This window comes from Paroedura picta, chromosome 7, assembly GCF_049243985.1.
Source record: "Paroedura picta isolate Pp20150507F chromosome 7, Ppicta_v3.0, whole genome shotgun sequence".
Lineage (NCBI taxonomy): Eukaryota > Metazoa > Chordata > Lepidosauria > Squamata > Gekkonidae > Paroedura > Paroedura picta.
The window spans coordinates 44,257,826-44,373,539 of record NC_135375.1 but is presented as its reverse complement, the minus strand read 5'-3'; the positions used below and the strand labels follow the sequence as shown (position 1 = coordinate 44,373,539).

Here is a 115,714-nt window from a genome sequence, read left to right as displayed (position 1 = left end):
GTCTTTTGAGGTATATTGTCAAAGGCATTACAGAAATTCCTTCTGTCTTCTCTAAGCTCTACTCAAGCCTCCCAAGGTGGCTCTCATAATGGTAGACATTCAGAAACATAATTAATTTTCTTATGCTGAAGCCTTTTATTATCCACACTGTCTCATTCTACCTGTTCATATCACTTGTCTTCCTTTGCCTGGGAGCAGCATGCCTATATTCTCAGTGTCATTGCAATTTCTGCCAGTTATGGTGTCATCTTTTGAACCTCATGGTTCTTAAAATGGTACAAGTTTTTCCTCTTAACCATTTCAGCATCATCCATCAGGAGTAAACTGGTATGTTAAAAAAAAATCTTGAAAGAAACTGGGCCACAGCAGCTGCTGTGCTGGAGGAAGGCTGACTTCCTCAGATCTAGACTGCAGTAATAGGGACAACAGCTATAGGCTTGCTCATCAGGTGAGCCTAAAGCCCATTGGATCACTGTTGCAGCCAAGTGGCAAACCCAGCTGTCTTTCTGGAGCGGCCAGCTTTGCAATCATCAGCTTGCCCTGGCCTTGTTTTTCTTGTACCTGGACACTCAGGCAGTGGCCCACCAAAATCTTTCCCAGTAGCTTACAAGGCTAGTCTGTTCTGGTCACCTATGATAGGTCTCACAACTCTACACTTTTTGTCTAGGGAACCCACTGTTTTTTTTCTATTTAACTTTGGATGCTTTGGGATGATATCATACTCTGAGGGGGGGGTAGTTCCTCTAGTACCAGCCTCAGAGCCAGTTCGCAAGCTACAAAAAAGCTAGTAAAGAATCTGAACTCCGGATAACATAAGTTTCTGCCATAATGTGAAAACTGGGACTTTCCACAAAGAACGTACTTGTGTTTTGTGATTTTTGAAGGATGTTACTATGGCAAGAGGAGTACAGAATACTATTTTAAGATCCTCCTTTGAATATAAATTCACTATTTACTCTGATATATTGTTGGGGGAGGGATGAATCTATATATGTCAAACAGCAGAAGAAAACTAAAGCTCTATTTTTAGTAGCAACCTAAATGGGATAACATGAAGTGATCCATCATTTCTTATTGCACTTGGACAGCTGCTGCTGCTCTTTAATCTAACTCAAGAGGGTTAATATAAATTTTGTGTGAATTTTTCCATGCTTTGCCATCGCCGGTTTCTGAGCCCTGGGAAGCCATAATATTGATCTTGTTGACATTGATCGGTCTCTTATTTTTCATTAAGGAGGTTACTAACAATCTTAAGGAGGTTACTAACAATTTTTAAGAGCTAAATTGAGTTATTGCATTTATAGATTTGCTATGTTGAAGCAATAGTGCATGAAGTACAGCCAGTAAGTAATAGTTTTCTCTTAAGCAGCAGGAATTGGGGAGCCCTTTGTCTCTCTGCATTTGTAAGCAATATTTGATGGGGGGACAGAAAGACAAGGAAGAAAGGAAATATAACTCCATTTCATAAGTTCTTTTTCTTCCTTTCTCCATTTTTACTTCACTTTCTCCCTGCTTAGTTCCCCGTGCAAGCGTAAATATTAAGGCAGCAAAACCGAAGACTGTGTGACTGTCATATAACACCAAGGATTCAGACAGCTGCATCAGACCATCAGTACAGGGGCAGCGTAGATGGCACAATATCTCAGCCTGCCTTGGCCACTAAGCCAGCACAGCTGCAATGTTAGAGGATTTGGAAGTCTCCTGAGGAAATCATCTAACTGCGGGAGGAGGGGAACACCCAAACACTCCCACAGTCCATGTTCAAATACTGAGTGCTACTGTTCTGAAGGGGCTCCCAAACATTCTTCTTTTTGTTTTTTGACCAAAGGATGCAAGCGCATTATTATGTTTTGCAGCCAGTACATTGATTAGTCATGTATCTACCCAAGTGCTTCCCCCTCCCCCAATGCCTTTATTTATTTCAGTCCCTATCCCAGCCCAACCACTTGTGTAGGCTAGTTCATTTGAAGCCTGTCTGAAAGACAAAATAGCCATCTCTGAGCTGGCCTGCTAAGAGCCATGATGGGCCCCCAGGCAAAGATTCCATCTGGGCTTCCCATAGAATCCTCATCCAAATAAAATATCATAACAAAACAAATCACATATTGTCAAGGCATAGCTGACTTGTGGTGACCCCATGTGTTTTTCAAGGCAAAAGATGTTCAGAGGTGTTTTGCTATTGCCTGCCTCTACATCTCCTAATTAGTTGAGGGAATGAGCTTCAAAGAGACAGAGTGAGAAAGGGTAATTGGGATTCTCCACCTATGTATACCGGGAGCTTTTACCGTATGAGAAATCTCAAACCAGGCAGATTATCAGCCAGAAAGGTTTTTATTAAAAAGGGGAAAGAATCAAACAAAATGCACACAATAAATACACATACAAGAGCTAACTAATAGAAACACAAAGGAGAAAAGGGAGAAAGTGAATTCAGGGAGGGCGATAATTACCAAACTTGAAGAAAGAGGTCCATGAAAGCAGCAAGTTGAGCAGCATTTTATGGAGAGATCTAACCAAGGGGGTGGGGCAAGAGGATCCAAGTCACATACACCCTGCACTGGTGGCTTGGCAGTCTTGATATAGGGCAAAATGTATTCTGGGGTAAGCTGATATATTTGTCCCCCAAAACAGTAACTTGGTGGTTTTAACTAAGGTGGACAAAACATGCAGAGAAAGCTTGATGATCCGGCAAGTGCCAGGTAGGTAACAGAATTAGGAGGTGACTAAGGAGCACTTAGAGCTTCTTGTGGCTCAGAGTGGTAAGGCAGCAGACATGCAGTCTGAAGCTCTGCTCATGAGGCTGGGAGTTCAATCCCAGCAGCCAGCTCAAGGTTGACTCAGCCTTCCATCCTTCCGCGGTCGGTAAAATGAGTACCCAGCTTGCTGGGGGGTAAACGGTAATGACTGGGGAAGGCACTGGCAAACCACCCCGTATTGAGTCTGCCATGAAAACACTGGAGGGCGTCACCCCAAGGGTCAGACATGACTCGGTGCTTACACAGGGGATACCTTTACCCTTTAAGGAGCACTTAATTAGAGTTAGTAGATGCAGAGGAAATAAGGTTGGACTTGATGGGATTAGTCCAAAGTGAATCAATAGACCCATTATCCCATAGTTATGCATCTCTCTAGAGTGCGGAGGGGGCAATCAGCAGCTCTGACTTTCATTTTGGGTCAGGAAGTGTTCTATACTTATGATTTTTGGATTAAGACTGGTGCACCTGCCTCATTAAACTGCCCTTCTGTGAGAGGAGAGGCCTGACTGCTAACAAGCCAGCAAGACCAGAGCAACTCATATTTCCTGTGCTCCGACTTCCCTGTGCCTCTAATGGCTGCAGTGCAGAACTGCATTAAAAGAAGAAAAAAACCCCTGAAGCAGAGACACTGGCTTCAGGGCCCCTCCAGCTGACTTTGGCCTGGGGAATTTTATCTCCTCCCAGTCCTCCCCTCTCAGCAGCTCTGTGCCTGATTTCAAGGAAGTGCTGCTCCAGCATCCAATTACCTTTCAGAGAAGGGATGAAATATTGGAAGGAATCATTCTTAGAGAGAATGCAGTGGTAGGTTTGGGGCTGCCTTATCAAGGAAGCAGTATGAAGGGTAGCTCTTCCTGCTATGTGGCAGTTCTCCCTCCGGGAGAGGACAGAGCACCACTTGGGAGGCCTGTCCCTGGTGCTACGCAGACCTTGTTCAGTTTACTCTGACTCTTGGGCCTCTTCTGCATGATGGATAAGCTGATGAAAACTCACTAAATACATCAGTGTTTTTCTCTGCACAGAAGAGTGAATTTACTCTGCAAAACTGATTTTGCTCTGCATGGTAAACTGCCTCTTCGGTGCTTTAAGCCTCTTTTAAGCGTTGTTTCTGAAAGATGCTTTTCACCTATTCGCTTTTCTCCTGCCTGCCTGAGAAGGTCTATTAGTCATGCAGAGAAGCTCTTGGAAAGGGCAGGCAGGCTGAGGGGGGTGCAATCCTGTGTTTGTAAAAGGATCTAACCTAGTGGCTAGTCAATGGAAGCCTACTTGTACCAGCAGAGCATTCATGAGAGTTCAGACCACATACTTTATCTTTTTGGGTGGGTTAACCCCCCTCCCCCCAAAAAAACCCTTGTGCACAGCCTTGAGTCACAGACGTAATATATAACTGTAGTTTGTCCCTCAGATTGTCCCACTGAAGGTCTACATGGCCATCAAATTCAAGGTAAATGAATATTTATGGTTGGACTAATGAGTCTAATACATGTCTAATAAATGTCTCGAGGCCTAGTTCACAGATCAGTCTGAATATGTCTGTGTCCTGTTTTTACCTTGCTATTTCAATGCAGTTTTAAGCATTTGCGTGAAATGGGGCCTATGCAGAAAATAGAAAAAGTTCCCGAAGAAAATGCTTTATAGTTACTATTGTGTGCAGATATATTATCAAGGGAAAATTTTAAAAGAGTGGTAAAATTGTCATTTGAGGTCTGGCTCTTGGTAATTGTAAATTGGTGAATGACAGTTATTCCATATTATCTATTTGGGGATCTGTATGGTGCTCACGTCCCCAAATGGCTAAAAATGTTTAAAAATTACATTAACATTCAAGTTAAAGCATCTCAGCTGTCCATGATTCCACGCCGACATGTGCTGACCTTACTAAAATTAATCTTTGAACCTTTCCAGTCTCCCTTGTATTTCTACACTGCCCTTGGCTCCTTGTGAAACTTACGTGCAGCCACAAAAGTGACGTGACTTCAACCTGGGAGCCAACAACACCTCCACAGGGTGGTTTGCAGCTGTGGAAACAGCAGGGAGGTGAGGCCACAGCTGCTTCCTCCCTGTCACAAGCAGAAAAGAAATGGGGTGTGTGGGTGGGGGTGGGGGTGGGGGAGGCGGAAAAACTCTCATTGCACATCTAATGCAAAGCCCGGGTGTTCTTCCCCAATGAGCAGGAGGACATTGCTATGTGTAGATAAAACCCTAGTGAAGAGATTTCTTGCACTCAAAGCAAGTATTCTGCATTTTTAAAAACAGCAGTATGATTCAGAGCAGCACACGGGAGTCTACAGCCAACCAACTTGAAATTCCAGAAAGATCATCTAATTATTTTTTTTCTGAACATGCCTGTCTCCTTTAAATTTTCTAAGGGCCAATATTAGCCATTTTGTTCTTCAGTACACAAATGCCATAAGGCATTAATATAAGACACTGGACAAACCTCATTAAGCCATTAGGTCCCAACAGGGGGTAATTATATTTTTATCACAAGACAATCACAATTCCAAGGGAAAGAGGAGCACCCAGCTGTGCCCCATACCCTGGGGGCACCATTACTGCTTGATAATCTCACCTGTGCAACTGTCAGGTTTCATTGCCCAATTAATTTACCTCCATAGCTGGTTCAATAAAAATCTCCCCTGCAGTAATTCCAAATGAGTCAACGTCTTTATTTCTTTTGGATCAACACAAGGAGATTTGGTAGGTCTTGACAACTCAGCTTTGGTGTAGATGGCTCGTTTCCATGTATTTTCCAACATTTCTGTAAGTCTTACACTCGTGTATTTCTTCTGGGCTGTGGGAAAGTCACCATGAAACATTAAGGGCTGCAATTGCAACAGTGGAACTCTGTTCTTAAACCTACCAGCTTAAGTCAACCAATTCAGAACAAAAATTGTTCTGCAAACTTTGACCCCAGACAGGTTCCATAGGCCAATTTCACACACCACAATAGCTGGAGATGTGCTGCACCTGGAGGAACATTCTCAGATAGGCTTTGTGCTTGTGAGAAGTAGAGAAACAGATTTACTTGGTCCCACACTCAGGTTTTCAGTCTTCACCGATCAACTGACTTAGAGGTCAAGGGCCATTCATGTGAGAACTCTTGCTGCATTAGAAACTTTGGATTTAATATGATTGTTATCAAACATCTTCAGCATCATAATTTGAAATTCTACCACATAAAGTAACTAAGGAATTATTGGATTGAAGGGTGAAAGAGAAATGGCCTTCATGGGATGCAGGAACAGAATACAGTGGCATTTGGGCTGAATGTTTAGAACTTTAGGAAGCCTGAGATTGTATTTATTTGTAACTGTATGAATTTCACTGCTTGGAAAGAATCAAAGTTGGAAGGGTACATATAAGCCGTCTAGTCCAACCTCCTGCTCAAAGTAGAATCAGCCTAAAACATCCAGGATAAGTATCTGTCCAGCTGCTGCTTGAAAACTGAAAGTGAGGGGGAGCTCACCACCTCCTTAGGCAGATGATTCCACTACTGAACTATTCTCTGAAATGTTTTTTTTTCCCCTGATATCTAGCTGGTACCAATCTACATGTAGTTTAAACCCATTATTGTGGGTCCTATTCTCTGCTGCCAACAGGAATCTTTCCCTGCCAACCTTTCAGATACTTAAAGACAGCAATCATATTCCCTCTCAACCTACTTGCTGCTCTCCTTTGAGCCCTCTCAATGTTGGCCACATCCTTTTTGAAGTGAGGCCTCCAGAACTGCACATAATATTCCAGGTGCTAACCAATGTGGTACAAACAGGAGTGGTTTAAGAATTTTATGGGGCCCATATCACAACAGCAAATTTAAGGATTTGTGGGACCATAGTAGAATATAATTTCAGTGGGGGCAGCCAGGCAGGGAGCCCCCCACAGTGAAAGGGGTATAACTCTGAGTGACCTTAAACAGGAAAAGTGGGGAGAGGAAAGAGAGGCTACAGCCCTGTCCATGGGAGAGAGACATTGTGTGAGGGCCCTGGAAGCATGGGGCCCAGAGCACATGATACATGTGCTACATAGATAAACCCACCCTAAGTATATAATAGGACTGTGACATCTTGTGATTTTGATGTGATGTCTATGTTGATACAGCCCAAGACTGCATTTGCCTTCTTTAGCACTGCATCACACCGTCTGCTCATATTTAGATTGCAGTCCACAAGTACCCCAAGATTTCATTCATATATGCTGCTACCCAGAAGTGTATCACCCATCCAATGTGCTTCTCATTTTTGTGACCCACATATGGAAATCTACACATCCTTATTGAATTGTATCTTGTTCTCCTTTGCCCATTTTTGCAGCATGTTCAGATCTCACTGAACTCTATCTTCTGGGGTGTTCCCTACTCCTCCTAACTTGGTGTCATCTGCAAATTTAATAAGTTCTTCCACCCACTCATCCAGATCCTTGATAAAAATGTTGAGAAGTACCAGACCCAGTACTGTGGCTCCAATCTGATTAAACACCACTGACAACTACTCTTTGGTTGTGGTTTTCTAGCCAGTTCCCTATCAACCTAACTACCCAAAATCCAGTCTACAGTCCTCCAGTTTACCCATCAGAATATCATGGGGAACCTTGTCAAAAGCCTTACTAAAATCCAGGTAAACAACATCCACTGGGTTTCCATGATCTAATAAGCCTGTCACTTCATCAAAGAAGGAAACCAAGTTCATCTGGCAGGACCTGTGGGAAACAAATCTGTGCTGACTTCCCTAGATCAACAAATTGTCCTTCAGATGTTTGCAGATTGCCCCCTTTAAAATCTACTCCATTATCTTCCCTGCAGTTGATATCAGACTCACTGGCCTATAGTTTCCCAGGTCATCTCTCTTCACTTTTTGAAGACTGGGATAACATTTAGTCCCCTCCAGCTTTCTGGCACATCTCCAGTCCTTCAAGAGGTCCTAAAGATTATGAACAAGGGTTCCACAAGCTCTCTAGAAAGTTCTTTGAGCACTCTTGCATGCACACCATCCAACCCAGGGGATTTGAACTCATCCTGTGCAGCCAGGTGCCCCAAAACAAACTCTCTGTCCCTGTCAACCTGCCACACAGACACCATACCTTACCTATTATCATCCCTAGATGTGTCCACAGAGGCCAACTTCTGAAAATCATAGCTTCTTACAGAAAACTAGAGCAATTTACTTTAATCTTCACAGAGGTTTGAATGAACTGTGTAGTGTGGAGGAACTCTGGGAATTAGAAATCAGCTCTATGATCCTGCTGAACTGCCTGGAAATAAGCAGTTACTTCCAGCACCACTGATGATAGACTAGAAGCTACCTTTTCACAATTGAGGACTATAAAAGATAGCAAGGAAAACTAACAGGAGAAAGATGTGGCTGAAGCAAACTCGGGCCAAACACTCTTCTATGGGGAATTAAACAGGGCCAAGTATTAGCTGAACAGAGTGGGCAAACAAAAACTGCCAGCCGTTGGTTGTGAGATTTATTCCCTCTTCCTGAGGCCTCTCTAGTGATGAAATAAAGGGATGTTTCTGGAGAGGCAGAAGCTACTTCTCATGGTTTAGCCATACTCTTGCCACCAAATTGAGGAAATTGGGATGTGATTATAAATATGAATACACTTACTTAGGGAGATATGTCTGTGAAAAGACTCTCAGTCTATACTGACAGACTGAGTATAGAATGTTCAGGGATTACCATTTAAACTTCAGCTTTCTATATGTTAAAAAGTTTGTCATAACAGAGGCAACTGGTCAAAGAGTTCCAGGCCACAAGTATCCCAAAACAAGGAAACCTCACAACCTTTAAGAAAAACAAGAAAACATAGACTTATAAGAGAAAATTCTGTGACCAAATCTGTTAAAGCCGGGAATCTATCCATCTCAGGACCAACTCACCTAGTAATCTGACTCCTGTAGTTTGTCAAGGTTTGAAATCTTAGTTTTTATGAAAAGGACCTCAGGTTAAAGGAGCAAGAGTAATTTATGGTGAGAACTGATATTTCCGCCCAACCAGGCATCACTGGAGAGGAATTTAGATATGTAATGCTTTTAGTCATGAGCGATGCATGTTGGGGATGATATATAAGTGTCAAGCGAGAAGGAGAATACTAATGATTCTTCTCAACACTTCTCAAGATGATCTAAGAAAACGAATCCTTTTTTAATGTCTAAAGAGACAAATTTACAGCTTTTTATTACTTTAATGGGGCTCTTGTGTTAGCATTAAAACACAAAGCAGGATTCTTAAGGCTGTAATCCTAAACCATTTCCTTGGAAGCAAATTGAACAGCAATCCATAGGACTTACTTTCAAGAAAGACAAGCAGGATCAGGACACAGAATCATTTAGAATCAGTTGTCAGATTGTTGCCACTGTGTTCCTCATGGTTGGAAACTAAAAAAAAATGTTACTGCTTACTCATATTCAGTGATATCATTTCCAGTGGCACCTTGAAGACCAATAAAGTTTTATTCTGGGTATAAGCTTTCATGTGCATGCACACAAAGAAGTGAGCATGTACACAAAAGCCTATTCCCGGGGGGGGGGGGAACTTTGGTCTTAAAGGTGCCAATGAACTCAAACATTGTCCTGCTGCTTCAGATAAACATGGATACCCACTTTAGTGTATCAGTGGTAACAAAAGGTGCATATGTCAGCATTATAAAGCAACTTACCAAATTTTCAGCGCCTAGCTGATATGTTTTCTCCAGGTTCCGTTTTGATTTCAGTTTCACTGAAAGGGTATCCTGCTCAAGTGGTTTCAATCTCCTTCTTCTTTTAATTGTTCACCTCCACCCTCCAAGCCTGTTCACTCTGAGAGGCTTCGTGACCTCTTTTTCCCCTGACAAGGGCACAAAGATAGTGGCCACCTAGCACAGCTGATGTAATTGAATTGCAGGAGGGCATTCAGGCTGGAATAAGACGCAACACAACAATGATTGGTATAAACATGGCTACAGCTTTATTACCTTCCCATGGGAGGGTTGGCACAGCATGGGAGAGGGAGCCTGACCTAGCAGTCAGTGGACTGAACCAAAAACCCGCAGAGTCCAGAGGTGCTCTGGGGATCCACACCATTCCCAGCTGGGATAGCAGACCCCCATGCCTTCTGAAAATCTGCCCTACTGGAAGTGACCTATGTGGGGAGTCAACAGTCGCCCATCTCATTTGGCTATTCCCTTGCTGCCTGGCAAATGAGCCGCTGGCCACCCAGCAGGGTCAGCCATGCTCGTTTATATGCCACCTCATAGAGAGGCCCGAACCTCAGGGGACTTCCTGCCAACTTCCTGCCATGCAAACCCGCATCTGCAACAAATAACTGACTGTGAAACAACTCCTTAAGACTGTGGTCCCCAACCTTTTTATCACCAGGGACTGGTCAATGCTTGACAATTTTACTGAGGCCTGGGTGGGGTAGTCTTTTGCCGAGGGACATCGCTGCCGCCTGAACCCCTGCTACGATTGCTTTCCCGCCGGCGCCCCTGACTTCCCGCCACCCACTGGGGGGCGCTGCCAACAGCAGCTGTGCAGTGCCACACCAAGGGGGAGCCCCAGCCATGGTGGCCACCGGAGAGCACCAAAGGTGAGCCAGAGGTACTACTGGGGAGGAGGACGAGGAGGAGACATGGCCCAGTACCTACTGATCTACAGACTGGTACAGGTCCCTGGACCGGGGGTTGGGGACAGCTGCCTTAAGACACGACAATGCTGTATTCACATTAACATAGGGTGGGAGGGAAGCTGCTCACCGCAGTGTCTTGGCAAGAGGCCTGGGACCTGCACGCATGGGGCTTTATATAGGCGCCGTGGGTCCTGGCTCACCCTGATGCCATGCACGCTGCATGCCAGCAGCATGCCCAGACCACAGGCTCCAGGGGCGGTTGCACCCGCCTCCAGCCAGCCCTTCACCGTGGTAGATCTCAGCTGATTTTTCTGGTGTGCTCCGAAACATCTCAAGATTTCTACCTCACTCTTACCCCCTCACACTGCCATAACACACTTCCACTGCACAACTTCACTGCGTGTGTGGCATAAGTTGTTTTCACATCAACAAATGGGACTTCAGTTTTACCCTACAGCAAATTGGGTGGGGCTGTTGATGAACAAACCTGTGAAGGAATGGAGCAGAGGGTGCAGTGGCAAAAACTGTTCCCACTGAATATGCATTTCTGAAGGGGAAGGAACAGTCCTTGGTAGAGCTACACAAGTTTGGCTGGATCCCAGAAATGCTGATGAACCACGTATCAGTTCTGCCAACCTCCTCCAGAACATGTCAATGCAATCCTTTTGGAAGCCTTCTTAAACTCAAACTTTTGCCAAGTTTGGAAAGCAATGTAAGATTTTTTTTTTGAGGAAGCAAAGTTGGATTTCTCTGTTTCTATTCTTTTAACAAGAGCCTCTTGTGGTGCAGAGTGGTAAGGCAGCTGTCTGAAAGCTTTGCCCATAAGGCTGGGAGTTCAATCCCAGCAGCCTGGATTCAATCCAACTCAGCCTTCCATCCTTCCGAGGTCGGTAAAATGAGTACCCAGCTTGCTGGGGGGTAAACGGTAATGACTGGGGAAGGCACTGGCAAACCACCCCGTATTGAGTCTGCCATGAAAATGCTAGAGGGCGTCACCCCAAGGGTCAGACATGACTCGGTGCTTGCACAGGGGATACCTTTACCTTTTTATTCTTTTAACACCAGATTTTATAACATGCTTATCTCCCAATTTTTTAAAAAATAATATTTTGGTTACCGTTCAGAATGTTAAATATTAAGCTATCATAAATGGTAAGCTAAGCTTTAGGGAATTAGTCCCCCTCTACATATGAGCCCTGGCTAAAGAAAGAATGATTGTGACTTTAATGGATTTGATAGTTCTAGGAAAGACCCTTAACAGGGTGTTTGACAAACTGCTTCCTGATTTTAACAAAAATCCATATTAGTGCATGCAAGGGTCTGCTAAGGAAACACTCTGAGAACAAGTGTGGCAACCAGATACCTCTATAAATTGCCGTTGATAATGCTGACGACAATAGTGTATCCCAAAAGGAAACCCAAGACATTTTTTGTAAAGGTGAAATATTATCTTTGTATTAAGAACAAACAGCAAATTGCATAGCTATTTTGAAGATGCTCTTCAGACAAGAATGCAAAGCAGGAAAAAGTCCATTATCAAAGTAATAATAAATAAAGCTAAAGGTTTTGTACAATTAAAATGTATATGATCACATACTTCTTGGCAAGCATGTAACTTTCACCGGCTGCTGCTTTCATAATACCTCCAGGGAAGAGATGAGCTTATTTGGAATTCTGCTCAGCTATCACATAAAAAGGTTGATCTTATCAGTGCAGGTGCAAAGTATTGCACACATTGCAACATCTAACAGCTAAGGAGAAGGTCAGGGATCAAAAGAGAAGCCAATCCAGCTGTGAAGTCACCATATGACTCACATGCCTTTTCCATCTCCGTCCTCTTCTATTGTTCTTGGTTTTATTTTTTTTGCTAGATATTGGCCAAGCAATGCTTCCACTTAACTCACTGCTTAGCATCTTCTATTGTTTTCTTCATCAGTTTATATTTCCCTTGAAAAGTCAGATTTAAAATGTGGGTCTGAAGTAAGGGCAAACATCTGCAGTTTGACATGGGAAAAGGTCCTGATCCACCTTCCTGATTTCAGGTTGGGAGGAAATAGGTAAAGAACATTTACTGCCATCAGCCAGGCAGCTGTTCAGTTCCTAAAAGAGGGCTGCAGTTGTTCAGATCAGTCCCAGCTGCTGTTGCCTGAGGGTGCTAACAGGGTGCTTGGGAAAGGTACAGCATGTTCTCATAAGCCTGGCCCATCCTGGTTTGTTACAGCCAGGAGAGGCTGCTCTTACTGCTGGCAGAAATAATTAGTACCTCTGAGAGTGCTGCATGAAAGCACTCCATCTTTCACAGAGAAAGACATTCTTGCCCTGGAAATCATTTATCACTCTCTCCCATTTGTTTTTCAAGGCAGCATGTCAGACCTGGACAATCAGGGTTTTCCTCAGACCAACATCCAATACACTTCTCAGACCAAGGAAAGAAGGTTAGTTCTCAAGGCCCACTCCCATAAGCCTACTGAAAAACCCAGGTCATCCAAACCATTTGCCCCTTATGTGCACCACAATTGTAAGTTACACTTCTAACAGACAAAGCTTTGAAGGCTTGTGAGCAGTGAACTGTTTGGTGTTGTTATTTGAATCTGGGAGGACCAGATTCAAATCCCTACTTTGTTATGAAAACTTGCAAAGTGACTTTAGGCCAGTTCTGTATGCTGAGCCTAATGTATTTCACGGAGCTGTTGTGAGTGTAAATTGCAGGAGTCTTTGGTCAGCATGGTGGACTATAATTGAAATCAATAAGCCATTAATCTTAGATGATTGTCTTTAAAATATTTCTTTTAGCATTTTCATCCAGCTTTTCTTCCAACGTGTGCCTCCAGTTTTACCCAAGATACACTTGTTAGCAGAGTTTAGATTTGCAAAGAGAGGCAGCACTCCAGACTGCTTAAAAGAATAATATAGTTTTAAACTATAAACTATAGGAAGAGAAAGGAGAGAAAGTCCTACAGTCTGACTGTCTCTGACTAACATTCTATATGTTGTTCTGGAAGAAGTGTGCTCAAAGGAATAGGAATGAGCCAACCAGATCACAGAGGAGATTATTTGAAAAATATCAGGAAGTTCCTGTCCTAAGTATGCTAAGTACACATCTCCAAAGCCCCCTGCAGGACATTCCCCAAATCCTCTTCAATCATGCACATGACAGCTCTTGCCTATGCCAACAATACTAACAAAGTACCAGGTACTTCGTACACTTTACAAGCAGGTGATAAATTTTAAAGTCATCCAAAGCAATTGCTGGTTCTGTTGGCATAACTCATACAAGGCCACAGGCTGTGAGCTACAGTAGCGATCCCCAACCTGTGGGCAGCGGACCACATGTGGTCCTTCGACTAATTGGAGGTGGGCCCTGAAGGACGCCTTCTCCCCCCACCCCGGCCCTTTACTTCATCCCCCCCGGCCCTTTACAACACACTTCGGGTGTCATTGTCTCCCATCACTCCCAGATGGGACTATCTCATTGCAGAGAAACAAGCTCAGGGTTCCCATTGATTTGTCATTGTCATGAGTTAAAATTTCCATGAAAATAAAATGTTCCTTATGTTAATTGTTGTGGCGTGTCTGTATCTTATTTTGAAGGGATGTTTAAACATTACCATAGTGATCAGAGAGCGTTAGGGCAGTGGTTGAGAATAGAGGAGTAAACTACCCCCCCCACCGGGCCTCAGTAAAAGGCGTTGAGTGGTCCCCGGCGTTGAGTGGTCCCCGGTGATAAAAAGGTTGGGGACCACTGAGCTACAGGTTAAGAACCAAGGGCCTAGAGCCCTTTGTCTCCTACGCTTCAACTTGTGCTTTTTGACAAGCCAAGGCTTAAATACCTGAAGGGGGGAGGGAGAAATTCTCATCCATAGACTTTACAAAAGCTGTACATTTATTTTTTAGTTTTGGAAACTTTATGCAAGTGATAATATTTGCAAATTGTTCACCACATTCACAAATACTAAGAATGAAAGTCAATATTCTGTTAACATTGCAAATCTCACTATTTCAAACTTTCAAGTTGCCCTAAAGACCTGAAAGAACTGTGGTTTCCCAAATGAAATCTTTGCCCTAAGATTATAACAACTAGGGGTCCAAGCAATCCATTAGTGACACATGCTGTTCATGGCCCTAGTATGTTGATTTTTCCCCTCTACCAGCAGTCACAACACAGTTCTAAGAATAATAGACCTGATGCTGATTGCTTGCCAATATCACCAATTTCAGATTTCCAGAGTACATTTTAAAGATAAGAACATGGGGAGAATTAATTATTTCCTGCAGAGAATAGTTTCAGAAAGCCAGCATGAACCACAGAACTTATTGATTGTAGGGAACCCTGATGGCTTAGAAAATTGGTAATAGAATAACATAGTGCCTTTCATCTACGGCCATCCAATATAGGGTTCAAATGGGCAAACAAGTATATTTCAAAAGAAAAAAAATCTTTAAAGTACAGTACAGCCAAGGATGCAGGTATTCAATTTCTATCACCTTTTTTCTGATATGCAGGACAGGACAATATTTCAAAACCCAGGGAACCAAAATCAGATATTTAAGAGCTAATCGCATTGCTGTTGGGGGGGAAAAGTGTTTAAGGTAGTGATATACCACTTCTAAGGCTATGAAACCATTAAAATCAGTAAACAAAATGAATGATAATGAATCTAAATAAAGCCACATGAAACAAGCAACTTAGAATGTCAGCACATTTAAAGTCAATTTTTCAAATTGTTACTAGGTGCTGTCATTAGTGTTTTAGTCCAAGGGACTAGTGATTTCAGAATTTCCATCTCTGACAATCTCCCTTCTCCTGGCTGGCAAACATATTAGCATACCAGTCTGTGTTCCACTCATTTATTATTCATTTGTTCATTTTAAGATATCCATGCTACCTTTCTTCCAATGCTGCATTCAAGGAGCCCTGCAGGGGGGAAAAACCACTAAAAACAAAACCTACACAGTCTCAATATCACACCAAAAAGTTTCTCTATCAAAGTCAATGTCTCTCCTCTTCTGGGGAGTGACAGATGCCACCATCACATAACCAAGCACATTACCTGAGCTCACTCCTTCCTCTGAGGTTAATCATTATGGGCATGCTAAGCATATTGACAGTAGTGTATGTTGCCAGAGAATTATACAAAGGATATAATTTGCAGTTCTGTTAATCTGGTTTTAATCAAGTTAGGGGACTGAGAAAGGATGGCCATATTAATAAAGGTGTTGGTTCATGCTTCTTGTTAGAGATCCTGGACTAGAGTTTGGAACCGAGCCGGTTAGACTGGCCGTCTCCAACCATGACCTTTGGCAGTTTGCCCCCATTTGTCATTGATAGTGTTGCAACATTTCATTGGGATGGGTGAAACAGGCACCTGCAGGGGACATGTTTCCAGTTACCTTTAAGGGCAGTGGATTGTCAAATAGTCACGTTTTTAAAAATAATATTTTAACATTATTAGGTTTTCTGCATTGAGTACCAAATTGTTGTGGGCCGTATTGAGTCACAGCAGAGCACAGTCTTTGGAGAACCTATACAAGGGGTGTTTCTCCTACTTTAGGCACACCTCAGTCACCTCTTGTACTACTGAAAAATAGGAAATAAAAATGGTGAGAACAAGAGATGCACAATTCAAAATGTATTGTTTTTATCCTGTATCAGGAAGTCAACAAGAACATGATCATCATTTTCATTAAATATCAAGATAATTGTTATAGAAAACCATTATTATTATTATTACCAGAAATTAAGCCCTCTGTAAACAGAATACAGCAGGTGCTAGCCCCCCCCCCCCCGGGTTGCAGCCATTCCCAGACGGCCGGGCAGTGGGATCGCTGGGTCTCTTTGCTGGCAACCACGCTGCCCGACTGGCTGGGAAGGGTTTTTTCCTCCCCCTACGGGCAACTGCCTTTCCCAGCATCCCAGGCAGGGATGTCACTGGCTCTGTGAGCCAGCGGCAGCGCTGGCCAGTCGGCTGGGAAGGGCTTTCTCCTCCCCCACCCCCGGGCAGCAGGAATTCCCAGGTGGCCGCGCTGGCCGGGCAGCGAGGAAGGGCGCTTCCCCACCAAGGCTCCCCCCCTACCCAAGGCAGGGGCTTGGGGGCAGGAAAGAAGCAGGGCGAGCACGTCTTCGATACGCCATCTCTGCTTCTTTCCCGGCATCAAAGGCCCCCCCCCCTCCGCTCTCCTGTGAGCTCCGTCAACAACCTAGCTTGTTGGCGGACCAGCAACAAATGGCAGCGGTGGGGAGAAAGTGGTGCACAGTGGGGAGTGGGTGGGTTGGGAGGCACTTTGCGCCTCCCGACTCGTCAGGTCTGGGGCCAGTGGCCAATCGCCAGAATGACACGCGGAGGGCCCAATCGGCAGGCACAAAGCACCCTCCTCGAGGGCCCTTACTGTTTTATTTATACCGCTCCCACAGAGCGATTATAGGTTATTATTTTAGATTTATTTCCTGCCACTACCGAGCCAGCTCATGGCGGGTTACAAATCATAAAAACTCCATTTAAAAAACCCAATTAATACATAATCCCCAACCTAGCAGAAACCCCTCCCCAGCCCCGCTACTAGAGGTGGGGAAGGAGGTGGATCCAATACTCATACCTGGAGGGGGGCAGGAAAATTTTGTTTTAATAAATATCAGAAATGTTTTCCTAATTTAATGCAGTTATCATGACATTTCTGAAGGAAATTATATTTTTGGAAGTGTCTCCCCCTGCTGGATTTAGCAGGAGCAGGAATTGAGGAACTGCAACCCAAGCCTCAGGTGGTCCATGGCTCACCAGCCCTTTAAACCTTGAAGGGCCATTATTTTTGATGGGCACTATGTCCCACAGACCAGCAGAGGGCCAACCCACACACTTCTCCTTCCCTCTGTCTTGCTACTTTCTTGATATGACTCTGTCCTGATATCAGAAGTGTAACTGTTGCACAATTGGAAATTGCTAATCTCATCCAGTACCAGAAATATTGTTTTTTTAATCAGATTAGTAATACTGGATGGTACATTCATAGCAAGCATTGCAGAATAAAGTGTGAAAGGCAGAGTCACTGAGGCTCCTCAGAGACATGAGTATATGAATTAATCTAGCTATGCTTATGGTTGTTAAGTGTAGGTTGCTGCTAACAGGCAGCCTGTTTCAGGTAACAACACTAAGGCAAATCCCTCCTACCCCTCAAACTCGACCAGCACTACCACTGACTTTATTTATCTTAACTTATGCTTCCAAATCATGCTGAATGGCATTCCTCTCTCACACACATGCCACTCCTGGCTGCCTGTTTAAAAGCTATTTTATGCCGAGCAAGACCATTAGTTCATTTAGCTCAGGGCATTTGTTTTGACTGGCAATAGCTCTCTGGGGTCTCAACCAGTGAAAGGTCTCCAGCAACTTCAGATTATTTTACTGGAGATGTCAGGAACAGTCTGCATGCACAACATGTTCTCTATCACCAACTCGCCCCCCCCCCCAATTGTTAACGGGGTGACCCTTTAAAATTCTGAGTCCTGTTGTCACTTTTATTTTGCCAGTATATGTTGACGTGTTTTTTTTTAAAAAAAAAATATTAGTACATATAATACATGTTAGTGGAATTAAAATAAAATTGGTCATGATCCCACTGAGGTGATATCCTTTCAGGATCATTGTTTAATTCTTCCACTGCTATCAATACTGTAACCATATTTTCTTCTACATATCATTCCTACCTGTAATATTCAGTTCTGAAGTTTATCAATGCTACTTAGTCAATGATAATTCTGAAAAGAAATGGCAAAATTTTACCCACAGTAATTTATGTTAAAGACTTTTAAATTTATTTCTATCCCACCCTTCCATAATGCTCAGGCTGGGTAACAACAATAAAACAGTAAACAAAGTTAGTGTTAAAAGACTTGAAAACAGTTACAGTTCACTTATTGCTCCTCCAGCTAGAATTCCCAAATGGGAGGTTGTCAGGCAGGATCCGAACTTTCAGCTTTCCTCTCCTGCCAGTGCGAGACCAGTATTTCTAGGTGGACATGACTTTAGACCTCAGGCATAAGCATGGTTGAACAGCTCTGTCTTGCAGTCCCTGTGGAACTGATTTAGGTCCCACAGGGCCCTGATCTCTCCTGTGAGCACATTCCACCAGTCTGGGGGCAAAAAGGCCAAAAAGGCCCTGGCCCTGATCAAGGCCAATTTTACCTCCTTTGGGTCAGGGACCCTGAGCGGATGTTGATCCAATGATCTTAGTGCTCTTGGGGGGTGGGTTATACACGAAAAGACAAAACCATAGATATACTGGTCCCAAGAAGAAAAAGAAGAAGAAAGACAAAAGAAAGAAGTAGAAGTAGTAGTTCTTATATGCTGCTTTTCTCTACCAGAAAGAGTCTCAAAGCAACTTACAATCGCCTTCCCTTTCCTCTCCCACAACAGACACCATGCAAGGTAGGTGAGGCTGAGAGAGCCCTGATATCACTGCTTGGTCAGAACAGCTTTCTCAGTGCTGTGATAAGCCCAAGGTCACCCAGCTGGCTGCATGTGGAGGAAAAGCAGGTATTCAAACCAAATTAGAAGTCAACACTCCTAACTACTCCTAAAGGTAAGTACAAACACCTTTAAACTGATTTGATCTCCAATCTGGAACCAATGTAGCTGGGCGATCACTGGTGTTGTATGTGCTCTCTACTGAATCCCTATTAGGACTCATTCAGCCTCATTTTGAACATTGTATAGTTTAAAAAATTAAGCATAATCGGAAATCATATTCATTGTGCATATAAAATTGCTAAAATAGGCCACTTAATCAAATTACTTTACCTTTAATTTAATAGATTTCAAGTAATTTGTAATTATTATTCAGAATATCTCTTCACAAATCGTTCCATTTTGTCAGTCAATGAACAATTAGAAACGTGAAGGAGAATTATCTTATTTTAGAAAACTACTTTGTCCACAAATATTGAAGATTATTGTGAAATACAGAGACAGAAAATCAACATACATTACACTGTATTGTGCTGTATACTCATTGTTCTGCATTGTATATTTATAATGCAATTTAGATATAGGCATATTCTGAGGTCAAATTTTACAGGGTCAAGTACTAAACTAATAATAACTTTGGATTGATTTACATTTATAAAGTATGCCTCATGGAAGAGCATTGTGACTGAATGTGGGCATGCATTTTCCTAGATGTAACCCAGTCATGTACTCACACAATAAGACAGCTGTACCTCATGTTATTTTTGGGAAAGGTTTTTACGGTATTATTTTTAGTATTATTCAATATTATCTTACATATTCTGTTCCTCATTCATTGTTGTTATTGTTAGGTGCGAAGTCGTGTCCGACCCATCGCGACCCCACAGACAATGATCCTCCCGGCCTCCCTGACTCCACCATTCCCCGGAGTCCATTTAAGTTTGCACCGACTGCTTCAGTGACTCCATCCAGCCCCCTCATTCTCTGTCGTCCCCTTCTTCTTTTGCCCTCAATCACTCCCTGCATTAGGCTCTTCTCCAGGGAGTCCTTCCTTCTCATGAGGTGGCCAAAGTATTTGAGTTTCATCTTCAGGATATGGCCTTCTAAAGAGCAGGCAGGGCTGATTTCCTCTAGGACTGACCGGTTTGTTCACCTTGCTCATACAAGGTATTTTATTGCTCCGTTTCTATAAAGTACAGAACTGTGAACAGATATGGCCATTATTTTATTTTTGCCAAATTACCACAGAATGTGTGCCATTGTAATATCAAGTGTCAACCTGCATGTAAGAAGTAGCCAACGCTGATCAAATGCCACAAGCAGTTTCTATAGACTACTCATTGGCTAAGTTAATGCATAACAGAGATAAGGACCCTTTCTTGATCTGAGCATGCTCATGCAACTCTCTCCTGAGCAATGCTCACATCGCACTGTCTTTATAGACTCTTAGGCACTGACACAAGATTCTCTTATTTATCCCAGTTGGTATGGCATGAAACAAAGCTTTTTTCCCCACGCACATACACATACTCAAAGCCCCATCTAAGAGTACAGCACTAAGTACACCACTGTTCAGCCAGCTTCTCTTTGGACAATATCTCCTTGTAGAGAACCTCTGATGGAAAATCATAGTTAGATTACAAACAAGTTAAGGTATCATGCATGGCTGGCCAGATATCCCATATCTATTCTACTAAGTAACCTTCCACCACCACCCCCTTAGAAACCCAAATTGGCATGAGAATTAGCTGACTTCATCTGACCCGCTTCAGAAGACAAAGACATAAAGCCTCCATACAAATATCATCTATGGTCCAAAAATCAGCATTACTTCTAAAAAGAAGAAGAAGAAGAGTTGGTTCTTATATGCCGCTTTTCCCTACCCGAAGGGGGCTCAAAGCGGCTTACAGTCGCCTTCCCATTGTCTGCTCCTGTAATGTAAAGTGTATGGTAAAAAACAAAAAACAAAAAAACATGTTAACATTATCCCAGTGGAAGTTTAATACAGTTTAAATATTTACTTATTTGATTTTTATTTATAATTTCATTTTTATAAATCAATTTTTGTTATATAACCCCTCTCTCTTCACTCTCCTTAGTGAGAGATGCAAATGCATAATGTATTACTTTTTTAGGATTTTAGTACAGGTGCACAGCACATGCCAAGCCGACTTCCTAACTCAAATGGGTTACTCTAACTTACATTTCCATTTCTTTCTCCTCCTCATTAGCAACCCCCATATCCTTTCTCACCCCCATATCCACACAGACTCCTTGCTCTTGTACCTCACCACAAGTACTGTTGTCATGTTTTAGACTTACATCCAGGTAGTAAACTCCCAAAGGCCCTGCAACTGCATGAAGCAAAGCAGTTCTAGGCAATACAGCAATTGATCCTCAAGCCAAGTTATCACTACCAGGACAAAGGGAAAGGAATTAAAATGGCTCAGCAATTGGAAAATGATTCTAAGAGAGAATACAGCACAAGGTTACAGGACAGTGATTGTTTTTTAAAGTTCTCTCCACCTGCTACCACCTGTTTGGTGACCCAAGAGAGGCATCAACTTCTGGCATTAATATAGGCCGACAGATGTTTGATTATTTGCGTTACCAAGAGAGTAATGTGTGAATCATTCCCAAGCATTGAGTAATCTAGCGATGAATAATAATGAAATAATATATCACTCCTTGTCTGAATAAGCTCCACGCTTTGAGTATGGAAACTGTACTAATTTACCTCTTATAACTGTTTACTTTCCACAGGCCTCAAGCAGCTACGCTTGCCAGTCCAACTTGTGCCACATCTGGGGTTCCACTTCAGTGGAATAACCTCACTTTTGCTGGTATTGTATTTCAGGTCACAGATTGCTCTAGAATCCTCCCTGCTGGATTATAATTTTTAGCGACCAAATATCTTCTGAGCACATATCTTATATTACCTCATTCCAGCTTGCGGGCTGCCCTTCATCTCTGCCATCGTTGCTCAACTCTACACGATAAACATCAGTTCTGCAGACAATAATAGCCACTTTGGAGGGTGGACTATGAGGCCCTGTACGCTTTTGAGGTCCCACCTCCAAACTTCAAGGAATATTTCCAACCCATGGGTAGCCAACCTCCAAGTGAGATCTGAAGATCCCCTGGAATTGCAACTTTCTCAGACTATAAAGATCAGGCAAAAATGGCTACTTTGGAAGGCACTGTATCCCACTAAAGTTTAGGAATGCTACCCTCTAGGGATCTCACGGAATCACAGCTCATCTCCAGGCAACAAAAACCCGTTCCCCTTGGAGATGCCAGTTCCAAAGCCCGTTGCACCCAGGAATGCAACGGGCACTAGCACATATACCTGCACTGTGACCTTCCTGGATTCTGGTCCTCCAACCCCCACTCCCTATTCAGTCTTGAGATCCAGTGTGGTGAAGTGGCTAAAGAGTAGCAAACTCTAATCTCAAGAGCTGGGTTTGATTCTTTATTCCTCCTCCATATTCAGCCAGTGGGCTGCCAACTTCCAGGTAGGGGCCTGGAGAACTTCAGAAAGATGAAAGAAAGACAGGATGAAAGAGAGATAGGAAAAGAGAAAGAGGGGGGAGGGAAGGAAAAAAGGCATCAGTTCTCCTGGAGAAAACAGCTGCTTTTGAGGGCCACCTTCCTGCCCTCCACATCTTCCAAAAGCCCAGCCAGGAAGCCGGGGGCTGCAAACTTTCCCCAAAGGCTAAGCAGGAAGACCCAAGGGGGTTGCCTTCTTCCTGCCCTGTTTTCCATATCTCCTAAAAGCCAGGCTGGGTGGGAAGGCCATGGAGGGAAATTCTTTCCTACCCAACCCCATTTCCCAAAGGGAAGGCTGCCTCCTTTTTACCCAACACCCACATCTCCCAAAGGTTGGGCCAGACAGGGAGGGGTGCCTCCTTCCCAGTCCTTCCTTCACATCTCCCAAAGACCAAGTTGGGTGGGGAAGGCCACGGGGGGCTGCCTCTTTCCCATCTACCTCCACATTTCCCAAAGGGCAGGCAGAGAAGGCCAAGGAGTAATTCGCTGCCTCATTCCCACCCAACCCATCTCCCAAAGGGCAGACAGAGAAGGACATGGGATAGTTGGCTGCCTCCTTTCTACCCATCCCCATCTCCCAAAGGGTGGGATGGCAGTGATCAGTCCCCCGGAAGAAAAGGGCTACTTGGGAGGATGGAACTGTCCGGCTTTTGATCCCATTGAGGATCATTTTCTGATTAGAAAGTGGTTTACAGTTCATACATATATTTGCAAACAGTGCAGTGGGATTGGCTGAGGGACAGTGACTTGTCCCTGGCATCCAGTGAGCTCCAGAAATTGTTGCATCCAAAGTCAAAATGTGTGTGTTCTACAAACCCTGTAAATAATATTTGCCTAAATAATAGTCTCTAATCCTGTAGAATGGCATACAAATGTATGCACATTTATTTTTGCTCCGTATGCTCCATGAGATCAATCTGGTTTTTCCCCAGACCAGCATAAGCATCAGAGATTCTCATGCTGATTCAGACTTTTGGGATTATCCTTCTTCTGCAATTTCACAGTCAGGATCCCCCAAAAGGTAGCTGGACCACCACTACTCATCTGCATTTTATTTTTATCCATTTTCATCCAGTTTTATCTTGATAAAGCCACATTAGAATGTAGCATTTTCATGTGCGCATCTCAAGCATTTGTCAGTTCTGCTCTGCATATTTTCCATGTCTTTGAGTGACACATGGGGGTAAGGAGTGCTCCTGCTTTCATGTGGCATTTTTCCATAGAAAGACTCTGGGGCCCTTGGAAACAAAACAACTGAATGGGCTTTAAGAAACATTGCTTGGAAGAACAAAAGGACATGATCTATCTGGGGCTGTCAAAGGTGACTAACTTAAATTCATGATGATCATTTTATTGCACTATAAAACAGTAATTATATAACATTACAGATACATCACTTAAGATGGTCAATATGAATTGCTGTAATTTCTTTTATGAAATGCATGAGTTATAAAATTTCATATGTAGGATCAAGCAAATTATTACTTCATCAAAATTAATGTGGATAATTATATTAAGAAAATAACACTGATGTTTTTTCGATTCACATTGATTTCAATTTGACATTTTAATTATTGCCTTCATTTCCTATGGGTTTCAACACTGGTGGCAGATGGAGAGATTTTTTTTTTTTTGATTGACCCCTTTAAGACCTCAATATTCTTGTAGATGAAATACTGTCAAAGTTCATTTGTGCATAATATAAGAGTCAATATTTACTTCAAGCACTTTCAGAACACAAGTATAGCTGTAATGAGGATGATAAAATTGTCTGGGAACCATAAGAGGTGGTTTATGAGATTAGTTAAATGAAAATTATCGACCTACTTAGGTTAATTCATAGCAAACTGAAGAGGAAAACATTCAAATATGAAATAAGTCTCTTCACACTGAAATAATTACCTCAATATTTATCATTTTGTACTTTGGTTTATTAATATACACAAAATCTGAGAAGAACTGAGAGATTTATTAGCTGAATAGGAAATTTTTCTCGGCTATAATGCTAATGATATGTATGAAGATGTTCATCTCATAGCGACATGAACTACATTTTAAAGTGAGTATCTGTTATGATAACAACAACAAAAACACTGCCTACAGCCATCCAATGTAGAATGGTGAGGTAACTGTGAAAGGGAAGGAGACAGAGACAGGAACTGAAAACACAAGAGGAATTGTGGGATGAATGTACTTCCATGAGCATTTAAGCAAACAAAGAATGTGCTGTGTTCAAACAGTGGAGATTTATGTGGTACAGAAAACCACAGCCACCATTAAAAGTTTTAAAAAGTCTATTAAAAAGAAAATGTCCACACACATACTCTCAGTATAGCAACTGAGAGAGTAAGAGATCCAAACAGAAAATATATATGTGCAGTTCTTCTACGGATCTCTGTCTACATCCCCTAGGAGACGTTAATCGAAGGCAGGTTCCTTAAACTTAAAACTGATGGTGGTTCTAAAGAGTTCCCATTACCTTAGAACTGGACAGGGGCAGCTCGGCTATCCTTGTTCTTTTAGATCTGTCGGCCGTGCTTGATCACAAGTTGTTAGTTTGCCACCTTGACGGTGCTGGGATATGTGAGACAGCCTTTCAGTGACTGATCTCTTTTCTCAAGCACTGGACCTGGAGGGTCCCCATGGGGGAAGAGTTGTCATGCCCCATTCAACTCCCTTGTGAGGTTCCACAGGGGGCAGTCCTCTCCCCCATGCCCTTCAACATCTACATGTACCCTCTGGCCCAATATGTGGATGAAACCGAGCTCTATCTCCTAATGGACAACCACCTGAACTCCCCCTGGATACATTCACCAGATGTTTGGAAGCTGTAGCTGGATGGTTGGAGCAGAGTTGCCTGAAACTCAACCCCTCGAAGACGGAGGTCCTGTGGCTGGGTAGGAAGGGATCAGATCAGGAAGCACAGATCAGGAACCTCCCTGGCTAGGGTCCACCTTAGCATCTCACCGAAGGCCATGAATTTGGGTGTGATTCTGGATGCCTCCCTATTGAGGCCCAGGTCAGTAAAGTAGCCCACTTGGCATGTGTCAGGCCTGACTACTATCTTTCCTCTAAGCCAGTGGTCCCCAACCTGCGGGCCGCGGCCCGGTGCCGGGCCGCAAAGGCCATGGCACCGGGCCGCGGCTCCCTCTCCCCGCCCCGCCCCCGCAGTAAAAAACTTCCCAGGCCGCAAGCTTGCGGCCCGGGAAGCTTCTTACTGCGGGAGGCGGGGAGAGGGAATCAGGGCCGGGCCGCGCCCGTGCGGGCCACGCCCGCTCGGCCCGATCCGCGGGCGCGGCCCGTGGGCGCGGCCCGATCCGCGGGCGCGGCCCGGGCGCGGCTCGCGGGCGCGGCTCCGGTGCGGCCCGATCCGCGGGCGCGGCGTGGGCGCGGCCCGTGGGCGCGGCCCGATCCGCGGGCGTGACCCGCGCGGGCGCGGTCCGCGGGGGCGCGGCCCGATGCCCTGCCGGTCCCCAGCCTCGGAAAGGTTGGGGACCACTGCTCTAAGCCATTCACCAGCTTTACATAATTGTGCAGCACTTAAATAGCCTGTCACAGACATAGTTGGAACTATAGAGGGAAAGTCATGGGGTCTTAACTAGAAAGATCACAGAAGATGCTTCTGCAGCCTGTAATCAGAGCCAGCTTCCTCTCATAGCTTAGTGCTGGGACTTCTCAAATGGAGAATTAACGAGCCCAGAATAACACAGCCTTGCAGAAGAGCAATTAACAAAGGAACTACAAACTATTATGACATTTTTTACATTAGTACATGCTTTCTCAGCCAGGGTTTTGTGACACCCTGGGGTTTCTTGACATCGCTGGAGGGGTTTCCTGAATTAGTGGGAATTAGTTAAATTTTAAGAAATTTTTAAAATTTGTTGAACATTTATCAGGTGATATGACCATATAAGGTCATGTCAACCCCCAGCAGCCAATGATGGACCTGGAGAGCATGGGAAGGGGAGAGGCCCCAGGTGGGCATGGACACAGTCATGCTTCCCAACCATATTCTGTATGATCATACCACTTGTGGGGTTTCTTGAAGCCTGAAGAATGTTTCAGGGGTTTCTCGATGGTTAAAAAAAAGTTGAGAATGGCTGTATTAGTATAGATCATATGCAGAATTCCTGGCATGAAAGCATTAAAGCCAGGGAGGTGTTTGCCCTGGCCCACTGAGATTCAAGAGTAGTAGCAATAAGGAGATGGAGTTGTCTAAGATGTATTTTCCTCCCCAGCAGGCTTTTGCTTCCAGCTGCTAAGGGATAGAGATGGAGGAGTTGGTGGCTGTAATCATGCTTATCTGTCTAGATCTGAATTTGACTGGTTGAAAGAGTTTTAATTGTGAGTCAAAGAGTGTTGTTCACTGGTTCAACTGTATATGTGGGTGTATATGAGACAGTGAGAAGAAGAATGGGAGGTTCCCTTGCCCAGGGTTATGGGGCATGTTTTATTACCCCCTCCCCCCAAAAAAACCCTTTAAAAACTCAAAAAGATGGAGAACATCTTGGGGATGGAGACCCAGCAGTAACTTGCATTTGAGAGGCCATTTCCAGACTTTTACATAAGCTGCTGAAGGGACACCACAAAGTGGTGAAGCACCAGTGGTGAAGGGACACCGCAAAGACTTGTCACCCTTCCCACCCCAGTCAACCACTTCCTGCATCAGTCTCTTTTATGGTATTCAGCAGCCTTGGGAGGTGCCCCTACCCCCATGGGTACCCACAGGGAGGTGACTGTTTCTGTCTCTCCATATGGAGTGGCCTATTTCCAGCCTGCTGCCTCCTTCCCTGAAACTTGCTGTCTCATCTTGCCTCCTCAGGTAGAAAGCAGCTTTACCCTCCTCTTTCCTTGCTGCCTCATTCCAATGCAGGGAATAAAGGAGAACAGTGGCATCTTGACACACCTTGGTGCAGGGAAGGGTAAGTGGACACTTCTCCAGGGCATTGGGGGGGGTGTAGTAAATGTCATTTGCTGCCAGGGCACCTGTGGCCATTCCTGTCACCAGCTCTTCTGTCACTTGCCTTATCTAACTTCAGAAACTTTCTTCTGCATTAGTACCATTATTGTGTATCAGCCTTCTTCCTGCATTGGGCATTGTCCCTGACTCAGCCAAGGGTTGTTGCAGCCCAAACAGTTGAAAATTTTGGAGTTAAAAATTTCTAATGGCTTAGTTCAGTGTATGTCCAGGGACTCTTCAGTGGTTCAGGGAACAAGGCAAATAGGGGCAGATTGTTTGTTCCTAAAGACCATTGTTGGCAAGCATGGTAGGCTAAGTATATATTTGGGTTTCTAGACAATGAAGAATAACTCTACACATAAATATTTGTGAAAGCAATCTCCACAGGATGAGGTGCAATAATACCAAGCTGTTCTGTCATCACCACTTCCACCTGACCTTCTGATTCCTGCCCTCTTTCAGTCCAATAGAACTCCTAGAAAGTGTTTATGAGCAAAAGATACATAAGCATGTCTCATGTGAATGATACTCAAAGGTTTAGCTCAATGTCCATGGCACAGAAGAACTGGATCATGGCATTAGTGCAGGAAAAGGAAGGGCTGGCCTTCATCCCTCATCCCATTTTCCTGATCTAAGTTGTTCCTTTAATAGAAAAAAATACTGGTGGTTGTATTTCCTCAAAATGGCAAACTGCATGTGTGGAATAGGCTGCCTAAGGAGGTGGTGAGCTCCCCCTCACTGGCAGTCCAAAGGTTGGATACACACTTTTCTTGGATGCTTTAGGATGCTTAGGGCTGATCCTGCGTTGAGCAGGGGGTTGGACTAGATGGCCTGTATGTCCCCTTCCAACTCTATGATTCTATGAACTGAGAAAGTAACATGAGGAAAAGGTTTAAGCCCATCTCCTCCAGTGCCCCGGCTGTCTAATCCAATCCCTTCCATGCCTACTTTAAAGTCAATGAATTGTCCTGATCATGAATTACCCATATCATAAAAGGTTTGACATTCAATGTACAAGTGTAGGATATATACTGGTGACTTTAAATTTTAAAATCTCCGCTTGACTGAAAATTCTAGCAAACATACAGACTTGGTTGTACACAAAAACAATTGCAGCTAGGACAAGACCTTTTTCTAGTTAGTTGCCACCATTCTTGGTGGAGATATTATTACATTATAATCTAGTACCAAAATCATGCTTTAAAAAAAAAAGTCTCTAGAAGATTTACCTTGATCAAAATACCAAGATTATTAAGAGTTCTGATTTTGCCAGAATAAATGATAAAGCATAGCGAATATAGAACCTTGGAAACCAAGCTTCTGATGAATAACGGTAGTCAACAGGGGTGATTCTTCACAGTTTATACGAATGGTGGAACATATACTTTTGATTGATTTCATCCCAACTGCAATTATTTCAAGTAATTTTACAAGGGCAGATATGAGAGTTGTGTCATTATCCAGTTCTGATGGAATTTTGCAGTAAGAGAAATTAACTCCTTGGGAAGTAATAGCTTCAGAATGTAAGTTATTCTCTCTTTTTTGAGCAGGCATGACAGGGAGCTGATAATTTAAGATGATCAAAGAATGAGGATGAGAGGCACATGCAGACACACGAGAGCTAGCTAATAATATGTGCTTCCTGGAAGAAATTAATGCTGATAGTGAGATGCCAGTAATGATGGCAAAGCCCTAATGCTGGGTAGGATTTTCCCCCAGCCTTCTCAACTCCATGCTACTATATGTGATGATTTACTGGAGTAGGAAGAGGAGAGAGCAACTATTCTGGAGGAAAAGAGGGACTACCTTTCTGAAATAAAGCCTTGGCAGTCACAGTACCGTGAAGGACAAACCCATTCTATAGCTTGAAATGAAACTGCATGCATTTTAAGGGAGTCAAGTGCTGACAAAAATATGCACTGAATTACTGCATAACCCTTTCACAGGTGAGGTTTACAGTACTTTTAAACAGGAAGAGCACTACCAAGGAAAATAAGAAGAAAATCTGGGGGTTTTGTACCCTGCTTTTTACTACCTGAAGGAGTCTCAAAGCGGCTTACACTTGCTTTCCTTTCCTCTTCCCATAACTGGCACTTTGTAAGGTAGGTGGGACAGAGATAGGTGACTGGCTACATGTGAAGGGGAGGAGTGGGGAATCAAATCCAGTTCTCCAGATTAGAGGATGCTGCTCTCAACCGCTACTACAAGCTGGCTCTCATTAGGTGAAAATTGATACCAAGCTACTGAATGTATAAGAAGTGTGTATGTCATTATTACCTCTTGATTACACTCCAGTATTCAACTACCTCGTGATGGAAACAAACAGATCCATCAGCACAAAGATCACATGTTAAGCCTTGAAAGAGGAACCAGGGCCATTTATATTGTCACAGTCACACTCTCTAAAATCTCACTTTATCTCCTGGTCACTGTCCCTCTTGTATTCTGATTTTTGCCCTTGGGGGCTGCCTTATTTAGATTTTATTAGTGTGAGTTGCTGCAGTTGTCATTTGCTCAGGGGTCATCCTTTTCCCTCCATCAACAGCCATTAGAGGCTCATCTTATCTCTGCGGTGCATGTATATAAGTGTATTAAGATAACATGCAGTGCCTATCAAGCCATTTCACACAGCTACTGAAATACCATTGTGAACTGTTGATAACCTATTGAAGTCCAGCTAGGTTTTCCTATTATATGTCCACCACACACACTCGCTTGCTGCTGAAAGTGATGGAGGACAAGCTATTGCAAAATCTATGGATGAAGCATGCAGCTGAGGGAGCACAGCATTGAGCAATGTGTAGATGTGTGAGAGAGAGGAGGAGGAGAAGGAGGAGGGACAGGGAAGGACGGAGGAGAATATAATGTTGCAAACAATTTATGAGAATACAATATAATCTTACCCTTCCTGCTTTTACATTCAGTCATTTATTGTGTAGGTGTATTGTATATAAATAAAGCAAGGGGGGGGGATAGGGTGTTGCAAAGGTTTTTTCACATGTGAATTGGTTGAGCAAGATCTTATATGAGCAACAGGTTAATCTGGTGCTACCAGCTGCACCTTCTTTCTCCTTGGACCCTCCTTGCATCAACCTCTTGTACTCATCTGCCTACTGTGTCCAGACCAGCAGGTTGCCCTTTTCTAAATCACTCTTTCTCTGCTTCAGTTCAGCCTCCTATAATTCTGTGTGGGTCTGTATCCATGGCATGTGACTGTTGGACTTTCAGTTGCTCTTCTAGCCTGTATTCTCTTCCCAACGACCCATTTATTTTTGCATCTTTTGCATCTTGTGTTAATTTTCAGTATATACGACAACCGAAAGCCAGTTCCTTATCCTGAAGCGAGGGGCTACATCCATGCCTGTGTATGTACAGCTCTTACGATGAAATTCGGCATGATTCTCCTTCCATCTCCTAAGTATTTACCATAATAACTTCTATACTGCCTTTAAACAGCACCCACAGTAGCTCTCTCTCCATATTTGAGAGAAATATGCTGCAAAATTCGACCTTCTCTAAATAAATACATGCTCTGACTTTCTGCCAGAACCTAGAGTAATGGTTCAATCAACTGTATAATTTTTAATTAGCAATATTTTACTGTGTTTATAAATTATATGACTGCAAATCACCTTGAATGCTTTGTAAAAGAAAACAAAAGAGTAGGATATAAACCTCTCAAAGAAATCTCTTACAGAAAAATGGTTTAGATCAGTGGTAGTCAACCTGTGGTCCTCCAGATGTCCATGGACTACAATTCCCATGAGCCTCTGCCAGTGTTTGCTGGCAGGGGTTCATGGAAATTGTAATTCATGGACATCTGGAGGACCACAGGTTGACTACCCCTGGTTTAGATGACAGCATAAATTTCATCATTAACAACTTGAGATATGCAAATGATCCCACATAGCTGGCAGAAAATAGTGACTTGAAATACCTACTGGTGAAGGTTAAAGCAGAAAGTGCTAAAAGCAGGATTACACCTGAACAGGAAAAGCTGAAGGTAGCAGGAAAAAAGGAAGACCCAACTGAGGTTTATTTTCTCAACAAAGGAAGTCACAGTCCTCATTTCCAAGACTTGATCAATGTTGTTAATGATAGGATGTTTTGGAGGTCATTAATCCACAGGACCACCATTGTTCAGAAGAGACTTGATGGCTGTTAACACACAAACATAGATGTAACCACTATCTTACTGTATTCATAATTAACTTGCATCTCAACTATGCTACAAAATCAATAGATGTCTACATTCACTGAACAGCACAAAAACATAATTTTATTTACATTCTTCTCTTCCACCAAGAAGTCCAGTTCTTCTCAGAACAACCCCATGAAGTAGGTCAGGTGAGCCCATGATTTGTTCCAGTGTCCTTCATAGCTAAGTTGGAATATAAACATATCTAGAGTCATATGCTCTCTTCACCTAATACCAAGAATATACATATGTCAATGAGTTGGCTATGGCTGATATGCATAACAATAGGATTCTGTCAAGTGAGATAGCTATCTCTCATTTGAGTCCCATTCAAATTATTAAACTTAAAATAATTACCATTAGGTACTCTGGCTGCAGACAAACTACATTGTGGTTAGAGTTGCCTGCAAAATTTGCCTGGAGATTTGGGAGTGGTACTGGTAGATGGGGCAACTGAGGAGGAACTTCACCTGGAAACTATAGTATACCATAGTGCTTGACCTAGTCTGCACACAATAGATAATGCACTTTCAATGCACTTTCGAAGTAGATTTTCCTGTTCCGCACAGGAAAATCCAGCTGCCAAAGCACATTGAAAGTGCATTATCCTGTGTGTGCAGACTAGGCCCTTGGCTTCTGAGGCTGCTTTTTTCTTCAGAGAAGCTGGCCTAAGTAGTGTGGAGCTCACTTGGAATTCTTAAAGAACTTCAGGGGCCAAGTGAAGGTTGGCAGCCCTAGGAAAAGTACCAGGTCCTGGCCACAGAAACACCAGAACTTTTTGCATTCCACATGAAAGTCATTCATATAGGGGGCGATGTGGGGCCCACACCCTCTCCTTAATTTTTTTTCATTACATTTCTTGTAGTATTCATTACATTTTTGTACTACGCTTTTAGGAGGTCACAATCCATTTATTGGCTTTAAAGGTACCACTGGACACCTTTAATTGGCGGTGAAACAAATCTCTGCTTTATTCATTGCTTCACCTTATCTTTTCAATGCTTTATCAAAACAGAACACCTTTAATTGAACAAAAAGAGGGAACTTTTCCTGCAAAGCACTCACCCTGACTGGCAAATTTAGCATTGAGAGCCTATGAGGCAAATTTTCTTCACAGAAGAAACAAGAACTATCAAAATATAAGTACTTATCTGGGAGAAACATACATCTTCATGGGCAGCTGCCAATTCAGTTACTCTCCTGTACAGAGAAGAGAAAGTTTATTCTCTCTGGCGAAGAGAATCTTTGTTTCTGCTTGATAACCATGTAGTAACAATAGTGTGGGAAAGGAGAACAAATGAAAAATTAGCTACTTGTGGAGGGGGGAGGAAATCATTGTGTTTTACTTCTGAGGTCAGCACAGAACTGTAAATCAGAAGGCTTTTCTCATTGTTCAGCTGCTTTGTAAGCCATAAAATAATAACCTATCCAAAAGTTAAATTGCTTGTACAGAAACAATTAAACTGCAATTATGTTCCTGAATGAGTTTGAGAGGATGTGCTGCAGTTTGCCTTATGGATGCTCTCCAACCTTGAACATGATGATGCACTGCCTCAGCCTCCTGGCTGATATTTTCTGATACTTCTGTACCCTTGCTTTCTCTCTAGATATATAAAATATTGATTCCGGTTGCTGATAGACTTAAGCCTGTTTTCAAGTGTCATTCTTGGAAGATAAGAATTTATTGTATTCTGGAGTACTTCTGGGCACATCCAAATAGGGTGCTTGCAGGTCACTGAATACTGGATATTCATGAATATGTGAATCAGGTTACATAGTGCTTTTGCCAAATAACCACAACCAATCCTATGCCCAAATCATGATTTTCATGCTTGAACACTGATAACTTAGATATTAGAAATTAACTATCTACTGGCATCCTATCCTTGTTCTGAAAAGTTCGAGAAAGTGTACATGAGGCTATCCTCACAAAACCTAGATGAGGTATTTTGGAATGAAGCTCAAAGTACACACACCATGGTACATCGGTGATTAGATTTAGAAGAAGAAGAGTTCATTCTTATATGCTGCTTTTCTCTACCCAAAGCAGTCTCAAAACAGCTTACATTCGCCTTCCCTTTCCTCTCCCCACAACAGACACCCTGTGAGGTAGGTGAGGCTGAGACTGCCCTGATATTACTGCTTGGTCAGAACAGCTTTATCAGTGCCATGGCAAGCCCAAGGTCACCCAGCTGGTTGCATGTGGGGGAGTGTGGCTTGCCAGATTAGAAGTCCACACCTGGTAGCCACAGGGATGGTTTACTGCCTTGTGAACCCCTGGAGGAATAGCCATTTGCCAATTGACTGTCCCCTGGTCCAAGGGGTATGGAGAATCACTACCTTGCAGCTTTATCTGGGACTCTAAGTGGGATGTTTTTAAAAATTACACCATCAAAAACATTAACAATTTTTTAAAATCCGGTTGCACATTTTTAATTATCAGATGTGGGAGTCAGTAGTGTCAATGATTAACAACTTTGCACTACCAGTTACTGATAGCATCTTGAAATGACTCGCATGTTTAAACAAGGAACTCTTTGGCCAGTAACTCTTTAAAAGATTTCATAAGGCTATAGGTCTGAAAATATTTTAGATACGTATGAAGGTTAAAAGGCATATTTTGAAATAAACGGTTTAAGAAACAAAGATAAGCTTTTCCATCTACTGAATGCTAAGTCAGAAACTTTTTCAATATAAATCATATTTCCCACCCCCTGCCCCCTTCTTGGTACTTTCCTAGGTTTTTTGTATGCTTCCTGGAATCCTTAAAAAGGGCGTAGAGTGAATTAAATTACTTCCATTTTGCACCCGTATCGCTGAAATTATGCCAGGAATCTCTTTCCAAAATATTCAAAAATTGAATCCTCTGTTATATGATCAGTTATTCACTGTTCACCATCAGGAACTTGCTTGACATTTTTCTCTCTGCCAAAAACGATTCAGAGGGTTGTCGTAACACATATCCCTGAAATAATCTTCCAAAATTACTGTTAGTAACTTATCCTTGAGATAAAAGTTAACAATTTCTTCATCTGTGCTGCCTTTGTTTATCTTTGAAATTTAAGATTTTAAAGGAAATATCCCATATTGCATTTTTTTAAAAGAGGGGAGTGGTTTTAGCATGCAACAGTACAGGTCATGCTTCAATGCCTGCTTTGATGACAATTGACTATGTATCTGTGTTCATCCTTCATAGAGGTGATGCTAGTTTGTATATGCATAATGCATTTGAAGGTCTCCATTGCCATTCCTTTTATCAAAGAGCATTTGGCTGTGTATATGACAGCTGCCATCCATGCTTATAATTCATCTGATCAGAGAATCCTTGGAGTAAAAGACTTCTCCTTTCTCTTCCTCTGAGCAGTCAACACATTTACTACAAGCAACAGTATTGCATTCTTGTCAGATGGGCATGAATATGCACAGAGAGGGGAGAGTAATCATCCCTAATTTCCCAGCTCTGCATTAGTTCCATACTTGATACAATCAGTGTTGTATTGTGTAGATTGAAATTCAGTTGCTAAATGTTATCATGTGATTCCTTTATTGAACTGAGTTGAAGATGCTGCACATAAATAAAAGCAGGGAAATCTCTTGGGTATTGGAAAGGATACTAAAAGCTGGCAATCTGCACTTGCTTTATGCACAAGTGTTTGTGACTACCAAAAAATTACAACAATAGGGTAAGGAGTTGCATAGCATGGTTAAGCAAGCTGGCAGCCTAGGTAGAGGTCATCACCCAAATCCTAGGTCAAGTGATAGAGATGAAAACAGGACCATAAAACAATTTTTTTGTGTGGGAGTAAGACTTCAGAAGTGGGAGTCCAAAGGTACATTTTCCAGGCATGCATACAATGTGATATCTCTATGATAAAGTGTACATTTTCTAAGTAACAAAGTGTGATCCACAAACTCTAAAGAATAGGGACGGGCATGAACTCTATTCTTGAAGTTCAGTTCATGGTTCAAAGTTGAGCCACAAATCAACCCACAAACTGATATGGTAGTTCATGAGCTGAATCCGTTCATATTGGTTCATGAGCCATTTAAAGTTTAAGTCACTGCATGTTGCTCCTTGTAGCTTTGCACAGAGTGCAGAAAGCAGGAATTTCCAAACATCTGAGATCAGGTGTTTGGTTTAAATTGTTCTGAGCCATTTAAACCCTGACTTCTGCTTCCCATGAAAAGCTGTGGGGAGTAGAAAGCTTGGGGCAGTTTAAACAGTTGAACAGAGGGGAGCAATTTTTTATGAAAAGCAGAGAGCAAATTGCATCAAAAATTTGTGAAAGTTCATGGCAGTTCTTTAGTTTGTGAACATTGCAAACCATGAACTGGACAAATTTGATGATCTCTAGCTCATCAGCTGGTTTGTGTGCATCCCTGGTAGTAATGTTTGTCAACAATCCATTTCATTCTATAGGTGAGAAACCAGGGCTTGGCGAGAGTTGCTTGCTAAGGACCAGCTAATGACTTCCTTGCAACTGAGTAGGTATGTCAGCTTCAGTCTTCCAAATGTAAGTCTATGAAGTGGATCTCTTCAATGATTGCTATTGATGCTATATGTAGCACAGCTGTATCTCTGAAGGCTTTTGTCATCCAGTTAGATAGTAGATATCCTGAATGGTGAATATAGAAGTCACATTTTACAATGGAATTACTGGGGACAATCAAAAAGTGTACCAAAACTACGTATCTGTCAAATTCTACTATAACTATGCTGATACAAATCCTGCAATGTATATCTAGATGGTTAGAATGCCTATAATCTCATATCGGTGCTTGTGATTTCCCTTTGGAATTTTAGTCCCTAGCTCTAATGTGAGAAAAGGGCATTGTGTTTTAACTTTTAAGAATGTAATGAGGAGGTGGCACTGAACTTTGAGATAATGAGAGATGGGAATTCATTAAGAGGGTTGGCAAGGATTGTGATGCCAGCTGCTAAAATACTACCAAATGGTCTCCTTCCGCACACATAGACTTCCATGTCACATATGGCAGAACAGTTGCCAAAGTCTCAGTGCCCATTAGTTGTGGAATAGCTCAGTATCTTGGGATGTAATCCCTATCCTATTGGAGCCAATTACAACATTTGGGTTGATTTTAATGGATTGTGATCGCACCAACGGTCACTTGACTGTTTTGCTTCAATGAAGACTTCCATCTCTAAAAGCAGCCACTGGATTCTTTGTCTGTAGGTTAATGTCACACATAGTGCTAGATTAAACCAAATGGTGATAGTATACTGAATACTATTCCCAGGTTTCATTTATCTTTGCCCAATATGCCTAGCTCTTCCTTCTATGTGTCCTCTTAAGTAGGGTTTCTTTTTATTACTATCAAGTTGTGGCCAACTTATGGTGACCCTGTAGGATTTTAAAGGCAAGAGACACCCGGAGGTGTTTTGTATTCCCTGCCTCTGCATAGTGACCCTAGACTTCATTGATGGTCTGCCATCCAAGTACTAACCAAGGCCACTAACCAACTAACCAAGGTACTAACTAATTGTGCTTAGCTTCTAAAATATGATGAAATCAGGCTAGTCTTGGCAATCCAGTTCAGAGTGATTTAAGCAGTCAGGTGGCCATTTTTCATGACAACTAGCAGTTCATTTTATGACACATTAATGTGTTTCAGCACACAAGTTGGGAATCACAGTTATTCCCTATGTCTATCACACATGTTCTTAGTTCAAAATGCTACCAGAGCCTTTGGAAGAAGTTATTTACCACAGCTGTATTCTGGGATACATGTTCTTCCTTCTATGCTGACAGAGATGTCTATATGAAAGGATGGAATTAGAACCCTTCTGTAAACCTGCTGAGGCTTTTGAGAAACATATATGACAGAAATGAAAAGCAGATGACAATCATTACATGCACAGGATTTCTTTCAAATTAATGGCATGTGAAAAAGGGTTTCCAGCATCTTTTCTATGCTCATTGGAAAGGCAGGATGCTGAGTGTTTCCTTCACCCATTATGGAATTTCTGCTGTCAACAGAAACACTACTATATCCCCTGCAGCACTTCCATAAATCATTTCCTGACTTAAGGCCCATGGACTTTCTATGGCAGCCAGAAGGAATAAAACCCATTTTTCAAGAAAAGCTGCTGGAGAGATAAGAGTACTCGTGCAGCGAATCAGCTTCAATTTGCAGAGCACTTCTAGACAAAGAGATGAGATCTACAAATCACATCCCTCTTTCTTTGATACCTACTCAAGTTTAGCAATGAAATCAGCCCTGTGATTAGCCAGCTGATGTTGGCTTTTTTTTCCTTTAAAAAATATCCTAATTGGAGAGGCTAGGTTGTGTAAAGATAGATGTTGATTTGTTTGTATCTGTGCTGCCTTGCTCTTTGTTGTCATATGCCTGCAGTTATACCTGCTGAGCACCATTTGTCACTACAAACCTAACTTAGTAAGGCCACACGAAAATAAATGACTCATTACAGCCTGTCATAAAGAATGATGCCAGGGGTAAAGCCACGGGCCCTTACAAGAGAATGAAGCAGGTTAGATTAATCCTGTGGTAGAGGAAGAGGTAGGTAGAAGATATAGCAGATCTCATTCTTTGTGTTCAGTTATGTATGGATTTGGACTTACTTAAAAGAGAAATCAGAACCCACTGTTGAGTTAAATGCACAGTACATTGACATTTATATTTTCAATACTGTGAACCAGCTTCCCATGTTTTCCCCCAAAAAAGTGTAAGTAGCAGCCAGAGCTTTCAGGACTCGGGGGGGGGGTGTTTGATTCCCCAAGACCACCACTGTGAGGGGATTGGTCGCTTGCATTGATAGACAACCCAAGAAGTGGAGGGAAACCAGTGGGTTGACCATACTTCCAGCTTCTTCACTGCTTTGTTGGGAAGGGAAAAGTTATTACAAGATAGCATGAAAAGGCAGGAGGAGTCTCCTGTCAGGAAGAGCCCATCACACTTTTACAAGCAGGAGGCGGCACTCATTGTCCACCTCCATGCGGAAATGGTCAGAGTCACACAACCCCTGTCCATCTCCCAGAACAGGTCATATACAAGGGCAACCAAGGCTGTTTCAGCCCCATAAGCATTCCTGAAACCAGACAGGAATGGCTCAAAACAATCTGCTTCATTCAGGAATCCCTCAGATATTCCAGCCACTATTTATGCAATCACCTTGCAATAGAACATTATCCTTAAGACTGGATAGCCTCATGTGGCATTAGAAGTGGAGAAATCACTGCTTGCTTCAAGATAGGGACAATGATCTTGTCTACCAAGGTTGCATGTACTTTCTCTCAGACCCATTTTACCAGTCTCCTCCTGGCTGATTCAAGCAACCAAGAATGGCATGGGTCATAGAAGCTGGTGGTAGTTCTTGAACTTCCAAGAATGCTGTCCACATCCTCAGACTGGGCAAGTTGGCATCCTGGACAGATGGGCATCCTGGAACTATCTGATCTTGTCACTGATAATGTATTATTCAAGGCAGAATGGATGTAAGAGATTTTATCCTCAAGGTACTTGGGAAAATAAAATAATTGCCATGGGCTGTAAAAAGCCCACCTCTTGCTGGAAACCAGAATACAACAAACCCCTGCCCATCCAGAAGAGTTCTGCAGCTCAACATTGTGCAGATGTTGGCAGAGAAAGATTTTTCTTTGCCACCTTTACCACCACAGAGTATGCTTTAAAAGGTGCTCTGACATTTGCTTTGTTGGATTCAACCTGAACCTGTCTCCACTGCCACTCTAGCAATCTCCCTTGTCTATTTTATTCTGTCTTTAGTAAACAAAAGGCTTGCCTGGGTTCTTAGACCTGAGAGAGGGCACCTAGAAACTATTGTGTCAATTGCCCAGGTTAAGTCTTCATTGAAGCAGGGCATTGACAGGAGCATCACTTGGGTGTATCAGGCTACAAAGGTGGATCATCTTAATCAATTCTCCACCACTGCAGAGCTTTGGCAGCCCTGTAAGTCTAAACCCCAGCAAGTAATGATCTGTTGCTGACAAGGGGGTCAGAATCAATCCCCCCACCTTCAGATCAACTTCTTTCTGCCCAAAGCAAATGACTAGATCAAGAATGTGCACTGCACTGTGCACAGAGCCTGATATTACCTGAGACAGGCTCATAGTTCTCATGAAGACCATGAAATCCTAAGCCAAACCTGACAAGGTTGCGTGAATATTGACATCTCCCAAAACAGTCAGCCTAGGAATTTTCAGCACCACCCCCAAGACCACCTCCCCCAACTCAGGCAGGGAGTCCGTTCTGCAACAGGGAGGAGGAGGAGAATACTTACATATTTGATGCAAAATAAATCAGCATCGGAATTGAGAAGACCATGGAGTACAATAGCAGATTATATTGGCTAATAAAAAAGTCAGATGAAAAGAAAGAATTGATGTTTAGACTATATATGTAAACTCCAGGAAAAATGCAAACTCTGGAAAAAAATGCTGTATGTTGCATCTGATATTAGGGTGATGTAAAAGACCAAGATATGTATTGTCAAATGCCAGTTTTAGGCTTTTTTAAATGGTAGTTTTGTAATATGTAATAGGTAGTATTTCTTTCTTTCCTGAATAAAAAAAAATTGTATTACAAGAAGAAGAGTTGGTTTTTATACTCTGCCTTTTTACTACCCAAAGGAGTCTCATAGTGACTTACAATTGCCTATTCTTCCTCTCCCCACAACAGAGATCCCGTGAGGTAGGTGAAGCTGAGAAAGCTCTGAGAGAACTGTGACTAACCCCAGGTCACCCAGCTGGCTGCATGTGGAGGAGTGGGTAATCAAACCTGGCTTTCCAGATTAGAGTCTGCTGCTCTTAAGCACTATACAGACTGGTTCTCAATACTCCAGTAGAATCCCAGTCCTGTCATGCACTCCTGAGGCTAGACACGCATTTTGAAAACTGATAGACTCCTGGGCAGGGCATTAAGCCAGAGCTCTACAGGCCTGATAAACTGCCACTACAACTCTCCCACCCCAGGCCTATTGCTGATGCATCACCCAATATATAGAGGGCCTAATTCAGAGAAGTTACCTCCTCTCCACTGTCCTACCCACGTCTCAGTGATACATGCCAGGTCACCTGTGTCATTCAAATCCTGTGTGTCTGTAACTGATCTGGCATTTAAAAGCATCAGCAGAAGAAGACTTGGTTCTCATACTCCACTTTTCACTACCCAAAGGAGTCTCAAAGCAGCTTCCAATCACCTTCCCTTCCTCTCCTCACAACAGACACCCTGTCAGGTAGGTGAGGCTAAGTGAGCTCTGATAGGACTGCTCTGTGAGAACAGCATTATCAGGACTGTGACTGGACCAAGATCACCCATCTGGCTGCATGTGGAGGAGGAGCAGGGAATCAAACCCAGTTGACCAGATTAGAAGCTACCTCTCTTAACCACTACACCAGTTATGTGATACCTTTATTTATACAACTGAGAGACTACATATACAAGACTATATGCAAGGATTCTGTACATTCACCTGTGGAGCTGATGCTTTGGATGCTGGGGTGGAGAGTAGAGTAAATTTAGAAGGGAACTGATGTTCAAAATCTTTGAAGCATATCAATACAATCGCCAAAGCAAAGCTCTCTTTTACAAATCGTCTAATATAATTTACTTCTGGATTCAAAATGGTTGGTCTGTATGACACAAACATTCTGCCAATACAGACCTGATTCACTTTGACAGGTCTTCTGTATCACTGGCGAGCCTTGCTGATCACACCATACAATGATGTAATTGCCACAATGCCTCCCTAGACAATTTAGGACTAAGCTAACTGAACTACTCAGAATTAAATGTGCTGTTTGAAAGGACAGATGTATTTGCATAGTGCCTTTAGTCAATAGGGGGGAAGTGCCATATACATGGCTGATGATCTGCAATCTATTCAATCAGACCTATTCAGAAATGTGACATTTGCAACCTTGAAGTGCAGCCACTGGGTGGGGAGATGCATGAAGCCTTTTTTGGCCAAGTTCAAATGAAAAGGTTAATTTTGTATTTATTATAGATGTGCTAATCTGTGAAGATTTTCAAAGATGAAAAGAAAACTGTTCACCTCGTCATTTCCCATTCTATTCTGTACAGGTTGTTAACTCTGTCACACACTTTAAATTGGAGGAAAGGGATCATTCATGTCTAACACCAAGTACTGAAGGTCCAGTTATGAGGTCAGAGATTAAGTGATAAAAAAGATTCAGCATGTGGAGGATCTAGTAGAAAAATGAGGCAAAGAAATGACTGGGCCAGTATTTCCATAAACTAGTTCAATTTTTAAATTGAACTCATTATTTTAGCCACTATTTTTGCTAATATATGCAATATATAATTGATTATATATATCATAGGGGATTGTGTCTCTTTGGCACAGTCATTTGCATATCCATTTGAAAATGATTGGCAGATATCTGTGATTATGTGCATGAATTTGCAGAAGAAAAGCTTTCTCAGAACAATTCTGAAAAGGAAAAAAAAAAGCTAAACTAGGTGTAACATCTAGTTGTGGCCACCATGGGGACTTGGAAACTCAATGCCAATGTAACTTCATGATTCCCTTTCACAAGTACTCTTTGACACATGGACTCTCTAACTTGAATTTAGTATACATACCCAGAACTGTAACCAGTTTAGAGGAATTTACACTCAGTGTTAGAAGGAAATCTCTTCTTACTTCCATGGCCTGCCTACCTATTAAGGGTAGCAGAACATGTGATTTAGGAATCTTTACCTGTCCAGTTTAGAACAAGCTTCAGAATTTATTTAGGGAAATATACTGGATTCATATGGAAATGGATCTAGAAAATCAGTCTCTTCCCTCTGGAATTGGGAAGCAATAACCATCTCAGCAGACTAAGGATAGGTAAACTCCTCCCCTTTCACAAGCCTTTCTGGAGAGCCTATAGTCTTTGGCTGTATCAAGTGAGGCGTCACATCAAATTGCCCACCATTAGGGAGCTTAGGTCCTTTTTCACATGTTGTGGGAAATAAATCCAATATCATACCTGGTCAGAGAAATGGCTGCAATGATCAAAAGGTGACACCGTGACTCATGTCCAAAATTCAGCACCCTGAGCTGCCCTGGACACTGATTGTTATACATTCAGAATAACACACCCAAATTAAGTTGTAATCCAATTGATCACTCTGTACATCTGCTTGATAAACATTGTCCAATTAGCTCAAGACATATTAGCATCCTTCTAGTTCCATTTAGGGGTTTTTCCCTGTACAAACAAGCTGCCAGTCGCTTTGCAGATATCTTAGGCTGCTTCAGGGTCACTGCAGCACATCTTTAGTCTGTACACTCTCAATTTCTCTAATGGCAGGACACTTTAAAAGAGAGAAAACCAGTGATGGTCACACCATCAGCAAGTTATCATAGTTCCGCTGTATACTACATTGGTCAAGCCACACCTGGAGTACTGTGTGCAGTTCTGGAGGCCTCACTACAAAAAGGATGTGGTCAAAATTGAGAGGGTGCAGAGGAGAGCAATGAGGATGATCTGAGGCTGGAAGACCAAACCCTATGTGGAAAGGCTGAGGGACTTGGGAATGTTCATCTTGGAGAAGAGGAGGGGACATGGTTGCTGTCTTTAGGTATTTGAAAGGTTATCACTTGGCAGCAGAGGATAGGACCCACAGTTAATTGGTGTAAACCATGTGTAGAACAGTACAGGTACTGTGACAAGAAACACAATAACCCATGGTATTATATAAAATTCTGCATTGTGAATATTAGCAAAAATGGTGGCTAAAATAAAAACTTCAACTAGCACACTAAAAATTATCAAAAGATCTTGTTTTGTAGACATGATCTAGTTTTTATTTGTACTTATAAATGGCTTGACTATTGAAACCAAATATGGGAAACGTCTATGGCTTCTTGTGGAGCATTAAGGATATGAGATTTAAAATCTGAACCAGAGTAGTTCAGCAATGGAATCGGTTGCCTAAGGATGTAGTGAGCCCCCCTTCACTGGTAGTCTTTATGCAGCAGCTGGATGTATACTTCGAATAAACTCAGACCACTGTAAACCAGTTCCTCCCAGTACCAGTACCTACCTAGAGATTACTCAGCAAGGTACTATGAATGATATTATAGAAGCTGCTGAGAAATCCAGCCGAACTAGCAGGGTCACTTTCTCTCTATCTCATTCTTGGTAAAGGTTATCAACCAAGTTGTGAACAGCTGCCAAGGATCTTCACAGTGTGACCATGCACAATAAAGAGGATTAATTTTCATAAGAATCCTGCATACAGAATATCTTCCAGTCTATAATGTAATAATTCTGTGTATTTGTGTGTGTTTTTCTCTGAAGCACAAAACAGCAAGTATCACAAGCATTTGTTAAATACCTGTCCAGTTGTAATTTGCTAGAAATGAGTTCCTCAGGGGCATATAGGCTGGAACGATTCTGTTTCAAAATGGCCTTGTTTATTTCATGTAACTGTTTTTCTTTGTTTCTAGCAGTTATATCTTCATTTTCACTGTGCACATGTTTGCTGAAAACATATCCCAGAGAAATTCCTTTTATTGCTTACATTTTTGAGACAGCTGCTAGGCAAGAGGCACAACATGTAATTGTCTTCTTTTAAAACTCTGTCCTTTTTATGTTTTATATCAGAAGAACTTCCATTCAATTCCCTTCTAAAGGTGCCTTCCTTTCTGAATTTTGTTTTATAGGATTGGATCCAAAGAAACAGCAGCTCAGCCAAAAGGCACCATGTATTTGGCACAAGGGGGAGAATATGTAATATCTGTGGATTTCCTCCTGCTATTCCCAAGACGATCCCCAATTGCCTGAAAAAGCTTTGTAGGTGATTAGGGGGGGGGGGGAGCTACAGAACATGGATAGTTTGGCTCAGAATGCAAAATATAAGTATACTAAAGGCAAAGCCTATTCCTTCCTTCCTTCCTTCCCATGATTTACAGCAAGTTGCCAGCCCCCAGGAAGGCTACAGTGCTGGTGGGGATTCTAGCACCCATTGTTTCCCTGGGTACAACAAGCTTTGCCTCTAAAGGTAAAGGTAAAGGTGCAAGTACCGAGTCATGTCTGACCCTTGGGGTGACGCCCTCTAGCGATTTCCTGGCAGACTCAATACGGGGTGGTTTGCCAGTGCCTTCCCCAGTCATTACCGTTTACCCCCCAGCATGGGTACTCATTTTACTGACCTCAGAAGGATGGAAGGCTGAGTCAGCCTTGAGCCGGCTGCTGGGATTGAACTCCCAGACTCATGTACAGACAGCTTCAGACTGCATGTCTGCTGCCTTACAGCTCTGTGCCACAAGAGGCTCTGCGCTTTGCCTTTAGTGAAGTTAATAAAATTTAAATTACCATAATCCACATAACATTGTTTGAATGCTTTAATTGTTGGGCAATCACAACAAGGCTGTATGTTACTACTAGGGGTGAAGGTGGTTTCCATGTGGAAAGGGAAGGTCAACATCTTCCCATTCCCACCCACAACTGCATAATTTTCCCTGCTATAATTGCCTGTGATGGCTACCTCCAAAGCATTCCTCCCTTCTCAGATTGTAAGTTGCAAAGCTCACATGATTTACTCATGAGTAAAAATTCCAAGGGCAGAGGCTTTTCCTGGGCACCCTGGGTCCCAGAGGGCCTGCGAGAGGTGATTTCTAAAAGCATGCAGAAATCACCAGAAAGCATGCAGGGGTTGCCCCAGCTCCCCTCCATGTCCACTGAGATTAAAGAGGCCAGAAGGCCAGGGCAACTTACTGGCAGCAGGGCATGCCCTGGCTTCTCTTCCTCCCAGCAAACCTCTGAAACTGGCAGGAAGTTGGAGAGCGGATCCCTTATTAGGCTTTCCTAGCTGAGAGCTCCCTCCTAATCGAAACTAAACTACCAGGGCAGACCATTCCTGTCTGAGGCCCATCACTTACTCATGAGTAAACATTCCCAGGGCAGAGACATTTCCATGGCTCCCTGGATCCCAAAGCTCCAGCAGGAGGCCATTTCTGGGCCTTCTGCAGCCTCCCACTTCCAGAAGGTGCACAGAGGCTGCCCCATCTGCCTTGCATGTCCTCTGAGTTAAAAGAGGCCATGGGAAATTACTGGCAGCAGGCCATGCTCTGAGGCTGGTTCCCCAGCAAACTTCTGAAACTGACAGGAAATTGAAGGTAGAGAGCTGAACTCTTATTCAGCCCATCCTGGCTGAGGGCTGCCTTCTGATTTGGTCTGAACTACTGGGGCTGGCCATTCCTTGATGAGCACAAATCAGATAGCAGGTAAGCTGTCAGTTTGGATGTTATAAGGTTTACTGATATAGACATTGTTATATATGTTTTAAGTATATATTTGTGTGTGTGTGTGTTTCACTTTGCTATTCATTCCAGAACTGTAATCAAGTTTTGTAATCAAGTTCTGGGTCTGAAACTTAGCCCCCATTCAGAAAAGCTCTGTTGACACGGCTACCAAATAATTCCTGCAAACAACATAATTTGTTGCCTTTTGATATCATGTCCTCAAACTCAAGGATTCATGATTGTATTATTATATTTACACCACACCACCTGCCTCCCTTAGGCATTCCATGTTTTTTTTTTGTTCCTCCAGCCTGATGCTCCTCTTGTCTTCTGTTTATGCAAGATTGGTATCCATTGTCTATGAACAGGGCTGATCATTTCTGCTCTGTTGGGATTTTAAAGTCTTCATCCCCTCAACAGACAAGAAAGAGCGGCCGCGGCTCGGCGCGGCCGCCATTGACGCTGCAGGGGCGCCCGGCTTGCGACGCAGCTCCCGATGGTGTCATCGGGCCGCGCCAGTGCGCGGCTGGTGAAGGGCGGGGTGCACGGCCTTAAGTAGGCCGTACGCACGCGCACCTGTCCTCTTCGCGTCTGGCTGCCTGCGGGAACAGACACCCTCCTTCCTCTCCCTGTTTTTGGAACAGTAATGTCGCAGCCGCGGTTATGCTAGGCAGGGAGCCTGTTGGCAGGAAGCCTGCCTGCGTGCAGGACTCCCTGAGTTGGGGGTCTCATTAAAGAGACCGGCAGTACCCGGACGCGGCCTACCCAGCTGGGAGTCCAGGGGCCCGGGGCCAAACGGCAAGGGGACACCAATGGAGGCAGACGACCTTTGGGTCCCTTGTGGCCGCTTCCTTGGATTCCGCGGCGGAAGGCGTCCCATCCTCCCGGCTGGGAGTGAGGCGTGGAGCCGGAGCGCCGTGGATTAAAGTTGTACAGCCGGACGGCTGCTGGGGTATCAGGCTCCCTTTACCTGCATAAGGCCAACCCCACGTTGGGGGGGGGGGGGTTGTTTGTTAATAAAAGGCTGTGGCCAAGTTATTTGCCAAGAAAATCGGAGTCGTGTCATTGCTGGAGAAGTCGCCACCTGCCAGTCAACATTTATTACTGCTCAGTGGATGAAGATGGGAAAGCCTCTCAGCATTTCTCCCAATAAGGAAAGCAAACCGAAGGAACAAAGAGAAAACAAATTTTCTCTTAGAAACTGTGATATTCACAGGCATGCTGGAAGGCCCATGAACCACTTAAGTTGCATTAAAATCTAACTGAATACTGAATTTCACACCGGGAGATTCCATCTGATCTAGTTATTCATATTCCTATCAGAACAATACAGTTTAGTTTTGAGATGATGTTGCTTGGATAAGTATATCATTTTACACTTGTATCTTAAAGGGATGTGGAGGATAACTTTGGAAATGTCTGATTCAATAATAATAGTTTCCTTTGACACCCAAATTCTACATAATGACAGTGAAATCAAGTCTATAGGAGATTGTGGTATAGAATCATAGAATCATAGAGCTGGAAGGGGCCATACAGGCCATCTAGTCCAACCCCCTGCTCAACGCAGGATTAGCCCTAAGCATCCTAAAGCATCCAAGAAAAGTGTGTATCCAACCTTTGCTTGAAGACTTCCAGTGAGGGGGAGCTCACCACCTCCTTAGGCAGCCTATTCCACTGCTGAACTACTCTGACTGTGAAAAACTTTTTCCTGATATCTAGCCTATATCATTGGACTTGAAGTTTAAACCCATTACTGCGTGTCCTCTCCTCTGCAGCCAGCAGAAACAGCATCCTGCCCTCCTCCAAGTGACAACCTTTCAAATACTTAAAGAGGGCTATCATGTCCCCTCTCAACCTCCTTTTCTCCAGGCTGAAGATGAGGACTATAGCCATGGTAAAGCCAAGGCACATGCCAGCCCACCTAAAACCTTCTTTTTAAAGGTCCTTAATTTCTGTCATGAAACTTTTCATTTAAATAATATGAGTTTCCTTTTAAAACAAGAACATTTAGGATCAAAAATCTCACTGAAGAAAGGTTCATAGAGGAAGGGGGAGGCTAACTAAGCTAGGATGGCCTGTAACTGTCTCGTCCCTAAATATATCATATTTTCCCCACCATACATATTTCTGAGGAATCCACACATAGCAGCTCGGGTCCTCCCTTCTCACATTCTTCTCATGAGGCAGATAGAACTCATTAGATCTTGGCAAGGTCCAGAACCTAGTATTAGATCATAGCAAGATCAAGGACATAGCCCTGGCTGTAGAGTGAGACTCTTGATTCTCCATATATTCCTCCATCTGACCCCATGTTCAGCGTCTCAGAAATCCACCCAGACAGAAATAAAATCCCAAATAATAGGAATCCCAAAAGGGGGGAGGGGGATGCTGTATCATTCTGGAGTTTCTCCACAGCAACACAGCAGTTTTGGTTTTTATTTAAAATGCATCTGTGTTGTGACATTACTGTACAGCAATGCAAAAGTGCCTTTAAAAAATTAGTTTCAGGGCTGGGGGGGAGAAAGTTTTGACCCATAAGAGAACTGCTGCGGTGTGATTGGTGGCTTGCTGTCATTGACAAGTCAAGGAGCGGAGGGAGAAAATTGGCTTGTTTTCTCATGCAGCCTCATCAGGAGGCAAAAAGCCAAGTCAGGGCAGAGGAGAATGTGGGTCTCCCCATAAGGAGGGCTACAAATGCAAGATTTACCATTCCACGTTTGCAAGCAGGAAGCCACTCACGTTTTACCCCTCTGTACAGAAATGGTCCTGTGGCGTGCACGATTGGACAGAATATGAGGAATATCCTACAGGGGGCATCGGAGGAGATTTGTAATTAGCATTTTTAGATCATATACTTCCTGATACTTTTCAAATAATCTCTTCTGTGCCTTATTGCCTCTATTGGAGACTTCATGCTCCTTTGGACACACTTCCTCCCAGCTTGCCTCTTGAATAGAATGAGTAAAGAACAACAGCTACACAGTTTGGCCTCTCTCTGTGTCCTGTTTCTCTTCATGATAAAACTATTTTATTCTTTTAAGCCTCTTGGTGCTGAACTGTCCTTACATATTTAAACTCTACCAACAAATGCCCCACCCATTTAATAGCAATAAATATTATTTACAGATTCAAGTTTTCTTTCCAATTCCAGCTATCCCATTTCTGGAAAGACTGTTTTACTTTGCAGATAAATCACATGTCTCAAGTTTCCAGGAATCCTCTAACTCTACTCATTCTTGGTTATTAATGATAATTTGATGGTTTATTTTGATGACAGTGACATCCTGATTTCTGGAGCACAGTGAATTTATTCCACCTTATATTGTGAAAGGGAAAGAATACATCTAAGAATCAGAAGCAGATAATAGCTCCAGGTAGGACTAAACTCTGGCAGTTCCCTCTCAAATGTCATGTAGATATCTTTTATATTTCTTTGACTGACAGTGAAATGCAACAGTATCTAATGGAAGCACACTGAGAGCTACAAGCGGGTTTGCTCCCAATAATAGAAATCAACTAAAATGGAGGCCAGACATGTTGACTTCCCATGAAGGTAACAGAAGGGGGAAAACCTTCATGAAATAAAAATAAAAACAAGGAAGAGACTCCTGGTTGTAGAAAACTCATCTTGTGTCTGCGGTGAGACAACCAGCTCTGTTTTTGACAGTACTAATTGTAACAAACAGTCACTAAACCAAGCCACCCAGGGGTCTTGCGTACCTATGACCTGCATGAAAACAACCACCCAAATCTGAATGTACAGTATTTGCTGGCATATAAGACTACTTCCCCCCCCCCCCCCTGAAAAACATGCCTCCAAGTGGGAGGGTTGTCCTATACGCCGGGTGCACTTCAGTTGGGATAGACATAGCTGCCCATAGTGGCCCATAGTACTGTAATGTAATGTAACAAACTCTATATTTTGAGTGGAAATGTTGGAGCGTCGTCTTATATGCCCAGTCGTCTTATACGCCGGCAAATACGGTAACTTCCTGGTTTTGAGAAAATTCAAATGCCCCTGAATGCCATCTTAATTTTATCTATGATGGTGGAAAGTGCCATCAAGTCACAACAGACTTAGGTCAACCCCATGGGGGTTCTCAAGGCAAATTACATTCAGAGGTGTTTTGCCAGTGCCTGCCTCCATGTCACAACCAAGGTATTCCTTGGAGGTCTCCCATCCAAACATTAGCAAGAGTCAATCGTGCTTAACTTCTGAGATCTGACTAGCCTGAGCTATCCAGGTCACGGCAATTTTATCTAGACATTATGAAAATAAGAAGGCTTCCTTTCAGGATATTAGATCCCATCTTGACATGATTCCACCACCATTGCTACCCCTGAAAGCTGGATCCAATTTATCATAGAGTAAATACACACGAATAAGTACAGACTAAGCTTTGAGAGGAAGAAGCACATATATGCAGAAAATGTGTGAAGATTTGTACTGTAAGACCCAGAAGTAATATTGAAATAAAATGTTAAATGAGTGTTTCATGTCCAATTAGCCATACCAAGTTCGAAATTAGCCATACCATGTCCAGTTAGCCATACCATGTTCAAAAACTGTGTGAAGTTACCCTATTGTTAAAATTCTAACAATGCAGTGGATTCTTCCTTTGGAGTATGTGCCATTCAACCTGATGGGGTTTATTTTCAAATAAGCACATGTGTATGCACATTAATATGAGTCTGGTATAATTTTAATATTTAGAAGTTCCTTAATTATAGTTTTGTTTTGTTTTGTTTCTTGCTTTCATTAAAACTGGTAATGAAATTGAGCTCTGCTCAGAATGCTGTGTTGCAGTGCTAATTATTTTCTTCACTCATTCAGTGGGGAATGGATGGGTCTGTGCATGTGGCCAATTTGAGCCTACTGGATTTTGGCAAGTCTTGCAGAGATAGTCATAGTTAGACCTTTAAAAATTAATATGTGGAATCATAACCATTTTCACAAATAAGCATTGCTGTGTTTTGAGTCCTGTGGACTATGGGTTTCCTGTGGTGTTAAGTTTCGGCAATAGACAACCGGTTGACTTGGATCAAGATGGGTAGCTGTATTAGTTTGTCAGTAGCAGGAGAAGAGAACAAGAGTCCAGTAGCACCTTAGAAACTAAAAAAGAAATGTGGCAGGGTGTGAGCTTTCATGAGTCACTGCTCACTTCTTCAGATATCTGGACTCTTGCCCTATTCTATTTTTGACTTAATAATCCAAGTTGCTTCAGACTGGCCTTTCACTTCTTCAGCATAGTTGGGCTTATCTGATGGTGGCTAACTGTAGTAGCTCTGAGCACTGACAGACCAGTAAACAAATAATTTGTGATGACGTACCATGAGAGAATTTGGCCACAGACACCAAAATAAATAGTCACAGTACACAGGTGTCCAACCCTGTTCCTTCTTCTCCATTTTTTTCACTGTGGATAAAATGTTAAATACAGCGGGCGCTAGGTAAGGGAGCCACCGGCAGTTGCGCGCAGCGCGGGGCTCCCTTACCTAGCACCCGCTGTATTTTTCTTACAGCGGGCTTGATTACTAGTCTCTCATAATAGAATTATTAAAGGACTAGGGGCAAAGCGCATTGTATTCAGGAATACAACAGGTGCTAGGCAAACCCCCCCTGCCCAGGGAAGGCCAACCAGGGCCTGAGAGAGGAGCCACTGCTGGGTAGCCTGGTTCCCCCCCACCACCACCACCACCAAAAGTGCCAGCGAGTGCCGCACAGACCACGGTGTGGCTTTTGGAGCTGGGGGAGGAGCACTGGTAGGCAATCCATTCCCCTCCCCACTGCCCAAAAGTTCTAACTATATACAACAGGATATAGTGTCTTTGGAGTCATTCTCAGTGAAAGCCAGTCCATTAGAGCCAATGAGGCAGTGATGCACCAACCCAGACTATCCTCAGCCCCAGAGACATTTTTGTGGGCCCTAGGTATCTTTTCTTTCACAAACCCCTTCCACCATAATAACAGCAATTGTAAGAATGATTTTATATAACTTTAAATACTTTAACATTTTTCACCCATTTCAGGCAAAACTGATAGATTTTCATGGGCCCTAAACATTTGATTATTTTGCTGATAGGGGGAAAAAATTAAAGCATTTTCTTTGACCCTTAAAGTTCATTTTTTTTCTTTTCTGTTTTTAAAAGAATTTAACATTTTTTGTGGGCCCCTAAAAGTGTCATAAGAGCCTCTTGTGGTACAGGGTGGTAAGGCAGCAGAAATGCTGTCTGAAGCTGTTTGTCCATGAGGCTGGGAGTTCAATCCCAGCAGCCGGCTCAAGGTTGACTCAGCCTTCCATCCTCCCGAGGTCGGTAAAATGAGTACCCAGCTTGCTGGGGGGTAAACGGTAATGACTGGGGAAGGCACTGGCAAACCACCCCGTATTGAGTCTCCCATGAAAACGCTGGAGGGCGACACCCCAAGGGTCAGACATGACCCAGTGCTTGCACAGGGGATACCTTTACCTTTACCTTTAAAAGTGTCTTGGGCCCTGAGCACCATACCTTCTATGCCTAATGGATCACTGGGCCCTTCCCAGCCCCCTCCTGTCAACTTTCTTTCTCCATCCTTCATCAGAGCCCAGCAGATTCTAGGCTGTGAACTAAGTAATCCCTTGGTAAGCAAGTCCCTCCCTACAGAGACAGGAGGGCTTTGACCGACAGTCACACAAAACAGAGCCCAGAAAAAGACTGCTATGAACATTGCTGCCAGGACCACGGAAATAAGGCAGAAGCGTGCAATGAGTGAATGTCCAAAATGTGATAATGAATCTTGGCATTCACACTTGATATCTAGATAAATGTTTGGGATCTCTAAAAACAAATACTTATATACCCACTTAGGGGACATATATCAATTAATGCCAACAACCAGGGAAGTAATTCTCAATGTTTTATCAGTCTATCTCTGGTTTTATAGACATTTCAAACAATTAGGCTAGGATTATAAACATTTACATGTGACAAAATTTCAGACAGTTACTGTAATAATGATTATGATTTATATGTATAAGTGTTGCATGTATACATGTGAAGGAAAGTACCAGTGGAACTTGTATGCTTCATTCCCGTTGCTCACTGACACCTTGGGAGGTGATATTGCTCCCAACTATTTTTCCTTTGTAAAGAGTAAAGAACAGACATATTAGCATGGCTATTTAAAAAGTTCATAAGCAACAGCTTCAGCAGCAGCAAATAACCCTTTGGAACAAGGCTGTGTTATAGCCTGGTCTTCACACCAACATTTCTCGGTCTCTTGACACTGCTAATGGAAATTCTCCCTAAAAGAGTAAGTCCTGAAAGAAACACATTAGTCAACAGCAAAATGTAATAAATTCAGGAAGCTTTTGCAAAGAATATTAAATTCATGGTGTTTGATGAAGCAAATGGGAAAGATCTGTGAGTTCTGAAGAGGTTTTTTTTTTTAAGCTGCATTATGACACAGTGACCTTTCTGTGGTTTCATTGCAAACGCTCACAAAAGAAGCATCTTTTTCCCCTTCAAGCATTAATCACACAAGTCCCACTGTGTCACCTGTCTTAATTAAAAAGAAAAATACAGACTCCTCTATGAGCCGTTGGATAATAATGCTGCATTGAAAGCTGTCGAAGAGAAACGAAAATACTCAGTGCATTTCAGGAAAGAAAGATGATAAAATAAATCTTATTTTGCCACTGGCAAAACAGGAAAAATAAGATTTAGGTGGAGAAAACCCAGAAAATAATAATTGAACAACTTATCTTTTACCGAATGCGACAGTCTTTTTCCTCTGCACCAACCTCTATAGATATGATTTGTGTTCATTTAAGAAGGCTTAGGGGAAGCATGGCTGTTATACTGAAACCAGTAACTTCTCCAAGGACATTAAATGAATAATGTGGAAAAAATGAAAAAAAGCTCTGTAAAATCAGCTAGAACCTAGAAAAAGAGACCTTGTTTTTAATACATTCAAATTATTCATAGTTTTCAGGCACATTTCCTAAACTTCTCTCCTTAAGGATTTTCTCTTCTATTCAGTCCCCCTCACAAGTCATAATTGACTTCACCTCCTTTTCTTTATTCACTCCTATTTCAAAAGTGTTTAGGAGAAGGCTAAAAAGTGTTTAGGAGAATTTTGTTGGCTAGAATCACTGTTGCATGCATATGAAAAAGTGCAAGACTGATATACAGAAAGATGAGCATCACATATGTAAAGTTTGCAGCGTGCAAATAGTTAGCCTGGTTCCAAAAACACAATGGGATGCGCTACCTCTCAAATTGAAGCACAAGTACACTTTTACAATATGCTAAATTACACCAAATATACAGGTGTGAGAAATTCTTTATTTTACCATTGGCGGGATCCCTGAGGAGTAGACTTGTGCATAGGAATTTGTCTAGTCTCTTCCATTTCTGTTATAAATCTCAAAAACTAATGTTGAGAGGCCCTGCTCGGCTCTCTGGCCCCGGCCTCCCCTGTGGGTTGCAGAGAGGCTTCTCTCTGCACTCCGCAGGGGTGCGGGACTTTTCCCAGAGCTCCAAACATTCAGAAGGCGTCTGGCATGTGGGGCTCACTCTGGAACCTTTCAAACATTTATCACATCATAAGAAGTACCAATCACTCTTTATATAGAGAGACACGTCAGTAAGAAATCACGAGTGTGTGCTCAGTGCATGAAGCTGTTGGTTCTCAGAAAGCTGGTCCATTGTTGCAGTAGGTTGCCAACTTTGGGCACTGTTGTTCTGCTCTAGTTTGCTGGTCTGGGGGGGCACTGTTTGGTTCTCCTGCCAGAGCTGTTCTCACAGAGCAGTTCTGTCAGTGCTCTCTCAGGGTGTCTGGCATCAAGAGAGGAAGGGAATGTGATTGTAAGCCACTTTGACTCCTTTGATTAGTGAAAAGCGGGGTACAAAAGCCAGCAGGTATTCATCCTCTTGACTTTTCTGTATTTGTTGGGGGGGGGGAGGCTGGATGGGTGCACCTGTGATGATGGAGCATGGATTAATCACTTAGGCCACCCTGTAAATTTACTAGTAGGTGCTTCATTTCCCACCCTCGGCTTATATTTGAGTCAATAAGTTTGCTCAGGTTTTGTGGTATAATTAGGTGCCTCGGCTTATATGCGAGTACATATGGTGCATTGGGAAATGCAGTAATGTGGCCCTGGAGAAAAACTGTAGGCAACTAGGCAGAAAGTTAAAGGCCAGAACCGCAAAGGTGGTATTTCCAGAACTGTTACCGGTTTCAAAAGGGAACTGGAACAGCAAGATCATGGGTTTCAATGCATGGATGAGAAAGTAATGCCAGAAGGGAGCATTTAGATTTCTTAGGCACCAAGATACATTTTGGGACAAGCCAAATCTGTGCAAAAGAGACAGGCTTCACTTGAACCAAGCAGGAACTGAACCAAATAGTTCATGGTTCACAAAACCAAGTGCATGGCATGGCACCCAACATGAATGTTCCATGAACTTTGACATTATTTGTGGAGGTTCATGCTAGTTTGTGAGACTGTCCTCACTCAGTCAAATTGTTTCCAGACTTTTAAAGCAAGTGAACAACTTGGAAGGCATGTAGAGGAGCATTTGGGAGAGGTCCACATGACATTGATGTCTCTTGCTTGGACAAGATTCATTCTATATACTCCTGAACCTCAGTGATTTTGACAGGCACAGGTTCAGGACTGCATAGAACAGATCCTGTGCAAGCTAGAGATACCAAACTTGGAGGCAGAGTAGAGTCAAAAGGAAAGCCCACTACATTTGGTGCCTCTGGCTTGCACAGGATCAGTTCTATACGCTCCTGAATCTTCTTGATCTGTGCTTGTCAAAATGACCACACAGGTTCAGAAGGTTCAGGAGTATATAGAATGAGACCAAAAGAGGTTAATTTTGTTTCTTTTTTGTCCAATAGATTCATGTTTTCTAAGTAGGTTTTCATTCTTAATGAATGCTTACATAACATTAAATAAATGTTTACATTGATTATATTGTTGTTGTTATATTTGGATTTATCCCCACCACTCCTGAAGCCAGTATGGCTCATGGCAGTAGAATAAAAATACGATACAATATAATAATAATTAAAAAAAACAATATAACCCCCTAGACAAAAACAACAATAAACCTCAATGGTGATAAACAGTCTTTAAAAACCCACCCTCTCTCCCCAATCAATTCCCAATAGCCACCATCATCCTCAGGAGAAGAATCTATGCCCAGTTATCAAAGGCAGTCCTCTACAGGTCTAAATTAAATCTAAATTATGAAAATATTTTTGAAATATTAGATATGGTATTGTATGAAAATGTTAGTGACTGATTATTATTAAGTATGAAATATAATCAGGCATCATCAGATACAAATGAAAGCCTTCCTAGAAGATCAGTTCTTTGAGTGCTTGAACTACTACAATTTTTCAGTCCCAGCACAGCAGCCAGTTTTTCAGGATCTTCCTAAACAGAACTGTTCAAGGTTTTAGGGTAGGGCTACCAGTCTGCTGCTGGAGGTGAGCAAACCTCCATCGCTTGGCCCCGACTGCTGATCAACTGGTTGGTAGGAGAGCTTAGGAGGGGGCCTAGGCTACATTGCTTACAATATGGCAGTGTTACTTCCAGTCTGTAACGTAGTGATCATATTGAAGAACAACTAGTGTTGGTTTTTATACCTGGCTTTTCATTACCCAAAGGAGTCTCAAAGCAGCTTACAATCGCTTTCCCTTCCTCTTCACACAACAGATAGGTAGTTAAGTCTGAGACAGCTCTGAGAAACTGCTCTGTGAAAGCAACTCTAACAGGACTGTAACTAGCCCAAGGTCTCCCAGCTGGCTGCATGTGTAGGAGTAGGGAATCAAACCCAGCTGTCCCGATTGGAAGCTGCTACTCTTAACCACCATACAAAGCTGCCAGCATACAAAAATGCTCTTGTATTTAAGCAAAAGCTCTATGGTAGAAGCCATTTTCACCATAGGGGTTTTGCCCAAATACCAGATCATTTCTGAGATGGCCCAATAGGATGAAGCCACTTCTGGTACATACCAGAAGTATCATTTGAATCTATACCAGAAGTCATTTCGCCATGTTGCAGAAAACCCACACATTCCTGTAAGTCTACCCCATCTTCCACAGTTTTTCAGCTTGCAATATTAAATTCAGGTAAACTATTTATTTCATATTACAAACCTTATGTTAAGATTTGTCTTTCCATTAGTATTCTCTGTTGTCATATGTTAGTATTGAAATTTATATTTTGTTTATCCTTTAAATAAGATTTTATGTTATATTTGCTGGGTAGTCTGCTTTGTTTCCTGGCTTCTATTCCTATTTCCAGCCTATTGCACACTTGACTGAACCAGGAACTCAACCAGTGTAAAAGCTATCTAGCTCCATTGACTTTGATTTACACCAGCTAAAGAACTGACTTGATTAATTCCCAACCTGTCATCCATTAAAACAAAAGAAAAATTACTAGCAAGAAGGAAGCTGCAATCCCCAAACACTGATTTTGCAATAGTTTGCCAAGGGCTAATTTAGACATTGCAAGTTTATACAAACAAATTCTCATTCATATAAGAAATGGAAATATATAAAATGTGAGACATAAAACATTTTCCATATATATACAATATAATAGGTAAAAAGATTGTAAGAAAAAGTATTGACATCTTATATAGTTTAAATTGCAAACTTAAATGGACTCCGGGGAATGGTAGAGGACTGGAAGGCCTGGAGGATCATTGTCCATGGGGTCGCGATGGGTCGGACACGACTTCGCACATAACAACAATAACAACAATAGTTTAAATTACCACATAGGACCACATCCGTTGATGGATATTGTTACAGTATTATCTTACTTTACCTTTAACCAATTTGAATCTTGTCAACCCTCTAATCATTAGTCACAATAAATAAATAAATAAATAAATACTCTTCTCAGTAATATATAGAAGAGATTAAATGTTTGTATGGAAAGCCAATGAATTAACTTACTATTGATCTACAGTAAGTCATTCAGAACATACTATTTATTTATTTATTCATTCATTCGATTTACCTGTAAACCGCTCGGGGAGCAGTATACTTAATTGGCTAAGGCTTCACAAGGGGTGGGCCCTGTCCGGGATATGGGGCCAAGGGGCGAATCGGAAGAGACGCCACCCAACGGACCAACGCCGCACCGCCCCACTCAGCCCTACTTTGCGTGGTCATGTCCAGCCAATGCGAGTGGCACTCGCCTGCCCTGGATGCTGCGGGAAGCCCCTCAGATGGGAAGCTCCCCGCCTCTTACTCCAGAACACTGCCTCGCCAGTCCCTTCTCCTGCTGTGTGTCATGGCATGGCTCAGGCCACTGTAATCATGCCGCAATCACCTGTGGAGAAATTGGATGTCTCCACATTTCTCTTCTACCTGCTGAGCGCGCACATGCTAATGGTAGGATGGCTGACGGGGAAGAAGTGCTCACGTGCTGCCAAAGGTGCCCATGACAGGAGGGATGCTATTTAAGGTCACCTGGCCAGCCTCTGCTCCAAAGGGAAAGCAGCTGCACCGCCGGCAGCCCAGGGGAGATTCCCTTCCCTTTGGCTGGCAAACTGCTCTCGCTACCTTCCACGCTTTGCAGGGCAAAGGGAAGAGGACTTGGTGCCGGCAGGGCTGCCTGGCTGGTGGCCAGGCAAGGGGGGGGTGGAGACATTCCGTCCTGCCAAGAATGCTGTTCCCTCCAAGGTCGACTGCAGGGCAGCCAGCCAGGGGCACACTTATGAAGCGGGGCACATTTGCGGCAGTGGTAAGATGTCGCGGGGGAAGGAGGCAGGCCGTGACATCTGAGCACCAAAGGTACAAACAGCCCAGCCTGCGCTTGCGGCCCACCAGCATTTCAACAGAGACAAGCCCTTTCTGTGACTCCATTTCCCTTCCCGTGCATCCCTTCTCGACCCGTGTTTCACAGCCCGGCCCACTGCAATCATGCCGGGGTCACCTGTGCAGAAAGTGAATGCCTTGTCCACATTTCTCTTCCAATCAGCGGCCCGCCTGCTGAGCGCTCACAGCAGGCCACCTGCTGACGCCAGGGTGGGCAACAGGGAAAACAGCATGCGCGCCGGCAAAGGCAGCTGACAGGGGAGGGCTGCTCTTTATGGTCTCCTGGCCAGCCTGTGCTCCAAAGAGAAACCTGCCACAAAGGGAAATGGCGAGGGGAGGGGAAATTCCCTTCCCTTTCCTTTGTGAAGGGATTAATGGTTTGCCTTGATTGACAAGCCAAGGAGCAGGAAGAGAAGTTGGGGTTGTTCTCTCTTCCTGCTTCTCCACCACCTCTTCTGGAGGCAAAAAGCCACAATGAGGCAGCAAGAAAACACAAGAGGGGTCTCCTGTCAGGAAGCTTGCAAATCCGCAGCTTCCAATCATGTGTTTGCAAGCCAGAAGTGGCATGCATTTTATGCCTCTGTGTGGATTTGGTCTCTACTTTCTTCATCTCATGCTTCATGTACTTAATTTTTAACCAAACCATAGAAGACAGATTAATAGATCCACAAAATGGAGCTGGGGATTGTAAACATTTCTGAGGGGAACCACACAGTGTTATATGATTTTGGAAGAACTAGATCTGTTTTGAAATACATTCCTTTCCTTCAGTTATCAGGTGTTCTAAAGGCAGCTTTGGGTTCACTGCTGTGAAATAAGTTGTGTGGTACACAAATAGAAAATGGAGGTCACTGAGGGAGGAATTATATATTATTAACAAAGAAGATTTCTTTATCTACAAGTAGGTTTTAAGGAACAGATCAGCAGCACATGAGATGAACAAGCAAACTGAGCTAATGCCATCCAGACCCAGAGACTTATTAGTTTTCCATTTCCCATGGAGCCCTACAATTTCATATTAAATCACCCCAGTTGGGATCAATTCTTCAAACACCTCATCCCTAAACAGCACATCAAGCATGGGTACACCCCACACACACACACACACATTTTCCATATTGAAAAGAGACACAAAGAATTCCTTCAGTGTCTCCGCCATCTCTCCCCCTTCCTTAAGGCATCCTTTCACTTCTTCATCATCCACAGCATAACCTTGACAGGTTTCCTGCTCCTGATACAAATGTTGATCTTAATATTTCTAACAATCAATACCTGACATTCCTCTTCTGCTCATCATACTGTCAACTTGCATGTGTTTTGCTGGAACCTATGCTTTTTTATACTCATTGGGTAATCTTTCCACTTTTAAAAAGACTTTAAAGGAGATCTCGGATAGCTAGCTCAATGAAAATGTCAACTCAGCAGGTGGCAGTAGTGAAAAAGGCCATTTCTATGCAAGGAACGATTAGGAATGGGACTGAAAACAAAGTGCTAGTATCGTACTGCCACGGTATAGATCTATGGTGCAGCTACATTTGTAATACTCTGTACACAGCATTTCTTCCTGGCAGCTCAGTGTGGCTGACTATCCCTGTCCAGTCTAGCACAAAGCACTTCCAAATTGGCCATTTTCTCCAGATGAACATATCTCTGTTGCCTGGAGAGAAGTTGGACATCCTACTTGCAAGAAAGCAGTGTAATAATAGGAAACGGCCACATCTGAACAGCTTCCTTAACCATTGGTTCCTGCTTTGAACTGGTGAGCAGGGATATGAGCCAAACCAACGGGTGTAGAAACATTTCAGTCTAGGAGGTCTGAGATGGGGTGGGGAAGCAAAAGCAGAAATGGACGGGATTTCTTCTAAAAATAGGTATTCTCCCTCTTAGCTCTCAGACAGACAATGGGCAACAGTAATCATAGCACTGGGAGTTGTAGCCACAGATAGGGAGCCAATAGATACTAGTACTGCATCAGCTAATTATCCACAGGTGAAGTAGGCTGGTTAACAGCATTTCCCTTGTGCTAATCTCCACAATACTGTGACAACAGGAGACTTATATGAAGGACAAAGAAGTCCTTGAAGCAAGGCAGGCCTCCCCCAGAGTGATAGAATTCTAAAGTGCATTACTCCCTAGACTAGTGCAAAAGGGGACAGATTTCCTTCCTATGTCCATTTTTTTCCCCTGGGGATTTTTTCATGCTATTTGAGCTGACACCCTGGGACAAAGCATCCCCTGTTCTGGTTTGGTACCCTAAAAATTCATCCCACAACCATTGCCTCCAGCTTGCAGAAGCAGAAGAAGGTTTCCATGTGCTGACACTTTCCAGTGGCCAAAGACTGGCCACCCAGAAATGAAGGCATTGGCAAGATAATGACATCCAGTACCTGCAATAACAGTCAGCGTTCTCGGAGCACAAACAGAAATGCCTTCTCCTTCTGTTATCTACTCCATAATTTTTTAGGGTTCTAGAAAGTCTCATTTGTTATCATGCAATTTCAGTTTTAAGATAGTATAACGTCTTGACTGGGTAAAAGCAATAAATCATGGCCATCCATGTTTGTGTAGACACAGGAAGAGCAAAATGTGATTTTATTCTACGTACAAAAACATAAATAAGCAACCACGAATCTCCATGCAAAAGATTCCAGACATAATGAAATTGTTAGATCTTTGATGTCATTATTACTCCTCGGTCTGTCTTCTCTTTACACATTTACACAAATAGTCTCTTTTCTATAGTAAAAGCAAAAAGATTTTTTAAAGAACGTAACTTTGGCTTCCATTTTTTTCTTAGTTGGGTTTGCTTTCTTTGTGTTTGGCATCAGAGAGCAGCCCATGCTACAAGGAGCGCAGAGCCCATGACCTCCGCCTTCATCCTGCTGCAAAGGATTTTTTTCTGAACAAAGATTATCCAGCTATTAAAATAACAAAAAATCAAGCTGCATTAAGCATTCACACTCATATGGCAAAGGAATGGCTCAGTGCATTTGGAAAATCTGATTAGCCAAGCATGCTCAGGCGAGGCTGCTTGCCTCTATTGTGCAAAGCCTGCTGGATTCCTGCCAGTGTTCACCTTCCAGTGACACAAACCAGCAGGGACTTCTGTGCATCCAGACTGAAATTAATTCCACATTACAGTGAACAAAAAAGGGAACAAAACCCTTATTACAACACACATTAAGTTCATTATTATAGAAATCCCTTTTTAGAAGATGAAGCTAATCCTCTGTCTCTAAATATTAAGCCCAACACTGATATTACAGTGGAAAGATAATACCCTTCCCTTCATTGTGTCTGGCCCTTGTCATTTTAACGAAACAACCAGTGTAGGAGTCTGGATGTTCATGAATGGAAAAGGCCTCGTGTGAGCTGAAGAGTCAGATTCCTTTATCATCCACCTCAGTCCCACACAACAGTGTATTATCTCTGAGCAGTGGTAGGTCAAAAGCCCCCAAGATTCTATCTACACTATTCAATATTTTACGTAAATATTGTATGCCTTTTGATAAGTCTCTCTCAGAGTCAAACTACACTATCAGCAGCACCACATGATGCCTATGTTGTTTCACTGTACAAATTGAGCTGTACCATTTCAGATGGGGGTTCCCACAGAATATCTTTCTGCCCACAGAAAATGAGCACGTCAGAAAGACAATTTTAACCTAGACTTTTCTCACAGGGATGTGTACAAAAATGACTTTTGTTTCCAGGGATTTGTCCCTAGCTGTTAAAAATCCTCTTACATTTTATTTTTCCCATTGGTTTAATAGGAAACACATTTCAAGCTCTGTTTCCTCCATACAATTGAGATAAAGTTCTCAAGGATCATATCCCACACACAAGGGACTGTTCCAACCAAATTTCAGCACAATAGGAGGAAGGATGACTGTTTGTAGGCAATTACAAGGAGAAAGGGATCCAGGGCTTGCTATTTTATCTATGGTTTTAGCTGGGGATGTTTTAACTATAATTGAAAGCAGCCTTGAACCAAGAGGAGAGATGGGATATAAATGTTTTAATTAATAAATAAATCAGCAGCTGATGCAAGGATGAAGGCAGATGGCACAGGGAGCCTATATGAGGAATTCATGCATTAGTGAAGGATATAAAGTGAAGGATGGTGGGCTTATTTTTAAAGAAAATGCAGAGCATGAAGATTAGGGGAGCTAAACTCTGCTCAGAGAACACTGTTTCAAGCCCAGGAATAAGAAAGGAAAGTATTTAATTCACTCCATTTTTGTTGAAAAATAGACCCCTGCTTCCACTTTCTTTACAAGCAAGTAAGCAGTTGCCTTTTTTTTCAATCTGCTGCTCTTACGTGAAATTAAAGACATTGAGATATTTCAGATATATCCTCATCACTGACTCCTTGCATCTCTCTCTCTCTCTCTCTCGCTCTCTCTCTCTCTCATATCTCTGTGGCATTGATCACATTGCATACATAATAAGAAGGCCCACAAAGCAGACAGATAGCATTGTAGATGAGGAATGACTGAGGCAAATGCCAGGTTTCCAACCTACCCAGAGATAGATGCTGCTTTGCTTCCCCTTCCCTGTAAAGGTAAAAGGTAAAGGTATCCCCTGTGCAAGCACTGGGTCATGTCTGACCCTTGGGGTGACGCCCTGTAGTGTTTTCATGGCAGACTCAATACGGGGTGGGTTGCCAGTACCTTCCCCAGTCATTACCGTTTACCCCCCATCAAGCTGGGTACTCATTTTACCGACCTCGGGGAAGATGGAAGGCTGAGTCAACCTTGAACCGGCTGCTGGGATTGAACTCCCAGCCTCATGGGCAGAGCCTTCAGACTGCATGTCTGCTGCCTTACCATTCTGCATCACAAGAGGCTCTTTCCCCTTCCCTGTAGTCAGCACCTATTATCTGAAAAGTATCGCATATACTTGCATATAAACTGGCTGGCTGGGAGCAGGCTGTTATTTCAATTACCCATGTATAAGCCGAGTAGGGCTTTTTAGTGCTAAAAACTGTGCTGGAAAACTCGGCTTATATGCAAGTATATACGGTAAATCCCTCTTTTAAAATGTTCCTCCTTTATTTGTAAAGAAAGTAAAGGTACCCATATTCATCACAGAAAGAAAAGGCAGAACCAACAAAGGAAACAGTACCACAGATGATTCAAATGCATTAACTAGAGGAGAAGAACCTGGAAGAAGCTTCACTTGCCCTAGCATCTGGAATTCAGTCCTTTGATCAAGAGCCCTCAGCCTTAATCAGCATTTCTTTAGTCCCAAGCAGAAACTGTGCTTATTTAGGTGGACATTTATGCCACACTTTTCTCCATGATAGGGACACAAAGTAGCTTAAAACACTGTTCCCCTTCCTCCATTTATCCTCATAATATCAACAATGTGATGTAGGACAGGCTAAGAGAGGTATCTAGCACAAAGTCAGACAGAAAGCTTCCATGACAGAGTAGGCATTTAAACCTGATCACAACACCATAATGCAGTCTTTCTCAACTTTTTACCATTGAGAAACCCCTGAAACATTCTTCAGGCGTCAAGAAACCCTAGAAGTGGTATGATCATGCAGAATATGGTTAGGAAACATAGCTGTGAAGCATAGGCTTCAAGAAACCCCAGAAGAAGAAGAAGAAGAAGAAGAAGAAGAAGAAGAAGAAGAAGAAGAAGAAGAAGAAGAAGAAGAAGAAGAAGAAGAAGAAGAAGAAGAAGAAGAAGAAGAAGAAGAAGAAGAAGAAGAAGAAGAAGAAGAAGAAGAAGAAGAAGAAGAAGAAGAAGAAGAGTTGGTTCTTATATGCCGCTTTTTCCTACCTGAAGGAGGCTCAAAGCGGCTTACAGTCGCCTTCCCATTCCTCTCCCCACAACAGACACCCTGTGGGTTGGTTGAGGCTGAGACAGCCCTGATATCACTGCCTGGTCAGAACAGTTTTATCAGTGCTGTGGCCACCCAGCTGGTTGCATGTGGGGGAGTGCAGAATCGAACCCGGCATGCCAGATTAGAAGTCCGCACTCCTAACCACTACACCAAACTGGCTCTCCCAGTTGTATGATCATGCAGAATATGATTGGGAAGCATAGCTGTGTACATGCCCACCCGGGGAGCCTCCCCTTTCTAACCCCTCCAAGCCCATCACTGGCCATTTTGGGAGGTGAAGTGAATTGGCATGACCATATAGGGTCAAATCACCTGATAAATTTAAAAATATATAAAAAAATTATTAACTCCTATCCATTAAGGAAACTCTTACAGGGCCATCAAGGAACAGCAGGGTTTCACAAAAACCTGGCTGAGAAAGCCTGCTATAATGATTCTCCTAATTGCATGCAATATATGGATAAGCCTCCATGTCATTTCTTGCCTGGGATTATTTGTCCTACAGGCCCACCCATCTGTTCATTCTCTAAATCCATTGTGTTTTACCTTCTCCTGTTGGCCAGTTGTTGTCTTTTACTTCTTAGAAGAAGAAAGTATCTTATATTTCTGAGCCTTTTGACATGTTCTATACCTTGAAACACAAGAGCCTCTTGTGGTGCATAGTGATAAGGCAGCAGACATGCAATCTGAAGCTCTGCCCATGAGGCTGAGAGTTCTATCCCAGCAGCCGGCTCAAGGTTGACTCAGCCTTCCATCCTTCCGAGGTCGGTAAAATGAGTACCCAGCTTGCTGGGGGATAAACAGTAATGACTGGGGAAGGCGCTGGCAAACCACCCCTTATTGAGTCTGCCATGAAAACTCTAGAGTGCATCACCCCAAGGGTCAGACATGACCTGGTGCTTGCACAGGGAATACCTTTTCCTTACCTTTATACCTTGAAACAGAATCATTCCCCAAAGTAAACTTTTGCTTGCCCAGGATGACACTTGTCTTCTAAGCCAGTTGAGCTCCCATACAATTGCAGTGCTTGTCCCCTTTTCAATTATTTCCTGCATTTGGAAGTGATGTTTGAACACTCCTGCACCCAGGCCTATTGTTGTGGTACACTACATGTCAGCCGATCATACAAGCAATGAGGGGACCCATCAGTCAGCCAGTGATTATAAACATCGCATTTTAAAAAGTCCTAGAATTAGGTGTCTGTTGAAGCCTGTGCTGTTGAAGTTACTTTACAAATGTATTTTTCATACAGCTTTATGGGAAGTAAGTTCCTCTCTTGCATCATTTAATTACCTGACCTGATGATCCATAACTCTGAGTAAAATCATTTTGTTTGCTGTGCAGATGCAAAAAAAAAATAACAGAACACCATCACCACTAGGAAACACATTAAGTTTTTTGTATTGGGAAATAAGCATCTTATTCCTTAATTGCACTGTGAAGAGGAAAAGGAATAATTTCAGCAACCTGTAAAATATATGTTTGAGCTCTTATTCTATTAAGATGAGGATGCGCCAATGCTGGAATCAGTTCCTCAATGGAATTGATGGGGAAACAGATGACATAGACTGCCACGCAGCCATTGCCATAGTCTTAGCCAATAGTCATGACTACTTATTTTCATCTGCCTTGAAACATATGTAGGGCAAATCACCTTGAACAAAACAAATATTAATGGAAAAATTTAAAGGACAATTAACAGGACAGATTTAAGTAATCAAATTACCCATCAGGCAAATCTTGTGAAGATTTCTCATTGTTGATGTATTGAGGTATATCATGTTTATTGTTCAAAATTACACTTAACAATTGAATTGCTTTCCAACTTTGGCCCTTTGAACTTTACAGACTTATTTTAGACTAGGGGCAAAGCCCATTGCATTGAAGAATACATCAAGCGCTAGATGGGGTGGGGGTGGGGGGTGGAGTGGAGTGGAAGAACTCTGCAGAGGGCCTCCTCCTCCCCCCAGCACCTGGAAAGGCTGCAGGCAGCTGTTATGAAACTCACTGGCAGGGGCAGCTCTCACACAGCAGGGAACTGCAGCCTCTGAGCCTCACAGGGAAGTGGAAGGAGGAGGGGGTGGTCAGGGGTAGGGATGGAAGGCAGTTGGCTGGCCACTGGATAAACAGGCAAGCCGGTTGGAGGAGAGGGCATTCAGGGGTGGGACAGCTGCCCTGAGTGGGTGTTAAGTGCTGAGTGGCACTTAAGCCATGAGACACAGTCCTCTACCAAGGCCTTACCAGAAATATATAATGGAACAGATGTGGAGTGTGTAGACCAATGAAAATTGTCTTTATAGCTGCTAGCTGGGAGGTATGTGGTAAAGTATGTCAATGAAAGAGTAATTCCATACTCATTTGACTAGACAGATGGAAATGAAACTTCTAAGAATAATGGCTCAGGAACTATGCCTAACCAGTATATCTTTGGCCTCTTGATATCTATGCCAAAAATACATTTGTAATAGCAGAAAAAAAGGGTTCTTTATGTATCTGTCAGACCCATTTGTTAAAAAATCTGAAAAATCTGGACAACTGTCATCAGCTCTTTTATAACTCCACCCCTGAAGTAAACTCTACGTGGGGTCATGCTTGAAAATGTTACAAAAGGTAGTTTATTGTGTATTAACTAGTACATGGACATGATATCTATATGCTCCATCATCTTGCTGCCTATCATTCCCAGGACTTAACTTGAAATTGCAGTAGTATTAGTTTAAAGGACCTGCATGCCTTAAGTCCAGTATTCGTTAGTTCCATGTGAACAACTGCAATTTGTCTTCACTGGTGTGGATTAAATGTCAAAATTGGGCTTGTATAGCCCAGACTAGCTTGATATCCAATCTTGGAAGCTAAACAGGATTGTCCCAGATTAGTATTTAATTGGGAAACCTCCAAAGAAATCCAAGGTCACAACACAAGGGCAAGCAGTAGCATACCACCTTAGAATGTTTCTTGCCTTGAAAAGCCCATGCGGTCACCATAAATTAGCTGTGATTTCACGGGGAGGAGGGAAAGCATTTCAGGTTTTCAAACTACCACATTCAATCCAAAATAGAGTTGAATTTAGAAGGGCGCAATTTTATTTAGGACTACACTGAAAGTGTATTGTGTCCTTGATTTCTGGCATCATGTTCAGTTGGAATTGAAAGAGCTTTGTTTGTCTTACTACAAACATTAAACTGTACCTGAAGAAGTGTGCATGCACACAAAAGCTTATACCTTGAATAAAACCTTGTTGGTCTTAAAGGTACCACTGGACTCACTGAAGCTGAGCTTTGTTGTTTGTGACAATAACATGTCAGATCTGTAATCGTGGCATCCTTCAACATCCCCTCAATAGAAAATTTTTGAAGAGCAACATTTTGCCTTTTGGTGCATTAATTATTATATTGGGTGATAGGCACACAACTGAACTGAAGTGGTGATTTCAAAGGTATAAACAAGAGGTATAGCTTGGTAAGAAGGATAAATACGTTTTTTTTCTTATCCTTGTGTTTAATGATAGATAATTTCAATGGCCCAGATACATTAATATATACATGCTGGATGGAAGAGAAATCTTGTAAGAGCAATGGCACTGGTTCAACACTTTATACTTAGAATGTTAACCTTGTTAAAGTTATAATAGCCCTTTACAGCTGAGCTACTGCTGATAATGACTGTTGATTATATGTCGGTTCAATTACTAGAAATGTCACTCTTGTTCTTTGGTGTATTTCCTTTTTTCCTTTGCAACACATTTTTAATCTGTTTGCTGTGAATGAAAAGCCCTGACTTGGCCAATTATATCAAGTTGTGTATCCAAGAATGGTAGAGGATATGCAACAAAACAAACAAAAGAACTGATAACTAGTCTGAAGCTTCAAAGTATACATTTCTGGCAGATTGAATTCATATCAGTAGTGTGTTTGTCTTGGAGGACTTCCAATATTAGGAACATGCAAATTTTGTATAAAGCCTGTGCCACCACAATGGTACAATATTCAACACAGCCACCCTATACTCAAGAACTCTAGATCTGATTCAGCTTGCTAATAGCCGAACACTGTAAATCCATTCTGACAGATCTTCGCCTTAGATCTTGAGAGAAAAGAATTTTCAGCAGTTTTTAATTGGGGGCGGAATGTGATCTCCCAAACCTGCCTGGAAGACGTTCTCCCTAATCACTAGTTGTGAAGGTTCTCTGTAGAGATTCAGTGCTAAAAGGAAATGTATTCTGCACCTGCAAAGTTATTTTAGTTTGGTTATTATTCCAATCTTGACCTGGAAAAATATCGGGATTGGTCCCTTGTGAATTCTGACATTTTAATTGGTCTTCTCAATCCAATTCACAATCCGAAATAAATCAGAGCCATAAAAGTGTTCAGGGGGAAATATAAGGGAAAGCTGGGTGGGGATGTGTCATGTTATGAGACAGAAAAAAGAAGCACTAAGACAGGGCAGAAACAAAATGGGTAGAAGCTACCAGAAGTCCAGAGCTGAAAAAAGGTCTCTTATTTGCTCAAGACAGAGCGCTTGGCTGCCAAGGGATACTCTGACAGGTGAAGGAAATGAGAAACCGGTGGAAGGTTTGAGCCCATTAGCCGCTGTCATTCAGAAGTCCATTTAAGTTTGCAAGAAATTACTAGAGAAAGGTTAAAAACTTTCCCCAGAAGCATCAGCAGTGCTGATAAGAGGCATGCTAGAGTCTTCTGTTCTTGCACCAGAGACCGTTTATAAATGGTCACGCACATATTCAAATAAGATTGCTTGTGTGCAAACAAGTATGTTGTACTCTCCTAACTTTGCTCATCTGGGCCTTAAAGCTGCTTTAATAATAATTCACCTAATAACTCCTTTTTGTTTTTGAAATCACCTAAAGATATGAAGAATTGGTTTAGCCAGTGGGGATTGCAATGATAAATGCTTCTACAAGAGGGGACATAGTCTTCAGATGTAAAGACAATGTTGTCAGAAACCAGTCTACCTCAACTTGCCCTCTGTTCAACACTCCTCTTGGGATGCACTAAATGCTTCCTCAGCTGTAACAAGTGAATAATTCATCTACTGTATTTCCTCCCACAGTCTAACATGAAAGAGTAAAAGGTCTTAGAAAGTTCACTAGCTAGTGAATAATGGAAGTGCTTACAAATGGGATGCACTGCAACAATTATTAAATATGCAGCAATAGTGTCATGAATCTCATTTCACTTTTAGTTTGAGTCGGTGCATAGCTTATTGAAGTACAGTTGGTTGATTCATGAAGGTATTCTTTTGCAATTTTCCCAGCAACTTCTCCAATTTCATTAAAGTAGCTGGCTAAGAAAGGATTGTAAAATTATTAATAATACGGAACTGTACATATTTCCCCCCTCTCTTAGTGCCAGAATTCAGGAGCATTCAGTCTCTCCACCAGATATCCAATGTGGCATAATGGTTGGAAAACCAGATGAGGATCTGGGAGAGTCAGGTTCAAATTTTCCTTATGACATGACCTGCCATTGACTTTAGGCCAATGACTCTCTGCCTTAGCTGGCAAACAGCTGATGCTTCTATACCCCACCCTGTCTAAGACTCAAACCCTTTGTTTGTTTGTTTGTTTTTTGTTTTACTGAGAATGCTGTGTGTAAGCATCTCAGCGCTGTGACTAGAATGGTTCTGTTTCTTTCCCTTTGTGTGCCCCTGGTAAAAGAGTACCGGGAAGAAGTTATGGACTCAAATCAACTTCTACAGGATTCCCTGAAGTATGTTCATTCTAAGGCTACTTCTAGTCACACCACAGTGTTGCTTCGTAGGCCAAGGCATGGTGATCTCTTTGTTTGTTTCATTGTTGTGTCACATAAACGGGCAGAAGCTCCCTGATGCCAAAGGCTGTGTCCATATTGTTGCTTGGCAATTGGCTGTGTTTGGCTGGCAATCATCGGGGTGCCAGCAGCATACATCTCCGTGACTGGTAGGTCCATGTGAAAAAGGCAGACTATAAACAATAATGTGCATAAAATACTACATTAAGAGATGTCACTAGGGTTGCTATAGACTATTAAAGTCACTGTGCTCTCTGGGGCTTGCTGAGGCATGATTCTGTCGCTTATTTCCTCCTTGTTTAGGAATTATATGACATCAGCTAGAAGCACCCATAATGGCACTGGGGATACACTTAGGGTAGAGCTGAAAGTCTGTGCAAATGGAAGGAACTTTGCCCTTCCCTAGCTGGCCATACTGTGCTTATACGAGCCTGCATCACTTAACCTGTTTTTTTTTCAGTCTATCAGTAGTCATTAGTAACCACAAGGATGCTGGCATACCTTCCACTAGAATGACAATTGAATGTTGATGAAGATTTAGGCTGGTGTGAACAGTGAAACTTTTAAATTGGATTCATCCTGCTTTTAAAGAAACTCATTCTAAACTCTATCTTTTCTATGGGCAGCTTGCTAGCACCTGGTTCATAAAAAAGCATATGTACGTTTATGAGCAAGACAACACTATTTTTAACTCATTACAAATAAATAAGATTTCCTTATTTACTTTTCTTTCAGTCACTAAGACAAAATTAGACAGCACTAGAATGTACTTAGTGGGCATAGCACTGGGACTTTGAAGGGGCTAAACTGGTTTCCATAAGCAGACCCTCTAATTTCATGCATTCAAACTGCAGACAATGCCAGAAAGCAGAACAAAGCTCCAAGAAACAGTTTGGCATGAGCAGGCGGTAAGCATAATGGAGTTATTTGGGCCCTTTGGATTCCACGGAAAAGGACTACGAATCATCATGTCTTCAAAGCATTTAAAAGTGATGCATGAAGATCAGGCAACTGGAGAGATGAAAGTCATCTGCAGGGTACATAACGATGAAAAATTAAAGAGACAGCCAGCACATAAACTGTGAAAACTTGCTATAGAGCCCTGAGGGGCCTCTTAGCAAGATGAACATAACCAAAATGCAAAAGCCATAATGTGACATGATATCATTATAATGCCTAAAATAAGTTAGCTAATTGCATTGTTCCACCAGGGCTTCACAATCCAGTGCATAAAAAAGTACTTACAGATTCAAAACAGACTCATCAATTTCAGCCAAAGAAAGCAAAATATTGTTTCCTTGAAAAGCAGCATTTCTACCCCTGAGAAATTATAAGTTCTATCATGTGCCTGTCTTTTTCTGTAATGACTGCTGAATCCCACTCAGGTTCTTTCCTGGTCACCAGGAGGAAATTGTCTAGTTATAATCCTGTCTTAATAGATGTTAGGATAACATCAGAAGAAATGAGGCAAGGACTGCAAGATTAATTAACTAAAAAAATGAGCATATTCTTAGAAGCTATGAAGGGCAGGGGGATTCAACGGGCAGATAGTGGAAGCATCTGCTGAAAGACTTGGGCAAGCTCCAAGAAAGACCTTGAGAATGTTATTTAATTCATTGGTATCCAATAAAGGTTGCACTTGCCCACCTAAAGGTGGAATCAACAAGGCAGGTACTGTACCCAGTTTTCAGTTGCCACAAGTCATCACTCTTTTGACATTTGTATACAGTATATTCCAGGACTCTGAGGATTCTCCCCTTGAGACCCAGAGTCCTGAAGCTTCTCATAGGATACATAATTCAGTCATGCACTATGAAATAAAACAGCTCTGAGACTAGTAGGTGTCTGTAAAATAAACCCTTGAAACAGTGGTAATTACTTCTGCATAAACATAAATAAGAATGGGCTACCAAAACCCTTTGCCTTGCAGGATCACAAGGGGGGAAAAACTGCAGATTTCCATTGCAACCTTGAACAGGGATGATTGAGTATTGTTTCAGAGGCTAAGCTACTGCTCTGAAAAAGTGGCTCTCACAGACTGATTATGCATGGCAGTGGCTGCACCGGGCCACTGCTGGGTCCTTGCAGTGAGGTGGTATGCCCCACCACATCTTCTAATTGTACTCATGTACAGGGGACAGAATCCCCCGGCACAAGCGGACTGTCTCGACATAGCATGTGCACATGCATGACACATGGGGCTGGGAGAGCCCAGAGTGCTGCATGGCAGTGGTGGCAGGGGGGAGCGAGGGTCATGGGAGCCCCACTGCATGCTGGCAGGAGAGTGTCATGCTGCTCTCCTGACAGTATGGGGGTGGGAGAATGCCCCATCCAGCTCCACGGCTTCACACAGGGGCATTTGGTGTCCCTGCCCAGGGCTGCACAGACTATGCACAGGGCTGTGGATGGTGCCCACAGCATCAAAGGCAATATGGAAGTATCCGTATTCACTTACCATGGGCCATCCAAGGCTCTGGGTAAGGCCAGTGCTGGGTGGCAGCCAGGATGGCATCGTCATCATACACAATCGGGGATTAGCCCCACTGCCCTGCCGTCACCAGCACAGCCTTTCTGCCCCGTGCATAATCGGCCCCGTGCATAATCGGTGTAGGCATGAGGGGCAACATCAAAGTAGAAAAAGAAGATGAACTGAGGGAACTGGAAAAGAACCTCAATGGTGTCATTCTCCTGGTCACTCCTAACTGTATCAGCTGATGTGCTACCTTTAGCTGCTTCAGCTGCTGATACTCACGCATTAGTGTTTTTCATACTATCCCACTGCATCTCTAAGAATCTTTCCTACTCCCAAGCCTAAGGTCTAGGCAAGTCCTCTAGCAGCAGCCTGCATCTTCAGCACTTTCCCAATGTCACCTCTGCCTTCACCGTTGACAAACTCTTCTCTTTATTTGTTTCAGAACTCATTATCCAGGGTCTGCTATTGAATAACATGTTTTCTATCTAATGATGTGGCATATAAATGTGTGACACAAGTTATCATAAAGGGATTCCACACCCTTGGCTTAAGTGAATGAAACTTGCACAGAAAGGAGGGAACCAGGGACACTAATCACCACATACACTTTCGCAAAACAGACCACAAAATCTCCATCAACCCTGTGACTGTGTGGTTATGGGGTGGTAGATCTGTGGAGTTAGTGATGTGAGTTCTGTTTTACTTGTGTCATCCCTTTGCATCTCAAAATGCCAGCACGATCCCTAAGTGGTGAGTTTTACCTCACAGAAGTTGGATATTTCCCTAAGATGGGACTGGGTCTCCATTTCTTCTCACAGTCTGCTGCCTTACTAAGCTACAGGACAGCTCATGCATGTGCTTTGTGTTGAAGCATCCATTCTGTGTGTAAATAGTAATGACTGTGAGCAAGTCTACTTTCCTTGATGATCTTCCATCAAACATCTTAGCTTCTGAGCTCAGACAAGATCAGGTTTCTCTGGGCAGTTAGATCTTCTAATTGAACCTGCTGGTGTGGGGGGGGGGGAGTTCAACTGGCTTTCTGTAGGCAGGCAGCAAGAGTAAAGACTGGCAATGATGTCAACTGGGTTTTCTCCCTGGTGCCACTTCTTGACAATGCCTTTAATGCATAGGCTTTGTGTGATGAGAAGCTGTCACTGGGAGCAGTACCACTATTGGTGGATAGTGAATTTGTTGCTAAGGTCTTTGTGGGAATTGTGGCATCATTTCTATGCAAGGTTTCCTTATTATTGTTATCGTTATTATCAATCCAATTATGTTGATGTCAGAACATAAGAGTTGTTATTGGCTGAAATAGGGAAAAAATCCCCCCAGTGCCATTTCATAACCAATCTGGAGTCTCTCTCTCTTCCCCTCTCACCCACACCCCAACCCACTGCAGTCATATTAGATAAAAGCCAAAAACTATAATATATAACACAATGGTAGAAAGCAAATGCATCCAAAATTATTATATGCTGTTGGTTTTCAGTGTGGATTGGCAATGTGAAAATAATATAATCTGAAATATGATATATATTATCTTTTTACACTGTCTAGCCACACTTATCAATGACCTTTCCTCATCCAATTTGATTGAAGAAAGTTGCTCATTGCCTTTCTGCCACTTTTCTGTGAATACCTGATAATTTTCTTAAGCATAACCTTGAAAGAAATAGATTCTTTATATTTCTTTTGCTCTCAGTCAAGTTTTTGTCAATTTTTACTATCTTTTGATTCATGTTTCTGGTCAAACATGTAATACAGGTTCAATTTTAGACACTTTTTATTCTGCCTATTCACTCAATTTCTAAAACCTCCTTTCGTTTGCACAGCATCACCAAAAACAATCTTATCTCTGTGTTCATATTACCCTGATTCTGGTTGTCTGTCTTGTAACTTCACATCCAGAATACTGCACCACTCTCTTCACTGGATCAGCCAGTTTTCATATCCAGTCAGTCTTTTCTCCCTCCTCCCTTCTGCTGGATGGCTTTCTTGTTTGTTTATTTGTGTTTTTTTCCCCAGCCAATGACCCCTCTTCACCATTCCTCCATTTTCATTAGCTTCATTACCCTTTTCAGACTGAATAGATGAAGCTGCCTATAGCAAGTCAAAGTGTTAGTCCATCTCACTCAGTGTTATCTGGTCTGACAGTATTCATTGTACAGTTGTACAGTTGTTCTTACCAGTAGATCTCCCATCCTTAGCGCTCTCTTTCCTAGATATCCTGCCTTTCAGAATTTCTTTTTGTTCCAGTTATTATACTGTTGCAAAATCTTCTTTCCCATTTCCAGCCTTTTTGACTTTTACTTGCTGGAATTTTTCCCCAAACATTTGTTTTGCTTCATCTAGTTCCAAGGGTGTTGTTTGTTTGTTTGTTTGTTTGTTTGCTTCCTTGCTTTTTAAAATATTCACTAAAATGTGTCTTGGGGCCTTCCTTTTCTAACTGAACCCTTCATTTCTTTCCCATCCTATAAAGTCTACTTTTCGCTCACCAAATCATTGTTCTTTTCTTTATGAGGTCTTTTGGTTTTAGATTGTAAAACACTGAGGGTGGACTATGTTGGTTGGTGATTTTCTCTTTCTATGTACAGCCCTTGGTTGCTAAAAGGACTTTTGTTGAACACTAACAGATCCAACCATCTTCTTGCTAGGAATTATTTACATTTTCCTCCCTACAAGAGGTAAAGGAAACAGTGACTCAGGCAAAGTTTTTTTTTTTGGGGGGGGGGGAGAGGTTAGTGGTACCTCTGACTCCTAATTTCAAAACTTTTATTTCCTTTTTGCAGGTTAGGAAAGAATTTCCTTTTTTCAGGTTAGGAAAGAATTTCCTTTTTGCAGGTTAGGAAAAACTTTTTAGAAGAACTTTTATTTGATTGTGTTTTTTTCTGGGTCATGAAGTATAGGGTGATGTTTTAATTATTTATTGTATATGGAATCTTTAGAGTTGGAAATCACTTTAAGCTTTTAGACAAAGCAATATAGAAATATATTAAATACATTTATTTCCTGTTTAAAATGTTTGAGATTTTTTATTTATTTACTAATTTATAATCTCAGTATTCTGCCCAAAATTTCTCACAATGGCAAAACAAAAAGTACAATATAAATAAATGGATAAAGAAAACAATAAATTATGTATTGTGCTGGTCCAGTATTCAATCTTTATGCCTCTGGCCATAGTTAATTGTTATAGTACTTGAAACAAGAAGAGATAAGGTAACATTTAGCATTATATCATAGCTGGTCAAGATATTCAACCTACTTCTTTCATCCAATTTAAGATTTTATAGATCATACGGTAAACAGAGTTCCATTTTGCTGTTGTTCTGTGCAGTATTCAAGTCACATGACCTCATTACTAAAGAGAAACTGTAGTATATAAATGCCAGATTTTAGAAGATGAAACTTACTTCAAACCAATAAAAGAGAGAAAAGAGCAGTGGATAGTTTTTCATATAAATAAGTTGCTTGTAGCTAGAAGCAAGCATGTTGTTAAATAAATATATTCCTTTGTTCTATCTCATTTGGATTAAATAAATGCTTGCATTGCTTCATGTTTCAATTAAGACTGACTTGTTTTCTTGGAATGCCTTTATCTCCAGAGACATCAGTATCTTACTGTCTACTTTAGTTTATGGGTGACACTGGACAGACAGAAAATAAAGCCAAAGCAGAAGAAGGAAAGGTGTAATGTTCCCCAATATCATCAGGCAGTCATTTTTTAATTTACACCCTATTACAATGTGAATCTAATCTAGCACAAGAGCTTCTCTCCCATTCTCCTTCTCTAATTATGGGATATATAATACATTGCAATTATTTTTGTATTTTCTGTATGGTAGCTGCTGTGCTATTAACTTTTTGTTCTGGTGCTTATAATCTAGCTAAAATAGGATGGTTATTATTGTTATTTGATTGACATCTGTATACAATGTGCAGATCAATCACTGAAGCAAAACAAATCTTAGCAGGTCTGAAACTCTTTAGTCTTGTCACAAGGAGCAAAAATGTCCATGAACAGTGCATACATGGGCCTGCATTGGGAAGGGCTATTCAGTGCAAATAACCTCCTCACATACACATACTATCCTATATATATATACAAAAAAAACCCTTATAAGCATTTTACTGAAGTATTCAGGTCTTCAGATAGTATCCTGGGTTTTCTGGGATACTGAGAAATAGATCTTGAAAAATCCCAGAAGTATTTGGGATTAACTGGAAATATTTGGAGCCAGCCCTTGAAGGATCCTCTTTATTTTTCTGGTGCGTATGTGTCTTCCTGGGGCCTGGTATTCACTTGTCAGGATGGTTTCACTTTGATTCTGTCCCTTAAAATTGGTTTTGTTGCTCTTTCTACATTGTATTCTTTGTGTGAGTTGCTTCGTATCAGGGTTTTTTATGGTGAATTCATGGGTTTAACATACCTTGGCTCAGATTCTCTGGTTTTACATTTGTTGGGCTTGCATGGTGGTCCTATGTGATTTGGCTTGAAGAATCCCTGGTTTGGCATTGGCTTGGAATCTCAGGTTTTACACTAATATATTTAAATGTGCCACATTGTTTCTCAATTCTGCCAGAATTCTCTGGTTCTGCACTGGTCCTTTGCATGTGCTGATTCTGTCTAGTTTGAGAGACTTTTGGATAGGAGTTGCTTTGTCTGGCTATTTTTGTGTCTGGCTATTTTTTACCCTGGAAGAAGCATGGAATCCCACCCCATGCCCCATAGTAAACAATGGAAGATAGCTGGGGGAGGGGGGTTGACTTTGGCTTGGCTACTCCCTTTCTTGCAGATCCCTACTTGTAGTTTATATTGCTGGGAATTCAGAAGAGACTTGTTCAGAATCAGAATCAGAAGACCTTTATTGGCACACCAAAAAAGATGGCAGAAAAAAATACATTATAAAACATAATTTTTCTGCAGTTACGGGACCTCAAAGCCAGCTGTACAAACTTGGCAACTGAATCAATAACTTGAAAGTTTTTGTTTCCTAATAGGAAAATGATCTTAATGTCATCATCAAGTAATTGTTTAGAAAAGAGTGGGTTGATGAAATGCCCCCTAATAATGGTGTAGAACAGATAATTGAATAACACATGTAGGATGGTTTCAATGCAGCCAGAATTACAGGGACATATTCTTTTAGAGTAGGGCCTTTTTGAAAATCTTCCTTGAAGAACAGCAGAGGGGAGAGCATTGTTCCACACAGAAAGTTTCACACGTGACAGTTTCCATCTTTGGACATAATTCCTATGTAGGAAAAAAGTCATGTAAAAGTTGGCATGTGTGTCTGTTTTGCATAGGTCAAAAGACTGCAGCATTGTCGTGTGAGAAGGAGCTAGCCCACTGCTTCTAGAAGATGCTCAGGTTGAGAGTTTTGCAACCCCCTAAGAGGCATGAAGGAGATGGGAGGATGTCTGTAATGTATATTTGGGGCTAGCCAATTCAAGGCATTTAGAATAGAGCCAGCTTTTATTTACTATTCAGCTTTCCCAAGGTTCAGCTGTGTTACCCTTTTTGTAGCAGTGACCCTTTTTGTAGAGTTGATAGGATCCCTAGCAAGAAAGTTGCATTCATAGTAGTTTCACTAACCCACCGTTTCATCCAATTTATGTTTTCAAATGAAATAGAAAATCTATATTCAGATAGAGACCCTTTCTTGAATGTGATACAGAAACCAGCACTGTGGTCATTTTCCTTTGGATGGAAGGCAGTCTGCTATTCTATATGTTTTTGGATTGAAAATGTAAATGAGGTCTCTTTCAATTATAGAGCATATTCTCCATTCCATGCTGTACACAGATATGGTAGCCTTATTTCATGTTCTGGTAATAAAATACACAGAAAGAAAATTGATATGCTAATTGATCTAATGCAAAAAAATGTTAGATGTTATTACACAGAACGTTAGTGTGATCTTTTTCAGTTCAACTTGGAGAGCAGGATGTTATTTTATAATAAAGAGGGCTTACACTACTAATTAATAGCGCAGCATTTTGAACAAAATCTGCTAAGCACATTCTGCTGCACATTTCATTTAAATTGAAAGTGATAAATACCACAGGTTAAATCAATACTAATTAACTCTTACAAAACATCTGCCAGCTTACATATCTGAAGACGTACAGAAAGTTAAGGCAAAAGTAAATATGCTTTGCAGAACCATATCATGAATGGGGATTAAAGGCTCCCTTCCTTACTTGCGGACACCTCCATCATAAGAGGACAAGCCATATTTCAGCCGGTGAGAATTCTATCATTAGTCAGGCCAGGTGCACCTTGACATCAATTATTCTAATTACAGTAAAATTAAACCATTAGAAGCAACTTTAGAGCCCTCAGAATTATTTACTGCTTCCCAGATGAGCAAATGGTGCATTTTGTGCCAGAAAACCTGCTTGTCTTTCATAAGATTAATAACTGCAATACTTTTTTTATTTGGTGCTCCATTATAATAAAATTCAGCCGCAATTTATATAGCACATGAACTCAACTGATTTCCATTAAACTGCCTAATCTCTGAAAAGAGTGAGTGAAATTATCATATGAACATTTTTTAAATCCCTTGACTCACATGTATTCAAGCACCAGGGTGAATCCAAGTTAAAGGTTTATTGCAGGATTGACCGATGAATTAGCCATAGGTAGAAGAGTTCCCTTTCTTCATATTGATGTGACTGCCTACAGTTGTCAGTTTCCAGGTGGGGCCCACAGTTCTCCCAAAATTCCAGCTGATCAGATCATAGAGATCAGTGCCACTGGAGCAAATGGCAGCTAAAGAAGGCATGCTCTGTAGTATACCACAGGTTCCAAGTGAAATCCCTTCACATATTTTCCTCTCCAAATCACTAAGAATCTTCCAGATCAGGGCTGGCCATTCTATGACTAGCTACTCCCAAGGGAATTAGATACTTGCCCATCAAATTAACAAAAGGGAAGGCCAAATAAGAAATGGACATGTAATTTGAGACCACACACATTCTTGTAAATATGTTCCACTAGGAACATGTATGCATTATAGTTGCAAACTCTGAGTCAGGAGTTTTGGGACAGTTTGGGGAGAGTGGAATTTGGGGAGGGGAGGGAACTCTGCAGGGATTTGGTTCCATTAGATCCACCATCCACCATCCAAATCTGCAGTTTTCTCAAGGGAAACTGGTCTCTGTAGACTGGAATGCAGTTGTAATTCCAGGAGAACTCTAGGCCTCATCAGAAGCTTAGTGTGTTCATGCACACACAGTCAGGTGCCCAGCCCTCCCTGCCCATCCTCTCCTTTCTAAGTATTAAACATTTCTGTTCAGATGCAGAAGTTTAACTAATTCTGGAGATGGTTCTTCACACAGGTGATGGTACCTGGCCTTTCTAGCAAGTTACTCTTCACAGTTACTCTTTCCCTGAAGTCAAAACAAAACAAAAAATACCTATAGTCCCCTTCATCACAAGTACATTATAAAAATAAAAAACTCACAGAACTCAAGCAAAGTAGAAATGCCCCCTGAATCCTAATACTATCGAGCCGCATACTTGTTCATATCTGTGAGATCTTGGGCCACAACTGTCATGTGTCAACAGAGTCTAGTTTTGCTATTTAGTGTCAAATAGAAAGGGCTGGGAATTGAGACCACCCTGTTTCACCTCTTCTCCATTATCTCAACTCACTTTGATCTGGGCGTCAAAACTGGTACATCCTTCTTGACCAGTTCACTCAAACTTTTAAAGGCCGTAATCAGACCTGTAGAGCCTCTTGTGGTGCAGAGTGGTAAGCGGCAGAAATGCTGTCTGGAGCTGTTGCCCATGAGGTTGGGAGTTCGATCCCAGCAGCCGGCTCAAGGTTGACAGCCTTCCATCCTTCCGAGATCAGTAAAATGAGTACCCAGCTTGATGGTGGATAAAATGGTAATGACTGGGGAAGGCACTGGCAAGGCCACCCTGTATTGAGTCTGCCATGAAAACGCTGGAGGGCATCACCCCAAGGGTCAGACATGAGTCGGTGCTTGCACAGGGGATACCTTTACCTTTAATCAGACCTGTAGCATATCCCAGGGCCTCCCTGTGTGGAGAAGCCCTGTGGCAGCAAGGCTCTGAGAAACCAAAAGCTGCCTCAGAGCAACTTCTCTGCTGCTGTTCCCCTTTTTCATCTTACCTTAGTGGAGCCGCTAGACAACAGACGGTCACAGTGCTGGCTGCTAAGGGACCAGCTCTCATTGATCAGCCAGCTGGCTTGATGATCTTTGCAGGGTGTGCCAATGTCCCCACTGGGACTACTGGATGCTGGGATTGACACTTTGAGGTACAAAAAGGAGTGGGTCTGGTGTTGTCCCTGCTAACCTCTGACATAATCATATGATATTCATTTTCAATCAGTCCTTTCAAATTCTCAGGTGTTGCCTATACCCAAGTGCGATTCTATCCATGAGGATAAAATGGGAGTTTAAATAAATATCACTAATGGCCTTTTGGCATTTGAAATGTCAGTGTTCATTTCCACACACAAAATTCTTTTTTTTTTAAAAGCCAGGATGCTTAAATTTCTGTAATGAAAATCACTGTGCCATTTTCAAACAGCCCTTAAATGAATTCTTATATAAGTGCAAAAGGAGGAGCAAAACAGATAATTAGTGAAATGAATACAAATCACTACAGATGTCCATTTCTGGTATTCAAAAATGTCTTTCCCTTCTTGAACAGAATAAAAGTGATACTGAGGGCATTTCGGCACATCGAAAAAAATAGTGTGTGCCTCCAATAGAATGTGCCTCCAGCCATTCATCACCTCCCGGCTCTCTCCCTTCCCTCTGCCACCTTCTCATGCTTCTAATCGCTCTGCATGCTGGCTTGAAATGGCGGAAGAGAGGAACGCACTGTACTCCTGACTCTTCTCTGTCTATTAATCAAGCCAGGCAGCCAATCACCATTCTCCCTGTTTTCACGGGCCCGCAATGCAAGCTAATATATTTTTAAGTAAAATGTCTTGCCTCTTTTTAAAAAGCCCTTGAATTTTTTCAGAAGTCAGACAAGGGGGGCTTGAACAAGGCCATGTCATCCATGGAAGGCAGAAGGGGAGAGGGCTGAGGGAGGTGAGATGGCTAGGGAAGATCATCTTGCCGAGGGGGTTGGGGAGCTGGATTGTGCTCTGGGGAAACAGTTGCTTTGTATCTGCTTATCTGGAGGTGAGAGCTTCCACGTCCAATTCCCCTCCCCCATGCTCCAAGCCCAAACAACCCACAGGGAATGCAAGATGCTTCCAACTGCAGCTACAATTCAATTAGCAGTCTGTCTGTCTGTCTGTCTCTCTCTCTGTCATTCCTACCAGCTTTTCCTTCTTTAACTCTTGCAGGGCTGGCAAGCACATATGTTTGTTGACAGTTCCCTCTGTGCCTAATTGTTGCAAACTCACCCCTCGCAAGCTTTTGGGGTTGCATGGCCGATTCACTTGTGGTTGGGATGTCTGGGGCTGCCTGTGGTTCTGTCTAGTATTATCCAAGCATCTGGGCGACCTCCTCTTGATACATGGGCGTGTCGGCTGTCAGGTTGGACCAGTCTGATCTGCTCAGGGCAGGACTTTGTGAGGACAGAGTGTAAAAGGATGCTCTGTTTATATCTTTTTTGTGTTAATTGTTGGGGATTCTTTTTTTTTTTTTTTTTTTTTTTTGCTTTGCCTGGGTGATGTAATGTGTATTCATTGCTCCAGGCAGTTTGCTTTAAAAAAAAGTCTCCTTTCCCGGGAGAAGGGAGAGGGAGGCAGGTGCGAGGGCAGGCACTGAAGGTGGATATAGCGCTACTTCAGCTCTGCACATTTCCTTGGTGCGTGGCTTGCTGGGTACTCTCCTCTCGCTTGTGCTAAATAGTTGGGGGAATCCACTTTTTGAGATTCTCCAACTATCACTTTAAAATGGAGATGGTAGCTGCCAGTTTGCTGCTTGGATGCTGGATGTCGTGCAAAATGCCAAAAATATGGCATCTGCATATGGTGAGCATTTCACTTTTTTTACATTCCACATTTTGATCAAATGAAGGGTATTGGTTTCTAAATCTGGAAAGTAAAAGCAATTCCTGACACTTGTTCTCTATCCTCAGAATTTCACGTTCTACAACATAAATGGTGGCAACGGTAAAGATCTGAGTAGCAGATATCACCCCTCAGCTCACTATCCTTTTCCTGTGAAATAACAAACATTTTGGATAGGCATATTGATTGAGTTACTTTTTCTAGGCTAGAAATCCTTTCAAGTCCTCATTGCTGGCTCACTACATGCCTAAAGGATAGTATAATTAGTAAAGTTATCTAAACATCTTGGGGGCGAAACAAACACATATGCTTTCCTAACTAAACTCTGCCATCTAAAGCTTTAATCACTGAAATCATAATTAAAACAGTGCAACCTTAACAGAGTACAAGGTAATGATTCATAAGATTCAAGAATATACCACAGAATTGTAATTGTTTTCCTGTATTCTCTAAATTTTAATTAGAGTTCAGACTTAAGTCATAATTTCACATCACGCTGTGCTACCTTTTGTCTTCACAAATTTTTCCTGTATTATTTTATCATCACATTTATAACCGAGCTACTACAAAACAAGTAGCTCTTCAAGTACATATTATTAGTAGAACAGTTCTTTTGTCCAGTTGTTCTCGCCGTTACATTTAGTGGCGCGGGGGGGGGGTGAAGATATGCTTTATGGTTACTAAGCAACTATATAACTTATTTGTTCTCTTTCTTCTCTTAGAAAATGGAGGTTTGTGCATTGCTTGAAGATAACTACGAGAGCAGGGGAAAGACTTTCTGCCATACTGGTTTCAAAAACAGCACCCATTCCTGCTTCCTGAAATGGTACAGACTAGGCATATGCAAGAGGGGGAAATGGCATTTTTCATGTTTGGGTATATTGGACCCCCAAAACTGGTATTTGCTTATATTCCTGATTACCAGTACTAGTATTCAGATTGACAATATTTGGGAACATCAAATATTTTCAACTCCATTAATGGGGGCATTAATGTCAATAGCAAACGTAGCCTGAGTCTTTTCAGTGGTCTGATGGGGGTGGGATTTGAGGTCAAGGCACCAAATCTGCTATGCAGCTGCTGGAACCTTTTCTCAAAAGAATAGCCAAGTTACAAAAAGATTGAACCAGCAGATCCATCTTATAATCATCCCAAGAAGGTGCTCCTATCTTCTGTTGTGTCCAACAGGGGAAATAGCTACGCAGCAGTAGATAATGTCCCTGAGAATCTCTACAGTGAAAGGGGGGGGGCATTTTTGCAAGGCCACCTCAGCAGCACTGATTCTGCTAGGCACCTTGCACTGCTCCTGTTGCAAAAATTCCCCCTCTTCACTTTCACTGCACAGATTCTCAAGGACCTTTATCGCATGGGAGGCATTGCACTGTGCCACCACCCATTTTTGGGCTCTGGGCAGGTTGCCCCACCTCCTCCCGGCTCTGTATGGGGAAGCATTTGGCCTGCTACACCCCATCTCCCTTGAATATGTGCTCCCACAAAAGCCGGGATGGCAAGGCTCCACCATGCTGCAGGGGAATGTGAGCCTTAAAAAAATAAATAACAATGTGGTATTGTGTAACAATGCAATACCATATTCTTAAAAAAAAATGTCCCAGGTGACTCCACTGCACTGCACAGAGCAGCAGAGTCACCTGGAGCATTTCTTTTGTCTTTCTGGAGTGTAGGTGGGGAGGAACTGGGTTAGGATGGCCCAGGCCCAATATAGGCTCTATTGATGACCAGGGCAAAAAAGGGAACACAGTTTTGTGTTCCCTTGCCACAGGGCAAATGAGGGCCTCAGTCAGGCCAGGCCTGGGATGGCCCTGGACCAGCACTGACATCATGTGGAAATGGGCATTAGCCCCATAACCAGACAAGTGGTGATTCGGGGCAAATTCCTGGTGCAGAAACGGTCAAGGTCATTCTGCTGGGCTTGTACTGCTCCCGAGCTATTTCATCCCATTGCAAACAATGGAAGATGGGGGTACCTTCTATGGGTGTCCATAGAATTGGACCCCCTGGGAGTTATTTTGAGGGGAGGCTCCAGAAGCTATGCTGCAAATTTGTTGCTTCTACTTCAAACCTTGCCCTACAAAGCCACTGAAGAGAATCAGGTGAGATTTGCCATTGGCTTGAATGGTCCCACAGGGTATAATAAAGCAGAAAGTATTTTTGGTCCTGAATAAAGATTTCAGAATCTGTTTTCAGTGTAGAAAATACCGATACTGGTAAGGATATTTTTCAAGGTTTTTTTTCTCTCCCAGGTTTACTAAACCAAAAGTGTGTGCCTAACACAGAACGCTCTTAATATCTAAACAATGTGGAAATCAATGCATTGAGAAGGTTGCAGCTGTGCTTAGGATGGCCTGTGAGTTTCTGTCACTTCTTGTGCAGAGTGACCCTGCTTCAGAAAAGATTTCTGCCCTGTCCTGGAGTACTGTGTCACCTTAAGGCTTACATTTTCCTGGGTCAGAACTCAGAAGTCCATCTCCACCTTAGGCCTATTCAAACATATGTCTCCTGCCATATATTTACATAGTAAATGACTGGAAAAGAATGTTGATTACATAAGTCCTGAACTGCTCTTCGATGTTTTCATCAACTGATTATTCAGCAATTAACTTCATTTCCATTTTTAAAACAAACCATTATCTGAGTCAGCCAATTAAGTTTACTATGCAATGAGATATTTAAAAAATAAACAAAGAATTTATTTTTGTTTATTAATGTGTGAATACAGAAAGAGAATAAAACTCAGAAATCAGCATGAACAACTGGGGATCCTGGACTTAGCCTTTTTTAAGGAACAGAGGACTGCAGGCTGCATAATTGTAATTCATATGGGATGCAAGTTCAAATGTTTGTAATCTTTTAGGGGAATTACAAATGCAATTTGGTTCAGACGTGAGCAGAAGTAGACTAATTTAATTTGGTTAGTCAACAAACAAGCAGATGTAGCAACAGTTCATTGCCTGCTTAGTTTCCACTTGCCATTTTCAATTCAAATGCTGTGTGGCAGCTGCTCTCTAGATAGACAATGAGGGCCAAACTAGGAGAGAGCCTTTCTGTAATTTGTCAAAGGCTCAACCAAACTATAATGGGTGCAGCTGAAACATGGGAGAACATGACTGCATATGCCAGAGATTGTGGAGCTGTGCCAGATAAGATCTCAAAAAGCTATGCTGCTTCACCTGCTTGACTTAATCACATGCCAGGACATATTTTACAAATGCCAAAGCTGTGGTGAGAGAAAACAACCCCCTTTAAGCAGTCCAAATTTGTGAATATTCCTGGGTTACAATAAAAAGCAAATACTTGGGGGGGGGGGGCTGGCCCAAGGGACATCCACAAGAAAAGAGTAACTGAAGTAAAACAAAATGCAACCCATTTTCAACCTGTAGCTACTCACATTTTTATGAGCATCTCTAATTCCCAAATACTTGATATTGACAGCCTCGTTCCCACTGGTCCTCCTCTCAGGCCAATCTGGCACAGGTTGAAAAGATCATATGGAAGCGGGGCTAATCCCTACTTCCACATGACACTGATGCTGGGTCGACCCCCTCCTGGGCAGAGTATGGCTCCAGACCTAGATCAAGCTTTTTAAGGAAGTGGAGTATGAAGCTACTATTGTATAGTGGCATGCAGTACCACACCACTATGAACTATTGGCTCCATTCTCCATTTGAGAATTAATATTTCTGGACCTTAAAAGGAAGGTACAATGGATTGAGAACAAATGTGGTATGAGCACAAATGTACATTATAGCTTGTGTTCACACTGCTGACTCATGTTCAGAGTATGGTCTACTAAGACCCTCAGATCCGTTTCACATGTACTACTGCCAAGACAAGTCTCACCATCCTATAGTGATGCATTTGATTTTTCCTACCTAGATGCAGAACTTTACATTTTTCACTATTAAAATTCATTTTATTCATTTTAGCCCAGTTTTCCAGCCTGTCAAGATAATCCTGTAAATGATTTGGATGAAGGAATGGGGGGGGGGGTTATTAAATTTACAGATAATACTAAACTGAGAGGGGTAGCAAACACACCAGAAGACAGAATCAGGACACAGGGTTAAAATTAATTCCAGAATTTTCATCTAAACATCTGGAAGAAGTTCCTGACAGTTAGAGCAGTTCCTCAGTGGGACAGGCTTCCTCAGGAGGTGGCGAGTTCGCCTTTGGAAGTTTTTAAGCAGAGTCTAGATAGTCATCTGACAGAAATGCTGATTTTATTAACTTAGGCAGATTGTGAGTGGGTGGGCAGGTAGTTGTGAGTTCCTGCATTGTGCAGGGGGTTGGACTACATGACTCTGGATATCCCTTCCAAATCTATGACTCTATGACCATCCTACTATACCAGGCTTTCTCAACCAGGATTTTGTGCAATCCTGGGTTTTCTTGACAGCCCTGGAATGGTTTCCTGAATGGATAAGAGCTAATTAATTTATATATATATTTTTAAAATTTGTTGGACATATATTGGTTGATATGAACATATTTTGTCAAATGGACAATGATGGGTCTGGAGGGGGTGGGAAGGGGAGTGGCCTTGGGTGGGCATGTACACAGGTATGCTTCCCAACCATATTCTGCACCATCACACCACTTCTGGGGTTTCTTGAAGCCTGAAGAATGTTTCAGGAGGTTCTCAATGGTAAAAAAAAAAATTGAGAAAGAGTGTACTATACATTTAGTCAACCTGGGCAGGTGGTTATTTGAGAAGAGGCCTATATATTTTATCTCGGCATTGAGTCACAATCAATCATTTCAAACAATTTCTCAGGTCCAATCTTTCAAAATTATTACTGATTTGTTCTATGTCTAGAGCTACTGGATATTATATAATGTGTATACTTTACCTGTGAGGAAAGCCATTCAGCCAAATGCATTTGGTCAGGGTCTCATATGGTCCTTATTTGATATCATTGAATAATTTTATTCTGTTTATGAGGCTATCATTTAGGCTTAACATTTTTAAAGCAGATCCACATTTGTTAAAAAAAACACACCATAACTTTATTTCAAGTCAAATAGGTATACCAATAAGCACTTACAATTTATTATGTATAGCAAAGTCTGGCTTAATCCCTGTTTGAGATGTCCCAATGCCTTTCACTTACTAAAGGGTAACAATAAGAAGCACATAGCCCAAGCAGAATTGGAAGTGATATTTTGTCAAACGCTATATGATGGTAGAATAAAAATAAGGCTTTAAATTGTATCTGATATATCAATTTCTCCCCCCTTTGTTTGCTTGACAGCTTCATTATACTACAGAGAAACATAAAATGTTGCTATTCATTGAAGTATGTTTAAATACTCCACCAAAAAGCATAGCTCCTGAATAATAATAAAATACTTATTCAGTCAAAACAAAGACACAGTTTTGATTTTGTTGAAGGGCTTTGGGGTCACTGAAAGCAAACAAGGTATTTGGGGGGGGGGCTAGCCTGTCCGACTGCCTCATCCTCCTGCTATTGATCTTCAGGCTATGTGGTTGCAGTGCCAAATTCCCTCACAGCATGCTGCTGTCTGTGTTACAGTGTGTTTGGAATCTTTCCTATCAGTTTTCCCACAGACTTCAGTGTTAAACATGGGCACCTTTCGTTGCCTCAGAGGAATTCTTTATACTAACTGTTTGAAATTTGGAAGTGTGGCTGTCCTGTGGGAGTGTTACAATCACTTTGAACTTTGTCCAATTTGGATGAAAGTATAGGCTCAAGACAATGGGAGAGTCTTCCATTGAAACCACCGGAAAATAATAATGATATTGAATTTTGAAAATAAAACAGCAATAAAGAAATAATGACAAAAGGAAACCATATAAAACAACCCAATAATGAAACAGTCCCTTTTGGAATTAAGAACAAAAATGAAAGAAACAAACAAAATTCCCATGCACAACCCTCGTAAACATAAGTGAAGGTTTTTAAAACAGATTCAAGGAAGGTAGATGTTTGAATCACTTATGAACTTTTGGGAGATAATGAATTGAATGCAACAAATCCCATGTTTTCCCCAGGATATCTTGTCACTCCTGAAAATAGGAGGATGGAGCTCAGGAGACCACTCTTGATTGAGGAGGCAGAACTGAAGGCAGAACTCCTACATTGAGGAGGCAAACTGAAGGACATTGCTATTTCCCCTGTTCTGTTAATGAACTCTGTCAAGTTTCTTCTGCTAATGGAAAAGGGAAGGGGAAATGTTGCATAAGTTCCCCCCTCCTTGCCACAGATTCCTGGATTGTGTACTATTCTGCCCAGTTTCCCTTCCACATTTCTAGGCCCTGTGTCATGTATTATTCTGTGGGGGCACCCTGACCTCCCACCATTTGAAGTTCAGAGGTCAGGGGAACTGCTTGTAGGAGTCTCCACGAGCACCTTGCACTCACAGATTCTAGCCCACTGTGCAATTTGTCTATCTTTAAGCTTATAGAAGCCACATGGAAAGGCTTCCATGCAGAGGCACTAAGCTGCCATCAGATGTGAGACTCATTTCTAAAATAACCAATTTTATGGAGTCTCTGTACCAGCACCAGTCATGGACAGAAATCTATGGTGCTGATTTATCTATTTATTTACCTGGGAGAGGCTTGCTCCTTCAGTAAGTAATTCTCACTTGTTTGACCACCATATAGAGCTTCCTTGGCACAGGCACATATATAGAGGTCTCTGTATGGCCATTGAATTGTTTTAATCAGGGTGCTTGCTGGACTAAGTTACCTTTTAATAACTAGGCCTGGAAGATTTTGTGTGCATCTCCCATCCAGTCTATTTTCTTACAGGAAATAAGAACAAATATTGTAGGAATTAATATCCATACTCAGGGTCAATGTCTTTATATTATTTAGTTGAATTTCTTTCATCTAGCTCCATGAATGTGCATGGGGTTTTACAGAGCACAAGAAAACGGTCAGAAGGGAAAGTGAGAGAAGAAACGGGGATTCAAAATACGTGTCCATTTCAGCAAAATGTACTTGGGCTTCATTTCACTAGAAGCTTGAGCTTTTCACAGGGAGGGTAGATTTGGAAAACTAGTGAGAGAGGTACTATCACACAAGGGTTCTGGGAGGCAATTCCAGGTATAAGGGGTAGGAAAGAAGCAAAGCCAGAGCAGTACATTTTTATCTCACCCTTCTTCCAAGGAACTCTGGGCATCTCCCCCTTTGCAGTTTCCCTGTGTGCCATGTTATGGCAACAAATGAGCTTCATAGCAGAGTTTGGATTTGAACCCAGAATGAGGTCTCATGTTAGCTACTATACTACACTATCTTCCCAGTTTAAAGTCAAGGGAACAGGAAACCTTCAGCATTCAAGCAACTTTACTAAATATGCACGGCCTGTTTACAAAGTGAAAGTACAAATGACTCAACAAGAACATTTATATTTGACAAAGCCTATTATCAAATATACACATTTTTTCCAAACTGGTGGATGGCCCATTCTAAGTAATAATCCAATAGTTCTAGTGGCTTGTAAATTGGCTTTGTCTTCTCATATGCCTCTTATTCTGATACCATTTGGTTTTGACTTATGAAGAGATCTGTTAAACCAAAAGGCCTAGTTGGCTCAATAAAAGGCACCATCTCACAGACTTTTCTCTCAGATGCAACACATAATGCAAAACCTTGGAATGGGGTTTATCTCATAATTCTTCAGAAGACCGGAATCTGTCACGGGTGGCCACACTGTGACACTAGTGATGTAAACAGTACAGGCTGAAGACACGGGCAGTAGATATGATTACCTGGCCTGTCTCTTTCCTGCTGTGCTCCCTTCAGCAAACTAAATATAAAACCACCTACAGGCACATCGATATTGTAGGTCACACTAGAAAAGTAATATCTGGTGCTTTGGACTTGACTTGTGAAGCACTCTTTTTAAGTTAGGCCACCCATGATTTAATCTAGTTTTATAGATCTCTAGATCAGACAACTGAGTTCCAGAGTCAGATTACCTCTTTTCCTTTTTGATCTAGCAAATGTTCTTTAGAAGTTCCTCAGGCAGAGTGTTGCCTGCTGTTCACTAAACCACTATAAACTTCTTGGAAGTGAAGACCAGGGGCAGATGCATTTTTATTTCCTATCACTGCTAAAAGAACTTTCAGTTAGGGACCATAACTCAATTAATGACAGAGAAAGAAAGAAAGAAAGAAAGAAAGAAAGAAAGAAAGAAAGAAAGAAAGAAAGAAAGAAAGAAAGAAAGAAAGAAAGAAAGAAAGAAAACTCTAGAGAATGAGCAGACAAGCCAATCACATTACCTTAAAACTGAGTAGGAAAAAGTAGGCCTGGAAATGGATTTGGGGAAATTGTTTTAGAAGAAAATGGTGACATACACACACCCCAGATGAATATGGCCATGTGGTAAACTAGATTTTCTATTTATAGAACGACTTAACTCAATAATCCATCAAAAACTGATATGGGGGGGGCTGGTTAAAGGGTGAAATACTTAGGAAAGCAATGCTTATATCCAATTTGATAAAAATATGCATCAAATAAAGGCAACTCAACTGGCCTAGATTTTAATTTTAGCCCACTAATAAGAGCAACGACTAAAGTCTGAAACCAGATTATTTCCATTTATACAAAACAATCAGCAGGATAAGAAGATATGTATTTACTAACTATATTAAAATATATGCAATTTCCTGTCTCCTCAAGATTTGTTTAATTGTGTTAACAGATGTACCTCCTACAAAAACATCAAGACAATAGCTTATCCAACCAAGAAAAGATCTTTAAAATTGGAGCCATCCTTTCTTACCCACAGCAATGGATGTGGTTTTGTTTGATAGCAGTTTGTGTCAGTTTCACCTCTTGTCCAAGAAAATGATCAGAGTTAGTTAAGCAATATGTTTCACAAGGCCTAGGATAAAATGATGACAATTTCAGTCTGTTTAGAATGTTGAAGTTAACACATCAGCCATCTCCTAGGATAGCTATTTATATCATTTTGGATCCATCTTTGCAAAATCATAAAAACATTTTTAGCATCTCTGATCAAATAACCTTCCTTAAGCTGCACTTTCTGTCATATTCCTGGTTCTGCAAGTTATGTCACTGTTTGGTATATTTTATTTCAAGACTGAAATTCAAATGCACTACTTGGAATGTAGCTCAAACGAGCAAAAGGGGAACCTACTTCTGAGTAATTTATGCCAATAAAGGGACTCAGACTCTGACTCTACTTCTGAGTATAAGATATGCAGAAAGTTATTTATTTTAACTGCTGTTTTAAGTTATATTATTTTGTTAGTTACCATGAATGCTTTTTACATGGGAAATGTAGGGGAGAATTTTTAAATAATACAGTTCAGTCCTTGGTGTCTGTATTGGGCCTGTCTGTCTCTGCCCATTGTCAGAGGAAGCCATCAGCCCAGCTAATAATACTCTGAAGAACTGGTTATTAATCAGTTTATGATGCTTTGTATTAGACCCATTCCTGCACTCGCTTGGATGTATATAACCATGTCACTGCTCTGGACATGCATTTTTGTTTGGTTTTTCAAGTTTTCATTGAAAAGCAGACACAACAACCTAGATTCATATAAGGCCTGATGACTAGTTGCTTTTGAACTAGTAAATTCCAGTTTGACTTGAAGGAAAAAGAAGGAAGGAAACTTTGAAGGTAGGGAATAAATCATATCTATGAATCTTTAAATACATACCATATATCTCAGGCATTTCATAGAAGCTAAATTAAGTATACCATGCATCTGTAAAATATATCCTCACCTAACATGTAATATCACACTCTTGTAAATAAATCCCATAATGAAAGAAAGAAAGAAAGAAAGAAAGAAAGAAAGAAAGAAAGAAAGAAAGAAAGAAAGAAAGAAAGAAAGAAAGACAGACAGACAGACAGACAGACAGACAGACAGGCAAGATTGTTTGGTGATGTTTTTATAGAACCATAGAATAACAGAGCTGGAAGGGTCCTCATGGGTCATCTAGACCAACCCCCTGCACTATGCAGGACACTCACATCCCAATCTCTCATCTACAGTAACCTGCCACCCCCTTGCCTTCACAGAATCAGCCTCTCCATCAGATGGCTATCTAGCCTCTGTTTTAAAATGTCCAAAGATGGAGAACCTACCACCTCCCGAGGAAGCCTGTTCCATTAAGAAACCACTCTAACTGTCAGGAACTTCTTCTGGATGGTTAGATGGAATTTCTTTTGAATTAATTTCATCCCATTCGTTCTGGTCTGTCCCTCTGGGGCAAGAGAGGACAATTCTGCTCCATCCTCCATATGGCACCCTTTTAAATACTTGAAGATGGTTATCAGATCCCCTCTCAGTCGTCTCCTTTCTATGCTAAACAGACCAAATTCCTCCAACCTTTCTTCATATGTCTTGGTCTCCAAACCCCTCACCATCTTTGTTGCCCTCCTCTGGACACGTTCCAGTTTGTCAACATCCCTCTTCAACTGTGGTGCCCAAAGCCGAACACAGTACTCCAAGTGAGGCCGAACCAGAGCAGAGTAAAGCGGTACCATCACTTCCCATGATCTGGACACTATACTCCATTTGATACAGCCCAAAATCCCATTTGCCTTTTTAGCCACTGAGTCACACTGCTGACTTATGTTCAATGTATGGTCTACTAAGACTCCTAGATCCTTTTCGCACATGCTACTGCCAAGATTCCCCCATCTTATATTGGTGTATTTGGTTTTTCCTACCTAACTGCAGAACTTTACATTTGTCCCTATTGAACCTCATTTTATTCAGTTTAGCCCACTTCTCGAGCCTATCAAGATCATCCTGTATTCTGTTGCTGTCTTCAGTTGTGTTTGCTACCACTCCCAGTTTAGTATCATCTGAAAATTTAATAAGTATCCCCTCTAATCCCTCATCCAAATCATTTATAAATATGTTGAACAACACAGGCTCCAGGACAGATCCTTGGGGTACTCCACTTGTCACTCTTTTGCAAGAAGATGCTGAACCATTAACAAGTACCCTCTTGTCACATTAGATGTGCCAAATTTAGTCAATGTTAACATTCATATATGAATTATTGCTGGCAATCCTGAATAAACTTTTACAAATGTACTAACTTGTTGGTGAATGTTGACAGACACTGATTTGTGCTTGATGGGATTCAATTGGAATATGTTTGAAGAGTAAGAACATAAAGACATCTATTTCCAGGTATTCAGAAAAGTCTTATATGATTATTTGCATTTACCAGAATGTTTACATTTACTATAATATTAAATGGGGGAAATGACATACATACTGAAGGAATATACAAAGTACCTTGAGAAAAGAAACCAGATTTCTATTAAATATTGACTATATAATTTTGTGGCCATTCCTTCTACTTTATAAAAAATCCTGCTTCCCCTGGATTAATTGTCCTGAAGTTCTCTGTGGTTTAGTTGCTGCATGTTGTTCTAGAGGATCTTGTTGAACTAATATGATACAGAATATGAGATTCTTTCCAAAGCATTCTCTGTAAGAAAGATTTATAAAAACCCTACAGAGACAAGCTACTTTTCATATTTGCCATCTGGTAATAGCAGCTAGTTCCCACTCTTGGCATCTGTTGTCCATTTGGGCAGCTGTTCAGGATGAAGGGAAACTGTTATCAGAGCACACAACATGATAAACAAATTAATATAATGACTCAATGCAGCAAGAACAGAGCCAAGAGGGAGGCCAAGCAATTCGGTAAGTATATTTAGAGGAGATGCAGTGGGCCAAATTGTGTCCCATCCTTAGCTACATCTGGACAATTCCAACTGGAGGGGCTATTTTAATTGGAAGCAGAATTTGGACCATTTGTGCACAAATTAACCCAACAGTTGTATCACTGAGGTCTGATAAATTGGCTGTCTGTGCACCATGTATTAAGCTTCCAACAAAGCAGCTGAGATCATATGCAAATGCTGGCATCCATTACCAAACAAGCCTAAAAACCACTGAAGTTGTTGTTTCAATTTGGGAAAGCAAAGATCCTTCCAGATTTATCTGTTGATTTTAGAAAAAATTGGCAAATCTTTCCCTCTCACTTTCCATGATGACATTACAGCTGGAGACAACAGTAACACATCAAAAACAAGACCATAAAGAGAACTGCTAGGGGGCATTAAATCTTCCGAGACATTCTAAGAACTTAGAATGGCTATTCAGGCCCTTTCCAGAATGGTCTATTGCTGTCCTATTTATTGTTCTTTTTCCTACCTCGCAAAATGTGAAATGATGTATATGGGATTCCCAGGTGGCTTATCATCAAATTACTGGCCAGTCTCCTGCCTGATAAGAATCAATAAGGTTGTGGTGACGTGGGCCATCAGAATGTGCCTTGTATTAGTGCTCAATATCCTCATTCCCTTGTAACAGAAGGCAATGTACCCCCCATCTCCCTGATGTAGAGCTAGCCTATCCGTCCCTTAGGTACCACTGCACCTCTGAGACACAAAACATCTAATCTAAGATACAATAATCACAAAGCAGAGTCCCTGAACACAATATGTAGCAAATGTTGCTACTGGGTCCCTTTTGGAGATGTATTTCACAGACCTGATCTTGACCCAGCTATTCAGAGGCTGCTGGATCCAGGCTGCCTTTTCACAAGAACTGGAACACCAGCCATAGGTAACTTAACTGACCCCCCCCCCACACACACACACACACACAGAGTGCACAGTATTTTCAAGGAGGATATTACAGGCCTCCCAGCTAAGCTCACTATTGTCCACAGAGAAGCACACCCCATCTGGCCAATACAGATTTGGAACAACCATCCCCAATGCCAGCATGTCAAAACAAAAATATTCCTGAGGGGGACTGTCAGTTTGCTAATGCATCTGTTAACTTTCTGGTAAGTTTTGTCCATTTTAGTAGGACTCAAAGCTCCATGCTATACTCGCCTGGGCAACATCTGTGTCCCCAAAATAATGAGCATTGGGAATGTTGCCCCCTGATTAACTCAGTCCTTTCAGATTCTAGACATTAAATTAGTCCTAGACAGCTTAGGCGGGTGGCATTCAACCAGGTGGTTAGTCTCTAAGGTTCTGAACCATTATGTGTCAAGAAACTGCACTGTCTGTAGTTAGTCCTTACTTAGAATACTGATATCTCAGTTACCATGTTTTTCTTGCTTGTAACATTTCCTTATGTCTTCTATACCAGTGTTAACTTTATTGAACTTTAGCTCTGCTGCTGATCAGGCTAGTTCTTTGGCTCCAGCTTTTGGCACTGATACATTTTCAAAAGCAAATTTGGATTGTGGGTTAGTTAACTATGGCTCACAGATGCAGAATGTATGCACATACATTGGCTCAGTTATCACAAATAATATAACAATAACAGTGCTCTGGAAAGGCCCTCAATTAGGAGAGCTGACCTACAGTGTTTGACCAAAATTGGAATTTAACTTTTGAGTTTTATATATTCAATTGACCTTAATATGTGCAATATAAGCAAGGTCAGGTATGTGTAACTAAAAAAAAAAGAATGATGGAGAAAAGAATCTTTAGATCAAGTTGGGACTAAGCAAGTTATTGGTATGGGAAAAGAGTGGCCTTTGGTTAGCATTCAGTTTTTTAGTTTTCCTGCTTAACATCTGGAAAGTTATTTTGATTCTTCAATCAGGCACAATGTTATAATCTTGGCACCTTTTGGTAAGAGTGCTTTGAAGCACTGTGTTTAATTATTTACAATTTAAATATTCATGGATTTGTATAGTCTTTATCTCTAATTATATTTGTGATGAATAATTGAATGGGCATGTAATTGTGCTCTGCTTCACCTATCTCAGGACTTGTAAGAATAAGATTTGAATGTTGATGAGTTTGTTCTTGAGAAGGAAAAAAATTAAGAATGAAGACAAGTGAACAAAATGAAGCAAAAATAAATGCAAAGATCCTTATCCATGAATGTATACTTAGAAATAAAAACCATTTTGATCCAGGTACTGTGATGGATCTTAACAAAACCTTAGGATTTCTGAAGACCATCACTTTTCCCTGAGTCCTTGTCCATTTGGTTGCTCAAATCATTAATGTGTAATGGATGTCCATCAAAATCAGTCACTGACTCTGGTTGCATTCCCTTGATCAAAGGAGTGATTATTCATCCACTACTTCAAACAACATTGCTACAGAAAAATGGCCAATTATTTTGTTTATTTATTTTACATTTATATACTGCCCTCCCCTGAGGCTCAGGGCAGTTTACATTAAGGTGTCCAGATGTCGTGCACAGGGCGGGAGCGCCCCACTTTTGAAGAATTTGTCCCGGGTCCCAGAACGTTTTTAAAAACTCCCACTTAGGCACTGAGTCCAACGCAGCAGGTGCATCGCCACGCTCTTTCCCGCCAGCAGCCTTTCCTTGCCCCCCTGTCTCACAAGCCCACACTTCCTGCCGTGGCGCCATCGGGGGTATGCATGCCAGGGTGATTGTGGGCCCCTTGCGGCTTATCAGTGAGGAGTAGGCAGGTGGGTGAGCAGGGGATTCCTGGCAGCTGCCTCAGTGACTTCCTGGTGGGGATTTTGGGTTGGCAGGCGCAGCACCGCTTTGCTTAATTCCAGGCGAGCCAGTCTTAACGTCCTCCTCGCATGCAGGCAGAAGAACCGGCTAGCCAGGTTGACCAGGCCTCCTCACTTGTGTGCACTGGCAGCAGCCGCGCCAAAAGAAGCACCCTCGAGCATGGCCAGAGGCATCGAATATCCACACTTCCGTCAGGGTGAGAGAGAAGCACCAGCCAGCCAGCCAGTCAGCTCTTTCTTTCCCTCCAGATGAGCATCCCCATTTTCCTCTCCAGTTGAGGCTCTAGGTGCCTGGCAGGTGGGTATCCGGCAGGTTCTGCTCCCCCCTTGCTCCCACACCGCTCACTCTCCCTCCCCCCACGCCTGCCACCTCCACCCCCTGCTGCCACCACCCAGTTGGAGGGAGGGAGGGGGTGCCGCCACCGCCACCCGGAGGGAGGGGGCCGCTGCTGACCTCTTGGCTGGAGGGACGGAGGGCGCTGCTGCTGCCACAGCAGCAGCAGCAGCAGCAGCAACAGTGTGTCCCACCTTCCCTCCCTTCAAATCTGGTCATCTTAGTTTACATAGAACTTAATGGAACAGGAACAATACAGAAAACCAGTGGCTATACATAACAGTAATAGTAAACAATAGATATCAATAAAACAATGATATAGTACAACAATAGAACAGTAGTGAACTGTAACAACTACAGCATACTGATGGCCTCATGATTGGATGGTTCAGGCAATGATTTTCGTGGGAGGGAGGCTCAGAGGCCCAGTGGAAGCTGCTGGTTCTGGTTGACCTCAACCAAATGCCTGATGGAGGCCCTGCAAAATTGTTCTAGTTCCACAAGGGTCCTGATCTTCTCTGGGAGCTCATTCTATCAGATGGGAGCCAGGATGGAAAAAGCTCTGACCCTGGTTGAGGTCAAATAGTTGGAGGTAGCAGAGTGTAGAGCTCTTTGAGGGGTGTAGGCAGGACGGTGGTCTCTCAGGTACATTGGGCCCAGACCATAGGTGGCCAGAACCTTAAGTCTGATTCAGTCTCGAATTTTCCCTTTCTGGGCAAAATGACTGAGAGCAGTTGTGGACCAATTCCAGGTTCTCTTGGACAATTCATCTACTCTGGACCCTTTTCTATTTGGTGTCAAGACAAGCTATGTGACATACCATGTGTTCGTGCCTTTAGTTTATGATCCCTGTCTGAATGTAGACAATGGACAAGATGCTGCAGCTCTGTTTTAACCCATTTTAATTCAGGATGCTGGCTGTAATATACAAAGCCCTTCCTTGTACCCCCACCTACAAGACTGCCGCTCTTCCCATGATCCATTATGACTTTTAAATCTGAGCAGGGTCTTCTACAGGTGCAGGGAGGATACAGAAGCCACTCATTCCTGCAAGATCAATCTCCTGTGACAGTGTTTTGTTTTGTTTTTATGGCTCCAAAATGGCACTGCATATCTTTGGTGGACTTAGGGATGGTATGGGCTAGCTTTGCCCTATATAAGACAGAACTGTTCAAGATGGCACTTTTACAATGGAAACAGGGTTATAATTCAATGAATAAGGAAGATGCTTTTATAAATGTAACAGGATTGTATACTATTATATATAGAATCTGTCTGTTGTGTGCATTATCCTTCTCTCATTGCATTTTTTAATATTTGTCTACCATCATTTTCTGCATTAATATACCATGTGGTTGGATGGTGTTTGCTTTGTTTTTGCTTTTTTTAGAATTTTCTGTAATCCTTCCCAGTTGTATGGATTACTAGATGTCACATCCTGTAGACCAGGGGTAGTCAAACTGTGGCCCTCCAGATGTCCATGGACTACAATTCCCATGAGCCCCTGCCAGCAAATGCTGGCAGGGGCTCCTGGGAATTGTAGTCCATGGACATCTGGAGGGCCGCAGTTTGACTACCCCTGCTGTAGACTGTATTAGTTTGTGTATTGTGTAATCCACCTTGAGGCTCAGTGAGAAAGGCGGATCATAAATAGTAAATAGATTACAGCTGAAAAAGGAATAGTCTTTCCTTGTGACAGATTAAATAATATATCACCATGCTTGATGGATTAAAACCCCATGACTGAATCTCTGCATTCATTATGAGGGTCTTGGACATGTTTCACAGGGTGTAATAACCTATGTTGTCCCACATCCTAGACATAATTTAGATTAACTTCATGCATTAAACTTTTATTTTGTATTTTAAAAAGGGCATACCCCCCTCCCGCATGTTCCAAAAATTAGAATTCAACTCTCTTTGTGCAATTTGTGTCTCCCCCTTTGCACTTTGTCATTAGATCAATGTATATGCAAAAGCAGTTGGATGCTGATAATGAGTACCCTGGATATAATATACAGTGGGGAGAAAGACTGTGGAAATAAGCATCTTTCTCTATCCATTCTCTTTGCACTTGTCTGTTTAAGGAATGGATTGTGTGTCCTCATGACATCTCTCACTTACATCCTTGAATGGCAATCGAGATTGGAGGCAGGTGTGAGTGACACGGTAATTACTAGATAATTGGGTGTCATTAATGGAACACCGTGAAATCTCACCTCAGGACCAAAATCTATTGTTCTCTTTTCTGTAGTTTGCTCAAGGTCACCAATTCTTACCATCAGGATTTCAGTTAGTTCTTATCAAAACCATCTAGTATAGAATTCCTATGTGTTACACTGCATATGATTTAATTCCTCCTTGAAAGGACATTCATTGTTCTGGCTGCCATCCCTGGTCTTCCCAGTGTTAATGATATTTATTAATGAAGCACACAGATTTGTGATCAAGGAAAATGTTAAGGCCTCTTGCATTCAAGTGAACTTTTCCAATTACTTTCCATTTGGCATATTTCTTGAGGAGCTTTTGTCATACTCATACCAGCTGCAGAACAGGGACAGAGTAAGGGATTACTGGAGAAGGATGCTCCTCCCAAAGAAGTTCCTTCCTATGTACTTGTTCGACCACACACGTTCTTGTTCTGTTGCTCCTGCTGTCCTCTGTCTCCCTTGCTGGTGGTCAAAGAGAGAAGGGGGTGGGGCATATCCCATCCACTGCTCTGTATAGTCAGCTGTGCACTAAAATACCAAAATAATCCATATAAAATATTGCCAACATACTGTGTGATGAGAGGAAGGTTGGTAAGGAAGTTGCTCATGGAAATGTAACAAGCATATGTAAGATAATATCAGGGTTCAGTTCCACAAAGCTTCGTTTTGTAAAATAACTAGAAATTCTAATTTTCAGTGAAAAGTGACTGGAAAAGAAATATTTGCATGATCATTTCAGTCAAGAGGAAAAAAATGTTCCATGTTTTTTTTTAAAGGCAATGGAATTTGTCCCCAAGATTAGATCTTTTCTCTAAGGCAGTGGACCTTTAATATATGGAGGCGGAAAATGCTTGGACAAATGGTATAATTACAGTTGTATCTCTGAAGAAGCAGGAAATTAATATTCAGTCAGAGCCTAGTGATGTACACACAAAATCAAGAACTAATAAGAACATTAGGAGTTTCTTAAATACAGATTAACTAGAGCAGCCTGTACAGGAGTTAGGACTAATAATAGGAATAAGAATTTAACATCTGTTCCTAATGTTAAACCTGTTACTGAAACTGTCTCTCAACTTTGAAAATGAAATTTACCCAGGGCAGGGGGGTATTGCCTGCTGCTGTATATACAATGCAAGTTTTGATCTTTAGAATGGTTACTTACCCAATATGAAGAATAAAAGACACTAAGGTATGGAGAAACGTAGGGATGGATTTTGAAAAAGCTGGTTAAGAACATAAAATTCCACTTTTCTAATAATGAATAAAATCCTATAAAACTGTATCTCAAAAGAATCTTACTAGAAATCGTTAAATGACTGCTAGTTGGAGTGAATACCTGTGGTAAAACTCTCCCCATAAGGTTGCTAACATCAATTTTTAGTCTGCAAGACCACTTTTTCCACTTCTGGGTGGCTGACAGGTAAAACATTTTCACACAATGGAGAGAACAGGAAAGCAGCCAAAGGGATTTATGGACTTGTGTCTTTAAGAACTTCACAGTACCAGTTTTGTGCCTATTTTTATTAACTTTTCTTCAGACCAGGCCTGTACCTCAAAATAGACCTCTGTAAACACTGCAGCTGCCTTTGGCTTCCTTTTCTGTTTCCATTTCCTTCCTCAGCCCTAGAGAAAAGGAGAGAGAGAGAGAGAGAGAGAGAGAGAGAGAGAGAGAACTGTGCACCTCATATTAATCAGGATTTTAATTTGATTCTGCTCCATGACCCCTCAGTTATGTCCCTGCGGATAAGAATCTATCTCTTTACCCCACTAGTTTGAAGGACTGCAATCTGGATTTTCAGACAGTCAGGTGAATAGGGAATTGGTTAGAGAACCGCACTCAAAGAGTTGTTGTCAATGGTGTTTCATCAGACACCACCAAGGGAGAGAGGTGAGTAGCGGGGTACCTCAGGGCTCGGTGCTCGGCCCGGTACTTTTTAACATATTTATTAATGATCTAGATGAGGGGGTGGAAGGACTACTCATCGAGTTTGCAGATGACACCAAATTGGGAGGACTGGCAAATACTCCGGAAGATAGAGACAGAGTTCAATGAGATCTGAACACAATGGAAAAATGGGCAAATGAGAACAAGATGCAATTTAATAAAGATAAGTGTAAAGTCCTGCATCTGGGTCAGAAAAATGAAAAGCATGCCTACTGGATGGAGGATACGCTTCTAGGTAGCACTGTGTGTGAACGAGACCTTGGGGTACTTGTGGATTGTAAACTAAACATGAGCAGGCAGTGTGATGCAGCGGTAAAAAAGGCAAATGCTATTTTGGGCTGTATCAACAGAGGTATCACATCAAAATCACAAGATGTCATAGTCCCATTGTATACGGCACTGGTCAGACCACACTTGGAGTACTGTGTGCAGTTCTGGAGGTCTCACTTCAAGAAGGACGTCGATAAAATTGTAAGGGTACAGAGGAGAGTGACGAAGATGATCTGGGGCCAGGGGACCAAGCCCTATGAAGATAGGTTGAGGGACTTGGGAATGTTCAGCCTGGAGAAAAGGAGGTTGAGAGGGGACATGATAGCCCTCTTTAAGTATTTGAAAGGTTGTCACTTGGAGGAGGGCAGGATGCTGTTTCTGTTGGCTGCAGAGGAGAGGACACGCAGTAATGGGTTTAAACTTCAAGTACAACGATTTAGGCTAGATATCAGGAAAAAGTTTTTCACAGTCAGAGTAGTTCAGCAGTGGAATAGGCTGCCTAAAGAGGTGGTGAGCTCCCCCTCACTGGAAGTCTTCAAGCAAAGGTTGGATACACACTTTTCTTGGATGCTTTAGGACAGTGGTCCCCAACCTGCGGGCCGCGGCCCGGTGCCGGGCCGCAAAGGCCATGGCACCGGGCCGCAGCTCCCTCTCCCCGCCCCGCCCCCGCAGTAAAAAACTTCCCAGGCCGCAAGCTTGCGGCCCGGGAAGCTTCTTACTGCGGGAGGCGGGGAGAGGGAATCAGGGCCGGGCCGCGCCTGTGCGGGCCACGCCCGCTCGGCCCGATCCGCGGGCGCGGCCCGTGGGCGCGGCCCGATCCGTGGGCGCGGCCCGGGCGCGGCTCGCGGGCGCGGCTCGGGTGCGGCCCGATCCACGGGCGCGGCGTGGGCGCGGCTCGCGGGCGCGGCTCGGGTGCGGCCCGATCCACGGGCGCGGCGTGGGCGCGGCTCACGGGCGCGGCTCGGGTGCGGCCCGATCCGCGGGTGCGGCGTGGGCGCGGCCCGCGGGCGCGGCCCGATCCGCGGGCGTGGCCCGCACGGGCGCGGTCCGCGGGGGCGCGGCCCGATGCCCTGCCGGTCCCCAGCCTCGGAAAGGTTGGGGACCACTGCTTTAGGATGCTTAGGGCTAATCCTGCGTTGAGCAGGGGATTGGACTAGATGGCCTGTATGGCCCCTTCCAACTCTATGATTCTGTGATTCTAGTTCTGCCTCAGATGTGGGTCTTGGATAAGGTCCACCACTTACCAGATCTGTGCATTTCTAAATTGGCAGCCCTATGCCTAGTCAATCAGAGATGAGTATTAGAGTACTCAAATTGATAATAAGACTGATCAGAATGAGTAGCATTCAGAGAGTTTGTTACATATTGTTCTAGAAACATAGAATTAAAGAACCATAGAATCACAGAACCATAGAATCATAGAGTTGGAAGGCACCTCATGGGTTGGAAGGGACCTCATGGGTCTTATATATATATATATATATATATATATATATATATATATATATATATATATATATATATTTATTTATTTATTTATTTATATTTATATTTATATTTATATTTATATTTATATTTATATTTATATTTATATTTATATTTATATTTATATTTATATTTATATTTATATTTATATTTATATTTATATTTATATTTATATTTATATAGAAAGAACAAGGGAAAATATCTTTGATTACAATATTACAATATCATTCCTCCCTCTACTCCCCAAAGTCCCCATTTGCTTGAAGTTTTGCATAGCTGAATACTGTAGATGTCTGTTGCCTGTAAATATAAAAAGAAAGCCACAACAAAAAAATCCCACTTTAACATAACATTTCCAGCACTTACAGTCAATGGGTGTTATAAAAATTACCCTTAGAATTTAACCAAGACATATCCTTAATTTGGAAAATGAGCTGGTTCCTGCACTTGTTTACAACAACATATTTTAAGTAAACATTAAGCATTTCTTATAAAACAATATAAACTTTAATAATCTAGTATTTATAAAAATAAAATAAAAATGGAAAAAACCCTTTATCATGACATTTACAGTTACTTTAGCCCAGTATTTTTTTTAAAGGGGGAAAAAAAAGAAGCCCGCTTTATCATAACATTTGCACCTCTTAAATTCTTCAATTCAAATTGTTTTAAAATCTTTGCAGTTGCTGTAAGTATTAATGCCATTCATACAGAAACAGAATATAGAAAAAATGTCACCCCCCCCCTTGCCTCCTCCCAATCTTCTTAAGGAGGTCTCAATTCAAGGCTTAGGAAATGTTGTGCCCCTTTCCACAGAATATCTGCCAATGATTCTTGAAACAGTTGCACCTCCTGATCTCCAATCTGGGGTGTGTTAGGACCATTTTTTTCCTGGGAAGCTCTTTTAGAATAGTTACTTTCAGGACAAACCAATGTGTCTTTTGGCTGATTCTTTTGTACTTCTGCTTTGAGATATGTCTTTTCAGTAAGGGTAACCTCATCTGGGGGAACTTGATCAGTGATGATAAGAAGTTCTTGTTGCAGGTTTTACTTTCTGAAGGACTCCATCTCCAATGCTTCAAAATTTTCTTCCGCTGAAGATTTTCAATCCTGTAATTCTTCACTCTTGCTATTTTTTTATTCCAGTTGGTTAATATTATCATTATCATTTGGTTCATCATTCCTGTTCTTGCCATTTCGGATCTCCTTAAAAATATCTTTCAACAAATTTTCTGTGAAGGAATTCAGATCTTCCCTTTGTTTTGCTAACAGACCGACCATCTGAGTCAAAATAGCCATATTAAAAATCAGACTTAGAAGTCAACACCAGCCAGTTTTGTGCAGTGTTTCAAACAGCCAGGAGAGGTCCTCCCGCAGAAGTTCTGATTGCTTAGAAAGAGAGAGATATTGCGAGAGCCGTTATCAAGGGAAATCTCCGTATAATGTAAACAGTCCAAATTAGCTCATTTATCTTTAAAATTGTTCATATGTTTCACCTTTCCCCCAGAGTTTGAAAAAAGACAAGAAAAAGAAGCAGGAAAGTCTTTGTGAGAAAGATGAACTCACTGCCGCAGCTTGGTAGACAAGACAGGGGGAGGTGTACAAAAACAATTTAGTGTCATTAAAACGTTACTCACTGTTGGTAGCAGTCATTTGAAGTTAGAGAACTCTGAAGTCTCTTCAAAGCAGTTCAGAAAATGAGAGAGGAATGAGAAAAAAGGCGATCCTTGTTAAAGAAGGCTCTGATGGTAGACTGCTTCTTGGCCTTAATAGTCACGTATAGCTTAAGATCTTGAGAATCTCTCTCCGCAGATCAGTAACGGGCCTTTTTAGAGCTCTGGAGCTTTCTGAAGCTTTTATAAAGAGAATTTAGCAAGGTTTGCGCACCTTGCTTGCTTCTGCCGGACGTAGATACATTCAGCCCCCTATACGGACCAAGATCTCCTCCTTAGGAGAAGTGCTCAAGTAGCCATCTTTCCCATCTATCAGTGCACATTTATTTTTAAATAAACCAAAATAATGGTTCAATTAATATAACAATTTTTAAAGAAAGATATGAGCTGAAGGATTGGTAAAAGTATGAAGCAGGAGGGAGTGAAATCAATAGGTGACAGGGCTGATAGAGCTGATAGAGAGATGATCTAATATATTTGCAATTGGCCAAGGAGTCGAAAGTGTGGGGCACACTATTTTCAGGAAGGGAGTCTGAAGAACTTAACTAACTGGAAGTGACTAGAGCTGAAATTCTAGACATACTGGGGAAACTAAAATCCTATAAGTCTCCCGGTCCTGACAGCACATACCCGAGAGTTCTTAAGGAACCCAGATGTGAGATAGTTGATCTACTAACCCATCTGTATAAACTATCACTAAATTCAGCCACTTTACCAGCAGACTGGAGAGTAGAAAATGTGACATCAATTTTAAAAAGGGATTCAAAGGGGAACCCGGAAGTATGGCTTCTGCAAAGAAAAGTCCTCATCACCAACCTTTTGGAGTTCCTTGAGAAAGCGAACAAGAATGTACATAACAATGACCCAGTATACATTATATACCTGGAGATTCAAACGACTTTTGAAAATGTACTTCACCAAAGACTCTTATCATGGGACAAGAGGACAGGTTCTCTCCTGGTTTAAAAATAAAGAGGCTAAGAGTTGGAATCAATGGACATTTCTCACAATGGAGGGAAGTAAGCTGTGGGGTCCCACAAGGATCAGTACTGGGGCTGGTACTATCTAATTTATTCATCACTGATGTGGAGTGAGTGGTGAATAGTATAGTAGGCAAGTTTGCAGATGACAAAATTATTCAGGACAGTGAAAACCAAGGCTGACTGTGAAGAGTCCCAAGAGGACCTCCACAAACTGGGTGAGTGGGCAACAAGTTGGCAAATGAAGTTCAGTGTTGGTTAGTATAAGATGGGACAACAAATTCCAACTTCAAATAATGGCTAATGGAGTGTGACCATGCTGAGGCTGAGAGGGAGAAATATCTCAGAGTTGTAGGGAAGAATTCAATAAAAATGTCAACCCAGTGTGCTGCAGTAGTGAAAAAGGCAAACTCTATGTTAGGGATTATTAGAGAAGGTAATGAGAATAAAACAGTCAATGTTGCAATGGCCCTATATGCCCCTGGGTACTGGACTACTGGTCTGATCCAGCAGGGCTATTCTTATGTTCTTAAGGCGAGCCAGGGTGTACAACCTGGAAGTATGCATTGACAGGTCTGCTATGCATGGAGGAATAATGGCTGCAGTTTGGCGATTTGCTTAGCTCCTACCGTCCCCTTTACATGAACACAATCCAATGAAAGTTATGATGGCTTATGTTTTTGTGGCATCTCATTTTCTGCTGTAGCTCTTCCTCCCTCTATTTTCATTTTCTCTCCTGGCAGTTCCCATATTCGTATCTGCCCTCCCATCTTCAGATATTGTTATCATTTATTTACTTCATTTATACTTTGCCTTTCTCCCCACTGGGGACCCATTGCAGCATATATAATTATCCTGTCTTCCATTTTACCCTCACAAAACATTGTGAGGCAGGTTAGACTAGGAGCTAGTATCCAACCTAAAGTCACTCAGTGAGTTTTCTTGGCAGAGCTGGGGTTCAAAGCTGGATCTCCTATATCCTTGTATGAAATTTTAATCACAACAATACATTGCTATTTATGTGGTGGCTGCTATTGAACAACAATGAGTAGCTAGGCCTGCTACACATTGCTGTCGGGCATGGCCCCAGTGAGTCCTCCCTCAAAAGGCAAAATAGATCTGGAAAGAGCCCTGCCCCTCTCTTTTACTAATGGAAACCAAAACTCGGAGGCTGGAAATATTGCTGTGGTTGTCAAGCAACCCCCATAATAGCTGCTGTAGAAGACAATTGTTTCTTAAATGTACAGATATGCCTTTTATTATTGGGGGGGTTAACCCCCATTTTTATTTTTTATTTATAGGGATGGGCACGTGAACTGAAATTCATAATGGGTCTACCATTATGAACTTTCATGATTTTTTAAAGCAATTCATGGTAGTTTGTGGATGGAGCAGAAAGCCACAAAAACAGCCGAGTGGCAGGAAGCAGCCTGAAACAGCTGAGCTCAGATGTTGGGGGGGGGGGGCTTTCTGCAAATCCCTTTCTGCAGTCCCTTTCATCGGGGTTTGCAGAGCCACAAACCACAAACCTGTCTAGTTTGTGAACAAGCCTCCCAATTCAATTTGGTATGTGGTTTGGCTAAAAACAACATTTTTCTGGGTTATGCCAATCGCTATTTATTTATTATGAGCCTCTTGTGGCGCAGAGTGGTAAGGCAGCCGTCTGAAAGCTTTGCCCATGAGGCTGGGAGTTCAATCCCAGCAGCCGGCTCAAGGTTGACTCAGCCTTCCATCCTTCCGAGGTCGGTAAAATGAGTACCCAGCTTGCTGGGGGGTAAACGGGAAGGCACTGGCAAACCACCCCGTATTGAGTCTGCCATGAAAACGCTAGAGGGCGTCACCCCAAGGGTCAGACATGACTCGGTGCTTGCACAGGGGATACCTTTACCTTTTTATTTATTTATTGCTTTTTTTAGATTTCAGATTTTTCTGCAAACCTGGGACTTTTATCAGACTTGTAAAAATAACTGTCTTGTATGTTCATGGCTCCAGTCTCTGGACTTAAGTATCCGAGTATAATTTGGAGAATTAGATGTATTGATAAACCTGCATAGGCCTGTGTGCAAATTGGTCTGCTGCTGAACAAAGGGACCAATTGAAGTGCAGCATAAGCAGACAAAAGGGAACAGTAGAATCTGCCCCATACCCAAATTTTCAGCCTCAAAATTTGAAAATCTACCTCAACAAAGCAGATCCCAATGTGGTTAGCTCAGCTCCCCTGTTTTTCCCCATCAGGCTGTTCCTCCTATCATCCCCTTCTCAGTATGGAATCAGCAGGATCCAGGCTCAGTTCCCAGTGCCATGAGCCATGAGCATTGGCTGCCATAATAGTCCCATAACAGTATCCATACCATGGGTCTGTTTCTTTTTGGGTGAAAAATGGGAATCAGAGAAATCATGGACAAGTTCCTATTCATTAGCTTTTGCTATTAATATAATTCTACTTCATCATTATTCTAAGTTCCAGGTCAAAGGGCTAAGATATTTTGAGAATGTTTCCCACACAGAAGGAAATGCAGGAATGGAGGGCATACACAAGTAGAAAGCACAAATCCACTACACGGATAGACCATGATCTCAGCACCTAAACACCAGTTAAGTCTGGTTTTCAATTTCCTTCTTTTCACAATTTCATTGGAAATATAGAATTGACTAGAATAGGTTGCAAGCACTGTTGAAACTAATAATTTTCATTTAGAAATGTCTTTTGTGAACATAGCAGTTAAAATATAGCAATGAGTTGATTTTGGTATGTCTGCTTACAAGACAAGATATTTTCATGCAATGTATATATTTCCAAGTACTCAAAATCTCATTTCAGTCTCTAAGGCTACAAATTACAGCTAAGCAAACATTTTACTATAGTGTTTTGTCTGATCTCACCAACCAGTGGCTGTGAAGGAACTCATTTACAAAACATCAGGATATAGTGAAATTTAGCTTGTAATTAAATAGCCTGTAGCATTCAAGATGGAATTTTAGCCATAATGAACCATTTCTTAGGCTGAAGGTAACTTTTTCATTCTGATACATGAATCTAATATAAAACAGATTACATCTTGATGTATAATAATCTTTTCAGCACCATTTTATTGTAGCCATACATTTTACAGGCAAAGCAAATTTAGAATGACATTTCTAATGCATCTAATAAAGCAGACTATGGTTCCTTTGTATTATACCTGTAAATTTGCAGGCCAAGTTGACCCCTGAAACAATTGCAGTACTTTCAAATTACAATAGCATGTGCTTATGACTATCCATCTCAAGGTGCCATGTCTTCATCTTGAACTGAGAAGCAAGATCAAGACTGGAAACAATTTTAACATTAAAACATTAACATTTCTGTAACATCCATAACAATGACAATAAATATCACAACAATGAAACAACATGTTCGATAAATTGGTTCTGGTGGCAGTACTGCGTTATTTCTGGGGTTTTCTGCACACATAACTTATTTCTGCTTTTCACAGTACTTGATCCTCCAACACAGAGGTTCTGCACATCCTTCCTCCATCCACATTTTCTCAGTTGCCATGTTAATTTATTTTCTTACAGATGTGCCTTAGAAGGTCAGGAGTTTTTTTTAGCAAGGGTGATGTCATCATCAGTGCCATCATAACAACAACCTGCCCTTTGCGTTTTTGGCTGAGTCACAATAATGAGAAGCGTGAATACAGTTCTGGGGAGCAGTGTGTGTACAGCAGACAATCTCTGCTTAAATAAAAGGAATAGCTTGATCTTGGTTGCCTGTGTCATTAAATAATATTGATGGAACATAGGTATCCACACTTCAGCATCATGGAATTTTTTAGGCCACCTGGATTGGTTCAGGCACCATACTGTGTGCATGACCTGTCACATCCTCAGCAAGATACCAGAGTTTGTTGCTGGAAAATGGTTTCCTTTGGTGTTGGCAGAGTTTCAATATGCAGAGAGGATAGAGCACCAGGCTACATAAAAATTTGGTGTTTTTTAATTCAGAAGAGAAACAACTACATGTAGAAAGAGGAGATGAGAGACCTAATGATCTAGCTAGCTATTGTCTGTAGACATTCATATGTTTAACAACTGTTCTAGAAACAAACAGGAAGGAAGTGTCCTCAAATAAGCAAGAAGTTCTCTGTTGAGCTAAAATAAACAGTCACCTGTTGTGTTGATCAGGACACTGGAGGAGATAATCTGGAAGTCATCAGGAAGTTCCTATTCAAACTATGCTAATATACAGCTCCTTTGATACCCCCTGCAGGACACTATATTCTACTCAATCATGTACACTGCAGATCTTGCATATTTCAACTCTAGGAACTATTCCTTCAAATCTCCTTTTCCTCCCCTGGTACTTTTAACAATCACTGCTGAGAGCTTGGGAGTGAGGTGCCATATATATTCTGATGGGCTTTTTTCTTCTACACAAGACAGAGACTGAGTGGAGGGAAGAGGACTGATCTTCGAGTTGGTGGTGTGCCCCTTCAGGGTGGGCTCACATTCTCCCTGAAGCCACATACTTTGAGTCAGGAGTACTTTTGGTTCTAAGTGGCAGCCATGGTCAAGCATGTCTTCTTGTCCCAGGAACAGTCACTATGAATCACCACCATCACTTAGAGGTACATTTTCTCTCTAGATGAATTACATTCAAATGAAATCCCATCTCCTTAGATGCCAAAGAACCTCAGCTGGGGGAGCAATTCAGATAGGGAGTCAAGAGAGAGAAGCTAACTGACCCTCTTGTCCTTGAAGTTATTATTTGCCTTGCATGAAAAAGTGTTGCTCAAGAGAGGACAGAAAGAAGGAGTTATTCCCTTTCACCACGCTAGGTTTATACTCCAAACTGGGCCCTATAGTTGATAATAATGGGAACTTAAAGAGATGAGAAGTCAGATTATGGGTTACAATGTATTGTATAGATGAGCTCCCTGAGTTTAGCAGATATTTAGTGGGTGAAAAAAATGCTGCTAAAGAAAGCAAAACGGTATCAGCTAATACATTCATCTCATTCAGCCAAAATTTCTTTGGGAGGGATGAAAGTGTCTTTAAGAATTCACTGTGAGATTCAAGCAAACACAGCTGCAGCCCTGACAAATTTCATAGGCCGTTGCTTAACAAATTGAGTTCTGTATTAACAGCAAGATGTGCTTCTTTGTGAATACAGAAAGATAAGAGAAAACACAGAGTTGCCCATCCACAAAGACATGGCTGATACAGGCCTATTCAATAAGATCTGCATGAATCCTGCAACCACAACATTTCAATTTGGGGAATAAATGGTTGTGAAATACATGCCATTAGTTCCACCCAATATCATAGAATCATAGAGAATCATAATCATAGAATCACAGAGTTGGAAGGAACTTCCAGGGTCATCTAGTTCAATGCCCTGCAGAATGCAGGAACCGACAACTACATATCCATAACCTGATAAACACCAACAAGAGGAGCACAGGATTTGACTTGCCATGTAAAGTATGGAAGATGGCAAATAGAATCCAAACAAGCTTGGGCAGTTGTGCAGACTTTTTGTTTAAACAGGGCAAAATGATAGTACTCAAACGGAACTGTGATGCAGACTGTCAATCTATTTCCATCTGACGCAGGAATGTGAGCATCATGCTTTCCAGGGAGTTGTGATGGAGCTCTTCATACTCTCCCCAGCTGGGTTGAAAGTGGGTTGAAAATTTAGATATTAGTATTTAGGGTGATTGCCCAATTGGCTTGCAAATTCATTGTATCAACTTGGTTATGTGAGCAACTCTACCATAGGATAAATAGGTAAAGGTATCCCCTTTGCAAGCACCGAGTCATGTCTGACCCTTGGAGTGACGCCCTCCAGTGTTTTCATGGCAGACTCAATACGGGGTGGTTTGCCAGTGCCTTCCCCAGTCATTACCGTTTACCCCCCAGCAAGCTGGGTACTCATTTTACCGACCTCGGAAGGATGGAAGGCTAAGTCAACCTTGAGCCGGCTGCTGGGATCGAACTCCCAACCTCATGGGCAGACAGCTTCTGACAGCATTTCTGCTGCCTTACCACTCTGCGCCACAAGAGGCTCAATAGGATAAATAACAACTGTTTTTTTTTAACTGGGCCACTTCATTAATTCTCCACTGATCCTAAAAGGTAAAGGTAAAGGTATCCCCTGTGCAAGCACCGAGTCATGTCTGACCCTTGGGGTGATGCCCTCTAGCGTTTTCATGGCAGACTCAATACAGGGTGGCCTTGCCAGGGCCTTCCCCAGTCATTACCGTTTACCCCCAGCAAGCTGGGTACTCATTTTACCGACCTCGGAAGGATGGAAGGCTGAGTCAACCTTGAGCTGGCTGCTGGGATTGAACTCCCAGCCTCATGGACAGACAGCTTTAGACAGCATTTCTGCCGCTTACCACTCTGTGCCACAAGAGGCTCCACTGACTCTATCATCCAATTAATGGATGTGCTGCAGATTTTGTAGAAAGGATTTCTTTATACAGCACATAATAGCTGCCCTCGTGTTCCTTACCACAACGATGGCATTTATTTTATTTATTTATTTATTTTTATATTTTGACTTAAAGGCCGCCCCGCTCAAAACAGTCTCTGGGCACATCACAACAGTTTAATTAAAAACCTGTACAATTTGTGAGTTTTAAAAACTGCATTATCTAAAATCCTATCCTTAGTAATTAAATGCTCCAACAAATTCCCCATATTGTGCCTGGAAATTAAATGGATGTTCTGCTGGTTATTAGCCAGGCACAAAATGGCGGGAGTCTAACGGGGGGAGGGGCTTTCTGATGGCAATGGTGATCTTTGGCCTCAACCAAATGCCTGGGGGAAGGTCACCACCCCTATGGCAAAGACAACATAGTTATAATTAAGCCTGTTGAAGTGAATGGGAAAACCTACAGTTCACATGAGTCTCTCAGTGGTTCAATTAATTTTCTCTGGTTAGGGATAGCACTATTTAAAACTGACTTTCAGACTGCCAAATTGGACTCTTTCATTCATTGGGGACTTTATTTAGCTAACATGGCCAAAAGCCACTGATAGAATAATCATGTCTGAATCTGTCGAATGACATTGGGTTGGATCCAAATGCTTTTCGACTCATGAAGAAACTTCCTGTTCATTGAAGCATTCCTCCATGAGCTGAAGGTCATGTTTCGTAATGCTTTTATAATGATTTTCCTGAAATGCATTGGCATCTTTCACGATTACCTGATACTAATAAGACATAATAAGCAGACTTTCTTATAAAAGGACAAAATAATGTTTTGTTTGTGTCTTAATGGAGCTACAAGCTTATTTCAATCCATACTAGATATACTAAAAATGGAAACTTTTTCACAATCCTGTTAGAGCAAGTGCTCTATCCATGTGTTTTCCATATGTACTCCAACTCCCATATCAATCGGTCTTCAAACTAAACATAGCCCATTATGTATCTTCATGACTATTTGTGTCTCAGTCATGTTATTTGATTCTTTTACATTCCTTACAGTTGTTTAGGAGGTGGAACCCCAGAGGTTGCATAAGCAAAGGCCAAGCAGCTGTGAACCACTGCATCCACACTGACAAAATTGTCCAAGGTGAAAAACAGATGTTTCTGAAATTTATTTCCTTTTTCCACATGACAATGAAATAAGCCTCAGTGCTAGAATTAGGTTTCTTTTTTACCCAGATGTTCTGTTGCCATGGGAATAAGGGCCAAGGGCCCATTTTGAGAAGGAAAATGGTACAGATTTCCTTACATATGAGTCTGAACATGGCAAGACTCAGTGAATCTGACAGTATGAAAGCTTTTGCTGGAATGCATCCGGACAAGAAATGTTTTTTTAAAAGAAGATAGACAGGGGCAATAGGGGATGGCAAATTGGCTGATCTTACAGTGTGAAAAGTGTTACATCACTAAAAATAACCACGAGGCTTATTTTCGCTGTGCTCAGAGCAGTCACAGAAATGCCAGGTCACACTCTGACTTGTCTCCTATGCTGCGTTTGCAGATTCCATCCCACCTTCCAAATACAATGATTCTCCTATCTTCCCTGCCTTTCAGACAAATGAGGCCATTTGATATGAGTCCAAAAGATCCATTCCAAGCTGGGGGTGTGGGTTGTTGCTTGTTGAACTCACAGTGGAACTTCTTTTCTTTTTTTTAAATCAAACCATTTATGTAAGATCTGGCAAGGAAAATGTCCCAACATAGAAAGCAAGGAACATATCTAGATTTTTGCCAACCCAGACACCTCCACTCTCACAAACCAAATGTTTCCAAGAAGAGTTTTGGTGACAAGAGGGACCTATTTGCTCATCTAACGTCTTCAGACTGTTCATGTTAAATGTGAGAATTAGTGCAGTGATGTGAGTAAGAACACACGGTCTGGCCCATGACTTGAACATCTCATGGTCTTCTCTGTTCTTGCTTCCTATCACCAGCCATCTTAGGATGCCTCCGTAAACATACCTACCCATGAAAACTGAGATCTAAAGCCAATTCATACGTGCATCTAGCTCAGCACTCAGTAACTCAGTTGAATATACAAACTGCCATTACTGACAAGTTATTTAATTACAGCATTTACTACTTGCTTTTCAGCAATTTCACAATGTGAGTCTTAGCCTGGAGATAATCTAGGATCACAGTTGTTCTCTGGATGATAGAGATCAGTTCCTCTGGAGAAAATGGCTCCCTGAGAGGATGGATTCTATTGGCATTATATCCAGCTGGGGACAATCCCCTCCAAAATTTCCCAGTTTGGAGTTGTCAATTCTAGTCACAAAAGAAAAATAAATTACTAAGAATACAATTACAAGCAAAATAAAACCAATGTACCACAATCAGAAGCAGCAATGCTACAGCTGACTCATAATTCTATGCAACTAAAACTTGAATTCTTAATTACACACCAAAGAGATTTCAGGGCTTTCATAAAGATAATGAGGTACTTCTGGACCTTCCATATCTCAATAACAACTACAAAAATCTAGGTTACAATAAGCTTCACCTTCAAAAGCCACCATTTCTTCCAGGTGAACTGAATTCTATTATCTCAACATCAGCTGTCAGGAGAATGTCAGGCTCTACCTGAAAGTTGCAAATTTAATGGGAGTAGACTTGAGGTCTACTTAACTTCCCAGACTTCCCAATACCACCTTCCAGACTCTCATAATGCAATAGCAGTAGTGGGTTGGGAAATTCCTGGAGGTAGACTCTAAGGATAGAGTTTGGGGAAAAAGAGGGACCACAGCAAGTTGTAATGCCAAACAACACACTCCAAAGTATCCATTTTCTCCAGTGGAAGAGATCTCTGTCATCTGGAGGTCAGGTGTAATTTCAGATTTCCAGGCCAGAAGAATACCATGGTCAATAATATTAAAATTTGAGAGATCCAAAAGAGGTCAGATTATCCTTATTCATTGACTGTTCATCAATGAATGCAACAGTATTGATACTAAACCCCAGGTCTAAAATCAGTTTAAAGTGGATCCATTTTTTAATTGGGCAATCCATGTTGCTCAGCCACATCCTGCTTGATCATATCAATTAGAAACCAAAGGTTTGAAACAAGCT

General features: G+C 42.0%; 1 long non-coding RNA gene across 1 annotated transcript; it reads left to right on the top strand.

The window, feature by feature from the left end:
- The first annotated feature begins 26,445 nt into the window (after positions 1–26,445).
- On the top strand, positions 26,446–93,920 carry LOC143841772 (uncharacterized). Its single transcript, XR_013232809.1, has 4 exons — positions 26,446–26,712; positions 27,191–27,290; positions 83,474–83,577; positions 93,847–93,920. It is a non-coding gene; the product is annotated as an uncharacterized LOC143841772 (long non-coding RNA).
- The last annotated feature ends 21,794 nt before the right edge of the window (positions 93,921–115,714 follow it).